We start from the raw sequence: 144,179 nt of genomic DNA, 5'->3' as shown, positions 1-144,179 counted from the left end.
TGACTGGATCTGGGGCACAATTTTCCATTCAGATTATATACTAGAGAGAAATTTTTGTTCCCCATGGGATCCGGGCACCCTGCTACATGTGAGACTCAGGGATGTTCCCATGAACTTACGTAACTCTGCTCTCTTTAGGCACACCTGGGCAGCCTGGAAGGCTATCAGAAAGCAGTTTAGGTTATGCTATAGGGTATCCAAGTACTTACCGTTATGGAACCACCGAGAATTTGAGCAAGGCAGATGTAACAGTTTATTTAGGGAATGGAAAAGGAAGGGGATTCTTGCTCAACACTTGATTAATGAGACAAACAATAGATGGTTGACTTGTCAGGAAATTAAAGAGAAGTATGGTCTAAGTTCGTTCCAAAGGATACAGTTTGCTCAGATACACAAATTTCTTAATGACAGGTTGTCTGACCCTTCAAGTGAAGCTAAACAGAATGATTTAGATAAGATCTTAAACAGAGGAACTGGCCCCCAATCCATTTCATTCCTATATTATCGGGTTAGAGAGTTTTTGGGAGATGGTTTGCCCTCTCTGGCTTTTAGACCATGAGCACGCATATTGGAGTACCAGGAGGTGAGCGATAAGATATTGCATGGATGGTGGGTGATGAGAAAATCAGTGGTGAATGAGTCGTGGAGAGATAGCCACAATGCCATATATCCTTTTAATTTACCTCCAGCCTCCAGTAGGCCCAATAGAATGACCAGCTGTCCAAAATGTCAGATGCCATGAACAGATTTGTTTCATGGTCTGTGGTCTTGGCCGCAGGTTGTTTCCCTATGGGGCCATGTAAAAAGCATAGCTGGGGATATATGTAATCTTGATATTCCCCTGAAACCCTTTACGTATTTATTCCATTATTGAGAGGAGATGGGAACAACAGGTTTAACAGAAAAGAGACTACCAGCTATTTTTCATGTATTAAGCATGGTTACAAAGAGATTGATATTGCGAAATTGGCTGGAGGCCATGGTCTCATCTAGAGAGATGATTTTGCATGCTATGAAGGGCTTACTGACTCTAGAAAAAAGGAAACAGAAAGGCACAAAGAAAAATTTGGGGGCAGATTTTTTAAAAAGTGGAGAGGTTTTGTGTTACAGAACTTTTCGGATTTAGAAGTTGATAACCTGATGTCCCGTTTCAAGCTCACCAAATGGTATCTAACAGGAAGATTAAAAGGCACGCTCGGGAGATTAGACAGAGGGTGACCTGACTTTTACCTGGAGCCTCCATCATACAAAGAATGTAGTCACTTGTAAGCATGGTTGCTTCCCATATTGATAGTTATGACGAGGGTATAGGTGCTCCAGACACTTATGTGCTGACTCATGGAAGGCTACATTACTGTTTTATTGGCAAGATATCGAGTTTCTCTGCTGCTATGTATGTTTATGTACTTTATACTGTGTTGTTTTTGGACAGTATGTACTGTGTATTTGAAACAATAATTTTTTTTATTTTTTTAAAGTAGACATATGGGGAATGATGAGTGATAACTATTTTATGAGGCATTACTATCTGTCTTAGGCCTCATACACACGGCCGTTACGGCGGGTCTGCAATACATGGCCACTGGATATCGACCCATTCACTTGAGTGGGTCTGCAATCCTGGAGGTGCGGTGTGGAACGGAAGCACGAATTAGAAGCCCATGGAAGCACTACAGAGTGCCTCCATGGTCTTTCTGTCCGTGCCTCCGCACCACAAAAAAATAGAACATGTTCTATTTTTTTACGGTGGGGATGGATCATGGACCCATTCAAGTTGAACAGGTCTCGATCCGTCCCGGCCGCTGCACGGATGTTTGTCGTGCATTGGGGACTGCAAATTGCGGTTGCCAATGCATGGAACGGCCGCACAACGGCTGTGTGCATGAGGCCTTAAAAGTTGAGAAATTTTTGAAAATAGTGGATTTTTCTATTTTTTTTATACATTTTTATTTTTTTTTATAAATAAAGGAAAAATATATTTACTCAAATTTACCATTAACATGATGTACAATGTGTCACGAGAAAAAAAAATCTCAGAATGGCTTGGATAAGTAAAAGCGTTCCAAAGTTATTACCACATAAAGTGACACATGAAAAATGGCCTGGGCAGGAAGGTGAAAAGTTACCCGGGGAACAAAGGGTTATGGAAAAATTAAACCTATATCAATTAAGCACTAATGCACCAATCTGTGACCAGCTGATTGTTACTGGACGCTTCTAGTGGAGATGCATTTCCCAGAGCTGCGTATGTACAATTATTTTTATTTAGTCTTAATGTACATGTATTTATTTTATATTTTTGCAATGTTCTAGTTACACTTTATTTGCTGTCTCTGTACTTATTTAGCATTGTTGTTACATTTTACAACATTTTGCTGAAGTGTTTTGAGAGTCAGTTTAATAATCAGACGGGCGTCTTTATTTTGGAATCTATCAGTTATTGCAATGTGCGTTGTATGTTTATCGAGCTCACCATAAATTCAACTTCTGGAAATTCATGGGGCTTTATAAACAAGCACCAGAGGCAATCATTTTATGATATTTTTAGATTGAGTTTCTGAAGATTCATCTCCGGTCATATCAACAGAAAGGATTTGGGTGAATTAAGAGAAGCTATTTTTCTAATAAAATTATAATATATTATTTCATATATCCTTATGTTGAGCATTATAAGTAAATCAGAAACAGAGTGAAAATAATTGGGAGGTCTTGATTTACACATTGCAGGGACCTTTAGTTTTTTAGTATGAAAACTGGTGCATACTAAAATGGCAGATGGAAAAACTGGCATGTTAAGGCAATATCATGAAGTTGCCTTTGATTCCCAATGTAATCAGGTCTTTCAAACTCAGTCATACAAGTGACAAGGCAGACATGGCATGCAGAGTGGGGACTGTTTGCTTTTGAGGGCCTAATACTTTCCTCTTTATAAGTTTGAGGCAGAGAATCTCCATTATAGGAGCTAAAGCTACTACTGCCCTTTCTTTGCTCATATTACATGCATGAAGTAAGCTGACCTCCTAGTAGAGATAAGCGAATCGATTCATCTTATCAACCAGTCTTACACCTGCAAGGGGCTGCCCCACTGCTGTGCCCCACTGCTGCTTGATTGATGGGGCTGGCCATCTCAACCGTCCCTGACAATCTTGTGCCTGCGCCGCTGCTCCGAATATTGGAGTAGCTGTCATGGCGCGGTGTGGGAGGATAACTCCCCAGCTACCACAAAAGTGAAGGTAAAAGGTACTAGGCCTGGAAACTAGGAAAAGGGGGAAAGGTCACCACTTAGTGACTACTATAGTATGAACAGACCTTGATGGTAGGAATGTTCATACGCTGGAACCTACGGCCCTATCTGACCCTAAAGGGCCCTGGAAATAGTTTCAGGACAAGTGATGACCTGTTCCTTCCCAGCTGAAGGAACAGGAGACTCCCTCAGGCCTATTGCCAAAAGGTAGGGGAAAACCACAAACAAGAAATAGGGAAAAGACACTTAACTCCAAAATATGCAGATGAGCAGGAACTTAGAGGAGAACCAGACACCAGCAATTCATAACCAAAAGGAGCTATTAACCGCATAGCATGATGGGTGAGGCCAGACTAAATATAGGAGTATGAATGACCACTTAAGCTACACCTGAGACCAGAGGTGTGGTCATATCCAGCAACAACACAGAAGAGTGAAACCAGAGAGGCTGTTATATCACATCACGTGCATCCAGTCTTCTAGATCTAGTTCTGACCCCTGCCACAGGAGAGACCGTGACAGTACCTCCCGCTTCTATGGGTGGCCTCTGGATGAGCTCTGCTAAAGGCTTTCACCAGACGACTAGCATGAACGTCGGCCACTGGAACCAACATCCTCTCCTCTGGTCTGTAACCCCTCCAGTGAACGAGATACTGGAGGGATCTACGGAGTCAACTATCCTGGAGATCTGAAATTCCAGATTACCGTCCACCATAACAGGAGCAGGAGGCAAGGAGGACAGTTCAACAGGTTTGACACATCTTTTCAATAATTATTTATGGAACACATTATGAATCTTCAAAGCCTTAGGAAGTTCAAGACGAAAAGGCTACTGGGTTAATAATGGCAGTGATCTTATATGGACCAATAAACCTTGGACACAAATTCCAAGAAGGTACCTTCAACTTAATGTTTCTTGTAGACAGCCACACAGAATCACCCACTCTCAGGTCCGGACCATTCATACCATTATACTTGTTGCCCATTTTGTTCAGATTATTTTAAATTTTCCGCCAAATAGATGACAAAGAAAAGGAAAATCGTTCCGCTTCAGGTATACCGGAAGTCTCAGTACCACAAAATGTGTCAAATTGTGGGTAGAACTCATGTGCCCCAAAACACGGCGACTTATCGGTGGACTCCTGTCTACGGTTATTTATGGCAAACTCGGCTAAAGATAAAAATGAGGACCACTCCTCCTGTTTCTCCGAGACAAAACATCTCAAATAAGTCTCCAGATTCTGGTTAGTGCGTTCAGTCTGTCCGTTCGACTGAGGATGAAAGGCCGAAGAGAAAGACAATTGTACCACCAGATGAGTACAGAACGCTTCCAGAATTTGGAAACAAACTGAGTCCTCCTATCAAACACCACATCAGAAGGAATACCATGTAATTTCACAATGTTATTGACAAACATTTGTGCCAGAGTTTTAGCATTAGGTAGACCTGGCAATGCCATAAAGTGCACTATTTTACTAAAGCAATCAACAACCACCAGAATCACATTTTTTTCTGCATAATTTGGTAAATCTGTGATAAAATCCATGGATAAATGAGTCCAAGGTCAGGACGGGATGGGTAACGGATGTAAAGATCCTGAAGGCTTAGTATGTGTCACCTTAGCACGTGCACAGGTACTACAAGCTGAGACATAGTCCTCAACACACTTACGCAACCCCGGCCACCAGAATCTACGAGAGATGAGATCGACAGTGGATCTGCTCCCAGGATGTCCTGTGAGAACTGTACAGTGATGTTCCTTGAACATCTTGTGATGTAACTCAGAAGGAACAAACAACTTCCCCAGAGGGCAAGAATCCAAGCATCTCTCTGGGCCTCCAACACCTCTGCCTCAAGGTCTGGATTCAGACAATATCGGACCAGGATCTTCCGAATCCCCCCCCCAGGAAACTAAATGAGACAAAGCATCAGCCTTGACGTTCTTAACCCCAGGGCAATAGGTGACAAGGAAATTAAATCTGGTAAAAAAAAGACCATCTGGCCTGCCTTGGGTTCAATCGCTTAGCCGACTCCAAGTACGAGTGCTGTGGCCATCTTCGATTGGAAAATATTCGAATTAGCGATATTTCCCGAATAATTGGGTGAACATTCGTCATATATTAGCAAATTCGAGAATTCATGATCTCCAGTCATTATTTTCTTGATTGTGAAAATCAGCAATTGGAAAATTTGCGATAAAAATACACGGTATGAAAATTTTCGATCAACACTACTAAAGTCAAAGATATTGCAGCCTTTTCATTTGCCCACAAGCAAGAAACAGTGAGGGATCATGGGTACTGGTGAAAAAAAATCTAGAATATTCACGATTGCAAAGATATAGCACTATATTTTAGATATTCGCGAATTCTCGAAGTGCCAATATTCGCAATAAAAATTCACGATTAGAATATTCGCGATCAACACTATACTAGTACAGTTAAACCCCCCAAAAGTGTCACCATTTTGGAAACTACACCCTTTAAGGAATGTATTTAGGGGTATACTAATTGGTTTGACCCCAGAGGTGTGTTCCAGAATTTAATGTGCAGCTTAAGGTTGAAAAATGACTACTGTAATGTTTTCACAAATATGCCATTTTAGTATCCATTATGTCTTGCCCAGTTTGTGCCACTGTAAAAAGTCAGCTTTCTAATTATTATACTGTGTTTCCTGATTTTAGAAACGCCCTACATGTGACCCTAATCTGTTACCTGAAGCTAAGAGAAGGCTCAGGTGTGAAAGAACACCATGCAAATTTGAGACCTAATTTGGTCATTTACACAGCACTAGTTGACATTTTCAGATGCAGTACCCCCGACCTGAGGGTATCTGCAACTATCTAATGTTTCATATGCAATGTTATGTAATGTAATATGATGCTATACCAGGTTGGCAGGAACAGGGCTCTCCTCTTGGTAGGAATGGGCTGGTCCTGCTTCCTGCCAGGAGGGGGTGTTTCAATCTAGCGATAGAGATAGAAGAGGAGAAGAGAGTTCCTGTTCTGGTGGGGGAATGAGGAAGCACATGCCAGAGCTCCAGGAACTTCCAGGAACCATATTTTATTGAAGGAAACCCAGGAACCAAATATTCCGCTCCTGTAAGAAGAACTTAATCCTGCCTCAAAAAAAACAAAACATTTGCAAGACAAGACAGCAGAGTGATCAGCTCACCTACTTAAATCACCGCTAGGCCAGGCTAACATTAAGCATTTACTACAGTGGGCACCAATATCCGCAAGTGCCTGTGCCTGCTTTTGTGAAGCTACTGCTGTCCCACTAGCCGCCATACATCTTTATCTGGTGCCAGAAACTGCGCTTTGCATTTACTGCTGCTGGATGTGACACAAGTTATATTTTGCAGTAAGTTAAAAGAGACTGTTGTATGTTCACCTCTGGCCTAATTCTTCAGTTTCACTGCACCAATACCAAGGGAACGAAGGCCGGATGGAGTACATCGTGACACAATATCTCAACAGGGCCACTACCACTCTTATCTTCTGCACCAGCTCCTCAGGAGCTTTCTGCGCAGAGACTTTAAGGTAAAATTAAAAAAGAAACGGCCATGAAGTGACTACATTTTGGAAACTTCACCCTCCTAGGGATTTAGCGAGAACTGTTAGTTTGTGAAAAGTGACACCCCTCATTGTATTCGATTAGGGGTATAGTGAGAATTTTTAGTTTGTGAGGTGAAACCCTTCATGGTATAAATCTAGAGGTATAGTGAGAATTTATAGTGAGGTGACTGAGTGAAACCTGGAAATCCCGCACTGGGGGAGGGGGAATGGCAGGTCCTACTACCAACCTATCAACCATTCCATAAAATATAGGCCGAAAGGAAAAAAAGCTTATCAAAAGACTCAGCAAAAAAATTATAATTAAGATTTCCTGCATTCATTCCTCTCATCCAACTTTGCAAGCCCTGTGAATTCCCTCTAGTACTATTCCAGCCAACAGCGTACTAATATTATCATTTGTAACTGTTTAACTACCAGAAAGGACTAGCTATGCATGTTGCTGCAATGCACAGTGATGGACACCGAGATACAGTCCCCCGGCTGGACAGGATATAGCTGATTTAACGAGCTTTGTGACAAATTAATTTAGAACTAAGCTATTTCAGCGAAGCGTCCAAATCGAATATTTGAAAATATCGCTCATATCTACTTATAATATACTGATCCTGAGTTTAACTTAATTCATCTCCAGAGCTGCATTCACTATTCTACTGGTGGAGTCACTGTGTACATATCCTGTACTGATTCCGAGTTACAGCCTGTATTCCACTCCAGAGTTGCACTGACCATTGTGCTTAAAATATAACTGCTAATGGTATAGTACACCTTGCTGTATAAATGCTTTTGCGCGTTATAATTTAATCTTTTTCAGTTTCACCTCTTCTCAAAGTCTTCAGCAGGCCTCTTCTCAAAGTCTTGTCATGTGCAGGCCGTCTCATCTTCTCTGATATAAAGAAGAGAAGAGGAAAGCACTGGAAGGAGGAGCATAGCCCTGAGTGCCAGGGCTTGGGTAGAAAGTGGAGGGGAAGGGCTGATTTAGATGCTGCTATCTCCTAAATGGTAGCAAGAAACATGCAACTCAAGGCTTTCATACAAGACCAGAATGACAGCTAAAGTCCAAGCAACAGAGGAGAAATCATTGTTAGAAATCGAGGGAGCAACTGAAGAGCTGACAGGAGGAGAGAAAGGTAGTAAAAGAATACAAAGAAATGTGACATTATTATCAGTGTAGTAACCCACATAATAAAATTGTTATTTTTACCACACAGTGAATTCCATAAAAATGTTCCACAAAATAATGTAAAAATTGCATTGTTTTTAAATCTTTTCCCCTAAAAATAAAATAATAAAAGTTATTTAATACACTATATACTGTATACCCCAAAATTGTTCCTAAAAACACCTTTTAATGTAATTATTAAGAGGCTAAAACATTTTTTCACCCACTTTTGGGGGTATAAATGTAACACCCCAGAGTTGTGTTACTACACGCCTCTACCCCGCTACTATCTTCTAAGAGCCTGTATATTGTCATCTGATGTAATTTGTATTATGTCTTTACAAATGTGCATCTAAAACAGTGGTTCTCAACCTTTCTAAAGCCGTGACCCCTTAATACAGTTCCTCATGTTGTGGTTGTAACGGATCTCCTAGCACCCCGACCGGGTACCTCCGTCGATAGATGCTCCTAGTGCTTTCCGAGGACTCCAAGCACTCCACTTGATACCGTACGCCCTGCAGACCCCACGAACCGCCGCAGCTTGGTTGGGGTCTCACCGTCCTCCACCCACGCTGGACCTACGACAAGGCTCCAGGCTCCAGTGGGTGAACCTCTCCTACAGCCAGAGAGCAGGAACAGCTCTTACAAGAGCTAGTAGTTATGCCAGGGGAGTATAGCAAATCGTCAGCGTATAGCAATCCCCCAGTTTTGATCAGTTATCCAAACACCAGTCTCAACATGATGAAGGATAAAACAGGAACACTTTATTGAGGGCTACCCGCCCGTATTTATGCAGATCCCCATCTGGTGGACACACCCCCAGGGGACCAGAATGGAGACTGCGACACACCGAACAGATACAACACATCCCCACAATACATCATGGTTTCCTCCTCTGTGCCCCAGAGACAACCGAGGAATAATCCAATTATCTCTCAGGACAAAGGGGAGATCGCCAATACACATGTGGGGACAACAGGACAGACATCACCATTTAAACACACAATGGCACACCCCCACAGCAAACACAGACATTTAACATATTCCCAGATAGCTCAAGTCTGAGTGCATATCATTAGGCGAATGGCACTCAGACCACACAAATACAATTAAACTAGCCATCTGGGTGCCCTCACATAACAAAATACAATTCCAAAGACAGATTTAAGCTGTGCGGCCGGCCTGTCTTCTTTAAAGTTAGTATGGGCCATAATCCTGAGGCAGGAGGCAGCCAGCCCCCTCCAAAACACTGTGGCGAGGTTGGTTTCGTCACAGTGGTGACCCCCAACCATTACATTTTTTTCCTTGCTACGTCATAACTAATTTTGCTACTGTTATGAATTGTAATGTAAATATCTGATATGTCTTCCCAATCATCATCATGTGCCAGTATAAAGTCGTCCCCCCCCCAATCATCATCATGTGCCAGTATAAAGTCCCCCCACACATCATCATCATGTGCCAGTATAAAGTCGTCGCCCCCCCATCATCATCATGTGCCAGTATAAAGTCCCCCCCATCATCATCATGTGCCAGTATTAAGTCCCCCTCCCCATCATCATGTGCCAGTATTAAGTCCCCCCCATCATCATCATGTGCCAGTATTAAGTCGCCCCCCCAATCATGTGCCAGTATAAAGTCGCCCCCCAATGATCATCATGTGCCAGTATTAAGTCCCCCCATCATCATCATGTGCCAGCCAGTATTAAGTCCCCCCCCATCATCATCATGTGCCAGACAGTATTAAGTCCCCCCCATCATCATCATGTGCCAGCCAGTATTAAGTCCCCCCCATCATCATCATGTGCCAGCCAGTATTAAGTCCCCCCCATCATCATCATGTGCCAGCCAGTATTAAGTCCCCCCCCATTATCATCATGTGCTAGCCAGTATTAAGTCCCCCCCCCATCATCATCATCATAATGTGCCAGTATTGTAATAAAATAAAAAAAAAACACTTATACTTACCTCAGTGTCAGCGATGCGATGCAGGCCTCTTCTGGCCTGTGTCCCGCGCTGTAAGGCTCAGGCGGTATGATGACATCATCAAGCCGCCTGCGCCGGCCTCTAATGCCTAGTGTGCCGGCAGCCTATCAGAGGAAGGGGAGGGGACACACCTCTCCCTCCCCTGCACCGCTGCAGCACAGGCAGATTACAAGGGAGATGAGCGCAATGGAAGCGCTCATCTCCCTGTGCTTGACTGCGGTGGCGGCGGCTCACTTGGGGGGTGGGAACAGAGACATTATAGGCCATTACACCACTCTGGCATTCCTAATCTGGGACGTGCGTTATAACACCTTGCGAGGGACCTGGGGTAGTACCCTGCGCACGCTGCAATTAGCATCACAAACAAATACAGACTATTATCCACCCGTTTCTGGTCACTGCATGTGTATATACATTACTTATGTAGTGCCCAGAGTTTGTTTACTGGCTGTTAATATGGGCAAAAAAGGTTGGCAGGAATAGGGTTAACCACCATGTTCCACTGAAAATTGGTCCTTTAGACCTATCTACATCTTTTTTTTATGTGCTGTTCTTTTTTTAAAACGTCACTTTTATTTATGTGTTCTCTTTAACCCCTTCAACCCCAGGCCTGTTTTCACCTTCCTGCCCAGGCCATTTTTTGCAAATCTGACATGTGTCACTTTATGTGGTAATAGCTTTGGAACACTAATACTTATCCAAGCCATTCTGAGACTGTTTTCTCATGACACATTGTACTTCATGATAGTCATAAACTTGAGTCAATATATTTCACCTTTATTTCTGAAAAAATCCCAAATTTACCAAAAAGTTTGAAAAACTCCCAAATTTTCTAATTTACATTTCTCTACTTTTATAATAGATAGTGATACCTCATATAATAGTTATTACATTTCCTATGTCTACTTCATGTTTGGATCATTTTGAAAATGACATTTTATTTTTTGGGGACGTTAGAAGGCGTAGAAGTTTGGAAGCAAAAATTTCTAAAACCTACTTTTTAACGATCAGTTCAGGTCTTAAGTCACTTTGTGAGGCTTACATAATAGAAACCACCCAAAAATACCCTATTTTAGAAACTACACCCCTCAAGGTATACAAAACAGATTTTCAAACTTTGTTAACCCTATAGGTGTTCCACAAAAATTAATGGAAAATGTAGATGAAATTTCAGAATTTCACTTTTTTGGCAGATTTTATATTTTAATCAATTTTTTTCCAGTAGCAAAGCAAGGGTTAACAGCCAAATAAAACTCAATATTTATTACCCTGATTCTGTGGTTTACAGAAACACCCCACATGTGATCGTAAGCTGCTGTACGGGCACATGGCAAGGCGCAGTAGGAAAGGAACGCCATATGGTTTTTGGAAGGCAGATTTCACTGGGATAATTTTAAGCTGCCATGTCATAGAAACATAGAATGTGTTGGCAGATGAGAACCATTTGACCCCTCTAGTCTGCCCAATATACTAAGTACTATGGATAGCCCCTGGCCCTATCTTATATGAAGGATGGCCTTATGCCTATCCCATGCATGCTTAAACTCCTTCACTGTATTTGCAGCTACCACTTCTGCAGGAAGGCTATTCCACGCATCCACTACTCTCTCAGTAAAGTAATACTTCCTGATATTACGTTTAAACCTTTGCCCCGCTAATTTAAAACTATGTCCTCTTGTAGCAGTTTTTCTTCTTTTAAATATTCTCTCCTCTTTTACCTTGTTGATTCCCTTTATGTATTTAAAAGTTTCTATCACATCCCCTCTGTCTCGTCTTTCTTCCAAGCTATACATATTAAGGTCCTTTAATCTTTCCTGGTAAGTTTTATCCTGCAATCCATGTACCAGTTTAGTAGCTCTTCTCTGAACTCTCTCCAAAGTATCATTATCCTTCTGGAGATATGGTCTCCAGTCTGAGCACAATACTCCAAATGAGGTCTCACTAGTGCTCTGTAGAGCGGCATGAGCACCTCCCTCTTTCTACTGGTAATGCCTCTCCCTATACACCCAAGCATTCTGCTAGCATTTCCTGCTGCTCTATGACATTGTCTGCCTACCTTTAAGTCTTCTGAAATAATGACCCCTAAATCCCTTTCCTCAGATACTGAGGTTAGGACTGTATCACTGATTTTATATTCTGCTCTTGGGTTTTTACGCCCCAGGTGCATTATTTTGCACTTATCCACATTAAATTTTAGTTGCCAGATTTTTGACCATTCCTCCAGTTTTCCTAAATCCTTTTCCATTTGGTGTATCCCTCCAGGAACATCAACCCTGTTACAAATCTTTGTGTCATCAGCAAAAAGACACACCTTACCATTGAGGCCTTCTGCAATTTCGCTGATAAAGATATTAAACAATATGGGTCCCAGAACAGATCCCTGAGGTACCCCACTGGTAACAAGACCTTGGTCTGAATATACTCCATTGACTACAACCCTCTGTTGCCTGTCCCTCAGCCACTGCCTAATCCATTCAACAATATGGGAGTCCAAGCCCAAAGAATGCAATTTATTGATAAGCCTTCTGTGTGGGACAGCATCAAAAGCTTTACCGAAGTCTAGATAAGCGATGTCTACTGCACCTCAGCCATCTATTGTTTTAGTCACCCAATCAAAAAAATCTATAAGATTAGTTTGACATGATCTCCCTGAAGTAAACCCATGGGATTTTAGATGTTCCACAATCCTCTCCTTAAGTATGGTTTCCATTAATTTCCCCACTATTGATGTCAGGCTTACTGGCCTATAGTTGCCCGATTCCTCCCTACTACCTTTCTTGTGAATCGGCACAACATTTGCTAATTTCCAATCTTCTGGGACGACTCCTGTTGCCAGTGATTGGTTAAATAAATCTGTTAATGGTTTTGTTAGTTCACCGCTGAGCTCTTTTAATAGCTTTGGGTGTATCCCATCAGGCCCCTGTGACTTATTTGTATTGATTTTAGACAGCTGACTTAGAACCTCTTCCTCTGTAAAGACACATGCATCAAAAGATTCATTAGTCTTCTTTCCTAACTGAGGTCCTTTTGCTTCATTTTTCTTCGTAAAGACTGAACAGAAGTATTCATTGAGGCAGTCAGCTAGTTCTTTATCTTCTTCCATATACCTTCCTTCTTTTGTTTTTAATTTTGTAATTCCTTGTTTTAGTTTCCTTTTTTCATTTATGTCACATTTGAAGATCCCCTGATGCACCCCTAGAGTAGAAACTCCACAAAAATGACCCCATTGTGCAAACTATGGGATAAGGTGGCAGTTTTATTGGTACTATTTTGGGGTACATATGATTTTTAATTGCTCTTTATTATGTTTTTTTGCGAGGCAAGGTAACCAAAAAATAGATTTTTTTATCGACAATTATCTGTTAGAGGGCTATTTTTATAGAGCAGGTTGCTATGGACGCAATGATATCAAATATGTCTACTTTCTATTATGTTTGTTTCAGTTTCACATTATAAAGTATTTTTGAAAACAAAACAAATTAGGTTTTTGTATCTCCATTTTCTGAACGCCCTATTTTTTTTTTTTTCTGCTGATCGTCTTGTGCAGGGGCTAGTTTTTTGCAGGAAGAGTTGAAATTTTTATTGGTATAATTTTTGGGTACATATGATTTTTTGATCATTCATTATTACACTTTATGGGGCAAGGTGACCAAAAAATTGGTTGTTTTGGCACAATTTTTATTTATTTATTTATTTTTACAGTGGTTACCTGAGGGATTAGGTCATGTGACTTTTTTATAGAGCAGATCGTTACGGACGTGGCAATGCCTAATGTGTCTACTTTTTCTTATTTATTTAAGTTTTACACAATAATAGCATTTTTGAAACCGAAATAATGATATTTTAGTGTATACATAGTCTGAGAGCCATAGCTTTTTTACTTTTTAACGATTCTCTTAGGTAGGGTCTAAGGTTTTTGTGGGATGAGGTAGTGGTCTGACTAATACTATTTTGGGGGGCATATGCCTTTTTGATCACTTGCTGTTGCAATTTTTGTGATGTAATCTGATAAAAATGGCTTTTTTTTTACACTTTTTTTTTTACGGTGTTCATCTGAGTGGTTAGGTCATGTGATATTTTTATAGACCTGGTTGTTACGGACGTGCAGAGGAAAACTTAAATGATCTGTTGGTTGTAGTGTTCGATTTTTCATATTTACACAAGTTGTTTTCAATATGAGAACTGATTAGATACAATTCTAAGACTATGTGATTTAGAATACCATGAACATTCCTGATACTATATTGTGGAAACGTATATACTTTTGATGCGAACATTAACTGAAAATTGCGATTATTATATCGATTGGATGAAAAATTGCAGTGTGATTAGTTTTATGATGGATTGAACGGATCCTTTGTAATACTCTATATCTATTCCGCACAAGAGATTATTAGAGTGGACTGCTGTATTATAAAGTCTGGCCAGACCATTTATTGTATTGTATATTTTAGATTTTTTAAATGTTTTAAGTATACTACTAATACTAATATTTATTAATAAAGTACCACCCTCTCCAGGTAATTGTGAGTGCCCAGCTTTTTCTTTATTATTGCTTTTTTATAGATTGGGTGAATCTGTTGGCTGTGAGCACCCATCTAGGGGACCAGATGCAGTAGTGCTACTTTTAAACATTAATATCTAATATGTATATATATTTTTTTATGTATTTCACTTTAGCACAATAATAGCAGTTTTGAAACAAAAAAATGATGTTTTAGTGTCTCTGTTCTGAGAGCTATAGTTAATTTTTTATTTTTTAGGCGATTGTCTTGGATAGGGGATCACTTTTTGCGGGATGAGGTGACGGCTTTATTGATATCATTTTGTGGGACATACGCTTTTTTGATCGCTTGGTGTTGCACTTTTTGTGATGTAAGGTGACAAAAATAGCTTTTTTTTTTTTTTACACCATTTTTATTTTATTTTTTTATGGTGTTTATCGGACAGGGTGGATCATGTGATATATTTATAGAGCCGGTAATTACGGACGCGGCGATACCTAATATGTGTGTTTTTTTTTTTACTTATTAATTGTATTACTTTATTAATTTTATTAAAAACACTTTTTTTTGTTTACTTTATTTCTGATCACTTTTGGAGGTCTGATCCCCTCTGCAATGCATTACAATGCATCTGTATTGTAATGCATTGCCTGTTAGTGTATGACACTGAGTCATACACTAACAGGTTGCCTATGAGACCCAGCCTGAGGCTGGATCTCCTCAGCACCCGTGACAAGGCATCGGGGTACCTTGTCACGCATCGGGTCCCCGCCACAGCAGCGCGGGGACCCGATGTGCTCACTCACCTCACACAAACCCCTTCTATGTCGCGGTCAGCGCGGACCACGGCATAGAAGGGGTTTATCCACCGACATCGGCTTTTACAGTAGTTAAAGCAGGGGCCCGGCTACCAGGGACTGCCGGGCCCCTGCAGTGATCATGCACGCACCGCTCCGTTGCCACGCGATCTCCATGACGTACTATTACGTCAAATTGCGGGAACGCAGTGGTTCCCATGATGTAGTAGTACATCATGTGTCGGGAAGGGGTTAAAATCTTTTCACAAATAATAAACAAAAACTGTGACAGGCTAAAACTCTCAGTGGCTTCAGGCTGGCTCCCTCTCATAGTCTGCGAACTCCTGCTGTTTATATTCCTTCACAGCAGCGTTCTAGATTCTAATAGTCTGTAGCAGCTTCAGCCTCAAGTGCTGCGGCTGACAGTCTGTTTCTACCTTCTTGTATTGCTATAATTGCTGTAATTTAACTCCTACATCGGAGCTCCCTGCCTGTCTGCCACTGAATCTAAAAAAACACACACACATATATACCCTGCGACCCCCAACATGTTTTGCTGGACACCCAGCGTCTTCAGGGGATCATGCAGGTATGAATAAACAGCAGGAGTTCGCAGACTATGAGAGGGAGCCAGCCTGCAGTCACTGAGAGTTTTAGCCTGTCACAGTTTTTGTTTATTATTTGTGAAAAGATTTTAAAGAGAACACATAAATAAAAGTGAAGTTTTAAGAAAAGAACAGCTCATGAAAAAAGACATAGATAGGTCTTAAGGACCAATTTTCAGTGGTACTATTTAAGTAGATGTCGTACATGCGCTGAGAGGTATAGTTGTTAACCACCATGTTCCTCCCCTCCTGGTAGGAGTGGGCGGGAGTTCCTGCTGAGACAAACAGGAGAGGACGCAACCTGCAGTGCTCCTGCTCCTGATACGGATATTCAGAGAGAAATACTCCATATTGTACTCAAGTGAAGCCTTGAGGGTTCAGAGAGCAGAGTGACCTGCTACATCTACAGACACTGTTGTGAAGTGAAGGAATACAGCCAAGCCACCTATCACTAAATAATCACTAGGCCAGTATCGCCTAAGTGCTGAAATACCACCACCCAATCTGCCTCCACATCCATGCTGATGCCCTTAAAGCCTGCTGCTACTACAGTATATGTATTTCAAGTTCTTTTGTTGCACTTAGTAAAAATGGACTTCATTACGTTTAACTCTGGCATCAATCTTCAGTCCTACACTTCCACTGCACCGATCCCCAGGGAGCAATGGCTTGTGCGAGTACACCGTGACACAACTCTTCATCAGGGCCGTTTCTGCAATGAGACGACATGAGAATGTCACCTCAGGCGGCAGTTTTCAGTATTTTTGAGGAGGCGGCATCCACACAGCAGTTAAACACTGCTGGTGGATGCTGCCCATGTTCCCTTTAAGCTCCTCCACCATTTAGCCTGCAGACACAGATCACGCTGCCGACCTGTGTGGGAGAAGCCTGCAGCCTGGGAATCCGCATAAGCTTCTCCCACACAGGGCTGCAGAGGGATCTATGTCTGCAGGGGAGAGAGGACTGTGAACCTAAGGAACAGGACAAGGTGAGTAGGTACTGTGTTTGTTTTGTTGTGTTTTTTTTTTTTTTTTTTTTAAAGAGAGAGGGCATTGCTATTACAAAGGGGGCACAGAGCAGAGGGCATTACTACTACAAAGAGGGCACAGTGGGCATTGCTACTACAAAGGGGGAACAGAGCATAGGGCATTACTACTACAAAGGTAGCACAATGGGTATTACTAACATAAGGGGGACACAGAGGGCATTACTACTACAAAGAGGGCACACAGGGCTTTTATATTATAAAAGCGACACTGGGCATTACTACTTTAAAGGGGGCACAGAGGGCATTACTATTATAAAAAAGGCACAGAGGACATTACTACTGTGAAGGGGGCACAGTGGGTATTACTACTATAAAGGGGGCACAATAAGCATTATTACTATGAAGAGGGCACAATGGGCATTAATACTGTGAAGGGGCACAATGGACATTACTACTTTGAAGGGACACAGTGGTCATTACTATTATGAAGGAGGTACAATGGGCATTACTACTGTGAGGGGGCATAACTATTATGGGGGCACAGAGTGGGCATTACTGCTGTGAGGATGGTACAATGCATTACTACTGTGAACGGGCCACAGAGTGCATTACTACAGTGAAGGGAGCATAACTACTGGGAGGGACACAACAAGGGTATTAGCAGTAGCACTGGGAAGGGGGCACAGATGTGTCTGTCCCGGTGTGTCACGTCACCATGCCCACAATGTTCCTTTGTCTTGACGCAGCTGCATCAGGATATTCTGGGCGGGGCAAGAAGAAGGAAGAGGAGGCAGCGCCACCAGCATGGAGTCCCGTGGGAGAGGCACAGGGAGGTACGCTAAGGAACATAGGTAACACTACCACATGATCAGAACTAGTGTTATCTGTGGTTTTACATAGGACTGCAGGTAACACTACCACATTATCAGCACTAGTGTTATCTGTGCTGTTACATATGATTGCAGGTAGTATCTACTATAGTATCTGTACTCAGAGATTTATCACTGTGTTACCTGTGGTGTTACATAGGACTGCAGGTGGTATCAATATTATCTGTACTTGTACCTCCTCAGATCTGGCAGGACAGTCTCGGAGTTCAGTGGCTACTTGGCTTTCATACTATTTTTTAATGGGAAGGGGGCACCATTAAAATTTTGCCTCAGGCAGCAGAAGAGCTAGGCCCTCACGGCCACTACCACTCCTAACCGCTACATCAGGTCCTCAGGGGGTCACTGCACCTACACAGTACTGATCTTCCTACAGCCTGTATTACATTCCAGACCTCCATTCACAATTTTGCAGGCTTGATTGCAAAAATTTCACAGGATTCCATGTTGGCTCAATATCTACTCAGAGCATGACCTGTAGTATACTGGATTAGTTTCCTCCTACATTATAGAATTTCTTCTAAGCTTTTAAAGGTTTGTCTTTTCAACAGCTGTTCCCATTGTCAACCAGCAAAACTGTGGATGTAGCTATGGGTTATAATACAGCCTTCAACTGCAGATCATTTGTACATAGCCTAGACCACTCTTTTACTGCTGCTCCCCTAAAATAGCAGACGCAGCAGGTCGCAAAAGAGTGCAGCTACTCCATTCATTTTTATAGGAGATAGCCAAGTGCTGTGCTCGGCTGTCTCAAGAACTCGCATAGAATTAAATGGAGCGTCCGTACATTTGCACATGAATAAGGTAGGGAATAACCCTTACTTTATTTTTAGTGCTCCCTTTTAGGAAACCTTTGACGACGTTCTCCTTGCCTAAATACACATTTGTTATTTTAGTAAAATCTCAGGCAAGATCTTCCTTACACATGAAGGCAAGCAGGGGTGAGTTTAAACAAAACTACACCTAGGTCTATTATTCATGATTCTGAAATACAGGGCCAGGGTGATTTTTTGCAAGAGGAGATATTCAGATCATTAATGTTTGTAAGTGGGGAAATAACAACTTCTCCAAGGTCAAAACCTCTATATATTCCATCCTGTTCTGGTCTGGGTAGCTCTAATCCAAATGCCTATAAGAATCTTCTTCTAGGTCACCAAATGCCACCTAACCAAGTTGTCCCTGGCATTCTATAGCAGTAACAGCTGGCCCCTGGGATTTAGCTGCCCGTAGCCCTTGTGATGAGCTGAGTGAGCAGTTGTGTGTGTACAATACATTTATGACTAGTATAAAATTACCAAATTTACATAGATTATGGAATGGAATATGGCCCCATCTTGATGTTTGCTCCTAGACACCTTGAGGTGTCGATTTTCTGGCAGAAATAAATGTTCCTAAATGGGAACTTTTCCACTGATAATAGACAACTTTTTTGTTTCAGACAAGTATGAAGGCCAGTTTATTGGCCTGTACTTGTGGGAGGGGCGTCAGCAGCACTTATATGCCAGACAGGCACCTCCCTTGGGTGTGACGACGGTGCTGTGTATGCTTGGAGTATCCTGATTCTGCTGGACAGGCACGTGAGTTCCAGGTCAGCAGGTTATTATCCAGCTCGTTAGGAACTGTAACTGAGGTCGTTCCGGTCCCCGGTGAGTGTTCACTGCACGCTCATGCAGCATCATCTAGTTTACAGTCCGGTTGGCGGTGCATCAGTTTCCTTAAGTGAGGAGGAGCTGGACACTGCACCAGAACGATGGTAGCCCACGTCATGGCACCCGCGCGGCAGTACGGCTAGGGTGCAGGAGTCAGCGATGCAGGTACTTATGTCTTGCACGGGCCGCAGTGCTTTACTTGGGTTGGGGGGGGGGGCACTGCACGGGCCATTACGGTGTTTGTTTAACGTGAACAGGTTATCAGTCACACAAGGCATGCCCGGTTAGTCACTGCACGGACGGGGCACTACACGCGAGGGGACACAGGGTGAATACCAGTACATTATAATCTGAGTATAGTTGCTCACTCTATATCATCTTACAGGCGCATGCAATTCATTTTAGTGGTGTGTAGTCGCACGGTTGCATGCCCAGGTTGCCAGCATGGTCCATAGTCACTAAGTGACTCACCAGTTGCACATTTGTGTTGCGCGGCATGTACCCAGGTTTCGCCCCGGATACGCCGATATAATCCATGCTGACATTTTCTGGGGGGTACATTTTTCACTTGCCGATTCTTTTATATAGCATACCTTAGTGTAGCAGCATGGTCTATGTCATTACTTATACCCAATGTTAATACGTACGACCTCAGGTCAGTGTCAGCATTCTACCAGAGCCAGAGTCGTCATAGCACATAATTTCTCCTTTTCAGGTCATGTCACAGCTCTCTGTTCTCAGTTGCTATTGTCATTCACACCTTTGCCTCAGGTGGAATAAAAAAAAAAGTCAAGAAGAGTCACCTCACGGACGGTTTTCCCATTAGGTTACTGGCTTTGCAACTTGACGTTTCTTCAAAGGTTGTTATAGGTTCAGAATATTTGGCAGATTTTCATCAGTTTGCTGTATCACGACATCAGACCTGACACGTCACTCAGGCCACGGCGGTTTCAACCATTGTTTTGTTATGTCTAGTCTAGTAGGGGCAGCTTGTCAATTCAACTACGGGGTGTCACAGGTTCGTTTCACATATGCTCACACGGGGTTATAGGTAATAAAAAAAAGTTATGAAAAAAAAAAGAGGAAACGGGTAAGTCACGTTCTGTCACAACATGTTGTCACGTTTGTCAGTGTTAATACATGTCTCCAATACAGATAGATGGTCAGGCAGTGGCAGATTTAGTCATGTGGGACCAGTCATGTGGGAGCGTCTGGAACCGGATTTCTTTTTTCATCCCCGCTGCTACTAGTTAATCTCCCTTAGTCTTTTTTGATGCTTCCGCTGGCACTTTTTTTTTCAGCCATTTTTGGCACCCACTGGTTGGCTGGGACATGGCCTGGAGAAGTAAGACAGATCCCGGGTTTTCTACAGACTTCAGCCTTGTTCAAACTTTAGCCTATTGTGGCTGCTGCATACGTTTGGGGTAGTTTATGGGGCAATTCCACAGTTACGTTTCATTTCAGACAATTCAGCAACAGTGGACATCTTAATGAGAGGTAGAACTAAATCCCTGCAGGTTATGTCTTTTGCAAGAAGACTAGTGTGGCTCTCATTACAATACAACTTTCACTACTGCTGTTCCCATATCCGAGGAACACAAAACGTGGAGGCTGGCACTTTGTCACAGGCTAACTTCTCCCTCTTTTCACAGGTCATGCCAGAAGCAGACGACATAGGGGGCCTCGATTCCTCCTTACTCAGCGTTAATTCTGGACTAACAAACCATCTGGTTACTGTACACAGCCCGATAGCTAGGTCATTGTCATTTAACACAACCGGGAGTTACAACACAGGTTGGAACACGTTCATCAAGTTTCAGGCAAAATATTCCCAAGGGAATACTAGTTTCATATACTACGTATTGGCGTTCATAGGTTTCTGTCACTCAGATTTTAGGTGTTCTCACAACACCGTTAGATCCTATCTGACAGGGGTACAATATTTTTCTGCCATAAACAATCCTGAGCTGGGGTCGCTATTTTCTGCTCATGTTATCAAAGCAGCATTGAAGGGTATGTGTAAGTGCCGTGCTGTGTAAGTGCCGTGCAGAAGACCAGCCATGCAGACAGGCCATCACTGGCAAAATCTTTAGGGATTAGCCACTATCTACTTCCGGTTCTACGGGTTTTTAAGGCCAGGCGAGTTCACGTGCACTTCTGCCAATAGCAGTTTTGTCAGCCTCTCCCAGTTGAGCCCGAGTTCTGATGGTTACACGCTGACCTTACCAGTTACCAAAACATCTCAAACAGGATCCCGTATACAAATCATTTTCTTTCCGACATCACATTCATGGTGCCCGGTCAGTGTCTTTCAGCAGTTACTGGCAGCACTAACAGACCGAGAACCAGAGAGTCCTCTCTTGCCGTTTCCCATGGCACCACTCACCAGCTCTCAGTTTGTGTGTCATGTCCGCATACTGGTCGATGGTGCTCTTCATGTTTCAATAGGTACATTCCTCAACCTAATTGCGAGATGGTCTCGCATTTGAGAAGTTGGTCTTGTAAGTGTTGTTTGCAATAAATTGTTATGTATCAGTTAGTTGTGGTGTTTTGCCCTCTTTAGGCATTCCTTCTTCGTAGCGGTTACGGCACAATTCAAGCCACTTAGTTTAGTTAGGCAGGTAGATGGTAGCGTGTCATGTAGTCTTACGCATCCGAGGTAAGCTGTGACCACAAGTATGAAGGCCAATTTATTGGCCTGTATTTGTGGGAGGGGCGTCAGCAGCACTTATATACCAGGCCGGCACCTCCCTTGGACGACGGTGCTGTGTACCATCCCATCCCGCCCTTCTTTTTATAAACATCTTGCAGGGTATACCCTCTTTAGGCATTCCTCCTACGCACCGGTTACGGCACAATTCAAGCAGCTTAGTTTAGTTACTTAGGCAGGTAGATGGTAGCGTGTCATGTAGTCTTACGTGTCCCAGGTAAACTGTGACCACAATCCCTTTCTATACATCTTTACTAGCTCCTATTAAGCCTAAAATGGGGGTTCCCCACTAAAGAACATACTATATAGGCTACAGCAGAGCTCAGCACTACTCTTGGCTTCTGAGGACCACATGAATCAGTTTTTATACTCATCTTAGCCCTATAATTAAAAAAGTAGCTGTCCAAGTCACAAACAAAATACTAATATATGAATTGTATTCAGAAGGGTTACCCCATTAGTGTAATGCCAGGAAATGTATGTTACTCCAATGGCTGTGGTCACTCTTGGCACCTGCTGGTTTAACTCTTTAGTAGCTTCTCATAGATGCCTCTAGGTAAGTCCCTTGACACTTTCTCTACTGTTAACTCTTTCTAGGTGGCCCCATGGATAGCCATTAAGCATAATGGCTGTCTGGGCTGCTACATGGAAAAACTAAACAGAGTCGGCAGAAGATGTGACTCCATGGCACTTTCCTTATGTTGCTACTACTTGATTATACAGTAGTGATTAATGAGAATGACTCCCTTTGGTCAGACTCCCACTGATTGGACATTGATGGCATATCCTAACGATATGCCTCCAATGCTTTGAGTGACCTGATCCCCATTATGAAAACCTTAATTGTGAAACTGTATCATGTCAATAAATCTAGAGTAATGGATACAAGACAAGTGATTGCTTTATAACAAAAGTCAAATTTTAATAGATATTTTATATATAAAGATTTTCTTACTACAAAAAATCCAGACAAAATGTAATATTTGAAGATTTTTTCCCCGCAATAAATATTCCACATTTATAACTGTACAGAGCATGTGCCTGTGTCTAAGGAGCAGATATACAGTGATAGCATGAAACACAATACATGTCACTTGAAGATACAATAACTTAAAGCAGTGATCGTAACTCAGAGGTTCTCCTGATGTTGCAAACTACAACTCCCAACATGTCCTGAAAGCAGAAGGCTGTTAGGACACTCTGGGAGTTGTGCAGTAACTGGAAAGCCACAGGTTGATAATCACTGGTTCATAGTGTAACATTTGGCAAAGAACTTTCTATTGGCACTCCAGTATGAAAACGACCATGAACAAGAACCGGTGCATATAGGAGTTAATCATTTTCTCATCTGTGATCAAAAAATAAGCTGGAGTCTGATCGGTTGCTGTAATTTTTTGTCTCTATTGGTCTGGAGAAGTCATGGATCCAAACCAACACGTCCTTGTGGCCAATAATACCCATAGTGACCAAATATGAGCATTGTCTTTTGTAAATGTTTCTGGTCTACATAAAGCCCAGGGTATGGATGACATTAAATTTTTATTTTTTTATATCTAGGCACTAGAAAAGAAAAATTCAGCATTTTGGTTGCAGACTCTGAAGTAACCTCAATGGGAAAGAAATGGTTTCCTTTTGATGATTCTGAGGCTTAACGTTAATGCCACAAATGGAATTTTGCTTATGTATAATGGGAAACACATGGTGTTTGTCCATAGAGTGGAATAAGGACAAGAGGGCAGACAAAGTAAATTGTGAGGTTCTGCCATTGATCTTACTCCAATAGATAATCATTTGCCAAGGACACATTATTGGCTGTGTCCAACTACAGATATTTTTGCTCTACATTATTGTTGTTTTTATGGATTTTTTGGGGCATTAGATTTTTAGGTAACCACAAGCATAATTCTAAGCTACTGAATTTTTTTGCCTTATTCATCCTGACCATCAAGGTCCTGTAAATGGCAAAGCCATGAGCACAGAACCTATATGGTGACAGAGGGCTGGAGGATACGGTGCTATAGGAATGGTGGCATTGTCTTCAACCTTTGAATCAATTGCTCATAAGTGAGACTATATCTGAAATATAGCATGATATGGATCATGGTCCACTTTCATATAGCGGTACAGTAATGAATCATGGACCCTAAAGGTCACAGATGCCCTTAATAAGCAGGTGTAGCTATTATGTATCATGTATGTGCTTTTTATGTAAGTTTAATATACACAGCATGTGAAAATGCTATCTTGTTTCCAATTGTGTCTGTATAATTACCCCAAATATCTGCTTTAGAGGCTAGACATTATTATGCCCCACCTTCCACCTCTTGAGGGACACAGGAGAATCCTAAGTCTTGTTGTGCTACTTTCTGTACACATTTTTTATTTCACTCAAATTATTGTGCAGATAGTTGTATAGAGTATATAGTGTACCATTTGTAGTCATCTCTTTTGGCACTTATTTATAGAAAGACCATAGAACCATAGAAGTTTGGAACAATCAGGTCCAACAGAAAGCAGACTCTTGGCTGAAACTACCAAACATGCTTGGATATGTCGATAGAGGTCTAATGGCTGTAGCTACCATAACAACTTTGAGATTACAGATTGAGAATGGACTGTACAATTTAGAAAGCCTTTTTTTTTACACATCCTATTGGGATGAATTAATACATATGGTCCTCTGTTCCAGGGTCCTCCTTCCTCATCTCTTGACCTGAGTAGACAATAGTTAGAAACAGCATATCTCACTCTGGAGGACATGTCCTGTCCTGCATTATACAGATATTTAGTTTCCTCTATGGTGGCATTGAAGATTCTTCTTATTTAGCGTTAAACTGGCCATGCATACAGTAGTTTAATTTACCCTCTAATCTGACTAACAGTTTGGTATTTCTTTTTACTACCAAGATGCTGCACTACAAAATCTCTGCAATAACTAGAAAGGTTTTACCACAGGAAAATCATTATAAAATCCATTACTGAATGTAATCCATAACAACCACAAAAAACATATCTCCAGTGACCATTGTGGCTATGTCTCCTGGCAGAGGTGTAAAATGGAAGCCATTTATTTGCTTAGGCAACCAGAATCTCCCATTATCACTTTGAAACTAATTAGGACATCTGCCTCCTGAAGGGTCCATGATGAGAGATAACTCCGACTGTGGACATTTAACCTCACTCAGGTGCTGTAAATAATTTTTGCCATGGTATCGAAATGGTTGTTTGGTTGCTATGGCAGCCAGGAGCTTTGTCAAGCTGCTATAGCAAAGTTCCTATTACACTATGCCTCAGGCATAGTTTAATAGGACCACAGTGATTTTGTCATGGACTGCAGTCTACTGTACAAGAGGGCTAAAAATAAAGTTACCCCCCAAAAAATTTTATGTATAAAAAAAATGTTAACTATAAATAAAAATACATAATTAGTATAATGCCAACTATTAAAATATAACTTTGTGATACAGTGAGGTATCAATGAAAATGTCTGAACATTTAAAATATGACTTGCAGTACAGTGAAAACCATGAAGGCAAAAGAATAAAAATGCCCCAATCGCTTTGCCGCCCCAATTTTTTATTTTTTTCTATAATTTTATAAGTTAAACATCCCCCATAATGGTAAATAAAAACTACAGGTAGTCCTCCCCAAAAAGTGCCCTTATACAGGTCTGTAGATGGAAATAAAATTAAAACTTATAAAGTCTTAAAACATGAACTAAACCTTTTGCAATGTAGATGGCAAGCAGGTAAACAGTGAATAGCAAACAGCGCTCGTACTAGTGCTGCATTCTCTTCAAACAGTCGGACCCCCGCCAATCTGATAATAATCAATATACTGTATATAATCTCACAGTTTTGTTAGCCATGTACACCTGCCGCTAAGAACTGTAAAGGATTTGATAGGCAAAAAAATAATAATAATTCCGAAGTTCTACCCTGAGTCTCATTTCGAAAATGTGATTTAGGAATTTTAAAAATTAAACAAGATTTTGGTCCCTGGCCCTCAGAAAGCAAAGCTTTCTATCCAGTAACCTCTATCCCAGAAAACCTGAACACCGATGGCATATCGGTTACACTGGCTGTTAGGCCATCCATTGTGTAAGTTGGTTTAACATACACCATGGAATGGCTGCAAAAAGCAGCCACTGTGGCTCTACTGGTCCAAACACTGTGGAACTCTACAGTGATTTATCTTTGGCTCAGTAGAATTGTGGGGGAGCTCGAGTGTTGCAACCATATTTGGCTCACATAAAACCAGCATTATACCAATTCAGAGTCCTTTTAGAAATGTGGAACATAACACTGGTGGGAGTCTTATTAATTCCCAAAATGAAGGGGTCCTAGCCCTCAATACACAGTAGACCAGTTCATCCCTCAACCATGACTTTTTCATTTCCACAAAGTGTACAAAATCTGATTTCAGTGCAGTAATGAGCTTATACAGTACCACTGAAATCACAAGGATTTATGTAAATTTACCTATCCAAACCCAACTAAGTTAGAGAGACACTTACAGAGTACCAAAATATCTTCAAACAGAGTATTGGTAGAAACTCCATTTTCTGAAAGTAGAAAAGCCTTTAAATGGGGTTTCCTACAATGTGACATATAATATCCAAATCACTGTATAGTCTGATGGATATAAATAATTTTTAGTAATATCGAAAAGTAAGCCAATCTCTGAGTTGTGCAAAGATGTGGCCAACATGCATGATTTCTCTCCACTGATATATTATTGTCAGTGGAGAAGAACCACTCATGCAAGACCTTCTCTTGCAGAATTCCAACTTTCGCTACTAGTCTGAACATCTTTTGTGCACCATGAAGCTCTCTATATCCTGTATGGTTTTAAGACCCTTCCAAACAGTGGAACTTATTTAGCAAATATTTTGTGAAATCCTCAATATATAACTACATTTTTTGAAACAACCAAGGACTGAGCTCTTCTTTTGCAGCTTACAGAACTGCCCATAGTGGACAAGGAGTTTTTTTTAGTTCTTAAAGGGCTTCTGTCACCCCACTAAACTTTTTTTTTTTGTGTACTTATAATCCCTATACTGCGATTAATCCATACATAATGTGATTAATCATTTTGGTTCAGTAGATTTAGCTAAAAACATACTTTTATAATATGTAAATTACCTGTCTACCAGCAAGTAGGGCGGCTACTTGCTGTAGCAGCAGCATCCTCCCATCATAATGACGCCCCCTCTGCATGTTGATTGACAGGGCCAGGGAACGGGATCGTTCTCTGCTGGCCCTGTTTGCATTCAAAATCTGGCGCCTGCGCCGTACCTGTCTTCAATCGGCGCAGGCATACTGAGAGGCGGCCGCTCGCTCGGCCGCTCCATCCTCAATGCGCCTGCGCCGGGTGTAGATGTGACGTCTTGCATTGCCAGATTTTGAATGCAAACAGGGCCAGCAGAGAACGATCCCGTTCCCTGGCCCTGTCAGTCAACATGCGGAGGGGGCGTCATTATGATAGGAGGATGCGGCTGCTACCAGCAAGTAGCCGCCCTACTTGCTGGTAGCAAGGTAATTTGCATATTTTAAAAGCACGTTTTTAACACAATCTACTGGACCAAAATGATTAATTAGATTATGTAGGCATAAATCGCAGTATAGGGATTATAAGTAAACAAAAAAAAACAAAAAACGGTTTAGTGGGGTGACAGAAGCCCTTTAAACTATGCTTGATTAATAGACCTAAGTAGTCTTGAAAGCTTGCTATCTGTTGTCATCTATTCAGTTAGCCATTAAATGGTATCAATGACTGAGGAATTTTTATCTTCTCAGTACTTGACCAGTTATGTCGCCTTGAATAACTGAGTAATGTCCAGACTGATGGCAATGTACCATACTGAGAAAACCATTCCCTGGTACTCCAGCACATTTTATCAACTATATGTGCCGGGCCTAGTTGCTCCTGGGTGGAAGTGCTCATCTCCATAGTCATCTGTATTGCCATATCCCTTCCCCATTCCTCTGATAGGCTGCAGGCCTAGTGCCTGCAACCTATCAGAGGCCGGTGCAGGCGGTGTGATGGCGTCAACGTGCCACCTGAGCCATACAGCGCAGGACACAGGCTGAAAGAGGGCTGCATCGCATCGCTGGCAGCCTGATGGAGGTAAGTATAAGTGTTTTTTTATATGGTACTACTACTGGCACATGATTATGGCATCTATAGGGGCCCCTGTTATTGGCACATGATTGGGGGGGCATCTATGGGGGCACTTGTTATTGGCACATGATTGGGGGGCATCTATAGGGGTACTTGTTAGTGGCACATGATTGGGGGCATCTATGGGGGAACTTGTTACTGGCACATTATCGGGGGGCATCTATGGGGGAACTTGTTACTGGCACATTATCGGGGGGCATCTATGGGGGCCCATCTTACTGGCACATTATTCGTGTCACTTTTTACTGGCATATTATTGGTGGCACTATGGGAGCACTTCTTACTGGCACATTATTGGGGGCACTATCGGGCATCTACTATGGGCACTATGGGAGCACTATTACTTCTGGGGCACAGTGGGGACATGTTGGGGGCACTGTAGGAGCACTATTACTACCATGTGTGCTCTAGCACAGAATTATTCCTATTGGTGGGACTTTTGGGAGCACTATTACTGTGGGGGCACCTTGGCACAGTATCAGCTTACCACAATTATTTTTGGGGGACGTTATGTTTACACTATTAGTGTCAGGGGCAGTATTTGCTGGGCGCAGTTATTTTAGGACACCGTGTGCCAATAATTTTTGACGGTCACTATCTGCATGGTACTACTATCATGAGGGGGTTATCTGTTTCTGCAGTATAGTATTGGGGAGCACAACGGCACAGTATAGGGGGTGGTAGAATGATTTGTCCAGAAGATGGGAGGATAATGGAAAAGTAGTGAACAAAGATTTTGTTTGTCAAACTGCAAAGATGAGAAATGGCTGAAAAATGGTGGTCTGGTCTGAATGGAGAAGATGAGGAAAAAGAACATCTACATCAAATAGACATCACTGGATGTAAGAGGTACAGATGTAGCAGGGGTAACAAACACACTCTTAACTCAAATTTCTTAACTCATCGTGTTATCTTGAAACAAAGGCCATTGAAAAGCAATTGCTTAATGCATTTAGTTGCATTTAGTTTAGATAACATGTCTCACAAAGCATGTGTGTGTTAACGCTGTATGTGGCGCTGTATTACTATGTATGTAGGGGTGGATGGAGGGGTTAGTAGCACAGTACTATCTGCACATTGTAAAAAAAAAGGTAATCTGCAAAATACTATATATTTGAGTCAGAAGTTGTGCTTTTTTTTTAAATTTTTAGAATAATGATACAGCCATTTTATTTGATACTTTTGTGCTGATTCTTTTTTTTCCTCTATATTGAGGGACACTATAGTCAACAGCTAAACGTAGTAGTTCTGGTGTCTATAGCATGTCTCTGCAAGCTTTTTAATGTAAACCTTGCCTTTTCAGAAAAAAACGGCAGTATTTATATTACTGCTAAGGAACACCTCTACTGGCCGCTCATCATTATTAAAGTTTACTACTATACGAGGTGTGTGGATTTTTTGTTTGTTTTGTGTGTGTGTTTGTTGTGGTGGAGGGCGTGACTGCATGCTAGGGTGTGGGGAGGCGGGATCCAGGGGGCGCAAGTAAATTCATGCCCAGGGTCCAATCAATATTAACTATGGCCCTGTATATGTGCTTGCATTTTCAGATACATACTGTAGCAAAATTAGGATTCTCAGATTGCACATTGCACCGTATCGGTCCATGCACAATTGTCACCAGCCTTGAATATAGACTTTTCTGTAAGAGGAGATGATGCATGGTGGGTGAAGGTTGATGACAAAGCAAAGCTTTCCTATCCTTAATTATCTGTATAAAAGCTATGCAGTAGACTTAACATAGAATTTTTGCCTGAAATTGTCCTTTACAAGATTGGTTGAATATACATATGTACAGAACTACTACTGGGCTCCTGTGGAAAATGGAGTTTGAGTTCTACAAAAAACAAAAAAAACTTGTATTGGAATGCAATTTGTTTCAGTTTCCTCTAAAGATCAAATGGGTGACCAGTTGGACTTTTCAATGGATAGATCTCTCCTCAATAGAAAGCGCCCATTATCTTTCTTCACATCTCTAAGCAAATACTGGTTGTGAGGTAAAGACATGTTGAGAAGGCAAAATGTGTAATTTCTCTTGTGCCTGAAGGGTTGATGATGGGCGGCCTTGTCCTCTGTCTGCGACATACAGTAACGAGTCATCTCAGGCATCTTGGAAACTCACTTGTTCTAAATGGCATCTCCAAACCTAGATTAAGAAGATGAAAAGGCATCAGAAAACTACTGAGGTACATAAACATGCAATTGGACAGACCTAAGTATTAGCAAAGATGTATTTCATTACATGTAGTTGAAGGGTTTTTATCATATAAATAGGATAAGACCTGTTTAATCAATGAGGACCCAATGATTAAGTTTGGTCAAGGGAAGCTGAAATCATCACATTTAATCGCCACCACAATCAGTGGGTTTCCCAACAATCGGCTATCTGTCCTTGAATTACAACAGTTTGTCTTAAAAGAGTCTGGCCATTTAAACACTTAATAGTGACCTCAATATTGCCCTCAGCATCTAAGTGGTTGACATAGAGGGAGCACCCTCTGTTTCCCATTGGCAGGTGATGAATGAGATTGCGGGGTGCTGATGTCTTCGTATGGAAGCCTTGGGCCCAATGAAGGCCCTAGGCCTGCCTGCAGTGTTTCCCGAGCAGGCTGCATCTCTCTGGCACAGCCTGCTGGTGTCTGTCAGTATAGCACTGACAGTATAATACACTGAACTTCATGCACACCACAATGTATTTTAGAAGCGATCAAAAGATTGCCTATTAATGTCCTTAAAGTCCTTGTGGGACTAGTAAATAGTAAAAAAAATAAAAATGTTTATTAAATAAATAAAAAAACAATCCCAAGTTAAAAAGACCCCTTTTTTCCACTGAAAGAAAATCACTTCAATGGAAACCATAGCAAAAAAGAAATCCCCTCCATATTTGGTATGACGGTGTCCATAAAAACCCACACTACACAATTATCATGCAACTTATGGCATATGGTGAACGCTGTAATAAAAAAATAAAAAATGCCAGAATTGCTTACTTGCCACTTGCTTATGTGTACTTAAAACTACGACAAAAAAAAAAAAAAAAAAGCCTTCATAGGATTAAGGCCAAGTTCACACTTTATTTGGTCAGTTATTTCCATGAGTTACTGGGAGCCAAAAGCAGATGCGGGTCAAAAATACAGAATAAAGCAGGGGTAGGCAAGTCCGGCACTGCAGCTGTTGTGAAACTACAACTCCCAGCATGCATACTTACTCTGCTCTTCTCCGAACTCCCATAGAAATGAATAAGGCCTGCTGGGAATTGTAGTTTAACAGCAGCTGGAGCGCCGAAGGTTGCTGACCCCTGGAATAGAGGAATTCATTTAATTATACCTTATCTTCACTACTGGTTTTGGCTCACAATAACTGATGGAAATAACTGACCAAATAACTGAAGTGTGAACTCTGCCTCATGCACGACTGTATGTATTTTGCGGTCCACAAAAAATGAAACCTCAAAAATTACGGATGACATCCGTGTGCATTCCGTAATTTGCGGAACGTAAATGCTGGCCCCTAATAGAACAGTACTATCCTTCTCCGTAATACGGACAATGATAGGACATGTTCTATTTTTTTGCAGAACGGAAATACGGACATACGAAAACGGAATGGATACGGAATAACTTAAATTTTTTTTTTTGCGGACCCACTGAAATGAATGCTTCCGCATACGGTCCGCAAAAAAATGGAACGGACGCGGAAAGAAAATACGTTTGTGTGCATGAGCCCTAAGTCAACGAAATAACCCAAAAATAATTGTTGCTCTTGGAATGGGTTAATGAAAAAGAAAAAAATTATTAATGCCCAAAACAGACTGGTCAGTAAGGAGTTAAGGAGCATCAGTAGTTCACATCCATTTCAGTGGCAGGCAGTCCTGTATATTGCCTTCTAGTACAAAGTGCTGGTCTAGACATGTGCTGTGTCAATCTGGCAAGTTTCTACTGACATTATCTGCAGAAAACGAGTTCCCAGTGACTTTCTAATCAGACACTATTCATCATGTGCCAAATTTGTACCACCTACCTGTGTGCTGCAGGCCTGACCACAGTGGCTGGCGTTCATGCTGCAGCACGTATTCTTGTCAGTTTTATTCTGAGATCTCTGCGCGTTCTTTGCCTTAAGGGTCTAGAGGGGTCAGAAAACAGAGAATTAGATTATGTCCATTTCAACCAGTAGTCAATCATTGTGATACAAACAAAAACAAAAAAACATATAAAGAAACTATACAAACAATAAAGTAAAAAAAAAAAGGCCAGTTACAAAAGACCCCAGAGCTGAACCCAGACATACCCATATTTTCACCCAAACAGCCCCCAGACAAGAGCATTTCGATGCTCTCCTTTGCCCTGTGTTGAATCGCGCAGGGCAAAGGCATTTTCAGGAGATCCGGTGAGGTACCGGGCTCTCCTTAGGCCTGCCAGGCGGAAGCTTCCGCCCAGCAGTGAACCTGGTGACTGATGGGCGCACTTTATCTCTGCCCTAGCCTGTAAAATGGCTAGGGCAGCGCTAAAGCCCACCAATCAGAGCTGGTGACATCACAGAACACACGGCCGGGCGGATTTGCAAAATTAACTCTGTACCATCTAGAGACTGCATATTTGTACTGCTGCAACCAAAAGGCATCCAAAGTAAAAGTTGTGAGTTGCATTTCACCACTGTCTACCTCATTATTACTACCTATGGTTGTACCACCATTAACGGTACTGGCGTCACGACAAAAACCATCAAGGGACTCAGCCGCAACAAGCACCCTAAGCACCCCTAACATGAAGGGCACCTCAACCACCATCTTGGCTGATGCTTCTTACCACAGAGTGTGCCCCGGAGGATTTCGTGCTGTCCACCTCAACACTGTGCTGCCAGCCCAGGGAGGCTATCTGCTAACCATGAGTAAACTATTTGGCCCCTCATCGGTCCACCGTGTACCTCACGTGTTGCCCCTGCGACTGGCTGGCTGCAGATGTAGCAGGGTTAAAGGGGATTTGCCATCTCAGACAATAGGGGGCATATCGCTAGGATATGCCCCCAATGTCAGATAGGTGCGGGTCCCACCTCTGGGACCCACACCTACAATGAGAACAGAGCAAGGAAATGAATGGAGGGTGCACTGCGCATGCGCAGCCACCCTCCATTCATTTCTACGGGGCCGCCGAAAATAGCCAAGAGCTGGTTTGGCTATTTCCGTCTGCCCCATAGAAATGAATGGGAGCAGGGGCCGCGCGTGCGTAGTGTGCTCCCATTCACTTCTATAGGAGCAGTGGGGAGCAGCGCTTGGAGGTGAATGGACCCAAGGAAATCTGGGGTCCTCCAGCCACAGCTCTCCATGCTCCGTTCTCGTTGTAGGTGCGGGTCCCACCACCACAATGGATTTAAAATGAAACAAACAAGATGTGCTTTAATTGCAGACTGTCAGCTTTAATTTGAGGGTATTTACATCCAAATCAGGTGAACGGTGCAGGAATAACAACAGTTTGCATATGTGCCTCCCACTTGTTAAGGGACCAAAAGTAATGGGAGAATTGGCTTCTCAACTGTTCCATGGCCAGGTGTGTGTTATTCCCTCATTATCCCAATTACAATGAGCAGATAAAAGGTCCAGAGTTAATTTCAAGTCTGCTATTTGCATTTGGAATATGAGATCCAAAGAGCTGTGACTATCAATGAAGCAAGCCATTATTAGGCTGAAAAAACAAACCCATCAGAGAGATAGCAAAAACATTAGGGCAAAACAACTGTTTGGAACATTCTTAAAAAGAAGGAACACACCGGTGAGCTCAGCAACACAAAAATAACCCGGAAGACCACGGAAAACAACTGTGGTGGATGACCTAAGAATTTTTTTCTTGGTGAAGAAAGCATCTTGCAGCGGCATGCTATTCCATCCGGTTTGCGTTTAGTTGGACCATCATTTATTTTTCAACAGGACAATGACCCCAAACACACCTCCAGGCTGTGTAAGGGCTATTTGACCATGAAGGGGAGTGATGGGGTGCTGCACCAGATGACCTGGCCTCCACAGTCACCAGACCTGAACCCAATCGAGATGATTTGGGGTGAGCTGGACCGCAGAGTGAAGGCAAAAGGGCCAACAAGTGCTAAGCATCTCTGGGAACTCCTTCAAGACTATTGGAAGACCATTTCAGGTGACTACCTCTTGAAGCTCATCAAGAGAATGCTAAGAGTGTGCAAAGCAGTAATCAAAGCAAAAGGTGGCTACTTTGAAGAACCTAGAATATGACATATTTTCAGTTGTTTCACACTTTTTTGTTATGTATATAATTCCACATGTGTTAATTCATAGTTTTGATGCCTTCAGTGTGAATCTCCAATTTTCATAGTCATGAAAATAAAGAAAACTCTTTGAATGAGAAGGTGTGTCCAAACTTTTGGTCTGTACTGTATATATATATATATATATATATATATATATATGTATATATATACACACACACACACACTGTACAGGGAGTGCAGAATTATTAGGCAAGTTGTATTTTTGAGGATTCATTTTATTATTGAACAACAACCATGTTCTCAATGAACCCAAAAAACTCATTAATATCAAAGCTGAATATTTTTGGAAGTAGTTTTTAGTTTGGTTTTAGTTTTAGCTATTATAGGGGGATATCTGTGTGTGCAGGTGACTATTACTGTGCATAATTATTAGGCAACTTAACAAAAAACAAATATATACCCATTTCAATTATTTATTTTTACCAGTGAAACCAATATAACATCTCAACATTCACAAATATACATTTCTGACATTCAAAAACAAAACAACAACAAATCAGTGACCAATATAGCCACCTTTCTTTGCAAGGACACTCAAAAGCCTGCCATCCATGGATTCTGTCAGTGTTTTGATCTGTTCACCATCAACATTGCGTGCAGCAGCAACCACAGCCTCCCAGACACTGTTCATCGAGGTGTACTGTTTTCCCTCCTTGTAAATCTCACATTTGATGATGGACCACAGGTTCTCAATGGGGTTCAGATCAGGTGAACAAGGAGGCCATGTCATTAGATTTTCTTCTTTTATACCCTTTCTTGCCAGCCACGCTGTGGAGTACTTGGACGCGTGTGATGGAGCATTGTCCTGCATGAAAATCATGTTTTTCTTGAAGGATGCAGACTTCTTCCTGTACCACTGCTTGAAGAAGGTGTCTTCCAGAAACTGGCAGTAGGACTGGGAGTTGAGCTTGACTCCATCCTCAACCCGAAAAGGCCCCACAAGCTCATCTTTGATGATACCAGCCCAAACCAGTACTCCACCTCCACCTTGCTGGCGTCTGAGTCGGACTGGAGCTCTCTGCCCTTTACCAATCCAGCCACGGGCCCATCCATCTGGCCCATCAAGACTCACTCTCATTTCATCAGTCCATAAAACCTTAGAAAAATCAGTCTTGAGATATTTCTTGGCCCAGTCTTGACGTTTCAGCTTGTGTGTCTTGTTCAGTGGTGGTCGTCTTTCAGCCTTTCTTACCTTGGCCATGTCTCTGAGTATTGCACACCTTGTGCTTTTGGGCACTCCAGTGATGTTGCAGCTCTGAAATATGGCCAAACTGGTGGCAAGTGGCATCTTGGCAGCTGCACGCTTGACTTTTCTCAGTTCATGGGCAGTTATTTTGCGCCTTGGTTTTTCCACACGCTTCTTGCGACCCTGTTGACTATTTTGAATGAAACGCTTGATTGTTCGATGATCACGCTTCAGAAGCTTTGCAATTTTAAGAGTGCTGCATCCCTCTGCAAGATATCTCACTATTTTTGACTTTTCTGAGCCTGTCAAGTCCTTCTTTTGACCCATTTTGCCAAAGGAAAGGAAGTTGCCTAATAATTATGCACACCTGATATAGGGTGTTGATGTCATTAGAACACACCCCTTCTCATTACAGAGATGCACATCACCTAATATGTTTAATTGGTAGTAGGCTTTCAAGCCTATACAGCTTGGAGTAAGACAACATGCATAAAGAGGATGATGTGGTCAAAATACTAATTTGCCTAATAATTCTGCACTCCCTGTATATATCGGAAATGTATGACAATGTACAGAGATATAGACTAACATTCAATTAAATCCTCCGAGAGACAGGGTGTAACAGAGGCCCCAGCTGCCATGACAAGAACTCGCCACCCTGCAGTTGCATTTGTGGGGTGCCAATCAGAGGACAGAGGGAGCTCCATCCATTCTTTCTAACCAATCAGATGCTGCTGTTGCTATTGACCTTGGCATCTGAAGGGTTAAACTGTCTGGATTGGAGTCAGCTTCGATCCCGGAAGTGAGAACAGGATGCCAGCTGTATAATACAGCTGGCACCTTCAAGCAATGGCATAGGCTCAGCTCCTGGGCCGATGACATGACAGCTCCATATTATTAGAGCACTGAACTTACAGTAGCGTAATAGTACCGGGCCTTTTTATACAGATGTAGCCGAGCTAAAATTGACTCTGATAATTGATAAGCCATTGAAATACATTGAAAGAGTTAGTTAACCTTTTTGTGAAATGTTTTACTCAAAGTTTTTTACTCAAGTTTAGCTCAGCTGCATCTGTATATAATATGGGTACTACATTAGTGGAGGTGATCTAGGTATTCATTCTGACCAGATTTAGAGTCAGGAAGTATTTGTTCCCCCCCTAATATGGGGCAAATTGGATCCACCTCTTGCAGTAGGTGTTTTGCCATTCTCTTTTTCAACCTTATGTAACTGTGTAATGTCCAGGTGCTTATTCCTCTATTCCATTCCGAGGCACCAAAAGTAAAGCAAATTAGTAAAGATTTACCAACCCTGTAAACATTTCAAGTCTAAAAGGGTGTCCAAATTTGTTGCAGTGGTTCAGGCTGGATGATAAATTTGGTGCATGGTTTGATACTATTGTGTAACAGAATTTTGAGTGCAAAATGTTGCATCTTAGGCTATGTCCCTCTTCTTGTGAAGCCAGATGCAGAACATTTTTCTTAAACTAGATCTGCCCAATTGTGGCAAATTAAGAGAAATTGTGCCAAATCTTAGCCCATTTTAGGCCAAGGTCTAGATGCAATCACATTAGTAAATGAGGGCCATTGAATTTTTTATTTTTGTTACTGTCTTGACTTTTTGCTTAATTTCCAAGAAAGCAAAACATGGATGTTGCCTTGAGAATGAGTGGTTTAAAAGGTTGTAAAAGACACTTCATATGGGCAATACACTGGTTGACTCTTTCATTGTGAGATAGCCTTGTGTTTTGAAATGTGGTTTTCAAGTATCCCTAACAGCGGAACTACCTCTATTCAACATTCCTTAATGATGACCCGTAGAGGGTCTACTGATCATAGCCTGAACTCTTACCTGTCTGTCTTCTGTTTGCAAAAGTTGACACAGCGCTGGTCACTTGGGTCTGTACATGAACACCGGGGCTGTGTCAAGGAGCTCATCCGCCTTCTGTCTGCATCTCGTTTTTCTCGTACGCTTCCCCTGTAACTGGATAGTCCATATGGCACTGTTCTCCTGTAAGACAAAGATGGTAAGTAAAAATCACCTGAAGAGGCAATACTCCACTAACTCCATCAATGTCATTCAACTCTTATGGTCAACCATGGTGGGAAGGAGTAACAAAGGATGTCCCAAAGGTTGAAGACCCACTGATCTAACATTTATATTTTATCCACTGTGACTAGATCATTTTTGGTCACGGAAAAACCATTGAAACAAATTGGAAACTCTAGACGTATGCCGGGGCAGCTTTACACAAAATGTGGCCCTGGGCAAAATCAAAAGTGGGGCCCCAAATCTTGTAATAATGTACTAACAACACAGTTACATTCTGTCGATTCCGGCAGATTTACACCCCGTATAGCTGCTCACACAGTTCTTCACCCTCATGGCCCCAGAATATGCTACATGCCCCCCTCCCCTCACAGCAATGAGTTCCCCTTACTCATGGCACCTGAGAGTGTTAAAAACCGAAAGCAATGGATTCCTCTTCAGGCGCGCTTTCCCCCAGAGGAGATCAGGGAAAGCACCCTGTTCTAAGAATGATCCGCAACCTGTATTAGGCTTCCAGGCTCATTGTTAGTATATCCCAGTTCAAGCCACTAGATGGCAGCACAGAACTGTGATAAAGTGATTTCTATACATAATAATAGAGAAAATTATTTCTGATGATTGTAAGATGTGGTCCACTTGCGGGACTTAAAAGAAAAGAAAAAAAATGTAAAATAAGTTTCGAAAAACATAAAAATTGAAATCACCCCCATTCCCCAAAATAAAAAGAAACAAAAAAATAAAAATAGAATTATGTGCATCGCCACATGCGAAAGCGCCCATGCCATTAAAATATCTTAAAAAGTTAACCCATATGGTGAATGGCATAACAGATTTTTTTTTTTTAAAAGGCCGTTTTGATTTTTTTTCATCACTTTATCTCCCAAGAAAATTTAATAAACAGTTATACACAACAAAATATCAAATTACTGCCACTAGTGGATACCAACTGACCTTGAGTCTCACTCTGACTTGGTGTCCATAATCTCAATACAATTCAGTTGTATATACTGTAGCTCTTAGCTTTCATGTATGAGTGAGGAAAAACTGCTACTCACTTTTTATGAAGTGCTTGCACTTTCAGTCCTTTATTTGCAAAACATTAAAAGCAGTTTCTAGGCTCACAGGCCTGTGTTTCTGAGACGCCTGAGTTGTAACCTACTCCACCATGTGCGATGTTTCGGGGGTCACGCCCCCTTACTCGTGCATGGCTATCAGGTGCAACCAGACAACTTAAATACTCTTAGTTCCAGGGCTGGTGCAAGGATTTTTGCCACCCTAGGCAAAAAAGCAAATTTAGCCGCCCATTGACCACACCCTATGGCCCGTCCCTTTTTTGTCGACCACCTATTTAATGATTGTTGCATGCAACATTTTACTTGACCAGCTAATTTCTAGATATTCTACAGCAGTCCCGTTACATATTATAATATTCCAATATTTCTAACACCTCAAATACAGTAGAAAAAAGACATTCAGACCTCATATAAGCCCAAAGACCCCCCACTCAGCCCCCAGTGCCCCCCCATCAAAACTTAAATCTTGGCAGCAGGCAGAACAAACTACATACTACAATACTTACCTAGAACACTGCGGCTCCATTTCCTCGCGCTCCTGTCTTCCCGCTGGCGCTGCACTGTCACCTGACAGTGTGCAGCGTCAGGTCATAGTGCGCGCACTACGTCCTGACGCTGTACGCTCTCAGGAGGATAGTGCAATGACAGGGCCGCCGCCAGGGAGCTGTAACAGTATAATTTTAAACGGGAGGGGCTGGCTGCGCAGGCATGCGTGTTGGGTCCGGACCGGGATCACCCCATCAGACATGTCACCCGATGCGGCCCGCACCCACTGCACCCCCCCTCGCAACGCCACTGCTAGTAGCAGTCTGCTACTGTGACTTTTATTGCGGTCAGACTCCAGAGAGCCGGCGCCCCCAGAAAGAGTGCGCTCTATGCGGTGGCCTACTCTGCTTATGGGTGGCGCCAGCTCTGCTTAGTTCTCATGTCTCAATCATCAACATTAAAAACATATGGTTACACAAAAGCTGATTCACAAAAATACCCTGAAACTACATATGTCATTTAACCCCTTTGGTTTGAGTGTTTCCATCTTTGCGATCCATCTTGTTTCATGTTGTAGTAGTTTACATTTATTTTCTTCTGGAGTTTGTCCGGGGTTCACATATTCTAATACTACCCATTTTAACTCATTCCATTTGTGTTTTCTTTTGCTACAGTGTTGCAGTAGCGTAGTCTCCTCATTTTTATTATTACTTTCTTTCTTACTTTTTTTTTATCCACATCCTCCATAAATCTTTTTATGCTTGATCTATGCTCGTTAAGCCTTATTCAGATTTCTCTTTTTGTCTGTCCTATATATCACATGCTGCAAGGACATCTAATGCCATAAATGACATTTGTAGTCAAACATGTAGCATAGTGGTACATAGGTATATTGTATCCTTTCCTAGGATGATTTATTGTATTTCCTTTTATGATCTGATTACAATTCATACAGGATAAACATGGAAATGATCCCTTTTTGCTTGTGGCGAAAAAAGTATGTCGATTTTTCTTTTGTATTTTTAGGTCACCTTTGATTAATCGATTACCTATTGATTTCCCTTTTCTATATGGAAAATGTGGTTTTTGTTTAAAGAGTTTTTTTTATCATGTTGTAGTAAATCCCAATATTTATTAATAGTTTTTTAATCCAAGGTGAACTCATAAGTTCCTATATACATTGGGCAATCATTAGGTTATTTTTATTTTTCTAGTCAGAAGGGAATCTTTGGGAATTAAGTCTACTTCTTTTTCTATATTACTAATCATTTTTTTTGGATATCCCCAATCTAGGAATTTTTTAATGACAACATTTTTCTGCTTCTCATAGTCATGATTTGTTTGAGTTATCTATTTTGTACAAATTAATTGACTTTTAGGTATACTTTTAAAGATATCTGGAGGATGATGACTTGAGTATAATAATAAATTATTCCGATCCGTGGGTTTAGAGTATAGTACAGTATCGAACCCTCCTTTGTCATTTTTTATAACTTCTACGTCTAAGAATTGAATAATTCTTGGATGATATTGCAACTGAAATTTGATAGTTTCATGGCATAAATTCAAATATTCCATAAATGTTTTCAGTGATCCTTCAGTATCTTTCCCGAGTAGGAAAATATCATCCACATAGTGAAACCATGTGGACGTATGATGTAATTTTCCCGGTCCGAAGATACATTTTTCTTTATATAGAGCCATTAAAATATTTGTAAAACTTAGGGCTGTGGAAGACCCCATCGAAGTCCCCCGCAGCTGCAAGTAATATGTATCATCAAGTCATACACAACCCAAATGGTATGGTCAGAAATGACAGATCATCCCACCAAAAATTAGCCCCCCCACATCTCTGTGGACATAACTATAAAAAAGTTATGACGATCAGAATATTACAATGAAATTTTTTTTTAAATTTTTTTTACGAAGTGAGTCCTGGTGAGGCTTAGCTTGCTGCAGTGAGTGGGCTTATTGAGGTCCTGAGTAAGGGTTTTCACCTTTCCCTGACAAAAAATACTGGTTATACATGTTAAAAAGGTTGGTGTGGGTTAATGTGGGTGTTATTTGATCATATTTTACGTTTTGTTCCATTTTTTTTTCCACAATAAATTCAAACTTTTCACTGTTGGGGACACCTTGTGTATTTAAGTTTCATTTAGCCTCTATTTTTTTATGTTTCTGTGGGGATTCAAACTCACAACCTTTTACATTAAGGGCAAAAACCTAAACCACTGGGCTGTAGAGCTCAATGCTATTTCAGTGCTGAAAAACATCATAGAAGTTTCTCTTGCATTATACAAGAGAAACTTCTATGAGGTTTTTCAGCTGTAACTTAATCAACTTAAAGTTGAGCTCTATAGCCCAGTGGTTAAGGTTTTTACCTGTATTGTAGAAGGTTGTGAGTTCAAATCCCCACAGGAAAAAAATACTGGTTTACACAAGTTAAAAAGGTTGGTGTAGGCCAGACACGTCCAAACTGCGGTCCTCCAGCTGTTGCAAAACTACAACTCCCAGCATGCCTGATAGCTTACAGCTATTAGGGCATTCTGGGAGTTGTAGTTTTGCAACAGCTGGAGGGCCGAAGTTTGGACATGCCTGGTGTAGGCTAATACGGGTGTTATTTGATCATATTTTATGTTTTGCTCCATTTTTTTCCTCAATAAATTTAACTTTTTTCACTGTTGGAAACACCCTGTGTATTTAAGTTTTATTTAGCCTCTATTTTTAAAAAGTTCATGTAGGGATTTGAACTCACAAACTTCTATATTAAGGGCAAGAACCTTAACCACTGGGCTATAGTGCTCAATTCTATGTCAGTGCTTAAAAACCTCATAGAAGTTTATATTTTGTTAAAAACAGCATAGAAATTTATCTTGTATTATATGAGAGACACTTCTATGAGGTTTTTCAGCACTGACTTTAGCATTGAGCACTATAGCCCAGTGGTTAAGTTTCTTGCCCTTAATGTAGAAGGTTGAGCGTTCAAATCCTCACAGAGACATTTCAAAAATAGAGTCTAAATTAGATTTATATTCATAACACTGACTCCTTATATGGACATATGCATATATGGAGTCAGAGCTGGCAAATTCCCCCCAACCTTCTGCGATCTGCCTTATGGGGTGGCATGACACAGGAATTCCCTATTTTGTTCATGAATAAAACAGCCTAAGCATATACTGCAGCTCAGGACAGATTACTATGAATACTGATTGTAACTGAAGCTTTCTTTTAATCATGCAAATACTGTTTGAAAAGTCAAAGACACTAAAAGGGATTATCTGAGAAATAATAATGATGACCTATCCACACATCAGTAGGAGTTTTAGTCTTGGCACCCTGCACAGATCAGCTATTTCTGGAAGCTGCGGCGATCACCAGAGGCCCCCAGTGGACTTACCAAACACAGTGTCATACATCATATAGCTGCTGTGCTTGGTATTGCAGCTTAGCACCTTTGAGTTGAATGGGGCAGAGCTACAACTAGGCCATGTGACCGATCTATGATGGCATCACATAACCTAGGAAGTAGCCACAGGGCTCACAGAGCACCAAGCCTCTTCGAACAGCTGATCAGCTGTGTCCTGGGAGTTGGACCCCACTAATCTGATACTGATGCTCTGTCCTGAGGACATTAATTCTGTATCCACAGAATATTAACCATTAGATTAGTGGAGATCTGACCACTGGGGCCACCATATAATAGGGCCTCATACCTCATGGGGCCCCTCAAAATGAAAAGAATGGAGCAGTTGTTCGATCATGTGCTAAACACTCCATTGATTCTGTATGAGACTGCTGGAGATACTGTAACTGAGTACAGTACTTGACTATTTCTGGCCACAAAAAATGTATGGAGTGGCATGATGCATGCCCAACCATGCTGCATTCATTTTGTTTGGCCCTGTGAGGAACGGGACCCTCGTTCTCATGATCATTGGTGGTCCCAGCAATCAGACCCCTATAGACCTAATGGATGTCCCCTATCCTGTGGTTATTATAACGTGATATAACTGAAATAACCCTTTAATTACTGCCCCATGTTCTAAATCAGTGATCTCCAGCTGTTGCCAAACTATAACTACCCAGCAGGTCTGTAGTTTGGCGGCAGGTGGGGCTATGCTGCCTGGTTGGAGACTACTGTTCAAGCTTATGATCTGAGGCTCTACAGTCCAGTTCAGCTGCCATAGGGGATGAGGCTTGCCTTGCGGTTTCTGCTCTGAACAATTATTAATTGAAACCACAGAGAACATATTCTTCTGTAGCACTTGTGCCAAGTTAATTGTCCACAGTTGTTTGTAATAAGTTTTCTTGACAGATGTTAGCAATGGGAAACCCCCCCCCCCCCTCAATCACATCTTTAATATGTCCCAAAAACTATTTCCACAGATTATATCAATAACTGAGCAATAATGATGACCTGCGTGACTTCTGAGGGTGCTGCCACACGTTCAGTTTTTTTTTTGCAGGTTTTGAAGCCAAAATCAGGTGTATATCATAAAGGGAGAGAAAACTATTGCTCTTTTTTGGTGTGTTTTTAGTGGAAAACCACTTTAAAATATGGAACAGAGTTCGGTTCCAATTTTTAAAGTGGTTTTCCACCTTAAAAATAAACTGCCAAAGTTATTCAACGAAGTCTCAGGCGACGTCACAAAAAACTGACTTCGGCTCATAGGATCTCCGTACAGCATTAACCCACAGTTTTGAACAAAGCGACTTTGGATGTAGCATCCTAAACTCACTTCACTCATCACTAGTAATCACCAAGGTTTAAACGTGTGGATATGTTCCAAATACAACAATTTAAAATACATCGTAACCTCCTAGGAAGAATCTAACATGTGAATATGTACAGTATTGTACACGACTTTGCTGCAGATTTGAAATGTGTCTCTGTCTGCCATCCTTTCTGCTCCTTCCAAAGTTTCTAGAGTATATAGGGTAAACCTGGCTCCACTAACCTAGGCCATGTACCAACAAGAGGGAAGAATTGAACCAACAATTTATAGATTACTAATGAAGAAGGATGTCTCCTATAAAGCCAAGTCTAAATTTACATTCCGCCCTCATTACAGCAACCTCCCCTTAATGTAAACTGTGTGGTGTCTCAGCAGGTCGGCATTTTTATGGCCCTCAGCCCAATAAATGTTATTGAAGAGGAGCATTAACAAAGTGTCTAAGGCCCAAGGGTTCAAATTTCATGATGCCATCTGCTGCCAACATATCTTTACGCCACAATCTCCAGGAGAATGTAGATGTATCATTCTTTTCATGAGGCACAGACGTTGTGGAGCAGGGCATGACATGGTCAAATGCAACATAAGCAGCAGGTCAAGAGTTGCCAGTTAACAGCTGTATAAAATACTATTATGCCATCACTCACAGAGAACCCCATGCTAGCTGACCAACCTCCCTCGGACACAATAGGTACAGGATGAGTAGATTTAAGTAATAATGAACGACAATAACAAATTGTTCGATGAAATGTGACATTTTTGAATCTTTTTATCAGATCCGAGTCACTGCCCAACTTTCTCACACAGAGCTCTATTCTTCTTTGCTGGGGGCACTGCCCATGTGGACAAGGAAGCACAATGCCATGGTAAAGAGAAACTTATAGTTATATTTAATTAATAATTTTGAGCAATGTTTAGCAGGCATTTAGGCCCACCTGTAACCACTTGAGCATCTGCCATTCGTGGGTTGTCCCACAAAATCACTTGTCCCCTATTTACAGGATAAGGGATAAATAATCAGTGGTGGACTGTCCATAGGAGCTACCAGTGAATGGAGCACTGCCATTTTGTTTAACTTCATGGGACTGCCAGAGACAGATGGTACTGTACTCAGCTAAAACAAAAACTACCACTAAAGAAAAGTGCACTGCCCAAACTGTAAAATTATATATGCACTTTTCTTTAGTGGTAGTTTTGGTTTACTCGTGTGCTGTCCTGTTTCATGATCCAAACCGGTGTTCTATACCTATATTTATTACTTTATTTAGTATCTGGTGTGGTTTCTGGACCATTGTTTTTGTGGTAAAACTCTGCTAAAACGGTACGCAGCCAGGCGATATGGCACCCGTTGCAGTTGCGAGTGGGCCCCATGTTTAAGGATTTGTCCAGCGCTGTACGTGGACTTCCCTGGTCAGAAAGGGGTTAATTTTCTTACACTAGGTTGTGGGTGCCCCATTTTATTTTATTATGGAGCCCTATGAATTATAGTTACAGCTCTGAAACGAACATTCAGCCAACATCTACTGAAGGTGGCACACAATCCAAAAACATGTGGAGTCAAGGAACAAACCAAGTGAAAGTTTTTCATCAAAGTGAAAGTCACATCAAAGACATAAACTGGGTTTTGTGTGACAAATGACAATTGGTAGCCCTGAACATTATTCGGACATCTGTAAAGATACCTATAAAAGTAACATCCACTTTTAGCAGAATAAGGACTCACGGATTACAAAGCTATACAGCATAAGATCCTGATCCAGATCATGACTAAGAGCTGGCTCGAAACATGTCGGTCTGACCAGAGACACGGAGGGACCTATTCCACTGCACCGTATGTACGTTTTGAATATCCAATAAAGAACATGCAGGATTTTATCTCCTTCATGCTGGAAATATGTTTATCTGAATACAGCATAAGATCCCTATTATCATACAAAATGGAGTTGTCACATGGCCGTGTGCAGGAGCTGTCTCAGACAAATGCATTAATACAATCCAAGGCCTCTTATTTCTCATTACACTCTGGCAATGTAATGCTAATCCCCCTTGTCTAATCGGCCACGTGCCATTTGTAGTTGTCCATCACGATGAAGGCCTGGCTCCTCTCACACAACGCAGGTGATAAAGTGTTAACCATTCTCAAATGTTTTACGACACCCTATAAACCCTGCTCGTCTGGAGAAGGTTAAAGAGGACCTTTCACCGCTCCGGACATGTCTGTTTTAATAGCTTCATGCATTTCCCATGTAATAACAATTCTGGAGCATCTGTTCTTATGTCTGTATGTTGTGCCATTCCTTTATTATTTCTACTAGAAGTTATGAATGAATTGCTATTAGCTTTCAGTAAGGGCACAGAGGGGAGGTAACCAGTTGGGGGGTGTACCTGCACAGACTGACCCTATCCAATCAGTGCTGCCATTTTCAGACTGTGCAGGCACCCCCCCCCCCCCCCAACTGGTTACCACCCTCTGTACCCTTACTGCAGACTGCTATCAATTATTCATAATTTCTAGTAGAAACAATAAAGGAATGGCACAACATACAGACAGAAGAAGAGATGCTCCAGAATTGTTATTACACAGGGAATGCACAAAGCTATTAAAACAGGCATGTCAGGAGTGGTGAAAGGTCCTCTTTAAGGAGTGACAAATTCCACACTTTACTGAATAATTCTAGGAATCAGACTGACATTGCAAATGCATTTTGATTGGGGGAAGAAAGATGACTTTAACCCTTCCTTGCCCAGCAAAATCACGAAGAAAGGTAGATTTGGAGGGTGTTGTAGTTAAGATTTACTAATCTGATGGATTCTGTTTCAAATATTGACATTGAGTCAACATAAGAATAACCCATTATAACCTATTATACCATTAGACCTGTCCTAGCTTTCTGAATGTAGTTAAGGTAACAACTGGGATATGTCATTTACAGGGCAGGAAGGAAGGGGGGGGGGGGGCAGAGGCACAATAACCTGGGAAAAAACTCAGAAGCCTAATTTCAGTCATTAAAGGGGTTGTCCCATGAGAAATATTCTACAATTTTCAAACCAGCTCCTGGATCTGAATACTTTTGTAATTGCATGTAATAAAAAAATTGCCATAGCCACTGAGTTACTAAATAAAATGTATCTGTATAGCGCCACCTACAGTTTGTTTATTTCTTATTTCTTTGACCTGCTCACTGAGAAGGCCGCACATGTTCAGTTTCATCATTTAACTGCCTCCTGAGCTGTGATAGGGAGAGCTGAGACACGCCTCCTGAGCTGTGATAGGGAGAGCTGAGACACGCCCACTTAGTTGCAGCAAAAAAAGACACCTTGAGCTTTAAGCTTGATCTTGCTGAATCTAGCAGAGCAATGAATGGGGAAATCTCTGGATCCATGTTAGGTACAGGACTGGTTCTTGATTTGTTAGAAAGAGATTGTCATGTACTCTATGATGTCTGGTTTTCATTTTTTACAGTTAGGGCCATATATATTTGGACACGGACACCAATTTTGCTTTTATTACCTGTTTACTAAAAACATATTCAAGTTATAGTTATATAATGGACATGGACATAAAATCCAGACTTTTAGCTTTCATTTGAGGATATTCATGAAAAAATTGGATGAAGGGTTTAGGAGTTTCAGTTCCTTAACATGTGGCACCCTGTTTTTAAAGGGTAATTGGACAACTGACTTAGGGTCCATTCACACGTCCGTTTTTTCTTTCCTGATCTGTTCCGTTTTTTCAGGAACAGATCAGGACCAGATCTGGACCCATTCATTTTCAATGGGTCCTGGAAAAAATCGGACAGCACAATGTGTGCTGTCCGTTTCCGTTGTTCCGTTCCGCATGTCCGTTTAAATATAAAACATGTCCTATTCTTGTCCTGAAAAATCGGATCCTGGTACAATACAAAGTCAATGGATCCGCAAAAAACGGATGACATTCGGATGTCATTCCGTATGTCATCCGTTTTTTGCGGATTCCGTTCCTGGAAACACATAACCAAATTTTTTTTATTTTTTTTTTTTATTTTTTTTCAATTTTTTTTCAAAGAAATCCAAACAACTTTATTTGATTATTGAAATGTATACATGTTTCCGTTTTTTGCGGATCCGCAAAAAACGGATGACATACGGAAACATTTTCAGGAACAACGGATCCGCAAAAAACGGACCGTTTTTCAGGATGAAAAAAAACAGGACGTGTGAATGGACCCTTAAAGGCTGTTTCATTGGCAATTCCTTCATTATTTCATTGTCAATTAATCAAAGGCCTGCAGTTTATTCGAGGTGTAATGCTTGCATTTTGAGGATTCTGCTGAAAAGTAAACATGCGGTCAAAGGAGCTCTCCATGCAGGTGCAACAAGCCACCTTCATCTGTAAAAACAGAAGAAACCCATCCGAGAAATTGCTACACTATTAGGACTGGCAAAATCCACAGTTTGGTACATCCTGAGAAAGAAAGCAAGCACTGGTGACCTCAACAATGCAAAAAGACTTGGACTCCCACGGAAGACAACAGTGGTGGATGATCGCAGAATAATTACCATGGTGAAGAGAAACCCCTTCACAACAGCCAACCAAGTGAACAACACTCTCCAGGATATAGGCGTATCAATATCCAAATCTACCATAAAGAGAAGACTGCGTGAAAGTAAATACACAGGGTTCACTGCACCGTGAAAGCCACTCACAAGCCTCAAGAATAAGAAGGCTAGATTGGATTTGCAAAAAAAATCTTAAAAAAACAGCACACTTCTTGAAGAACATTATTTGGACAGATGAAACCAATAATCAGTTAGGATTCCTTCTGCGCGTTTTTAGTAAAACCTCGCAAGTAATCTAGGATTCCAAAAACCACATCATACCTGTTCACACGCTGTGTTTGGTGTTGCAGCTCAACAGAACCTGTGGACATGTGTGTCAATGTTTCTGTAATAAAGCAACCATGTTTATCCTTTATCAGGGGTACCATTTCCCCTTGTGGTGAGTGCCTACTAGGTGTTAGGAGTCTTTTAGGACATGTAATCTTTGTGAAAAACAAATGAAAAGTGTGCCCCTGGTGTCACCATTTGGAAGGTAGCTATCCTATAAGTCATCAATGTTTTAAACAAGCCTTGATGCATAATTTAGGATTACCAACAAGCTAGTACTTCATCTACAGATAGCTGTTTTGGGGGTGGTTGCCACTCATCAGTGCAGAGCAGATATAAATGGCTTAACTGGGTGAGGGGTGGGATCCAGGGGAGACCAGGTCTCAATGTGGAGAGCGCCTGGTCTATAAGACTCCTTACATCTACTAGGAGACAAGTCCAAATCTTAACCCCCTAAATTCCAACAGAGGTCTCTCACTTTTTTATTTTGCTTTGCACTGATTAGGGGCAATTACAACAATCCTGAAATAGCTGTCTGCAGGAGAGATACTGGCTTGGCTATAATCTGATATTATCTCTCAATACCTTTTAAAAGGCTGAAAACAAGAAACCTGCTTCCAACAGGTGGCACCAGAGAAAAGTTATTTACATTTCTAATCCTGTATTCATGTAAAAGTGAAAAGCCATGAAAACGGGGTTGTGCAGGTTATAGATAATCATGCGGTGTCCTGTGGAACTTGCGTCTCATGTCCTTAAAATTAGAGTAGAGAAAAAGTTAAGTAGTTGCCCATTGTCCCCCAACTGTATAGCTGCCTGCATGTTCTGACCACGCTCTGCTGATAAAACATAGACAGACTCTGGAGCATGACGAAGCATCACCTTACACTGCCAGGGAGTTGAGTAGTAGGGAGAGGGCAGTCATCTGGACACTATGGGATCAGGTTATAGTCTAGAGGGCTCTACACATTCACCTTTTCCTAGGGGGAACATTCTTTGAATTTTTACATTCTGAACATTTAAACATTGTCTTGTCTTTTGTATCAGGGCTATTTCATTACACGGAGGGACAAGTTCTGAGGAGTCCATCGATGTAGACAAAACCAGTTTTAAAATGTGTCTGCTCGTATAGCTCAAATGCATTCAATATTTTAAAAAATAAAATAAAGCACCTTTTCAAAAAAGTCTTGATTAAGGAGGTTGTCTCACCTCATAGAATGGTGGTATGTCCTAGCAATATTCAACCAATGTCTGATAGGTGCAGGTCCCACCTATGGGACCCTCTCCTATCTCTACAATGGAGCCGCAAAGCTGACCACACATACATAGCTGCCCTCTATTTTCGTCTATGGGACTGCTGAAAATAGCTGAGCACTGGTTGGGCTATTTCCATCAGCTCCATAGAAGTGAATGGAATGGTGGCCACACTTGTGCAATGCTTTTCCCATTTATATATATATATGTGACTTCCGACAGAAGCTGAGTGCAATGCTCGGCTATTTTCAGAACTCCTATAGAAATAAATGGAGTGCGGCGTGCTTACGCAGTCAGCTCTCCTTCACTTTGTGGATTCTGTTTTAGAGATAGGTGTGTGTCCCAAAGGTTGAACCTGCTGCTATCAGAAATTGGTGGCATATCCTAGCGATATGCCACCAATGCTTGAGATGACACAACCCCGTTTATAAAAAAATGTGTATGATTTTATGCATACTGCTTCTATTCATACCTGTGTGTCTCCATTGTGAAAGCCTAAAAAATATGTAGTCTGATCCTGCAGGTGCGTTACTGCCTTCCACACATCTCCTACTGTACCATACGTCCTGATAAACTTGTAAAAGTTTGTTTGCAAGAAGTAGGAAATGGAAAGAAGGGAGAAACACATGACTGTAAAAATCAGATCCCCCCCCCCCCCCCTTGGATATCCGTTTGAAATGTAATTGGTTGCTATGGGCAGCACTAAAATATCTAGTGAGTTGTTCCCTCAATGTTGTATTTGTTTTATGCAAATACTGTGAACACTATGCACTTCAAAAGGCCTCAGCTTAAAAGGTTTACTTTCAGACAAAAATTCTCCCTCTCCATTCTCCTACTGTTGCCCCTGAGCTGTAAGAAGGAGACCGTGACGACTGACAGATGTAATAACCTTTAACATTGGTTAAGAGGCTATGAAAATATATACAGTAAAGGTCAGCCTACAGCTATTCCTCCTGACTGCACCACATGTGCATTGGCCTCAGTTCGGGGTGCATGTGTTTTCAATAGGGAGTGCAGAATAAGACCTTGACAGTATTGCTTATCTCTAGCAGCAACAGTATGGGTATTTGGTATGATAAAGTCCATCATGCCTGACCATATTTCCCATGAAATCTGACACAGGGTGGTAGTCAAAACATCCCCACCCACCTTAGGCAGCTAGTGCAGCCAAATTTGGCAGGTTAGGCTGCCAAACATCTAATATGTATGGGCACCTTAAGAAGAGAGAATGCGATCTATGGCAAATTAGAACATGTGTGTGGAACCGGACAGTCAGAGCAACAAACTAGTTCAAACAACCTAGTGCATTTAAGTTATAGGCCAGTGCTTCCCAAAAATTTCCACTCAGATCACTTATTGTCATTTGTGCCCAATATTTACCAAATGCTAACTGCACAGAAGAACAAAAAGAAATCACCCAGGTCCCAGCTTCAGAACAATTATGTTTTAAAATGATTTTCATGTCAAAAGCAGCCAGACTAGAGAAATTAATTGCCAAAGAGCATAAAACTAACCCTAAAATGTTCTTCAATTATATAAACAGTAAAAAGTATAAATCTGAAGGTGTTGGCCCTTTACAGAGTGATGAGGGGGGAGTTTCAGACAGCGATGAGGAGAAAGCAAAGTTATTGAATATTTTTTCTCCACTGTATTCACTGAGGAAAATAAACTGTCCGATGAAATGCAGAATGTAAAAGTAAATTCCCCATTAAAAGTGCCCTGTCTGGGGGGCGTGGCCTGACTGTCATGGCGTGAGGTCGCATGTTGCTTCAGCTCCGCTAGTATCCTGTGCTTATCCTGTGATTCTGACTACCCGGTTCCTGTTTTCGTATACTGGAAACCCCCTGCGCTAATCCACACTTGGTCTGGTTACCGGCAGTTCTCCTGCCTGCCCTGCGGTCGTGACTGCCGTTGCTTGTCTGGTTCTCCCTGAGTGCGGCCTACTTGCTGCTGACACCCCGGACGGAGGTCCTCTCGGTGAGAGCGGGAAGAGTGGGGCGTGGAGACATTATACTTACTGGCGGCGGTACGCGAGCGGAGCCTGGTGCTGCAGGTCGTTGTGACCCCCAGGTTTTCTGCAGGCGGCCTGCTGCAGTTCTGTTCCCCCCACGTGTCTGGCGCGACGGACGCTATCTTAACCGCAAGCCGGGGACTGAGGCCTCTGCTGCCTGCGACTGACGCCGGACCAATTGGTGCCCTGAACCTTCCCCTTCCTGCCACTACGCTGACCTGTCTCTGCTGCATAGACGGAGTGTACCCGGTGAAAGGATCACTGCGCTGGGTAGCGGTGGAGCTGCCCCTGGACTCCAGGTAGAGACTTACTTACTTAATTGGCGGGGCTGATCCCCCTCGCGTTTCGGACTGAAAGGGTCGGCTGGTGGGCCTCTATTCCCGCTGCTGGTGAACGGGAGGACGCTTTATGGGCCGGAAAACGGGCACCCCAGGCCCAGCTGTCCCGCCTAAATTGATGCTGGATAACATGAGCCAAACGGAGGATAGGGAGGTTGGGGCCTCTTCTGCACAATCGGAGGTGGACCTAGCGAAAGTTATGGCGGCCATTACTAACTGTCAGACGGCGCTGACTGTCAAGATTGACCATGTGCAGGCTGATCTTACTCTCCTCAGGCATGACATTGACAAGATAAGAGAAAGGACCACTGAGGTTGAGAGACGGCTGGGCGAGGTGGAAGATGGAGCTCAGAGGGGAGATTCTGCGATTAATGCCTTACAAAACCAGGTCAAGACCCTGATGGCGAAAGTAGAGGATGCAGAGAACCGTAATAGAAGGAACAACGTCCGCATTATGGGGCTACCCGAAAGGGCGGAAGGTAACGCACCTGAGGAGTTTGCAGAGACTCTTATTAAACAGGTCCTGGACCCGATACACCTCTCAGGGACCTTTGCGGTTGAACGGGCCCACAGGATCCCCACTCGCCCTCTGCCTCCGGGGGCCCCACCTCGACCTTTCATCTTCAAGGTCCTGAACTATAGGGACCGGGATGCTGTGCTGGCGGCTGCCCGACGTCTAAAGGACATTCAGTTTGATAACGCCCGGATTTCCTTTTACACAGACTTTTCTACAGAGGTGCAGAAGCAACGCAGACAGTTCACGGCGGTGAGGACCCGGCTGCGGGAGAAGGGACTGGTATATGCCATGATGTATCCGGCGCGACTCAGAGTTCAAGATGGAGAGCTGGTGAAATTTTTCGCTACCCCTGAAGAGGCTTCGGACTGGCTTGACCGCAGGGGCTGAGTATATGGAGACTTTTGTGATGAGGGTCTCAGCCTATACTGTCAGATGTCTTTACTGTATGATGGAGCTGAATGTGTAACGGTTAGGTTGACTGCTATCTAGGTTAGGTTTAGAGGTTTACCTAGTATAGCGGGTTGGGTAAGGGTCTTCGTCCCTATTTCAATTAGTGAGGCAAGTGGGGGGTGGGCACTTAGGCTCGGATAGGTTGGGGTCATCTGGGCAGGGTGGGGGGCGGGGTTTGATGTTCCGGGCAGCTCGGGAGTTGGTTGGTTTGAATGTGATGAGTGGGTATGAGTGTGTGAATGCTTGGTTTGGGTGGTGCGGCTTCTTTTGGAGATATGCTCTTAACAAGCCACCATGATGACACTCTGTCGTTTTGTCTCCTGGAATGTCAGAGGTCTTAATGACAAACTGAAGAGATCTCTGGTTTTTAACTTCTTGCGTAATCACAATCCGTACGTACTGATATTGCAGGAGACACATCTGCAGGGGCGGAAAATCCTGGCGCTACGGAGACCCTGGGTTGGCGCGGCTTATCATGCGGTTTATAGCTCCAGGGCTAGAGGAGTGTCAATCCTGGTGGCAAAATCCCTTCCCTTCCGGTCGCTCTCGGTATACACTGATACGATGGGGCGCTTTGTGATCCTGCACGCTGCAATCAGAGGCATTGAATACTTGATAGTGGGCGTTTATGTTCCCCCTCCCTTTCGTAGGGAGATACTGGATGAGATTATGAAACGTGTAGCCTCCATGCCCCCGGTGCCTCTGATTGTGCTTGGGGACTACAACGCGATCTTAGATCATTCATTGGACCGGCTTCGCCCGACTCATAATGATGCACTGTGTTCCTGGGCAGAGGTATTTGCATTAACAGAGGGCTGGAGGTATTTACATCCGGGGATACGTCAGTATTCTTGTCACTCGGCCTCACTTGCGGCATTATCTAGGATTGATTTGGTATTCCTTAGTAGAGACCTATTGCCTTCATTGGCGGGGGCTGACTACTTGCCGAGAGGCATTTCTGACCATGCCCCTTTACTGGTTATTCTGAGACAACCCCTAGGGCTGACTGAAAGATCATGAAGGCTCAATAGTAAATGGCTGGAAGTCCTGCCGGTAGTTTGGGCGGCCCAGCAAGGGATCAAAGACTACTGGGAATTTAATGAGGGATCGACTAACCCATCGGTGGAGTGGGAGGCCTTTAAAGTGGTGCTGCGTGGTACCTTGATCCAGGCGATAGCTACGCATAGGAAAGTACTGGGTGCTACTAGGGTCAAGTTGGAGGAAGGGGTGGTGGAGACAGAGCGGGTATACACAGAGGACCCGAATGTAGAGAACCGTAGGCGGTGGGATGAGGCACAGAGGAAGCTCACTTTACATTTAACAGAGTACACCCAGAAGAAGTTACTCTATCAGAGGCGAGTAGTTTTTGCTGATGGGGACAAGAATGGGAGGGCCTTGGCATTTCTGGCCAGGACTGAGATGCCACAGACAGTAGTCCCTCACGTTACCTGTGGTGATGGCTCGAGGGTACATCGGCCCGGGGAGATCTGCGAGCAATTCGCTCAATTCTATGCGGACCTATATAGCTCTAAACTCAGCTTGACCTCGGGTGAGATCTGATCCTTCCTTCGAACCATCCCCCTTACACCCTTGGCCAAGACGGATAGCACGTACTTAGGGGGACCGATTGACGAGGGCGAGATCAAAGCCGCGATAGAGGCCATGGCAGTGGGGAGATCCCCTGGTCCGGATGGCTTCCCAGTTGAATGGTACGGGCTGGATGCTGATTTGCACTCTATGCGTCTACTGAAACTGTTCACTTATGCTTATGAATCTGGTGGGTTGCCCCCATCGTTTGGTGAGGCCACCATTGTGGTGATTCATAAAGCTGGGAAGCCTCTGGACCACTGCGCGTCGTATAGACCGATCTCCCTACTGAATACTGATGCGAAAATATTGGCCAAAGTCTTGGCTAGAAGACTGAGTGGGGTAGTATTATCCATCATTGACCCGGATCAGTCGGGCTTTATGCCTAGGAAGACGACGGACATCAATCTTAGGAGGTTATACACTAATTTGCAGGTCAGACATGATAATGCGGGATCGAGAGCCTTGGCTTCCCTTGACAATGAGAAAGCCTTTGACTCGGTAGAGTGGTGCTTTATTTGGGAGACGATGTCCCGTCTTCAATTCCCCCCCTCCTTTATCAAATGGGTCCAGCTGTTATATCAGGCACCCACGGCACGTATCCGGGTGAATGGTGTTACATCTCAACCTTTTCGGCTGTATAGGGGTACCAGGCAAGGTTGCCCACTGTCACCATTGTTGTTTGCCCTGATAATGGAACCCCTCACGCAACTAATCAATAGTAGCTCTCTGATAGAGGGGTGGACGATAGCTGGGATACAGGAGAAGGTATCGCTGTATGCGGATGACCTGTTGGTGTATTTAGCTGACCCTGGCCCCTCTTTAGAGTCTTTGTTAGATGTGGTGAATGGTTATGGCAGGTACTCGGGACTACGAGTGAATTGGCCTAAGTCCAGTCTATGCATAGTGGACGTGGAGGATGGGATAGACGTCTCACCAGTGTCCCCCCTGAAGGTTGTAGACAGCTTCTTATATTTAGGGATTCATATTCATAGAGACCCTCGGCAGTTCTGTCATTTGAATTTGAGGCCTACTATGGAATATGTCACGCGCAAGTTGGAAGCCTGGGAAAATCTCCCCCTGACCTTAGTGGGCAGAATTAACATTGTTAAAATGGTGTTGTTACCTAAGCTACTGTATGTGTATAGGGCGGCCCCAGTGAGGATACCTAAGGCCCATTTCGATACTTTAGACAAAGTCATGACCCGTTTCCTGTGGAGTAACAGGTCCCCAAGAATTGCAAGGAAGACACTGAAAGCCTCCTACCTGCAGGGGGGTTTACAATTCCCGGATATGTATGTTTATTATATAGCGACTCGCTTGATGTATGCTTCCTGGTGGATCAGGGCGGACCCCAATAATCCGGCAGTGGTGTTGGAGGCGGCGCTGGTAGGGTCGTATGAGGCCCTGACGAATTTGGTATATAGGGGAGGCAAAGGCCTGGGCACCAAAAGTTACACGGAGGCTATGGGGACGGTTCTGGAGGCGTGGGAGAGGTTTGTTGATACGCGCATGACTAGCCAAACGGGAGAAACCTGGTCTCCGTACATCCCACTGTGGCGTAATAAGCATCTCCCTGAGCTCTTTTACCTTTCAGACTTTGAATTTTGGCCACGGAAGGGCCTGAAGTATCTGACGCAGCTGTTCCAGGGTGGGGTCTTCCGCTCCTTCGAGGGCTTGCGTGCAGACTTCCTTCTACCCCACACGAGTTTTTATCATTTCCTCCAGTTGAGACATGCATGTGAGAAGCAGTTTCAGGCCTTAGCCCTGAAATTGGAGTGTGGGCCCCTGGAATCTATCGCCAGGAGAGAGAAACCGCATAAGCCGATTTCCTCCTTCTATGTTGAAATCATTAAGATGCAGGAGTCTCCTATCCAGCGATCATTTGTCAAATGGTCGGTGGATATTCCTGAATTGGCAGACTCTCACTTGGAGGAATGGCGTCTGGGGAGGAGGAAGTCTGTTATAAGCACTCGAGATCAGCTCATTCAAGTTAAATGGATGCATAGGGTGTATCTGACCCCGGTGCGTCTTTATCAGATGCGGCAATTACCGTCCCCTGGGTGTGACAGATGTGGGGAAGCTAGGGGATCCTTTTTTCACATGGTATGGCGGTGTCCGATAATCCAGATATACTGGAAAGGGGTATGCGATTTTATCAATGTCAAACTGGGGTTACCAGGGATTTGTGATCCAGTGGTGTGTATCATGGGGCTAGTCTTTGATGCGACGCCATCCAAATATAGTAGAGCACTGTTACGTCTGTTAATGTATTATGGGAGGAAGAACATACTGCTGAATTGGAAACCGCCGAAATGCCCCACGGTGATACAGTGGGTGCACCTGATTAATGGTGACCTGCAGATGTACAAATTGACGTATGAAGCCAGGGGAGTGCCTGATCGATTTGACAAAATCTGGGGCTTGTGGGTGCATGCCAGAGGCACAGTTTGAGGCTTGTTGGTGCTTGAAGCTGTACCACCCATGTGTGTGTCTGCCTCTGTCCTTTTCTGTTCCCTCATCCAGAGAAGTACTGTATGAGGTGGGCTCAGCTCCGCTATACAGTGAGGACGAACTACTAGAAGACAGTCAGCAGCTACTGGTAAGCCAAGATGTGGAGGAGACATCCGCCACTTCCTCCACTAAGCCGGCAAGTAGTGATGAGGAGAGTGGTGTGGGAGCTGGTGTTGTGAGCGGTCCGCTCCTGACCCAGAGACTGTTAAGGAGGATAAAATTATAAATTGCCCCCCAATATTGTTTCAACTCCGCCCCAAATAAATCACACCGTGGACAATTAGAAGTATCCCTTAAACCACATTTATTAAGCCATAAAGGTATGATATACACTGAACACTCATCCAACGCAGAAGCCAATCGTGCTCTTGGCCAAGTTGCTGGTGCTGCAGTCCCTTCTTTTCCAAGTGGTGGACTCTGCACTTATCAGAGAACTGATGGCTTGTGCCGAGCCGAGGTGGAAAGTCCCAAGCCATCATTTCTTTGCCAAAAAGGCAGTACCACGCATGTAGAACAGGAGGTGGGCCAGTCCTTGAGCCTGTCAGTGTCTGCTAAAGTGCATGGCAGCGCCAATGTGTGGAGCTGTAACTAGGGTCAGGGAAAATACATGTCCTTTATTGCCCACTGGGTTAATGTGGTTCCTGCACAGCCACACCAGCAACTTGGCCAGGTGACGCCGCTTCTGCCTCCACATTGTCACGCCGTTTGTTCTGTGACAATGTCCGCCTCTGCCTCCTCATCCTCCACTGTGTCCTCAGCCTCCACTGCAGAGACAATTCACAGTGCCCCTCCAGCATATCACTTGTGCAGGACTTGTGTCACGCTGTTCTGCACCTCGTTTGCGCCACAGAAAGGATCCATTTTTTGGAGGTTATTGTTCTGACTGATCAGAGGAAGGGCAAAATAATCAGTGACGTCCACACACACTTATTGCTAACACCCTCTCCACTCTGTCAGGGGGGCTCTACTTGTATAAGCGTTTAATAGAACAGGTTCTGTAGACATCTATGTGGAATCAGCTGGCGACGGTGTAAAAGGAGTGCACTTCTTCTTGGCGCTAACATTGACCTGTAAGGCTGAGTTCATACTTGAGTTATTTGGTCAGTTTTGGCCCCGTGTTTGCCCAAATAAGTGACGTGTGCAGTGATTCTAAGAGCGACACCTGTCATCATTGTGTCATACTGACTCACAGTATAAATTCACTACCACAGCAGACTCCCTATGCGTGTTACTGCAAGGCACAGTGTTCTACACCACAATAAAGGCTATCTTTAGCAGTTTTTTAACGCAATTCACTGCGAATAAATTTGGATTGAACCAAATTCTTTCCAAAAAATTGGCGAACCGGTCGAATCGAATTTTTGAGAAATTCGCTCATCTCTAGTGCTGATGGTAATCCAGGTATGTCTTCTATATAGAAACACAGAAAATTGACAACAGAAAATGACCACATGGTCCATCCAGTCTGTCCTTTTTATATTTTTTATCTGCTCACACCACAGACTTATTTTGCAGCGGTTCAAAATTACAACCCCTATATCCTTCACATCTGATAATCTGGCTAGCACAAAACTACCGGTACTACCGGATTCCTCCTTGCCATGTGCTTACCTTTACATTTGGAAACATTAAACTGCAGTTCGACTGTGTTAACCATGTATCCACAGAAAAGCAATTTTACATATTAGATACCTCCAGGAATCAACTATTTTACACACTTTTGCCTTTGACAAACAGGAATGCCTTACCTACCAAACCTTCTCCTATGTCGCTTACAAAAAAATTATAAAAATAATAGTACCAGAAAAGATCCTGTGCTACACCAATAGTCACTCTTCAGAATGCACACTATTAAATAGGCCGTCCAATTTCATGGTATTGATGACCTGCCTTCAGGTCACCAATATTAGATTGGTGAAGGTATGACTCCAAGAACCTTGCTGATTTGACTGGGCCATGATGCTCGTGCAAGTGCTGCGTCCTCCTAAATGTTTATTGAACACTGTCTACAGGGTATAGCTTTCTGTCCCATTCACTTGATTACTGTACAAACCTTATAATTTCTCAAGACAAAAAGACTAAATTCTGGCTAACATAGACAAGGATTATGAGAAATTATGGTATGTACATTAAAGCCGATATGAATCTTGCCACCTATTTTAAGCAGCTATAGTTCTGTAGACCAGGATTAGATGCATGACTTTTCACCACTGCATGGGGTCTTCCTCCGTTGTCTTATATGGCAAATAAAGTCCTTGGAAACTCTGCACAACAGTGGGTCAACATCAACAAGTCGCCACATCAAGAAATGTTGCACATGGGTCTCATTGGATCATGTGGTAAAATCTTCAGGATACAACAAAGCAATGCTTTTCTCTCATGGCACAAAAATAAAAAATAAAATGTTGTGAAGCCATAGACTAAAAGTATTACTTTATAACGATACTGGTTAAACCTGCCCAGCATGGAAAGTGTTCATAGGAGCAAAAGAGTATGATGTGACAACCCCTTTAATGTAACAATAGATAAAAGATAACTCCTTTAATCTGAAAGCCACCAGAGCGATCAGCTGACCGCCTCATGCCTGACTCACAAACCCCCAGGGGCGGATTGGGAACCTAAAGTGGCCTCATATTGTAGGAGGGTCTAAATTGACAGGAGGCGGGGCAACAAAAGTAGGGGGGGGGGGGTCAGCAATACCATAGCGCAAAATACCACATACCACAGTCCGCACAATATATTGCCCCAAAAAGCTGTCCCTCTGTGTTGGCCATCAATACTGGCTATTTTCTCTCCTCCTCTTCCAGTTGTCTCTTAATAAGATATAGAGCAGGGAGCGCAGGCAGTGAAATGCAGGACATAGTTAAATTCAATAGGGCATGTCGCTGGCCGGGTACATGAGTACTTGATTCTCACAAAGTTAATTACCACTTATAGCTTATTCTGTACCCAGCCAGCTGCAGGGATGGGGGCTTGGGCGGCCCACCGGGAAATTTCCCTGTAAGGTTTATGGCCAATCCGCCCCAATCGGCTTCAGATGAATTTAATAGGTGGACAGCTCTAGTTCAACAGAGCGGGAGCTGCTGATTCAATGGTTCTCTGCCCTGGCTCACATCATACAGATATCATAGATGGGGACCTCTATATGGTCTATATACCTTAATAGAGCATTTGGACAGAAGCTTTTCTAGTAAGACAGCCCCTTTAACTGAGATGGAACTAGGGTGTACTGGGTATACAAGTCAAAAAGGACTAACAACATACCTTCCCTACCACAGAGTAGTAAAAACAAGACTGGATGTAGAGCATCTGTTTTACTTATGAGTCCTATTGGCAGTATAGCCGGCAAGGATCATTGGGGGGAGTTAATACTGTGGATTAATTAAGGGGTAAATCATGTAGTAAACTGCTTTCTCATTTAGCAGAAATTGTATTTTCTTGCATAAAATTGGTAAGTACATAGTTCCACACCTGAACACCTCACATAAAACAGCGGTATATGTAAAAAATAAAAAAAATAAAATAAAAAATAGTCCTGAAATATCCAGTCCATGACAGGAGATATTTTTTTCTGTGTTCCTGCTATGTTATAATTTTTAACACATTTTGAACATTCAAGCTGAACTGCCTTGCATGCCAAGCATAACTAGACTAAGTAAGCTATCTTTATAATGTTAAAGAGACTGTGTACAGACCTAAGGGCTGATCTAAACTATTAAAACGGCATTTGTTACAGAGCTTTTTGACAAATTATGTTCTAGCTGTATAACCCTGAGGCCACGACTATTTTATTAACTGTTCACTCATCAACCATCAAGATGTGTGAAACATACACAATATCTGCACTGGGACAGATTGTATTCTACAGGCTAATACAAACACTATTTGGGGCAGTTAGGCATGTCATATTGATGTAATTGATTTTTGTAACCCAGAGTCTTCCATAGAAGTAACACGTCCGTATAACTAGTTTAAGATTGCAACCCTTCTCCAGCAGTACCTATAATAATAAATATCAACTAAGGCTACTTTCACACTTGCGGCAGTGTGATCCGGCGGGCAGTTCCGTTGTCGGAACTGCCCGCCAGATCCGCCGATCTGCCGCTGACTGAAAACATTTGTGAGACGGATCCGGATGCTGATCCGTCTCACAAATGCATTGCAAGGACGGATCCGTCTCTCCGCTTGTCATGTGGACCGACGAATCCGTCTTGTACATTTCTTTCTCATTTTTACCGATCTGCGCACGCGCATGCCGGAACGACGGATCCGGCATTCCGGTATTCTGAATTCGTTCAGGCAAGTCTTCATTTTTTTTTCGCTGGAGAGAAAACCGTAGCATGCTGCGGTTTTCACTTTTGCCTGATCAGTCAAAACGACTGAACTGAAGACATCCTGATGCAAACTGAACGGATTACTCTCCATTCAGAATGCATGGGGATATGCCTGATCAGTTCTATTCCGGTATAGAGCCCCTGTGACGGAACTCTATGCCGGAAAAGAAAAACGCAAGTGTGAAAGTACCCTAAGTAGCAACTTTCCCTCTATTTCCTTGGTAGACAGTTGCAGCCCACCTCAAACATACTCCTCCTGTTCTGTGGGTCAAGGCAGAGCAGGACTGTAATGGGATTTGCAGTGACCTTATACAGCCAACAAGTGACTAGGTATAAATCTGAAGACTTAGATGGGCTAATTTATTGGGGATATAGATCTCTTTCAAGTCATCCCTCACATCTGATCTAAAGAGAAGAAAATCAGAAATGGGGTGTAATTCAGTGCTGGGGTTTTGACAGACCCCATAGCAGTGCCTCTGTCTACAGTAATCAGTGGTAACCATAGTGAGACTGGATTCTTTTTGGCACTGTTGTTGGTGGATATTTTAAGTTTTAAATCCTTTTATTTATTTATTTATTGAACCTGGACTGAAATCGTCCTCAGTTAAAACCACTTTGCATTGATTGCAAAGACCAGGCCAAGCAACCTGCTAAAACCAGGCACCAGCCTCAATAAATGTAAAATACTGAAAAGTGTTGTGCCTTTAGCATAACTACCATAGTTGAGTGCAAATCTGCAGCCTCTGCCAAATTGCACTTTGTATATACAATCCGGCACATAAAGTTCTTTTATCTCATTCGCATGCTATTCATCAGGTTGTAGTAAGCGCGTTGGGTATTTGCTTTAATACATGAATGTTCCGGCTGATATGTGGAATCTTTCTTTACTAATTTGCCTTTAGCTCTGTAAAAGTCTGGATTACGTTTTCATGGTTTGTTTTAACTTCCAGGTATATTCCATTTGGCACAGTATTCCTTTATGTAATATTCCTACCACACAAGGAAATATTGTCAATTAAATCCTTTATTAGACATACATATACAATACATTAATTATATTCTTAAAAATACATAAAGCAGCAACCATGGGAACACAGAAGTGTATCAAAAAATTAATTAAAAAGAGTAAGCTCCAGACCACAAGGGACTAGTATATTCACAAATAGCAGCATCAGAACTGTAAAGAGCCACTATAGGGAGGTGTGTGGCTTGTTAATATGGACAGGAGTGAGATCTTCTGGGATGCCACACACCAAAAAGAATATAAAATCACATATCCCATTGAATGTGCAACGATAGGGGTGATCTATTGGGCCATTTGCCCCTGCAAGAAAATATATGTGGGGATGACCTCTCGCAAATTCAAAAAACAGATCCGTGAGCATTTGTTGTCGATTGAAGCTGCCAGGGATGTCACAGATGTACAAATACTCACGACGATACCAAGACATTTGAAGGCAGAACATGCCGGTGACGGATCAGGTCTACGCTTCAGAGGGATTGATCATGTGATGATCTCCCAACGAGGCGGCAATTGGAAGAAACTACTAGCCCAACGAGAGACACGTTGGAATTATACTTCGAAAGCTATGGCCCCGTTAGGGTTAAATAACTATAACAGCTATGTTCTGTTTCTATAGATCTCTGCCCATATTGCTTCGAACGACCAAGATCATTCTGGAACCACCAGGTAGGATGGGTTTCTTTTAACTGTTGTTTGTGGATAAAATAATGTGTCTTTTAACAGTTGCCCTTATTGTAGCCTCTTTTCTTTTAGCTAGTGGTTGGAAATATAAAATTACTTACGTGCCATATTTCTCTCCTTTCCTCTAGTTTTTCTCGATCGATATAGTAGTATCAACCCCAATATGTGATCCATGCAGCCGATGGGATGATGAGACTGGATGAATTACCATCATGCACATACAATACCTAAGTCTGGCAGAGTAGTGGAGGGAACCTCATGATGTTTGTTGTTGCTCTTGGGTAGTGGGTTGGCAGGCGTGGATGAACTAACATGTTCCCTGTGCCGCTGATCTAAGGCATATGAATAGCTTGTGGCATTAGGGAATGTATGTTTTGGTATTATCATGTATGACACTTTAATAACTTAATCATGGAACTGAGAAGGGTGAACCCTAATCCTGATACTATCATTTGTTGCACCTTCACTGAGCACTCTGTTCACGTTACCTCACACTGGTTTTCTTTCCTTCTCTTCCCCTCTTTTTTCTTCTCTACTTTCTGTATGCACTTGCACTTTTCAATAATGATGGTATCAGAGTATGTAATATATATTCTTTTCTGATATCTTAACAGAATATAATATTTTATAATAGTAGGGACTAAATTAGATAGGTGTAGTAATCAATTATTATGATTGATCTTATCATGTATCACGCTTTTTGTAATTTGTAAATACAGTCGTGGCCAAAAGTTTTGAGAATGACACAAATATTAGTTTTTACAAAGTTTGCTGCTAAACTGCTTTTAGATCTTTGTTTCAGTTCTTTCTGTGCTGTAGTGAAATATAATTACACGCACTTCATACGTTTCAAAGGCTTTTATCTACAATTACATGACATTTATGCAAAGAGTCAGTATTTGCAGTGTTGGCCCTTCTTTTTCAGGACCTCAGCAATTCGACTGCATGCTCTCAATCAACTTCTGGGCCAATTCCTGACTGATAGCAACTTATTGTTTCATAATCACTTCTTGGAGTTTGTCAGAATTAGTGGGTTTTTGTTTGTCCACCAGCCTCTTGAGGATTGACCTCAATGGGATTAAGATCTGCAGAGTTTCCAGGCCATGGACCCAAAATGTCAAAATTGTGGTCCCCGGGCCACTTAGTTATCACTTTTGCCTTATGGCACGGTGCTCCATCGTGCTGGAAAATGCATTGTTCTTCACCAAACTGTTGTTAGATTGTTGGAAGAAATTGCTGTTGGAGGGTGCTTTGGTACCATTCTTTATTCATGGCTGTGTTTTGGGGCAAAATTGTGAGTGAGCCCACTCCCTTGGATGAGAAGCAACCCCACACATGAATGGTCTCAGGATGCTTTACTGTTGGCATGACACAGGACTGATGGTAGCGCTTACCTTTTCTTCTCCGGACAAGCCTTTTTCCTGATGCCCCAAACAATCGGAAAAAGGCTTCATCGGAGAATATGACTTTTCCCCAGTCCTCAGCAGTCCATTCACCATATTTTCTGCAGAAGATCAATCTGTCCCTGATGGTTTTTTTGGAGAGAAGTGGCTTCTTTGCTGCCCTTCTTGACACCAGGCCATCTTCCAAAAGTCTGCGCCTCACTGTGTGTGCAGATGCGCTCACACCTGCCTGCTGCCATTCCTGAGCAAGCTCTGCACTGGTGGCACTCCGATCCCGCAGCTGAATCCTCTTTAGGAGACGATCCTGGCGCTTGCTGGACTTTCTTGGATGCCCTGAAGCCTTCTTAACAAGAACTGAATCTCTTTCCTCGAAGTTCTTGATGATCCTATAAATTGTTGATTGAGGTGCAATCGTAGTAGCCACAATATCCTTGCCTGTGAAGCCATTTTTATGCAATGCAATGATGGCTGCATGCGTTTCTTTGCAGGTCACCATGGTTAACAATGGAAGAACAATGATTTCAAGCATCACCCTCCTTTTAAGTCTGCCATTTAACCCAATCAGCCTGACATAATGATCTCCAGCCTTGTGCTTGTTAACAAGACGATTGCGGAAATGATCTCAGCAGGTCCTTTAGTGACCGCAATGAAATGCAGTGGAAAGGTTTTTTGGGATTAAGTTAATTTTCATGGCAAAGAAGGACTATGCAATTCATCTGATCACTCTTCATAACATTCTGGAGTATATGCAAATTGCTATTATAAAAACTTAAGCAGCAACTTTTCCAATTTCTAATATTTATGTAATTCTCAAAACTTTTGGCCACGACTGTACACATCACTATTTATTGCCTTTTACATGTATATGGTATGTCGGTTGTTTTATTCAGGTCAGTAGAGGATATTGTCTACTGTTTATATTTCGTGGGTGCAATGGAGAAGAGTAGCACCCAATGAAAGTGCACAATATAGCATTCAGTATTGGTTGGTGTTGAACTTTCTCTAGTTGTATTATAATCATATATTTTACACTGCCTCAATTACGATAGGTTCTGTTTTTGGATGGATACGTATATACACATGATAATGGTCGATATTGGTTTGTCTAATTATGAGACTCTGCTTTGCGGATATTCATAAGCTTAATCATGTTAATTTTGCCCCATATTGGTATACATACCATGCACTTTGGCCCTTGTAGCTTGGGGGGTAGAGGTAGGAGGAGGGGCGTGTCCATCACTCAGCCGTGAGTCGATCATGTGACCCGCCGCATGACCGCGAAATATCATGTGACGGGTCACGGGGTACGACACAGTCGGCTGCGTCGCGTGACTCTGGACTCCTGAGGGCAGGTCGCGAGGCGTGTGACGCGCCCGGCTGTGCGAGTGACGTATGATGGGTTTTCCGAACTCTCCCGGAAGTGAAAATAGGTAATTTACTAACAGCGGATAGCTGATCCCCTTACAGCCCTAGGCGCACCCATTGGCTGATGATAAATTAGAGGGGTATATAGGAGGGAATGTTTGGCGAGTGTAGTATGCCCCGAGAGGATGCGAAAAGCGAAAAGATCATCGGGCGACCGCTCCAGACTGGGTCAGTAATATATATGTGACTTTTCTTTTTAGCAGCCTCACACTGTAGGGGTGCACAGGAACAACACCGCCCTGCACGGTCCTAGTGCTGTGCGGAGAATTGTATTTTGAATGCACGCTATATAAGCCCCACAGTTCTGATGCTGCCATTTATGAATATACTAGTCCCTTGTGGTCTGGAGCCTACTCGTTTTAATGGTTGCTGCTTTATGTATTTTTAAGAATATAATTAATGTATTGTATATGTATGTCTAATAAAAGGTTTTACTTGACACTATTTCCTTGTGTGGTAGCTTTTTGAGCATTATAGGTGATGTACGAATAATTCCATCCGAGATATTTATGGTATTTATTTTTTGGTGTTTTATGTAATATTCCTCTAAACATATTTTTACACAGACCACATTGTGATTTAATGTGTTTTATCTCATATCTGAGGAAAGTTCCCGCATGAAACTTGCATATAAAAAACACAGCAGGTGATCTTTGTAAGAGCGCACTATAGTGCACAGCACAAACAGTTATTACAATGGGTAACACACCGAAAATTAGACAAACAAGCTGCAGGCAATTCGTCGTCATTTTTAGAAGGGCATTTTACGCAAGTTGGTAATTGATCTAGTAATTGGATATGCAGTTTCACGCCACACTGGTTGTTTAAAGGAGACCTGGTTCTTTAAATAATCATCTCATATTTGGTTAGTAATTGCCAAGCAGACTTTAGAAGGGCACCTGAGAATGCCCCTCCTTCGCGTTCACACAATCCTACCTTATTTGTGATAGGTAAACTGAATGCAATGATTTTAGTCAAAGGGAGTTACAGAAGCAGCTGAAAGCTCAGAATCGCTTGACCTGCTGCCTCTTGTTCCCCTCCTTCTCAGCTGCCGTTGGAAATTTTGATGGGTTTATAAGCTCCCATTCACTTGAGAACTGAGCTACAGGAACCCAGCAAAGCCACTACACAATGGATGGAGCTTTCTGCTTCTGTCCATTGCGTTTTTTTCTGGTGCATAGCTGATCGGTCGGGGTATCAGATCTTGGCTATTTAGCATACATTAAGGTGCCACAGATATGAGATAGCATACTCATGTAGAAATTCAGAGCTTGCAAGAGGGTTCAAAATAGCATTGACCTTCTTAGAAAGAAAAAAAAATATATATATATATATATCTTTCATAAGCACTGTTATGGGTTACAGCATTATGGTAAATTGCATGCTATTATGTCTCTCTGCACTTAAGCATGTTTGATATGCTGTGTAACAATGTAAGCAATGTATTACAGTTGAATACTGGTTTTCTCAATATCTGACATGAAATCAGAATAAACTTTTCCTGTTTTTGGTCAATTAGGATTACCATAATTATTATTATTTGTCAAATGCCAGAATAATGAGAGAGAAAATGCTTTAAGGCATTTTTATTACTTTCTGCAATTTCAAAAGTTTACATACACAAAGATTACTATGCCTTTAAACAATTCTGGACTGCCCATATGATGATGCCATGTGTTTGGAAGCTTCTGTTAGGTTTGTTGGCAACATCTGAGTTAATTAGAGACAACCCTGTGGATGTACTTTAATGCCCACCTGAAAACACTCTTTGTGTTATTAGTTACCTGCACTATCACCCTGCACCTCCATATCATCATCAGTTACCAAGTGATACTGCCTTTCACCTCACAATTCATCACCATCAAGGGCACCCAGGGCCACCACCAGGCAGGAGAAACCTCAGAACCAGGGTATGCCCAGAAGGGAAGAAAGATGCACCCTTCCCATCACGGCACAGCCCAAGGAAGCATCAGAACGAGTAACTGCGACCACCATTTTGACTACTATTACTCCTCTCCTGGGCTCGCTGCAATAGTACAGCGAAGACAGAAGATAATCTATACTACACTAGAGGAAGATCTGGAACTTGCCATGTATAATTATATTATTGCCATGTACATTTATATTACTGACTTCAATTCCTAACTAGTTGGCAGTAAGCACAAAACGCTGGCTCTAGCAGAGACTGTGGAGATATGACTCGATGTATGTACACAAGACTTGGAGCTGCGTATCAGAAAATGGAACTCTAATCACTATAATAATGTATAATCTACACAGAATGTTGGACCTAAAATGACATAGTGTTAAACGGTGGAGAGTCAGATTAAAGATATGTCTGGCAATAGACGCCTTAGCACTGGGCTCCTATCCTATAGCACATCTGGGTGTACATGATACTTCATCCTGTATACATGAAAAATGACTTACAATAATTATTTTTTCTATTCTCTCTCTCTCGCCATATTAAGCTAAAGTGACGGGCTAAATATGTCATCAATGGCTTCTGTTTTTTTCTAAAAGGAGAACAACATATATCAGCTTATACTGGAGCCTTTGATGCCTTTAGTCATTTTTATTTTAGGATTCCAGAGGAGGAACTCAACATTTACAGATGTCATGACTTAGAACAAAGTAAGGAGAACATGTGGAAGGACTGACGTCAAATGTACACTTCTGTAAGCAGAAGACTTGGCTAAAACTAATGCACAGAATAAAAAACAACGGGGGACATTTATTAAAGGGGTTCTCCAAGTGTTTATACTGATGACCTATTCTCAGGATACTGTATGTCATCAATATCTGATCGGTGGGGTCCAACTATCTGGACGCCCACCGATCAGCTGTTTGAAGAGACTGTGGCACTCCGATGAGCCGTGCAGCCTCTTCCTAGCCCAGTGACATTATGTTCATCGTTCACATGGACTACAGGCAGATCAGTCTCATTCAAGTGCTCATATCAAGCACAGCTGCAAAGCAATGGATGGTGCTGTGCTTGGTAAGCTGCAAGGAGGCAGCAACAGTTCCCGAAGCGACATGGTCTTCTTGAACAGCTGATCAGAAGAGGTTCCAGTCATCATATCTCCACCGATCATATATTGATGACCTATCCTGACAATAGATCATCAGCATTTTGGCATGTTATACACCAGTCTTAATTTATCCCCTGCTGGAATCAGATGCGCCATAATAATTAAGAGGTGATTTATCTGAAGAATTTGTGAAGCACAGCACTCACCAACCAGATGAAATTCCTTTTTTATTGAAGCATGAAGTGGTACAAGATGTGGAGTGAAACGGGGCGACGGCCGTTTCGTGTGATCTGCACTTCATCTGGCCTCATCTTTACACAGGTGCAAACAATTCCCTTTTATACCCATGTTATATCCACTTATCAAAAACAAACCAACATATATCAAAATACACATACATAAATGACATCTAAATCATAAGGTTATGCTATTAACTTTCTACCAGAAGTGTTAACAAGTCTATATTCTTAGTTCAAAAGGCACACCCCACTCTACCCACCTTCTGGAAAAATAAGGCCCTAGATTTTGTGCAACCATGATGTGCACCAAACCTGGAGGCTTTATTGACGTCAGGGAATGACAAATGTCCACCAAAAAGTTTATACAGAATTAAAAAGTTGTCAAGAGTTAAAAAAAAAACATGACTGCTTTCTTCCAGGAACGGCGCCAAACCTGCTGTGTCTGGTTTTGTAGCTCTGCTTCATTGAAGTGGATTATTATTTAGAATGCAGTACCACACACAACCCGTTGACAGGTGTGGCTGTGTTTTTGGATGTAAGCAGCCATGTTTTTCTAATCCTGTATGACTCTTACTGCACTATTGTTCCTCCCACTTCTAGGGTGTGCCAAGATTTGGGCTACATGTACGAGTGAAGGACAATGCTGTACTGTTTTATACAATCTTCAGCTCCTACGGTACCTGTCCCGACCTTCAGTTTAAATCTTGGTATTTGCACAATGCTCATTCTGTATAGTGGGCAGATTAGTGACCAGGCCTGGGGGAGGTTGGCTCCAAAATAAGGTTAAGGTTGAGAATAAAGATAGCCGTTTTAGATTGGGAATGTTGGGGGAAGAGTCGTGAGTAGTGATGAGCGAGGTATTTGAAAATTTGGATTCGGCTGCTTCGCCTAATTTTACTAAAAAACTTACTTTGTCATGAAGTACATTTCTTTGTAAGTAGTGGAAGCAATGACAGGGAACGGCGATTGCACCACTTCTAGGGAACGGCGATTGCACCACTTCTAGGGAACGGCGATTGCACCACTTCTAGGGAACGGCGATTGCACCACTTCCTGTCACTATACCACTTCATTGCTGATTGCGGTATCTGACAGTAATAGTGTAAAATAATATATATTTTTTTAAATTACAGCGTACTTACCTCCTCCATTTGATCTCAACAAGCCGGCTGCTGCCATCTTGATTGAAGATCTAGTGCAAAATATTGCGCGACTCGTGGTGATGTCCCCACACACGAGATTTCGTACGAAATCTTCAATCAAGATAGCGGCGGCTGGCTCGTCGCCATCAAATGGATGGTAAGTATGATTTTTTTTACCGCCATTCAGGGAAAATCAATTTGCTACAACGAAGCGCAAGGGAATTTACATTTTCCCTGAAATGATTCACTCCACACTAGTCGTGGGGCCACCATATCCATAAGATGATCAGACTTTGTGTATGGTCAGGATTCTTAAATCATTTCTATATTATTTATTGGACTTTCTAGGACTTTGTTGCATCATCTTTTCATTAGACAGATTATACAGTAGTAGGCCAAGTGTTCACACGCCATACATTGCCTGGGGCTGAATGCTGATAGACGAACATCAGGTTCATCTCTGTAATAATCACAGCTGCAATCACTACATTATTCTATGTACTAGTTGCAAAGAAACAAATGGAATTTGTAAAATGAAATTGTAGAACCCTACTTTACTTCAACTAAGGGCCCATGCAGACGGCCATTCCCTGGTCGTGCCTGTAGCGTGGCCCTCAAACAGCAGGTCCGCAATAGGTGGGCACCGGTCGTGTGCTCACAACATCATGGATGCATTCAAGTGAATGGGTCCGTAATCCTGAAGGTGCTTTAGTGGACCATATGCATAATCATTCATTTCAATGCGTCTGCAAAAAAATTTAAGTTACTCCGTGTACATTCCATGTCCGTTCCGCCCAAAAATAGAACATGCTCTATTATTGTCCGCATTACAGACAAGTATAGGACTGTTCTATTAGGGGCCAGCTGTTCCGTTCCACAAAATATTGAATAAAAACGGACGCCATCCGTATTTTTTGTGAACCGCAAAATACATACGGTCGTGTGCATGAGTTTATATAAAACTGGGCAATCCCGTAACAAACCAAGCACCATGCCTAAAATTCCAACCCAAAGTGTAGCTCTATACAGAAACAGGTTAAAAAAAACTTAAGCTAATCTACATTTAGAACTGCAAGAAAAAAGAAAAAAAAAAGTTGGCAGCAAAACATCTCCAGTCACAGATTATATTTTACATTATAAATGGTCAAGAGCTAAAGAACATAAAACCAATTGCTCAGAGAGCAAAATGTTACATTTTTGTTTTACTATTGAGACCTCTTTACGATAAAACGAGTCTTGTGCCAATGTTCAAGACCTTTTTGGCTATTATGCATCATGTTCGGATTACAGATGAGAAATGAAAGGTTAATTTAAAAGGGCAGCCAACTGCCTTGTCTATGGGGAAATGGGGATCAAAAGAGGATGGTGTGACATTATCCACACAGACTATTCTGATTCTCGGCACTAGTCATAGTAGGGGATGGAGGTTAATGCAAATGTGGATGGAAGTCTACGGAAAACAGAGAACGTATGGCCTCCTCTTAATGTTCTCATGTCCTAAAAATACTCAGCTTTTTTCAGTTGTTACAGAAAGACGTCTGATTTACATTAATAACGAAGCTGAAAAGATTTGACAGTAGAAACAAACTTTTTTATCAAGTGTAAGATATTTTTGCTTACTTTTTCCAGCTACTATTTTACTTGATTAACATGAACCCAATTTTTCTACTATAATTTCCTTGGATGTAAATACATAAATGTGGTCAATATTATAAGAAATATGTATACTAGCGTTGGGTGAGCATGCTTGAGTCTCCTCCACGCACGTTTGTTGGCTGCTGCGCAGCCTATAAATTCGCGGGTAAGTGCTGCCATTCACATGTTGGCTACTGGCATCGGTGCTATATAGCACTCGTTGACATGTGTTTGGCTCAGTCTTAGTCAGGGAGAGCTGTGCTGAAGAAGGGACAAATAGTGTAGGGAGTGAAATATTAATATTTTTATAGAAAAATCTTGTTAGAGACCCAAAAGTCCTTTTAAGGACTATTGTTGTATATGGCAGCAATATATATTTTTAGCGCAATCTGTGCTAAATAGCTTGCAATTGTTTGGCCGCTGCAGACAGCGACATTATCTGCGCTACATCTCCTGTGTAATGTGTGCGAATCCTAAAAATATCTGTGACATTCTGTGTACCTTATTTGCACATACACATACTGTACAAAATCTGCGCTACTGTACGTGGGACTTGCAAGCATATATACCATTTAATATGCGCAAGAATTGTCATTTGCAACCTGTGCTGTACCAAAATAAGCAGGGGCATGAACACTAGCAACCTCACCACCACTAACATTATCCGCCACATGGCATCAAACCAGCCTAATAGGTGGGCTGAACGCCTGGGTCCACAATCATTATCTGCGGGTCACACCACTGCCTCCTCTTCTCCGTGTTACGTGCTGGCCAATGCCCTGTCCAAGACGCAGGCCCAAATGCCTCCTGCCCTGCACCTGGACCTTCGCAAGCACCATCAGCTAGCACATCCACTTCTGTCTCCCAGTGCAGCGTACAGATGTCTATACACCAGGCCTTTGAAGATAATACCCAAATAATACGCAAATATCCAGCGACCCACCCACAGGCCATAGCACTGGCTGTGGACGTCCCACGTTACTCTGTCCCCAGCCACCAATATTTTTTTTGCGGTGTGCAGTCCCAGCCTTACACCAACATGTGTCCTATAACATCACTCGTGCCCTGACCAATGCAGTTATTGGGAAGGTCCACTTAACGACAGACACGCTACATTTCCCTGACGGCACACTGGGTGAACGTTGCGGAGGTCAGGAGCGAGTCATACCCTGGGAAGGTACAGGTGCTACCGCCACCAAGGATACTTCCATCAGGGTTTCCTCCACCACCTATGTTAGTGGCTGCAACCCCACCCCCCCCTTCTCCTCCTCCTCTTCATCCACTTCCACCTCTGAATTATCATCTTGCAGCACCAGTCAGACATCAGTCCTTACCTGGAAGCAGTGTATCACTGCAGTGGGGAAGCGGCAACAGGCCTGCTCAAACTGATCTGCTTAGGTGACAAACAGCCCATCGCCGCAGAGCTGTGGCAGGGTATAAGGCACCAGACTGAGCTGTGGCTCTTGCCACTCAACCTACAACCAGGCATGGTTATGTCTGATAATGGGTGTAACTTGGTGGTGGCTTTGGAGCTCAACAAGCTCACACATATACCATGCCTAGCCAAAGTGTTCAACCTAGTGGTTCAACGGTTTCTCAAAACCTACCCCAATTTACCTGAGCTACTGGCGAAGGTGCGCCGCTTGTGTGTCCATTTCTGCAAGTCATCTAGAGCTTCCGCCGGTCTTACAATGCTGCAGCAGCGCTTGCAATTGCCAGCTCACTGACTGTTGTGCAACGTGAGCACGAACTGGAACTCCACATTCCACATGTTGGCCAGGCTTTGTGAGCGGCAGAGGTGAGAGGCAATAACACTATTATCAGCATAACCATCCCACTTCTGTGTCTACTCACTGCACACAATTAAGGATGACGCTTTGCATGTGGAAGAGGTGGAAATGGGGGAAGACATTACACAGGGTGATAGCCAGACCACCCTCAGTTCGTCTTCTCACTGCAAACTGGACGATGAGGAGGAGGTTCAGGAGACAGTTGCCTCCACTACAGAGGGTAGTACCCATGGAAGTTTTATTCCATCTGTTAAGTGTCGATGGGTAGAAGAGGAGGAAGAGGATCAGGAGATTAAGAGTCATCCCCCAGATGATGACAGAGAATTCTTGTTTTTTGGGACTTTGGCACACATTGCTGACAGCGGGAGTTACTGCCCCGTTTCATTACTTGCAGTTACCGGCTGCGGTAAAGGATGACTTGGCGGTGTGGGAGACTTTTCTTTGGGAGTACAATGGGCGGTCTATGTGGATGGAGGCAGCGATTAGTAGTGTGGATTTGAAATTGTTTTCGGATGCATCAGGTTCGTGTGGATATGGTGTTTTTTGTCAGGGGCAATGGAGTGCGAAGGCATGGCCGGCGGAGTGGAAACAGGCTGGTTTCCTTAGCAACTTGGTATTGTTTGAACTTTTCCCTGTTGTTTTGGCTACTGAGTTATGGGGGGACTGGCTTAGGAATCGGCGGGTGTGTTTCTACTGTGACAATATGGGTGTTGTACAAGCGATTAATAGTCAGACAACCAACTCCCCGCCGGTGTTGAATTTACTCAGGCATCTAGTGTTGAGGGGTTTGTGGTTGAATGCATGTTTTGTTCCGGTGCATGTCCCGGGAGTAGATAACTCACTTGCTGATTCCCTTTCTCGTTTTCAGTGGGATCGCTTCCGCAGCTTGGCGCCGGGTGCCAAAGTCCAGGGGTTGCCCTGTCCCCAGTGGCTCTGGAACGTGGCCTTGGGGTGTCAGCAGACCTGATTAGGCGGTCGCTTAGTAGAGGTACGTAGTCGGCCTACTTCTCGGTGTGGTCTTTGTGGGAGGAGTTAATAGAGCGGGTAGGTGGTTGCAGTTCGGTTGATGATTTTCGGACGTTATTGTTTTTTTGGGTGGGTACGTTTTATGCTGCGGGTTTGTCTTTCTCGGTCACGTCGAAGAGGGTAGTGGCGGTGGCTTTTTGGTTGCACCTTCGGGGACTGGCTGATGTGTCTAAGTGTCTTGTGGTTCGGCAGGTGTTAAAGGGTTATCGTCCCGGTGTGATTCGGAGGGACACTCGAAGCCCAGTTTCTTTTGTAGTGTTGCAGATGTTGTGGGAGGAGGTGGGGTCTGTTGGTGTGTCTGAATATGAAGTGCGTTTGTTTAGGGCTGCGTTTTCGCTAGCCTTTTTCGGAGCCTTTCGAATTTCAGAATTGGTAGCAGCAAGTCGCACGGGTGGTGGGGGTTTGTTGCGGGAAGATGTAGGGTTGTGGGAAGGTGGTTTGCGGTGTGTAGTATGCAAGTCTAAAACTGATCAGGAAGGAAAAGGTGTGGTTTTCTGGCTTAGGCCGTTGGAGGAGTCTGTGCTTTGTCCAGTGCGCTGTGTGGAGGATTTTTGGGTGTGCGGCCTGAAAGTGCGGGTGCATTGTTGGTTCACCAGGACAGTTTGCGGTTGTCTCGCTTTCAATTCATATCTGTTTTTAGAAAATGCTTGTTGGCCGCGGGTTTGCCTGCTAATGACTATGCATCCCATTCATTTCGGATAGGGACAGCAACTGAGGCGGCCAGGTAGGGTCTGGGGGAAGAGGTTATAAAACGTATTGGGCGATGGGAGTCGGATTGTTTTCAATCTTATATTCGGCCTCATCTTTTATGAATGGTTGTGGGGAGGGGTTGCTAAGAGCGAAGATCGACTTGGCGTTTGTGGTTATAGTACAACTCTGTTTATTTTGTTTCAGGGGCGGCGCCTTGTCTGGCATGGATATTCGGGCACTCGTACGTCCATTGGGGGGCCTTACGAGCTGACGTTAGACGGGCGGATGCCAATTAGGTTTCCCGACAGAAGAGCTGGTAATCCGGTGGATTGGTTTGCGGGGCCTCCTTTGGGGGGCGGGTTTTGCCTGAAATTCATACGTATGCCACTTTAGATCAGCCACCTGATATTTTAGTGCTCCATGTTGGTGGCAACAATCTGGGGGTGCGGCGATCTCGGGATGTGATTCGGGATATTAAGTTGGATGTGCTGCGATTATTGTTGGAATTTCCTGATTTGTTGGTTGTTTGGTTGGAGGTGGTTGCGATACGTTATTGGCGGTTGGCCAGGTCGGTGGACCGTATCAATAGAACCCGGGCGAAGTTGAATAAAGAGGTGGGGCGTTTTGTTCGCAGGCAAGGTGGTTTAGTGGTACGTCATCGGGAAATGGAGGCAGCGTCACCTCAATTCTTGAGAGCAGATGGTGTGCACCTTAACAACGTGGGCATTGACATGTGGGCATTGGGTATTCAGGACGGCCCTTAAGGTGTGGCGGGACGCCCACAGGTGAGGTGTCACCAGTGGTCTTTTGGTGGCTGCTTGATATGGGATCCTGGGAGCAATACAATGGTTAAGAGATGCATGACATGTTGGAGCCTGCATCTCATGTGGTTTGTTAATGCCAGGGATGGGGCTCCTGTTCGGGCTAAAAGGCCTACAGGGGGAGATACTTGTATACTTAAAGGATTTGGTGCCCTTGGGTCGGTGAGTGCGGCCAAGGGTAAGTTTGAAGTATAAGGTGAGACGGTTAAGGAGGATACCACTTGTTTGTGTTGCCCTCCAGGATCCTTGTTATGGTGTAGTAGGTGATAACGTTGAAGGATGTGTTAAAGTGCCTGTTATTATTATTATTCATGTTATATGGTGTAAGATGATGCTTATAATGTGTGGAATAATAAAGTTTGGCCGTCATGGTCATTTTCACCAAAGCAAGTCAGTGTTGGTGTGGTTATTTAAGGGGAACAGGTTAGGTATTAGTAGCCGGAGGAAATTCTTCCATCCTATTAGGACAAGAATGATTCCTAACAATTTTTCCTCTAAAATTGATTTTATATTCGGTTTTGTGTGTATTATTGTCACTCTGTATAAGTGGTGTACTACTCGGACAACATCGTTCCCAGCAGTGATCTGGGAGTCCAAGATGCATCCAGACATCCTCCCCATGCTGTTCCCGAACCATTTTGGTGGTGTTTCCATCAATTTCTGACCTTTGCATGTGAACCAGACACCCTCCCCTCTTCAGAGCAGGGGGGTGCCTGGTTTAATGCTCGGGTTTTCTCATTGACTTCCATTGTGTTCTACTCGAGGACCCGAGCACCAACACTAATGTATACTATTAGATATATATATAGTGACACAATAAAGGGAATTGTATGTGTAGGCAGATATTTTCCTCCCAGTGTGTGCTGCTGGACTAATTAGCAGTCAGGTAACGTCAAACACCGGACTGGATCGCAGGTGACGGTCCAGATTTTTGTTAACACCTAGTTGCCTTTAAAAGACAGCTGGGTTCATTCAGAGGGGATCTCTGTATTAGGATCTGAGGCTTGTGCCGGGGTGGAGGGCTGAGACCCATGTAAGGGGAAACAGGCCGACTAAAGCCTGCTGTTGGACTCTTGTTGGCAGAACAGGACGCATTGTGTAAACTGACACCAATACTGCAAGGTGACTTTTTGCCTGAAAGTGTTTTTTTGTTCTGTGAACTTTCTAACGTGTGAATAAACACTGAACTTTTGGTTTACAAACTGGTTGGTGCCTCTATATTGTGTCCGTTTATCCTGTTTACCAGAGTGAATCCCCACAATTGGTGGAGGAAGCGTGCAATCAAATTTTTTTTTCGGGCTCTGTTTTATGTCCTGGATTAAGCCTGTTAACTTGCAACCAGCATCACGGGACAAGATGGAGGAGATGATGAAGCATCTGGTGCAGGCCAACCTAAGGCAACAACAGGCCAATGAGCAGCAGCAGGAGACTAACAGACAACTGCTAGAGGCTTATTAGTGACAGTAAAAAACGAACCAGCGGCTGCTGCAACACGTGATGGCCTTAGAGAAGACAGGAGTATCTCAGGGAGTCCACGATGCCTGGAAAGCAGTCCACACGGCGATCACTAAGATGGCAATGGTGTATGACGTCGAAACCTACCTGGCAGTTTTCGGGAAGGTGGCCGTGAGGGAGAGTCTACCCCGAGACCAGTGGGCTGAGGTCATCGCTCCTTTACTGGCATCAGGACCCCAACAAGTTTACTTTGATTTACCGGCAAGCGGCAGACTACTATAAGGTCAAGGGTGAGATCCTGGTGGGACTGGGGGAGAATGTGTTGGTCCGGGCCCAGCGGGTGCATACTGATGCACCCGCTGGGCCCGGACCAACACATTCACCCCCAGTCCCACCAGGATCTCACCCTTGACCTTATAGTAGTCTGCCACTTGCCGGTTGAGCCAGCGAGACCCCAGTATTATAATTTTCTGCATTTCTTGTAAAAATGGCAACCGCTATGCTGGACTGTATTGTAGCTAATAAATTCTGGAGGGCATTGCCACCACCCGTCCAGCTCTGGGTTGGCCAGACATCTCCTACCAGTGCCCTGGATATGGTGGACCTGGTCAAAAATCCAGAAAATTTCCGCTCCAGACCCGGTGGCCTGAGCTGAGAAAGACCACACGTGCCCTTTGGGGATCAGAACCCGATAATCTTCTGTCGTGAGCTCGGCCATGTACTGGCCGACTGTCCCCATCTGGTCGAGCCCATGGACGTAAACTTTGGGTATCGACAGCCATGGTATGACAGAAGGGTAGATGCATCAGACACTCCAGAAACTCTCAATAACGAACCTTTGTGTCAGGTGGAGGTGGGAGTCACTCCCGTGGTGGCTCTGCTGCACTCAGAGAGTCAGGTGACCCTTGTGAGGGCTTCCCTGGAGCAACCCACCGAGTTTACGAGCCGGAAAGTCAGGGTGCTCAGCATACATGGAGATTTAACAGAGTACCCCACTGCTCTGGTGTCCCTAAGCACATGTGCCGGCAGGCAGATCCATGAGGTGGCAGTATCCACCAGCATGCACTATAAAGTGATACTTTCCATTGTTCCCATCCCTGTGGCCGGCCATTGTACCTACTGATCCCTGGGAGATAGGGAAAACCCCAGTAGCGAGGCCTGGCCCAGTTGAGGTGTTAGAACACCAGAAACCAAAGGTGGAGGGGCACACAGTAGGTCCGGTGGGTGAGGGGGGGAGACAATCCCACTGAATAGGATAGGTAGGGAGCATAGGAAGATAGCTCACCCAGCCCAGAATCAGGCCTATAATCGAGCATCTGAGGTCCGTAACTGTAGCCGGGTAGATCTGGTTTTGGTTTTAGGGCCTCCTGTCGGAAAGCACATTGCCGGTGTCCGTGTTTTGCGGATCCGCAAAACACATACGGATGTGTGAATGGACCCTTAGAATATTGTGCTACTTCACAGCAGTGATGCACCGCCCAAGCTACTGTGACCACTGAGGACTGCGATTGTCCCATGACCACTGCAGCCAAAGACGCCTTTTGGTGTTACAGGGACCAGAAACAGGGCAGCGGTGGGACTGCAGACAGGTGAGTTTTTTTTTTCTATATTCACGAGGACAGGGGGGAGTCCAAGGATTTGTCAGCTCAAAGGCCAGAAAAAAACAAAACTTTAATTTTGTTACTAAATCCCAAAGAAAAAAAAAATAGCTAATTTGCCATTTTTGGGTGGTAACACAAAAAACGAAACATTAAAGCATAATTTAAAAAAAATCCTTATATGCCACAATATAACAAACACGAAGACATGAGGCGTCCACATTTTCTAAACACATTTTTTTCTAAACAGGTTCCACATTTTCACATTTATTTCTAAATCACCCATCCCCAAGCTTATGGGTAGACATTCCATGTGTGTGGACGTTCTCTATAACTCTAGTATGAAAGGATATATGGCCTGTAGCCAGCATTGTATATCTCCACATTAAAGGCACCTGGAGTAGTCTTATTAGAACAAGCTGTGTTGTAATATACAAGTAGTAAATAACTGCAGATTTCTACAATTAGTAGGAGGGTTATCTATGGGGTTCTCATAAAGATGGCAATATACCCTGGGAAAAAAATGGATACATTTTCAAATAAACATATGTCATCTATCACATCTTATTCTAATTAACAGAGTCCACATGGAGGAGGGAAGGGGTTTATGTTTTACTGCTTTCTGCTAGTACAAAGAAAAAAAAATCATTAAAAGGGTTGCATTAACCACCCCTTTGATGGGGGATGCAAGAGTATGACCCCCACCAAGTGTAAAAGACCTACCCTTAGGTTCTAGAAAAAAATGAGTGGTTTCAGCTATGAGTGGACCATGATTTGTGAATGGAAGAGAGAAAGTGGTTTTAGTTGCCTAGACAATCATACAATGCCAGAAACCTTTCCTGCAGAGACCTTTCCAGGAGAAGGTTTCTGCATTTCATAGTTGGCCAAGCAACTGGACACCCTGCTCTCCTGTTGTCAAAGCAGACACAGCCAAACGTGTAGTTGTAACAACTCTTTAAGGGGATCCAATTAATATGATATCCTTACAGGGTTACACCAGAAAGTGTAATTACTGTACAGTCACTGAACAGTCTCCAAAGTGCCAAAACAGGAGCGGCTAAACCACTTGGGAGTGTCATTTTGTCCTTCATCAGGCCATTATGCATTGACAGTTGCATCACTTTTTTTTCAACTGTATAGTAAAGCACACCAAATTTCGCTGTCGTATACAGCTTATCATTGCAAACAAAACAAAACAAAACAAACAAAAAAAAACACACACACCAATTCTGCCATTGTTTTTAAAGGCATTCACCATGCAGAGCGAATATGGTTTCACACATGGGCCCTGATTTATTATGCCTTTTCTCTAGAATTCTGGCTTCATGACTTTGGGATCGCTTGCGCAAAATTTCTGCAAAATTTTAAAAAAGCTGCAAAAATGGAGCAGGAAAACTAAAGTAGCTTTTTTAACAGTGTGTTAGGTTTAAGGAGAAGAAAAAAGTTATCAAACAACACGAGAGTGATATAAAACACCCCAACAGAGACTCAAGTAAAACTGACATCAAATAGTATCCTTATGATAAATTCCCCCCATAGCATTATAAAAATTCTCCTGGATTTTTTTTATGCCACAGCCAGATTTTATGATTTACCACTTTTACATTTTTCAATTTTGTTTTCATGTAGACATGTCTTAAGACCCATAACATTTTTATTTTCCCATTGAGGGTGATGAGGGAAGGCTTGATATTTTTTTTCTTTTGTGGGACAAGCTACGGGTATTTTTGGTCCTGCTTTGGGTTACATACGGCTTTATGGTTACCGTACCTTTTATTCCATTTTTGGGAGTGTATACTGTACATTTTACATTATGGGTTGTTACAGTTCTACTTATGCAAATTAGGAGTACTTTTTATTACTTCATATTCTTTTACAGAAATCGTGTTATTGGGAGGGGGGGGGGTTCCCAAGAATCAGTGAAACACAGCTTCGGAGGTTCATGATCAGACAAAAGTTAAAATAGTTTGAAATTCATAAAGATTTCAATGGCTGTCCCACAGTCCTTGGAGGGCTGCAGTATGTCCTGATTTCTACTGTGCAATTTGAACTGTATCTGCATCCTGAGGAACACTATGGCAAAGTAGGAAGCTGTTAGCTCCATGCTCAACCATTCCCCAGCTTGCGCTCTCCCTAGCAGGTAGGTGTTAGGCAGTGACGTCATCGCATTTGCTAAGCTGAGCAGGAGAGAGCACAGGCTGGGGGAAGGGGGAATCGGTGATACTTTTTCTACAACCCCAATCCCCAAAAAGTTGGGGCAGTGTGTAAAATGTAAATAAAACCAGAATGCAATGATTTGGAAATCTCACAGACCCATATTTATTCACAGTAGATCATAGAACACATATCAGACGTTGAAAGTGAGACATTTTTCCATTTAATGGTAAAATGATAAACTTATTTGGAACTTGATGGCAGCAACGCATCTCAAAAAAGTTGGGACAGGGTCATAGCTACCATTGTGTAGTATCCCCTCTTGTCTGTGAGGAGACCAATTGTGGAATTGTGGGAAATGACTGTTTACCAATTCTTGTCTGATGTAGGATTCTAGCTGCTCAACAGTCCTGGGTCTTCTTTATCAGATTTTTCGTTTCATGATGCGCCAAATGTTTTCAGTTGATGAAAGGTATGGATTGTAGACCAGTGAGTAAATGTTTTCATGAAATGGTGAAATGTCTCACTTTCAACATCTGATATGTGTTCTTTGATCTATTGTGAATAAAATATGGGTTTATGAGATCATTGCATTCTGGTTTTCTTTACAATTATTTGCATTTGACATAGAGCCCCAGCTTTATTGAAAAAAGAAAAAAAAAAAAAAAAAAAAAAAAAAAGAGGCATCACTGTTGTAAAGGAGGCACTAAAGGGACAACAGTATTGTTAGATGTCAATAAGGGGGCAAAACAATTGTAAGGGGGGCATTTTACAGTAAAGGTACACTAAAGGGGCATAACTGCTGCGAGGAAAGGGCATTTCTACTGTGAGGGGCACTAAGGGGGCATAGCTACTATGAGGTACACCAAGGGGGCATCATTATTGTGAAGGGCAATACTGTGAGTGGGCAATGGGGAGCACAAAGGTCATGTACATGAGGCTTTACTCTGAGGGGGCACAAACGAGGTATAATCACTGTGTGGGGCACAAAGAAACTAAGCTGGATTGGGCATGTATGGAGAGAAATTGGGCCTTGGCTAGAGGAAAGACTTACTGTAAAAAGAGAATTGCCAGGGTGCACTACAGAATGTGCACTGAAAACTTTATCTCTCCTTATTAAAAGAATGCATATGACATGCAGATGGAATGCTGCGGCAGTGCAAGGACTGGGTTCTGCAGCATCTGGTAATACTGGATACATACTGTATAGTGAATGAGCCGCTCCTCTACCGCGCTGGTACAGCGAAGCACCAGCAACAGGCTTTATTCTACCATGAACACAACCCTGGGAACTGTCCCTATCCATTCATCACTGTCATAAATTGTGGTGTATATTAAGTGGAGACTTCCTGCATACAGCTCCCAAGACCAACTCAGCGTCTCAAGGCCAAGCAGTTTCCAAATGTCTGTTTAATAGGAAAATGTTCAAGCAGTAATAAAATGTGAAGCCATTAAATTATTTATTATAATTCAACTCTAATAAAATCTGGGAATTCTGATTAATCATACAGCTCCACAGGAAGAAGAGATTTTGACAGCTCTGCCCTAATCACTCCAGAGCAGCTGAACTGGAATATTTTTTCTTATCCTGGACAACCCCTTTAAATGGAATGCGTAATCCGAAAATTACCTATTGTTTTTATTTTTTATTTTTTTGTTTATGTTATTTTCATCTATATTTAAACAAAAAACATAACTCCTACAATTTTTGCACTGGCCACTAGGCCTAATACAAGTGGTCCCTCAAGTTACAATAATAATTGGTTCCGGGAAGATCATTGTATGCTGAAACCATTGTAAGTTGAGTAATCGGTTCGAAAACCCCAAAATGTCATCCAAGATAAGAGAAAATGAAGATTTAAGAAAAATAAGCAGATAACTGAGATAAAACAAGTCCTTACATATAATAGTCAGGAATAGCTGCTAACTAGAAACTAATCCAGCATTTTTACCAGAGAAGTGGCCTTGATTGCTTGGCTCGGAGTCTGAGACATTGTAGGTTGAGACTAGTTTCAACTTACGATGGGTCAGAAAAGACCACTGAGTGTTGAAAACATTGTATCCTGAGGCCATTGTATCTTGAGGGACTACTGTAATAGACACCACTGCTTGGTCTGTAGAGATCACTTTACTGCAGTTACCTGCTTATCTGCCATTCTAATCCTGCCTGTAATGATATTACCTCTGTAGATAAGACAGGAGACTTCTGCACAGGTCACAGCGCATGCCTACAAAACTCTCTGACAGAAGTTAATGAGGTCCCCTCCTGACCATTGTGTCTATTGAGGTGAAGGCCAGTACAGTGCTATTGTACTGTATCTTATGATATATACCGTTACATTATACAGTAATAAATTGCATATAACATTATTGTAGTGGGTTTTGGCAGTTTTTCAAACTACAAGTGATTAGTTGGCCTTGTTCAAGATGGCAAAAGGTAGGTACAGACCTGGGTGCCACGATTGGTGGGAAAGGGCATGGCCTGAAAATACATAAGTGTAAGGACATGAATTATATAGAATTAGAAAAAAAAATGCTGCTTTCTTCCTAAAACAGTGTCACAGTGGTCCATGGGCTGCAATACCAGAAACAACCTGTGGATAGGTGTTTGTTTTTGGAAAAAAATCTGCTGCATTCATAATCCTGTAAAATATCTTTAATGGTGGCCATGCTGGTTGTTGTACTTTATGTTAGTGGCCTCCAGATGTTGCAAAACTACAACTCCTAGCATGCCCTGACAGTCTCTTGCACCATGACTCTAAGCATTAGATGATATATTCTTCCAATCATGCACACAATATTATCCCTGGCCACCTTTCAACCTCCTTGATATCACATCTAAAGTATGTTAGACTTTAGACAGAGGTCAGAAATCATTCCCCCCTTTTAATGTCTGAGGGTACCCATAGATATTGTTGAAGTATCCCATTTTGAAGCTGGTAGGATCCACCAACAAAAGCCTTATGGCTATGGCCAACTGTGAGGCTAGATAGCATGTACTTGTAGGGCATGAGCAAATTTCCCCAAATTAGTTTCAGTTTAATCAGGTATAATTGTCAATCAGATTTGATTCAGTGCAAATAAATTAAGTCTGAATAAAAAGGACCTCACTGCCCTGAAAAGCCGTGTATGACACTGGGGTCTCCTAGGACTGTATCCAACCCAGTGGCGTAATGAGAACTGGCTGGACCCCACAGCAAGTGTTTGACTGACCCCCTCCTCCAGCAACTCCCTCCTCCTGTGCAACCCTCACTCCTGCGGCTAGTCAACATGGTTCTCTCAGAAACAGGCCAGGCAGCCGCTCCGTATTTTTCCTATACATATATACTCTATGTCATGTCTCTGTATATACTGTCACTGTATATAACATCATTGTATAATACTGTTGTGGGGGCCCTGACAATAAAAACCTTCAGCCCTTCTACTGGGTGGGCCCCTTCTGAGTTTGGGCCCATTAGCAGTCGCTTCACCTGCTTCCTGATCCAACCCCTTTCAAGCTCTTTAACACCAAGTTAGCATTAGTAAAGTCAATGTGACAGCGACATATATGGCTACGGGTAAATGGATGATACCCGATGGTAACAAACAACCTGTTTAATAATGCACTGCACTCTCAGATTTTTTTAAATAAAAAAAAATCAGTCCAAAAATGTTCATTTTTTGGTTGCAGATGTCTTCTGAACTGTACAATGGTGGGCACCATTTTGGGTGACTTGTGCAAGCCAAATCCCAAAAGCTTCAGATTCACCAAAATTCTAATTGTTTGGGAAATTCGTAACAAATTCAATTCATGTAGAATCGATTCGCTCATCTCCACCACTTCTGCATCAGAATTCTTTAAAAAAATAAACTTTATACAGCTATGGAAAGTGAAGGAGCAAAAATGTGTAATGTAGGTTATCACAAAGCAGTGGTCAGAGGAAAGTTCTGACTACTTGAACAAATGGGGGAGATTTATCAAAACCGATGTAAAGGGAAACTGGCTCAGTTCCCCACAGAAGCCAATCACATTCCCTCTTATTTTTCAAAGGAGCTCTGAAAAAAATTAAAGATAGAATCTGATTGGTTGAAACAGGCAGTTAGTTTCCCTGTCCAGTTTTGATAAATTTATTTCTTTCTTTCTTTTTTTTTTTTTTTTAGGATCACCAAGTTTTCAGAATTACAAATCCCAGCATGCTCGGACAGCCTACAACATGGCATCGTGGGAGTTGTAGTTTTACAACAGCTGGAGGGCTGCAGGTTGGGCATCACTGTTATAGAGCTATTGAGATACAGTACAGACCAAACGCTTGGACACACCTTCTCATTCAAAGAGTTTTCTTTATTTTCATGACTATGAAAATTGTAGATTCACACTGAAGGCATCAAAACTATGAATTAACACATGTGGAATTGTATACATAACAAAAAAGTGTTAAACAACTGAAAATATGTCATATTCTAGGTTCTTCAAAGTAGCCACCTTTTGCTTTGATTACTGCTTTGCACACTCTTGGCATTCTCTTGATGAACTTCAAGAGGTAGTCACCTGAAATGGTCTTCCAACAGTTTTGAAGGAGTTCCCAGAGATGCTTAGCACTTGTTGGCCCTTTTGCCTTCACTCTGCGGTCCAGCTCACCCCAAACCATCTCGATTGGGTTCAGGTCCGGTGACTGTGGAGGCCAGGTCATCTGGCGCAGCACCCCATCACTCTCCTTCATGGTCAAATAGCCCTTACAGCCTGGAGGTGTGTTTGGGGTCATTGTCCTGTTGAAAAATAAATGATGGTCCAACTAAAAGCAAACCGGATGGAATAGCATGCCGCTGCAAGATGCTGTGGTAGCCATGCTGGTTCAGTATGCCTTCAATTTTGAATAAAAAATCCCCAACAGTGTCACCAGAAAAGCACCTCTACACCATCACACCTCCTCCTCCATGCTTCACGGTGGGAACCAGGCATGTAGAGTCCATCCGTTCACCTTTTCTGCGTCGCACAAAGACACGGTGGTTGGAACCAAAGATCTCAAATTTGGACTCATCAGACCAAAGCACAGATTTCCACTGGTCTAATGTCCATTCCTTGTGTTCTTTAGCCCAAACAAGTCTCTTCTGCTTGTTGCCTGTCCTTAGCAGTGGTTTCCTAGCAGATATTCTACCATGAAGGCCGGATTCACACAGTCTCCTCTTAACAGTTGTTCTAGAGATGTGTCTGCTGCTAGAACTCTGTGTGGCATTGACCTGGTCTCTAATCTGAGCTGCTGTTAACCTGTGATTTCTGAGGCTGGTGACTTGGATGAACTTATCCTCCTCAGCAGAGGTGACTCTTGGTCTTCCTTTCCTGGGGCGGTCCCCATGTGAGCCAGTTTCTTTGTAGCGCTTGATGGTTTTTGTGACTGCACTTGGGGACACTTTCAAAGTTTTCCCAATTTTTCGGACTGACTGACCTTCATTTCTTAAAGTAATGAGGGCCACTTGTTTTTCTTTACTTAGCTATTTTTTACTTGACATAATACAAATTCTAACAGTCTATTCAGTAGGACTATCAGCTGTGTATCCACCTGACTTCTCCACAACGCAACTGATGGTCCCAACCCCATTTATAAGGCAAGAAATCCCACTTATTAAACCTGACAGGGCACACCTGTGAAGTGAAAACCATTTCAGGTGACTACCTCTTGAAGTTCATCAAGAGAATGCCAAGAGTGTGCAAATCAGTAATCAAAGCAAAAGGTGGCTACTTTGAAGAACCTAGAATATTACATATTTTGTTTCACACTTTTTTGTTATGTATATAATTCCACATGTGTCAATTCATAGTTTTGATGCCTTCAGTGTGAATCTACAATTTTCATAGTCATGAAAATAAAGAAAACTCTTTGAATGAGAAGGTGTGTCCAAACTTTTGGTCTGTACTGTATGTCAATATGCCAGCGCTTCTCTCTGGTGCCCAGGTGCTCAAACCCCAAAAGATTAAAAAAAGAAATATATCATCATGACATATCAAAAGTTTTCTTAAAAATGAATAAACCTTTATTTAAGACCACCTTTGAAGATTCTCTGTTTTTAGTTTAGCTTGGATGCATTGCAGCAATGAAAAATGTGACAGAAAGTTTGTAATGCATTCCTATAGTAGAAGAAATACATACAGAATGCATTAAACCACTCCTTTTGTTCATTTGTAACATACGCTTCCAATATTATACTGTGATTTCTCTAGGCATGTCTTATGCATCAGATTATAATACCTAATGACAGCTGGAAGGATTTCACCAGCTTTAGAAATCCTATCTGATTCTACCTCTCAAAACCCCTCAAGGAATGCCTTCATGTAATATTACTTAAAACGTAATGTGTGACCCTTTTCCAACTTTCTTTCTTGTTCCAGGGATCCCTGCTGTCTTAGGATCTATGCAGAGATAAGGCATGTGCTGCTGGTAAGGGGTAGAATTCATCCGCAATTGGAAAACCAACTAAAAATAAAAACTTTCTATACACTACTGTATACCTCTGTCCAAAATATAATGTTAAAGGGGTTATTTTCACCCCAGCAGCATCCCTGAGGCTAGCATCGGAGCATCTCATGTTCCAATGCCCTCCCTTGCCCTGCGCTAGATCACGCAGGGCAAGGGCTCTTTTGTTTATCATAACACACTGCCGGGTGGAAACTTCTGCCCGGCAGTGTGTTCGGTGACGTCACTGGCTCTGATGGGCGGGCTTTAGCGCTGCCCTAGCTGTTTTACTGGCTAGGGCAGCGCTAAAGCCCGCCCATCAGTTCCATTGACATCATCGGGCTTCCTGGCAGCCCCATGGAGAGCCCTGGTACATCACTGGAACTCCTAAAAATGCTTTTGCCCTGCACAATTTAGCGCAGGACAAAGGAGAGCATCGGAGCATGAACTGCTCGGATGCTCATGTCAGGGGGGCTGCCTGGGTGAAAATGGAGGTATGTCTGGGTTCAGCTCTTAACAAATTTATGTAAATTAGAAAAACAACCTTATCCATAGAATATATTTAATATCACTGAAGGACCAATTACATGGACTAAGGATCTAGAAAGTTATCGGGGAGCAATGTTTGATTAGCACTCACTTCCAGTAATAGACCTATAGTAGGGCACAGCCATGTGGAACGGCTGAGATGCGGCCACGGTGCACAAGAACCGCGTGCCAGTATTTAACTAAATCGTTACAGACCTGATTGTTTTTTCACTACTCATTGTCACGTAATAATTGTCTATTAACAATGAGCAGTGAAGAGACGATCGGTTTATAGATCTAGTTAGTTGAATACCTCTGTAGCTTGCATGGCCGTGTCTTACCTGCTGCGCGGCTTTGGCACCTGGCCGTACATAAGTCTACCCGCACGCGTTGCAGATCAAGTGCAGTTTTCCCACTTGGATTTTCGGGGTACGTAATACAGTACCAGCAAAGCGAATGATATTTAAGAAATCTCATGTATACCTTTATATTTTCAATGTGGAAACAGGCCTGCCGTGCAGTTTTCAAATTCACAGCATGTCAATTGTTTCTGTGGAATTTTTACAGTGGATCCAATCCTTTTTAAGGCCCTGTTCACACAACCATGGACAATGGATAGGAGTGGCACTGTTTGGGGCAAAACTGCAATACCAGTGTCAAGGAACAGAAAAACATGGCTGTTTGTTCCATAAACAGTGCCACACATGAATTCTGTCTGGTATTGCAGCTTGGCTCCATTGAACTGAATGAAGCTTAGCTGCACTGCTAAAACAACCTATGGGTGGGTTTGGTACAGTTTTTTTTAAAGAAAAACAGCCAAATTTTTTTTCGATTCTGGACAGTTCTTTTAATTTTACTATGGACCGCTCCCTCCACACTGGATGGGATTTGACCAGAATTCTTCCAATATTTTACGGCAATATTGCAGCCACACCTCCTCTGTATTTGAGATGTTAGTGTACATTGCTATAGTGGGGGGTCACTGATTACACACCCCCTTCTCATTGCATCAACTCTAACACCCAATGTCCACTACCGGGAATCTTGCCTTTTCCTACGAGGTTTCAATTCGTTGCATGCAGCGTTGAGCCTCAGCTTAAAAAGGTACCTGTTATTATGCGCATAGAAAAACTGCAGTACTTTTCATCTGTCAATATCTCAAAGGTCTGTTTATTGACCGAATATACCAATGTTTTAACTTCTGTGCAAGCCAAAACGTGGCTGCGAAGTTTGGTCAATAAACAGATCTGCAAGAAATTGACACAACAGGAGAGCTGCAGTTTTTCGCTTGACTCCAAACCACCATCATGCAGTTTATTAAGCCCTTCTACTATTGGGAGCATATAAATTCCATTAGACTGCATCTGCAAACATGTGAGCTGACAGTTTGAAATACAACCAGTTTTATGATATCTTGCTGCAATTATGGCAATAAAACCAAGATATAGTGATATAAAAAGAACCCTCCAGCCCAGGAACATTTCTCCTCTGGAAAGAGAGGAAAAGAGCAAGATAAATCATATATTGTCTGCCTTTTTTGTGTCTGAATCAGTTCCACTATTGTCCATAAGCTGTCTGGTATTACAGCACCTCATTCACGTGAATACTGAAACCCTGGTCACAGCCAGTGGACAGAAAAAAGGAGTCCAATATTGAGGTCAGGCTGTAGCATGCCTAGGGTGATTGGCACCTTGGGCAGGTCCTTTCTCTAGCACCCCCCTCCCCAATACTTAAAAATAAAAATGGCCCTCATTGTACAACTTTCACAGTAGTTTTGTACAGATGTGTGCCTCCTCACAGTAGTTGTGCCCACATTTTGCCCTCACAGTAGTTATGCCCTCTCTGTGCCCCTTTTCACAGTTGTAATGCCCTCTTTGTGCCCCCGTCACAGTAAAAAAAAACATTGTGCCCCCTTCATAGTAAAAATCCCCATTGTGTCCCCTTCATAGTAGTATTACCCATTGTGCCCCCTTCACAGTAATAATGCCCACTGTGCCCTCTTCACAGTAATAATGCCCTCTGTGTCCCCTTCACAGTAATAATGCCCTCTGTGCCCGCTCCATAGTAAAAATGCTCTTTGTGCCCCCTCCATAGTAATAAAGTCCTCTGTGCCACCTCCATAGTAGTAATGCTCTCTGTGCCCACTCCATAGTAGTAATGCTCTCTGTGCCCCCTCCATAGTATTAAAGCCCTCTTTACCTCCTCTGTATTAAAAAACTAAAACAAACAAACACAGTAACTACTCACCTTGTCCCGTTTCTGAAGCTCACATACCTCTCTTCCCTGCAGGCACAGATATCGCTCTGCAGCACTGTGTAGGCAGAGCTTATGCAGATTTCAAGGATGCAGGCTCCGCCCACACATGTCAGCAGCACGATCTCTGTCTGCAGACTGAATGGTGGAGCGGGGAGAAGTCTTCCTGCTTCTCCATTCTGTGCGCCGCCAGCCTGAAGGATTGGAGGAGCACTGGAAGCTGAGCGGTGAGTGACAGCACTGCCGCTCCCGGTGCTCCAGCAATGAGTGCTTCTATCTGTACTCATTACTTCTAGCACCCCCATGGAAGCCGGCACCCGGGGCGGACCGCCCCCCACGACCCTCCCCTTAGTACACCACTGAGGTCAGGTATTAACACTTTTAAGACCCTTACAGTTCATACATTATTTCAGATTATAGTATTATGTAGCATGTTGCTACACACCTTTACACCTAATAAAGTTGACGCCTCTGTATCCTGCATCTATAATTCTCAGTTGTTTCTGAGTTAGTGGGTGGAAACTAGCTACTTATCATGTCTCCTCATAGAATACACAGGGAGGAGGAAGATCCTCAACTCTCTCCATCACTCAGAAGCACCATACAGAACATTATATAGAAGTGTGAACAGTAGTGATGTGAAAAAAGCACTTATTAGTTGCTGAATCTGCTCAGGCAAGCCCAAGCTTTTTGGTCTCTCTGTTCCCTTTGCACTTGCTTACTCCTCTCCTTTTCCATAAATTTCTATAGGATGATGCAATCTGATCTTTCAGTGAGCACTCATCCCATCTCGGCCTGATAAGATGGAGTTCTCATAGAGGAAGTTAGTTTAGATGGGGGAGTGCTCTAGAAAAAGGCAATTTTTTTTCTAAAAAGATATCTTACAAAGTTTCTTATATTTGCCCTGGTAGTAGGCCGCTGCAGTAGTAGGCAAGATGGCTTCTTATCTCCGGCCGATCCTAGCTTCTAAATCATGTCCCACCAGTAACCCAGCTTTAGAATATTAACTGCTGCATGGTAATGGGTCCAAACCCAACCTGTTACAACACTTACAGAAACTAAGCTCATACAAGTATACCGTCCACATACATTTTATGGTATATACCTTATAGTAATTTGGTCTCCAATAGTTGATCCTAGGGTCTAGGATTATAGGAGCTCCTTCACAGATTGAGGAAAACATCTTAGGAACACCTCCCCCAAATAACAAGTGAGTCACACTAGACACCTTTGGAATGGGTTTTACAGTAGATTCTTTTTGGACTGACAGTCAAAATAGTAGTCTCCGACTGCACCAGTAGAACAATTCTAACGTGCCTACTGAAAAAACACCATCATATATATATGTGTTAAAGAGCATACCTGAATAAAGCCACAACCACACTACCAGTCTAACTGACCAGAAGACCCTTTAATGGGTCAGGTTCAGCAGAAGACAATCCTATTTGGAGAAAGATTACAATGCAAATAAAAGTGAAAGTTCACATGTTCTGTATAAATGGATCATGGGCCCATAGAATCACTTCTTTGGTGGGCCCAAGAAAATGCAGTTTGAAATGAAATGCAGCTTTGAGTCAAGACACAGAATATATTATCGATTAGCTCTAATAGGCCATTTGTGAATCATCCCATAAACAATGGATCTTAGTGGCAAGTGACTGCCTCCAGAGTCACCTCCAAATGGGGTTGTCTTCTACTGAATCTTTATTGTAGTTATTACTGTAAAAGCCTGAGCCCAAAAGATGGTTGTTCTCGTGGACTGGTCCAACCCAGGTTATGTATTAGCAGTTCCAACCAACATCTATATTACTGTGATCCTGGAGGAATTATTTCTCTACAGTATATCACAAACAGCCTGTGGAAAATTTTTGTACTTTGGAAACTATTACAGTTGATGACCAGAAGGTGGAGAGTAAGAGGTATCTATTTTTCAATCTTAATCTTAAATATCTCTCCAGATTATAGATAAGATTAACATCACCTGGGAGGACACAGTGGCAGTATCTGTACTCAGAATAAAGTTCATGAGCATGATAAGGAAGCAGGAGAAGGGTGAGGGAAAACATCACATACACAGATCGGTCATGAACCTGTGTGAAACCACACGTGGCTTGACTGCACCTATATAGTCTCTGATAAATCAAGAACCATCCAGCTGTTCGCTGGGGTACCTTGGACCCAGTAAGTGGATATACAATGCATTCTGAAAGTCTTCAGACTCTTACTTTTCCACATTTTATTATTTTGTAGCCTTGTGCTTAATAAAAAAAAAAAATCGAGTTTTTCTCAATCATTCTGCACTCAATATACCATAATGACAAAGTTGCAAAGAGATGGTGCGTTTAAATCATTTGAGCAATTTACTGATAAGTTTGTCCTTCCCCGTATGGCCTTTTATCAATTTCTGCAGTTACGACACGCATTTCAGGCTCAAGCTAAATCTATGTCGCTTACATGCACAAAAGTCCCACTGTTACAACAAATTCTCACAAGTGACTCTTCGAGTGGACTAATATCATCCATATATAGGAGTTTATTTGTGAAATCTGTGCAGTGCGATCCCTTAGTGGTAAAACAAAAATGCGAGGGGGAGGTGGTTCTATTTCAGAGGGGCAGTGGAAAGCAGTACTGCAGCTATCACTGTGTGAGGGCCAGCGTATGTCCCAATTATTTCGTATTCACCGGGTATATCTGACTCCATCATTTCTGTTCAAGATCGGGGTTAGGAACGATGCTTCGTGCCCTAGATGTGGGAAGAGTCCTGCATCCCTGATGCACATATTCTGGGAATGTACAGAGCTTAGGAATTTTTGGACAGGTGTATTAACCTGCATTAAAGAAGCATATCAAATTGTTGTCCCGCCTGGTCCGAGGACGTGTGTACTGTGAATACTGGACATTAAAAACTGAAATTCATGCTTGGGAGTTCAGCGTTTGATTTTCCAGGCCAGAAAATTAATTGCTAAATACTGGCTTAGACCCCTGCAGAATTTTTGAACAGAATGGCTTAGAGTCTGGAAAAAAGTTTTTATATTAAAAGACAATGCCTGGTCAAATTTACCAAAATATGGGACAAATGGGTAGCATTTACGACAGCTGCAACATAGCTTGGTTTATGATTTTCTTGGTCGTGCTGGGAGGAGTGGTCTCCGAGATACACACGGGTCTGGAACATGCATACACGTGAAACTGAACTGGGAAGGGAATTATGGTGGGCAACTTGGGATTGGAGGTGCTTACGGAACAGGTTATCTTGGAAGGGACGGAGGTTGAGTTCATGCTTAGAGAGTTGGCAATATCGCTCTAGGCGCTTGAATGCGCTATACTTCTATTAGTTTTATATTAGTGGTGTGGTGCCAGTCTCATCGCTGGATGGGGGAGAGGGGTGAGGGGGAGGCATAGGGGTGATTTATTTTATATTATTATGTATTACAGTTGCAAGGGTAGTTCCTATATTATTTGATTGTATTATCGAAAGTTGGAAGGGATTTAAAAAATATGTCTCAATAACACTCTGAATGTCCAACTGGATTGTATGTAACTACCTCTATATCCTCTGATGGGGCTTTTTCTTTTTATGTATCTCTACATTGTAAAATTGTTAATAAAAATTATGTGATTCAAATAGAAAACAGAATGCTTCAAATCTTTGGTAATTTATTAAAAAGAAAAAGCTAAAATCTTGCATTGACATACTGTAAGATTTCAGACCCTTTACTCAGTACTTAGTTCAAGCTCCTTTGTCAGCCTCTAGTCCTCATATGATGCCACAAGGTTTGCACACCTGGATTTGTCAGGTTGGATGAGCACCATCAGTAGACAGGTCTCTCCAGAGATTTTAGTTTGGATTCAAGTCAGGGCTCTGGCTGGGCCACTCAAGGACAATCACAGAGTTGTCCCTAAGCCATTCCTGTGTTGTCTTAGCTGTGTGCTTAGGGTAGGGTTTCTCAACTCCGGTCCTCGGGACCCACCTACCAGTCATGTTTTCAGGATTTCCTTAGTATTGAGCAGGTGATATAATTAGTGTCCATGCATCAGGACTTACCACAGGTATTTATTCTGTGGGATATTCTTAAATCATGGCCGGTAGGTGGGTCCTGAGGACCGGAGTTGAGAAACCCTGGCTTAGGGTAATTGTCCTGTTGGAAAGTGAACCTTCTGCCCAGTCTGGAGGTCCAGAGTACTCTGGATCAGGATTCTGACACCACCATGCTTCACTATAGGATGATATTGAGCAGATGATAAAAAGTGGCTGTTTGTTTTTACTTTTTAATAAATTAGCTAAAAAAAATTTTTTTTACCATCTTATTATGGGGTATTGTATGCAGATTAAAATTACAATGTGAAAAAAGTGAAAGGATCTGAAGAGTTTCTTAATACATTGTAATGCTGAGGATCTATCTTACAGATATGCTAACATTACCATTGTTATTGCACAATGACAGACTAGTCCAGCAGAGGTTCCACTGGTAGACCCAAATGGTCCATCTGAAAAGAACTCCATTTGGGGCCCCATTTGTTACTCAATGGCAATGACACAGCTGTTTTTACAGATACAAACAGTTTTTCAGGCATAATAACAGAGCTAAACCAGACATTCAAAAGGTCAGTCTGTCTGTTTTTTGTAGTAAACAAGTCTGGCTTTTTCCCTCCAAAACATGCTCTTCTTTAAACCCTGTGGCAGATATGGAAAATTACCAGCTTCTCATTCAAAGTCCCAAAAGTTTCTCAGTATTCATTAACCCTTTCCACAGTACCTCACAAATACAGTGCAAATAAACAAAATATATATCACAACATATAAAATGTAATTACACAGTATTAAACACTGCAAGTTAACCCTTTCAAGTGAAATAAAGTAAAAAGTTTATAACTTTGCATAAGGGAAACAGGGGCAAATGTCCAGAAATGTCCAAACTTCACAGTATCCCTCCACTACACTTGCCTTCCTTTCAACCTATTGCTATTATTAGGGGTTGGTGGTTCCGCTGCACTCCCGGTCTGTATGACACTCCAGCAGTATTTAATTTTGATATATGATTATTTGGTTGCCTAATTGGTTGCGGTTATAACATTAGACATTAGATTATTGTATGTTAAAGATGTAGGTTCCTTTGTGGACTCGGATCCGCTTGAATTAAGCACATGGGCACCTATACTATTACTGCATACTAGCTGGGTTAGGACATAGTGTTGCTCACTAGACACTGTACTTTGTAACTTTATATGTCCCTTTTGTGTCACTTCGGACTGTGGGTTCAGGGGAACATCCAGTGTAATAACACCTCTAACATTGCTGCTAGCCTTTATATTTATTTGATGTGTATTGTGAAACTTTTGTAATAAAATATGTCATTATATTATATGTGTCTTGTTTTTGATATTTATTGATTTAGTGTCACACATACTCAATCATTATTGGTGGTTCATTTGTATTGGTTCTGCTATTGCTATTATCTGTAGACACGAAAGGCACTGCTTGCCTGTTGCCAAATCCAGCTCTTGAGATACCCATTCTGAAATCTATTGTCTTCTAAATACTGGGCACTTTTTCAAAGTGCTTCAGAATGTTTTTTTAGCTCAGTAAGCTAAGTTATACACTACCCATAGTTTTAGAGGATTACAAAGCATTATTATTATAACCCCTCTATTTTATATAGCAGTGTATGGAATGCAGGTGCATCTCAATAAATTAGAATACCATCAAAAAGGTAAATTTATTTCAATAATTCAATTCAAAAAGTGAATATAGATTCATTACACACATAGTGATCTATTTTGAGGTGTTTAGTTCTTTTAAAGAGTAACTAAACTTTTTTCAACTTTTTTTTTAAAGCGGACCTTTCACCTGGAAAAACATTGTGAACTAAGTATCCTGACATATACAGCGGCGCCCAGGGATCTCACTGCACTTACTATTATCCCTGGGCGCTGCTCCGTTCTCCAGTTATGTCCTCCGGTATCTTTGCTCACTAAGTTATAGTAGGCGGAGACTGCCCTTGTTCTGCTGGGTGTCTCCTCCTCCTAGGCTGTAGCGCTGGCCAATCGCAGCGCAGAGCTCACAGCCTGGGAGGTTTTTTTCGCCCAGGCTGTGAGCTCTGCGCTGCGATTGGCCAGCGCTACAGCCTAGGAGGAGGAGACGCCCAGCAGAACAAGGGCAGTCTCCGCCTACTATAACTTACTGAGCGAAGATACCGGAGGACATAACTGGAGAACGGAGCGGCGCCCAGGGATAATAGTAAGTGCAGTGAGATCTCTGGGGGCTGCTGTATATGTCAGGATACTTAGTTCACAATGTTTTTTCAGGTGAAAGGTCCTCTTTAAATACGGATTACTTAAACTGTAGCAATGGGGCACGCAGTGAATGGTGTATGGGCAGGAGCACACATTGCTGTACCTGCCTGTGCCTGCTCCACTCAATCCTGGCATGCCCTTTAACAATGTGCTATGCCCACATTTAGTCAAGCCAAGGGCGCATAGGCATAAGCAGCAATGTATTTTCCCGCCCATACACCATTCACTACAGGCCCCATTGCTACAGTGCAAAGAATCTAGTGTGGCGTTGGCGGGGAATGGGATGGGCTGGTAGGCCCTTCTTATTTACCATTTTGTAAACCTGTTTAAACCTGTAGGTGTAAATAGTCTAAATCTTACATTTAGATGCGGCGGTGGATCCGCCCAACTTATGTAGAGGCATAAATTACTGCTTGGCATGGAGGAGATCAGCCTGTGTCACGGCTGACTTGTTATGGAAGCCCAGTTTTTTTTTATAGCGGCCTTCAGCTCTTCTGCATTGTTGGGTCTGGTAACTCCTAAATGGGAAACCCAAGCACCAGTAGCCAAAAATAACTATCAGGATATATCAAAACATATCTTTATTTTATTGTTAAGATAACAATGTAAAATTCATATATAGACTAGCAAAGACAAGCATAAAGATTATGCCAGATCAGAAGGGCCAAAAGTAGTACATACATAGAAGAATGATAAGTGCATGCAGGAAGGTAGTACAGATATAGTTTTGATATACCCTGATGGTTACTTTTGGCTACCAGTGCTTGGGTTTCCCATTTAGGAGTTGTTGGTTCAATACAGCACCAGTGTTTAATTCTGAGTTGTGAATTTGGGTCCTCATTGAGGTTCCCTTCTAGTTCATATTTTGATTGGTTTTCTGTTTTATTGTTGGGTCTGGTGTCTCTCATATTCTTCTCCCATAGATTCTCTATAGACTTTATGTCAGGCGAGTTTTCTGGCCAGTCAAGCACAGTGATACCGTAGTTACTGATTTAATAACTGAATTGATCAGCGTCCTGCATAACGGAAACCATCCGGATCCGTTATGCTGCCCATAGAATTCTATTATGACGGAATGCAAAACGGATTGCCTAGTAAAAGCTTCCGTGGTGCATTCCATCAATTCTGTGATAATGGAATCCATAACAGATTTGCCACTGAACCCGAACCTGAACTTGAAAACATCAAGTTTGCTCATTACTAGTCTTACTAAATGTCCACCCATGAATCTACAATAGAGCTTTTTTACAGTATTCTTTCTGAAATACTGACTTTTGGGTCTTCGTTAGCTGTACACCATAATCATCAACATTAAAAGAAATACATGTTTGAAATCACTCTGTATGTATTATGACCATGGTGTTGCAGTATCCTTAGATCACAGGTGAGAGAACCCAAAGCAGAATTCATACCAGCCTGGGTGGGTCTTTTACAAGGACTTAAAGGGTTGGCCCATCTGAAACATTGACATATCGCTAGAATCTGCCATCAGTGTCAGATAGGTGTGGGTCCCATACCTATCTAAACCAGGCCCCCACAGTGAAGGAATTTACATCAAGCATGCTCTCCATACACCACTATGGGACTGCCAGAAATAGCTGAGCCAGCCTGGAACCGCTATCTTTGGAACTCTCATAGCAGTAAACAGTGGGTGGCCGCGCATGCTCATCTGCTCTCTGTTCACTTCAGTGGTCCTGTTCTGAAGATAGGTGCATGTCAACTTTTGGGATCTGCTCCTGACACTGATAACATATCCTGGTAATATTCTATCCGTGTCCCAGATGGGTCACCCCCTTTAAAGCACTTCCTTACTCTCTCCTAGCAATCCATTGTTGAGAAACATCATCACATTTACATTCTGGGTAGACTTGCCATTTAAGAGCTGTACTATGATGATAAGTACCCAGTTCACCAGAGTTCAATATAAATCACATTCTCCATTAATCTAATAATTACACAGCAAATGTCAAAGTCCATCATCACTGTTTGTTCCAGCCACACAATCGGCACCTGAACAGTGTTAGTGACACAGCAAAAACACACTGTCTAATAAAGATCTGCGTCAACGGGGTTGGCCATTTTCTGGCTACTGTTGACTAGTGACAACATGGCACTTAATAATATAGCCTTTATTGATATTTTATGCCTTTTTTTATATTTCATAAGACATGTCTCCTTGTTGGGCAAATCTGTGCTGTCTGCATAGAGATCCTGTCCATAGGATGGCCACTGACTGGAGGGTCATGTGATCACACACACGAATCGGATTCCTCTATTTTCACACTGCACCTGCACTATACTCCCAGCAATGCAAGTACATTTGGCAGGTGCAGTGTATCTGAATAGAGGATACATCATATGGAGGCGGTTAGTCTGGTCACATGACCCTCCATCAGCAGCGATTTTATGGTTAAGACCTCTGTACGGCCAGCGCAAAAACTTGGCAAACAAGGGGACATACTTTTTGAAATATAGAAAATGGCACAGAATTTCAAATAGGCCATATTGGTTCATACACATCACAAACCTGCTTGGCAGTAAATAAATCTAAGGGAAGAATAGTTGAATATATACTGGAACACCTTCCCAATTAAAATATACCTTTTAATAATATTCTATTAAAATCTGGCCTACAGCCGAACTACACACATAAGGAAGGTCGACAAACAATGTCCTATAATGGCAAAAAAATGGCTACAGTTACACCTATATATAAAGGTAAGAATACACGACTGGTGAGCAATCCTGGAAATTTTTGGTTATCCCCACACAAGATACTCTAAGTGTAGGGCACAGCTGAGGACCAAGAAAAATCGTTAAGGAAACCAATATATTGTAGTTCACTGATGACCTTGTCGCATATGTTCACATGATACACTTTCTGTGATTGTTCACGGTTAGCTGAAATACTAAATATGTATATCGTGAATATTCACATATTGTTGAACCACAACAAAGGTTACTTGGTTACTCACGATTTGCTGAATTACCAGGACAGATGGAATCAGATGGTTAGCTCAGTCGTCAATGGGTGTAGTGCTCCATAACTAGATGGAGATCTAGTGCTGGTGGAAGAGGCGTTAGGATGATTATTTAGCACTAGTGATGAATATAGTAGTCTGTAGGTCGTAATAGCAGTAATACAGCTCACAACTGTGATATCCAATAGTAGGAGAGATAATCCTATCCTATGAACGTCCCTTTATGACCCTATATAGACTCAGCCCAGGGACACCCCTTAAGGGTAGAGGTTCCCTGTCCTCGTGCCTAAACTGGCTCTCCCTCTATCTCCCTATCCTAATTGACCAAAAACTAGGCATATTAGACACACTAGAAAAACAAATACAAAAATACAAATCCCAACGCTACGTTTCCCCAGTCCATATAGTTTCCGACTGGTTCGTCAGGGGAAGTGGAGACCAGTACTCCATCAGCAATATCTCATGATAGAGATTTTCAAATTTGGCGTCTCTCAATTAAGACCTTCCAGGAATAGAAGCCCAGATGTAGGCAAAAAATGACCGGTGTCCCCAAGTCCTGTTCAAAAACAGCGCCTTATAAAGTGTCCACCCCCCATTTGTCCCTCCCCTCTTAGATAATTAGGTTCCCAAAATAGATGAACATTGATGTTCAAAGTACTCTCTCCTCGATTATTTAACATCCCCCCTAGACATGGTGATAACACATTTCATGAAAAACATATTGTATAGTTATAAACGACCTCACAGTTGATGATCCATATAGACAGCATGAAAAACGCCAGATTGGAACGCATATGCGTTCCACAGACCGGAAGTAATGTACGAAACCGGAAGTGACGTATCTAGTGCTGTCCCGATACCCGGAAGTTGTTTTGGAACGCAAATTGCGTTCCACCAGGCGATTGGAATATTCAGTGAGGCTGTGCAGTTAGTTTGCGATCATCATACTGTTTAAATTATTAAAAGTAGCATGTTTATTGATGTATCATTGCTATCTGTATATTATTTCCACCGGAGTCAATCATTAAGTGGATATTATGATATAACATTTGGCAAACAGTGACAAAGGGGGGAGAATGGGATACAAAGTGGAGGCTTGGAGGGAATTGGATCAACCCTGAATAGGGATTAAGACACTTTATATATTGACAAGGTTCCACTGGACCAGATATTAACAAACCATCGGGGGGGGGGGGGGAATAATACATTTTTACAGAATACACCCCCTTCCGGCACCATGATAATTACTATGGGATCAATTCTGATCCGATATTTTAATTTATGAACTTTATATATAGGTGTAACTGTAGCCATTTTTTTGCCATTATAGGACATTGTTTGTCGACCTTCCTTATGTGTGTAGTTCGGCTGTAGGCCAGATTTTAATAGAATATTATTACAAGGTATATTTTAATTGGGAAGGTGTTCCAGTATATATTCATATTGGTTCATATAATCATGTTACAAACACATTGGTCAACAGTAGCTAGAAAGTGGCCAGCCCCTTTAAAGAAGAAAAGGACAAGTTGAGACAGTACCATAAGTGCTCACAAAATTTACAGAGACGGAAATGGAGGCAATTCCATCAGTCCTCAAATCATTTAGAAAGACAGACAGGGGTAGTACCATTAGTGCCCACATCATTTACAGAGGTTGATAGGGGGCAGTACCAACACTGCTCGCATCATTCACGGAGAGAGACAAGGAAACACTACCATCAGTGCCCACGTCATTTACAGAGACAGAAACGCTGCCTAATTTTGCAAATCTGACATGTGTCACTTTATGTGGTAATAATTTTAAAACGCTTTTACTTATCCAGGCCATTCTGATATGTTTTTTCTCATAACATATTTTTCTTCATGACAGTTGCAAAATTGAGTCAAAATATTTCATTTTTTATTTATAAAAAAATACCAAATTTACAAAAAATTTAGAAAGATTAGCTAACTTCCAAATTTCAATTTCTTTACTTATAATAGATAGTAATACCTCCAAAAATAGTTATTACTTTACATTCCCCATATGTCTACTTCATGTTTGGATCAGTCTTAAAATTACATTTAATTTTTTGGGGACGTTTAGAAGCAAATCTTAAAACTTTTTAGAAAATTTCCAAAACCCATGACTTCATAACTGAACTGGTTCTGAAAAAGATGAGTTTTGGAAATTTTCTTAAAAATTTTAAGATTTGCTTCTAAACTTCTAAGCCTTCAAACATTTTTCACTTTCCCAAAGGGTAACAGGACAAATGCACCCCACATTTTGTTCCCCATTTCCCCCCGAATACGGCAACACCTCATATGTGGTCAAAAAAAATATGCATGGGGGCACAGCAGGGCTCTAGAGTCAAACTGCAAAATATGGATTTTGCTTACCTGAATTGGCAGACATTGATTTTAGGTGCCATGTCGCATTTAAAAGATTCCTGAGGTCCCCAGAAATTTAAAAACCCCAAGAAGTGATCCCATTTTGAAAAGAGCACTTGCGTATGAACATTTTAAGTGGTGGAAAAGGTACCTTTCTGCAAACAGGTGTCTCACAGAAGGCAGAAACACTTGCTAAAAGGATTTCAAAGCATACATTTGTGGGGAAAAAAAATTAGTAGACCCCAATTTTTTTTCACAAGGGGTTAAAGGAAAAAATATACCCCAGTATGTGTTCCCCATTTTCTCCCCATTCAGGAAATACCATATATGTGCTTGTAGCCTGCTGTATGGGCGCACAGCAGGGCTCTAGAGGTAAAGTGCAAAATATGTTTTTTGCAGGCTTGAATAAACAGACATGGATTTTAGGTGCCATGTCGCATTAAAACATTTCCTGAGGTCCCCAGAAATTAAAAACCCCAGAAAGTGACCTCATTTTGGATAGAACACCCCATACGAACATTTTAAGTGGTAGGAAGGGTACATTTCAGCAAACAGGCGTCTCACAGAAGGCATAAACACTTGTTAAAATATTTCAAAGCACACATTTCTGAAATAAAAAAAATTACTAGCAGACCCAAATGTTTCTATTTCACAATGGGTTAAATAAGAAAATGCACCCCATTATATGTTCCTCATTTTTTTTTTTTTTGGGGGGGGGGGAGCTATTATTGGATTGCCAAATAGAAAAATGCTAAACTGAAAATGTCTTCCCATGGATTAATTAAGAAATGAATGAAATTAACTTAATGGATATCAGTGGAGGTGTGATAAACTCGAAAGCACTCTCCAATGCAGAGGCCCGGCTTAGAGGGGCAGGTCTGAGTAGTGAGTGGTGTCTTTCCTAATCCCTATAACTGAACAAACTCGAGACCTTTTTTGGGGGTCACCTTTTTTTTCGGTGTGGGGGGGGGGGGAGTATTCCAGGGAAATGCTGACCATGTATTATTCTTGAGACCCCAGAAGCACTGCTGACTGAAATAGTGCCCTCTCCTTTCTGAATACCAAAAATCATTTTTTATTTTTTTCCTGAAATTCCAAGAAGGTCCCCCCCATGACCAGCTGTTCTATGGATGACAAAGGCATTATATAGTGACACTTGGGTTAGGTACACAGAAATTTTTTTTATTTTCTTAAGGCACTGTAGGGCTGTAGTACCTGGTCTAAAAAATCCACTCTGCCCATGAACTGGTTGTAATCCTTGGTGTTCTGCTCTGTGGTTCCTCGGACTGGGACTGGGGTGGATTGATTTGCATGGATGGTAGTTAACACAAGAACATCCCGTTTGTCCTTCTATTTTAGCAACATCAAATTTTCTGAGCAAACAGCCCTGCTTTCCCTGCTTTCCCCTCTACAGCCCTGGCCTATAAAGGATTTAGGGAGCCCTTTTTTTATTTCATCTAATTGCCTCTGGCAGCAAGGCACTTCAGTAGTGGGACACTATTGTAAAAGTTGTCCAAATATACATGGTATCCGTGGTCAAACATGGGGTGGACTAAATCCCACTTATACCTAGAACCGGGGGACAATCGGGTGGCTCAATTTTTTTATCTATTCCCTCGTAAATACGAAAGCACAATGTATACCCGGATACACTTTCACAGGCCTTATACAACTTCACGCCATACCTAGCCCTTTTATTGGGCAGGAACTGGTGGAAATGTAAATCGGCCTTTGAAGTGGACCAATGATTCATCCATCGAGAGGCATTTTTTGGGGTATATACTTGACCAAATTTGGAATTGTAGTGGTGAATCACTGGCCTAATTTTAAAGAGTCTGTCATAACTGGGGTTGCTTGGGGTGGGCATTCATTATTATTGTTGAAGTGTAGAAATCTTTGAATAGCTTCGAAATGGGTCTGGGGCATGGCAAGAAAGTAAAGAGGGGTGTGATAAAGAATATCTTTGTGCCAATATGAACGTATTATTTATTTTTATTTTTATAATGCCCATGCTTAGAAGTCTCCAAAACATTTGCATTTCAGTTGTGTCAGTAGGGGTCCATTTGTGGGGCCTTGAAAGATGACTGTCTGGATGAGAGGCAATAAATTGCTCTGCATATATATTTTTTTGTTCCACCATCAAGTTAATTAGGTCATCAGTGAAGAATAATTTGAAAAAAAAAATTTCACTGAAACCTGTGGTATCTCCATTGATGCCTGGAGTGGCTGTAAATTCAGGCACCTGGTGCACATAGTTATCTGCGGCAATCCATGAAGAGTCACTTATATGGGGCTGCACACTACCCCTAGGACGCCTACGAGGGGGTTCACCATTAGATGAATCATTTGAGGAAGACAAAACTAAAAATGTCACTTCCTCTCCACTGTTGGAGTCAGTGTCCTCAAAAAGCACGGCATATGCCTCTTCGGCAGTGAAAAGCCGTTTAGTTATTCTAAACTATAAACTAATGTAGATTATTTTATTTTTTTATTGAACAGCGAACTAAAATCCTGTATATCCTTTAGGATAAAAACTCCACTTGTCAGTTATTGACAGGTGTCACAGGTAGCACAGATGGCTAGCGATGAGCCTCAGGAGGCTGAAAATAATATACAGGGGTCTAGTATGGGGCACAGAGCAGTTCCAATATCCCTATTGGGGCAGAAAGGGGGTTAATTCATGTATTATTTTACAATTATAGGTGGCACAAATTCACATGGGGAATAGGAGACTTATATTTTACAGAATGGTGCCACTCAAGCACAGGACACGAGTAGGTACACACAGGAGGCACACGTAGTGACAGGGTTAATTTATTTTTTAATGTAACTTGGGAGTGTGTGACCGGTGTCTGGACGGACGGACAGACTGGAGTGACAGGGGTTTTAACAGACAGACAGGCTGGAGTGACAGGTGTCTTGATGGAAGGACAGGCTGAAATTACAGGTGTCTAGACGGACGGACAGGCTGGAGTGACAGGTGTCTTGACGGTCCAGTACCATCAGTGCCCACATAATTTACAGAGAGATAAATAAGGGTAGTACCCTACTACTCACATAATTTACAGAGAGAAAAAGGGAAACAGTATGATCAGTGCCCACATAATTTACAGAGAAAGACAGGGTGGTACATTCAGTTCCCACATCATTTAGAGAGAGACCGCAAGATATACAATCAGTGCCCAGATTATTTACAGAGATAGACAGGGAGGCAGTACCATCAGTGCTCACATCATTTACAGAGACAGGCAGTACCATCAGTGCTCACATCATTTACAGAGACAGGCAGTACCATCAGTGCTCACATCATTTACAGAGACAGGCAGTACCATCAGTGCTCACATCATTTACAGAGACAGGCAGTACCATCAGTGCTCACATCATTTACAGAGACAGGCAGTACCATCAGTGCTCACATCATTTACAGAGACAAGCAGTAGCATCAGTGCTCACATCATTTACAGAGACAGGCAGTACCATCAGTGCTCACATCATTTACAGAGACAGGCAGTACCATCAGTGCTCACATCATTTACAGAGACAGGCAGTACCATCAGTGCTCACATCATTTACAGAGACAAGCAGTACCATCAGTGCTCACATCATTTACAGAGACAGGCAGTACCATCAGTGCTCACATCATTTACAGAGACAAGCAGTACCATCAGTGCTCACATCATTTACAGAGACAGGCAGTACCATCAGTGCTCACATCATTTACAGAGACAGGCAGTACCATCAGTGCTCACATCATTTACAGAGACAAGCAGTACCATCAGTGCTCACATCATTTACAGAAACAGGCAGTACCATCAGTGCTCACATCATTTACAGAGACAGGCAGTACCATCAGTGCTCACATCATTTACAGAGACAGGCAGTACCATCAGTGCTCACATCATTTACAGAGACAGGCAGTACCATCAGTGCTCACATCATTTACAGAGACAAGCAGTACCACCAGTGCTCACATCATTTACAGAGACAGGCAGTACCATCAGTGCTCACATCATTTACAGAGGGAAAGGGAGGCAGTAATATCAGTGCCCACATTTTAACAGAGGGAGACGGGGGAAGTGCCATCAGTGCCTACTGATTTATCAATAGCTCCTCAAACTAAACTATTAGGCATATGCCTAATGACAAGGTTGCTAATTATTTTGAATTTTGAGCCAAAAAGAAATGGAATATATATGGAACATCCCATTGTTTCTATTTTTCATGCTTTAACCAAGATACATAAAGGAGAGTTTCTACCCCCCTATGAGACTAATAGTTGCTGGTATTAGTTCTTACTCTGAGAAATTATCAAATTCTCTCCTGCAACCTTTGGTACCGCTAATTCCTGGATATTTGAAAGATTCACGTATTGCAAGCTTGCGACAGTTTAGAGTGCAATGCTAATTATGAATGGATAACAGCAGATGTGGTATCACTATATACCAATATTCCCCATCAATTACCGATACAAGCTTTAGAGTGGTTTTTGGTCTCTTATAGTGATTATACCACACAGCTCCAAGATTATATTTGCAAGGTTACGCAATTTTTACTCAAGCATAATTTTTTTTATGTTTAATGGGGAGTATTGTTTGCAGCTGGCAGGAGTCTCTATGGGGGCAAAAGTTTCGCCTTCTGTAGCTAATATTTTCATGGCTTGGTGAGAAAGACAGTTGTCATTTTTTACTGAAGCTAACCCTTTTTTAAACAATATCAAGTGGTATGGACGCTACATAGACTATCTGTTGAATATATGGGTCTGTGATGTGGCGGACATTCCAACTTTAGGTAAATACAATGAGGGGATAGATACAATCAAATTTAGGATCCATCGTGATCTGAAATCTATAGAGCGAAGCAGATAATATCGGTAGCAGATTGCTTGCGAGAAATTATGCTACACGGTCTATAGAGGAGTCCAAAAATGGTCTCTCTTTAGACAGAAAGAAAATATTTTCCCAAAAGGCAGTTTTGGATTGGAAAATAATATTGTTCATCTAGCACCAAAGTGCTCGGGTGCTCGAGTAGAACACCTTAGGATGCTGGGGTGCTCTACCAAGCACAATGGAAGTCAATGGGAGAACCAGAGCATTAAACCGGGCACCCCCTGCTCTGAAGAGGGGAGGGTGTCTGGTTCACATCAAAAGGTCAGAAATTGATGAAAACACCACTGAAATGGTTTGGAAACAGCATAGGGAGGATGTCTGGATGCATCTTCGACTCCCAGTTAGCTGCTGGTAACGATGTTGTCCGAGTAGTACGCCACTTTTACAGATTGACAATAATACGCACAAAACCGAGGAGAAAATCGATTTTAGAGGAAAAATTGTTAGGAAACATTCTTTCCTGTATATTTACTTGTATATAAAGTGCAAGTGCTGCCAAAAATTACAAGGAAGAGGCACTCCGATACAACCTGTATATCACATAAAGGAGGGCCTCATTCACATTGTGTTACAATTGTTCAGGTAGACTCCTACACTCATAAAGCCTATGCACTAAGTGAAAGGGCTGCCAAAAATTACAAGGAACCAGCACTCCAATACACCCTTTATTTCACATAATAGTGAATAGTGTTTATTTCAAACACTCCCTCGAAAAATTATGATTGGTAGCCTGCTGGTGACCATCTAAAACATTTGGGTTGAGGGCCTGCTGCTGATCTGACCATCTAAAACATTAGGGGTGGGGGTCTGCTGCTGATCTGACCATCTAAAACATTAGGGGTGAGGGTCTAGTGCTGATCTGACCATCTAAAACATTAGGGGTGAGGGTCTAGTGCTATTCTGACCTTCTAAAACATTAGGGGTGAGGGTCTAGTGCTGATATTAGGGGTGGGGGTCTGCTGCTGATCTGACCATCTAAAACATTAGGGGTGAGGGTCTAGTGCTGATCTGACCATCTAAAACATTAGGGGTGAGGGTCTAGTGCTGATCTGACCTTCTAAAACATTAGGGGTGAGGGTCTAGTGCTGATATAACCTTCTAAAACATTAGGGGTGAGGGTCTAGTGCTGATCTGACCTTCTAAAACATTAGGGGTGAGGGCCTGCTACTGATCTGACCATGGAAAATATGATGGGTGAGGGCCTGCTGCTGAGCTGACCACTTAAAACATTAGGGGTGAGGGTCTGCTGCCGAGTGGACCATGGAAAAAATTATGGACGAGGGCCTGCTGCTGATCTGACCCTTTAAAACATTAGAAGTAAGGGCAGCCTAAAAAGCATGTTGATATGATGGAGGAGCTGGAGGAGGAGAAAAGGAAGATTGAACCATATACCCTTTTTTTGTGGTGGAAGGGGTAAATGGGAATACAGTGTATTCAATACACCATAAAAGCCACATTTAGAGTGCCTTTATGTTCAGTTGCTTTCCTCTGGTGGAGTAGAGAAGTCAGGGGCAATCCAGGCCATGTTCATTTTTATAAGAGTCAACCGGTCAGCATTTTTAGTTGACAGGCGGATGTGCTTATCAGTTATTATGCCCCCAGCAGCACTAAATACCCGCTCTGACAGAACGCTGGCGGCAGGGCAGGCCAGCACCTCCAAGGTGTAGGGTGCCAGTTCGTGCCACGTGTCTACCTTGGACACCCAATATTTGTAAGGCACAGAGGGATCATTGAGGATGCAGACACGGTCTGCTACGTACTCTTTCACCATCTTCCAAAATGTTTCCCTCCTTGTGACAGTAGGCCGCGCATCAGGTTAAGGGGGGCTGGTGGGGTGTCATGAAACTGTCTCAGGCCTTGGAGAGTGTTGCCCTGCCTCTGTTAAAACTTCTTAGTGTTCCCCTTGTCTCCCCTCCTCGGTTGCCCAAGGAACTTCGTACTCTGCCGCCAGCGTTGTCAGCTGGAAATTTTTGGAGCAATTTTTCGACAAGGACCATCTGGTATTGCATCACTTTGCTAGTCCTCTCCACCACAGGAATGAGAGATGAGAAGTTCTTTGTAGCGGAGGTCAAGAAGGGTGAACAATCTGGAATTCGGTGTTAGCCAAAATGCGTACAACGCAAGGGTCACAAGAAAGGCAGCATAACATAAAGACAAGATTTTGCTGTCCTCATCAGGATGATGACTCTCAATCTCCTCATCCTCTTCTGCCCATCCACGCTGAACCGCTGGAATAAACCTGCTATAGGTACTACCCTCTGTAGTGGAGGCAAACGTCTCCTGCTCCTCCTCCTCATCACGCTGAGAAGACAAAATAAGGGTGGTCTGGCTATCACCCTGTGTACTGTCTTCCCCTATTTCCACCTCTTCCACATGCAAAGCGTCCGCCTTCATCGTGAGCAGCGAGCGTTTCAGTAGACACAGAAGTGGGATGGTTAGGCTGATAATAGCGACATCGCCACTCACCATCTGTATTGATTCCTCAAAGTTGCTCAAAACCTCAAAGAGGTCAGACATCCATGCCCACTTGTCGCTTGTGAAGAGCGGCAGCTGACTGGAAAGGCGATGACCGTGTTGCAGCTGGTATTCCACTACTGCCCTCTGCTGCTCACAAAGCCTGGCCAACATGTGGAACGTGGAGTTCCAGGGCGTGCTCACGTCGCACAACAGTCGTGAGCTGGCAACTGTGAGTGCTGCTTTCAGAAATGGGCACACACGCGACACACCTTCACCAGTAGGAGGCAAATTGGGGTAGGTTTTGAGAAACCGCTGAATCACTACGTTTAACACGTGTGCTAGGCATGGTATGTGTGTGAGCTTGTCAAGCTCCAAAGCCGCCACCAAGTTACAGCCATTATCAGACACAACCATGCCTGGTTGGAGGTTGAGTGGCGAGAGCTACAGCTCAGTCTGGTCCCTTATCCCCTGCCACAGCTCTTCGCCGGTGTGCTGTTTGTCACCTAAGCAGATCAATTTGAGCACGGCCTGTTGCCGCTTCCCCACTGCAGTGCTATACTGCTTCCAGCTACTGAATGGTGGCTGACTGTGCTGCAAGATGACAATTCAGAGGTGGAAGTGGAGGAGGAGGAGAAGGGGGGGGGGGGTTGCAGCCACTAATGTAGGTGGCAGCGTAAATCCTGATGAAAGTAGGGCCCTGAATCCTTGGCGTCGATAGCACCTGTGCCATACCAGGGTATGAATCACTCCCGACCTCCACAACGTTCACCCAGTGTGCTGTCAGGGAAATACAGCGTCCACGGCGACAAGCACTTGTCCATGTGTCAGTCGTTTAATGGACCTTCCCAATAACTGCGTTGGTCAGGGCACAGGTGATGCTACGGGAAACGTGCTGGTGTAAGGTGGGGATGGCACACCGGGCAAAATAGTGGCGTCTCGGGACTGACTAACGAGGGACGGCCGCTACCATCAGGCTGCGGAAATCCTCAGTGTCCACAAGCCTAAATGGCAACATTTCCAGGGCCAGCAATTTGGAAAGGTGCGCCTTTAGTGCTATGGCCTGTGGGTGGGTGGATGGGTATTTGCGCTTTCAGGTCCACTCTACTCTCAGCTCTCTCTTGGGATCCATGGTCCAGAGGAGCCAATTTATATCTCGGTGTCAAGCCAGGAAAATAGGCAGAGGTGAAGTCTGTATTCTACCGTCTACTCTTCCAGAGTATCAAGTGGATGTTGCTAAGTTTATTATGTAAAGATAAAGGAAGGACAAAGCTATTATTCTAGGCTCTAGGCGCCTTTGTACCAAGGTGAAGGATTTATTGGCTTCCGGCAGCCTCACCGTTATTTTAAGGACAGATAAGATATCTGTTGCAAAACTTGTGTCTAGAAGATAAAGACTTGAACTACCTCTACTGAGACTAAAGCAAGGCAAAGAGCTGAATATCATCAAGTACATAACTACCTACGATAGCCTGAGACATAACTACATGTACAGCCTGGTACTGGGATTCATTACATCTAACCTGCATGTTTATAAGAGACTGTTTTATAACTGGATGTAAACAGTTGACAAGATCCTGGTTACAGTAAAGTTATTAGTTGGATTCAAACCTGCCTCATTCTTCTATCTCCATACTACCGCCACTGCTGGCGTCATGACATCACTTAAGTCAGGGGCCCAGCCACACAAGCACTCAGAAACCCAATCACCATCAAGGGCACCTCGATCACCACCTGGCTGGTGACCCCTGTAATAGAGTGTGCCCCGGAGAATTTGGTGCTGTTCTCCCCTTCACTGCACTGCTGGAGGCATCTGCTAACCGTGAGTACCCGATGAACTGTTGCACCCTGTATGCCCACCGCGAACCTAACGCGTTCTCCCCTGCGGACCGGCAGGTTGCATTAGCTGATAACGCTTGCAAAAAATGGGTATATGTCACCCACCGAACTAACATAGATTAAACTATTATATAGTTATAGGTCACCCACAAAATTAACAGCCAGATTAATTATTATATTTCTGTGTCAGGGGTACAAAGCTGGTGTATTTTACCCACCAAAAAAAAAAAAAAAATGACTATAGATCACCCACAGACTAAATAGCCAGATGAGATTCCTAACACTCTCCCTCACTTCAGCTGCCTGCTTCCTATCCCTGCACTACTCAGAGCTGATGGGCGGTGCTACACGTGATCCAGCTTGTATAGAGGCTGGGTCACATGATGCACCGGCCAATTACAGACATGCCATTACTAGGCATGGCTGTGATGGCTTCTAAGTGCCCACAGCTTAAAAGCTTTTTGATTGGCTGCCCTGCAGCCTTTCAACAAGCTTTATTAAAATGCCCAAACACCGAACTCGAACCCGAACTTTTGCTGCAAAGTTCGGGTTCAGGTCCGGGTACCCGAACTCGCAAAGTTCGGTATGGGCCCGAACTTTGCAGTTTGGGTTCACTCAACACTACGTAAGTTGCCTGCACATGTCCCTGGATACCCAATTCTCAAGAATGTTTCGGCAAGCCCGAGATATTTTGACAAGCAGTTGGAATATTAAGCGGCTACAGATGAACTTCCTGTCCCACAAATGGATTATAATCCTTTCTTCGCATGCTGAGTTCGTGTTCTCCCACAGCCAGAAAACATCAGAGGACGTGGACCTTTCAGAGCTCAGCTCACCCCACACAATTTTCGTGATCTGACCATCTATCAATCTCTAGCACCAATATGGCTAAGCATGGCTTTAAAGATGTATAGGACTTCACAGACTTCAGATATTTCTCTACGGGGGAACACTCCTGGTCAGGATACATTGTGTAAGACCTCAGTCATGGTCTGAGCCTGAGGAGAACACTAAGGTCTATATTTTGTCATGTCAGACACTTCAAAGTGGTGGTACACAGTGGTACATTATAAAAAATAAGAAGGGTTGTACAGTCCTAACCCCTGAAAAATGTAGCCTAGTTTGATACTTAAGAGACACTTCTGTCAGAAAGGAGTATTTTTTTTTAATCAATATTCATAGAAAATTATCTTTTTGGTTGTTTTGCTTTTTAATTTCAGCAAGGAGGAAGTTAACGGGGTTTTCCGGGATTTTCATCAGTATTTGATTTGTGGGGGTCTGACACCTGGGACTCACACCGTTCAGCTGTTTGAGAAGCCAGGGAGTGCCGCACCCTTCTCTCTGCTTTTCCTAGGCCACTGACGTCACGTTATTCATGTGGTCTAGGAGCATACGGAAATGGAATGCACACGGAGCACCTTCCGATTTTTTTTTCAGACTCATTGAAACGAATGGTTCCGTATACGGTCCACACAAAAAAAGTAACGGACTCGGAAAGGGAAAGATCTGCACCCGTTTTGTATTTAGAGCCGCACCTGGTTTTGGCTCACAATCACTGATGGCAATCACTGACGTGTGAATGAGGCATAGGGTCGCGGTGGTGTGAAGTCCATCTCATTACTCCAAGGTGTAGGCTCTTGCTCCCTTAAGCCTCAATCACACGTCAGTGTTCGATCGGTGATTTCCATCAGTGACTGAGCCAAAACCAGGAGCGGCTCTAAACACAGAACAGGTGCAGATCTTTCCCTTATACCTTATGTCTGTGGAGGCTTCATCCCTGGTTTTGGCTCACAATCACTGACACGTGAATGAGGCTTTTTGCTTTACACTGCAGTTGGGATTGTTTCAATTTCCCACTTTGAATTTGCACAGGCCCGATACAGCTCACCAAAATCAGTGCATGGAGGAAAATAAACCAAATAACCTCAAAGGGGGGGAGAGGGAAGGTGAAGATCCACTCTAATCATTAAATGGCATCAGTCAGGCATTGTAAACATGATCACACCTGGCCCTGACATCTCCTAAAGTCAATCAAAGAGGAGAGGGAGTGGCAGTTGCAGAGAGATCAGAGTCTCTAGGTGTAATGGCAACACCCCTGTTGCTCCTAGAGGCTCATTTGAATATATTAAAACATAATTTTTCTCAACAATATGGGAAGATATGACCATGGGACAAACAAAGGTCTCCAGCTGCCAAGCGCACATACAACAGGTCAGCCAGTTTCATAGGTACAAATCTGCTGACTCGTGCCCTTTGAATTGCTTAAGGAGGTTGTCTCATTACAGCAATTTACAGGTGAAACTCGAAAAATTAGAATATCGTGCAAAGTTCATTTATTTCAGTCATGCAACTTAAAAGGTGAAGCTAATATATGAGATAGACTCATTACATGCAAAGCGAGATGTTTCAAGCCTTTATTTGTTAAAATTTGGATGATTATGGCTTACAGTTTATGAAAACCCCAAAATCACAATCTCAGGTCCCCTTTGCTCAGGGGGTATGGATTAATTTGCTGACTAGTGTGACACTTTGAGCCTAGAATATTGAACCTTTTCACAAAATTCAAATTTTTAGCTGCATTAATGCAATTCCTTTTAATTTGCATTACTGAAATAAATGGACTTTTGCACGATATTCAAATATTTCGAGTTTCACCTGTATACCCTTTCCACAGGATAGGTATCTGATTGTAGGGCCCCTGACGATCACTAGAATAGGGGCCTGGTTTCCTCGGTTTGAATGGAGCGCTGGACATGCATATGTGCTCTGTTCAAAGAGGGGAACATGGTTGTCGTAGTGAAACAACCCCTTTAAGACCTCATGCACACGGCCGTTGTTTGGGTCCGCATCCGAGCCGCCGTTTTTTGCGGCTCGGATGCAGACCCATTCACTTCAATGGGGCCGCAATAGATGCGGACAGCACTCCGTGTGCTGTCTGTATCCGTTGCTCCGTTCCGCGGCCCCGCAAAAAAAAAAAATAGAACATGTCCTATTCTTGTCCGTTTTGCGGACAAGAATAGGCATTTTTACAACGGGCCGCCCACTCTGTTCCGCAAATTGCGGAAGGCTTCCGTTTTTTGCGGATCCGCGCTTTGCGGAACGCAAAAAATGGCATGGTCGTGTGCATGAGGCCTAAGTCGCACAGTAACATACAATCAGGTCAAGTCAACTCATATTATTTCATATTCTTTACCTCTGTAGACTAGGTGTCAGCCATGGATTCATAAAAAAAAAATACGGTTTCCTTTGCACACAACCCTAAGAAGCTTCATTCAGAGACGTCTATAGTTGTACTATGGCCTTATTCCATAATCTTAATTGGCCAATTTCTCATGGGCATTTCAATAAATCAAAGTAAGTGATAAGACAAGCTCTTAATGGACAGAGTTGTTGTGCATGTCTGGCACCTGGCCACACTTGTCATCCTGCTGGCTGGTTGTCCTCGACTTGGCACCAGAACATAAGTGGTAAAGCTTCTACAGGAAATTTACACAAAGTGAAATGGTAATATAAGAAGCAGATCAGATCCTGACTGTGTACAGAACACCTGGCAAACCATTCCTGCTAAAGGAGACCATCTCGAAATGGGGAGGCACATTTATATCAGGTCAATTCTATACAGTCATTAGCAAACATACACTATATGGACAAAAGTATTGGGACACCTACACATTACACCTATAGAAGCTTTTATGACATCCCATTCTAAATCCATATAGTTGGTCCTCTCTTTGCAGCTAACAGCTTCCACTCTTCTGGGAAGGCTTTCAACAAGATTTTGGAGTGTATCTGTGGGAATTTTTGCCCATCTTCCACAAAAACATGTGTTAGGTCAGGCACCAATGTTGGATGATAGGGCTTAGTCCATAATTTGTTCTAGCTCATCCCAAAGTAGCAGGTCTCTGTGCCATAGCCTCACCAAACCAAGCATTTATGGACCTTTCTCTGTGCAATGGACCACATTCAAGATGGAACAGAAAAGAACCTTCTCCAAACTGTTCCCACAAAGTTGGGAGTATACAATTGTCCCAAAATGTCTTTCCATTCACTGTAACTAAGTGGCCTAGGCCAACTTATGAATAACAACGCCACAGCATTATCCCTCCTCCATCTAACTTTTACATCTGGCACAATGCAGCCAAGCAGGAATTGTTCTCTTAGCATTTGCCAAACGAAGATCGATTCATCAGACTGCCAGATAGAGAAGTGTGGCTCATCACTCCACAGAACACGTTTCCATTGTTTTAGAGCCCAGTGGCGGCTGCTTTACACCACTCCATCTGAAGCTTGGCATTGTGCTTGCTGATGTAAGGCTTAAATACAGCTGCTTGGCCATGGAAACCCATATCATATATAGCTCCTGGCACAGATTTTGTGCTGATGTTAATTCCAGAGGGGGTTTGGAGTTCTTCAGTTATGGAATCAGCAGAGCATAAATTACTTTTATCTACTATGTGAGGACTTGATGACCCTGCTCTTTCATTTTACGTGGTCTGACACTTTGTGGTTAAGCTTCTGCTTCCTAAATGCTTCCACTTTACAATAACACCACTCGTAATTAATTGTAGAATACCTATGAGGGAACACATTTCATGAACTGACTTGTTTCAACAGTGGCATCCTAATACAGTACCAGGCGCAAATACAGTGAGCTCTTTAGAACGACTTTCACAAATGATCGTAAAGATAGACTCCATGGCTAGGAGCTGGATTTTATACACTTGTGGTAATGAGACTGAATGAAACACCCAAATTCAATGATTAAAGGACTTTTGTATTGGCTTAACCCCTTCTAGACATCAGTCATACACGTACATCGGAAGTCTGCACTTAGCAGACTCCCAAGGCTAATCTTTGCAATCAGCAATAACACAGATCGTAGACATTTCACCCTTCAGATGCTTTGGGGCACAAAACGACTTCCCTGTACTGGGTAAGTCATTCATTGGTGTTGATTGGTAGTCTTCAGCAGTCTCTAGCCTGACCTATCACACGTACAGTATATTCCTATGGACACCTGCGGGTCGTAGTTCTCCATAAGTATGTACTGAATTTCCCATTCACTACTGGATTACATCACAGTAGTGTATGGGAAAAGTGATCTAAAGATCACATCAACAGATTTATTATTATATTCCATTATATAGCACTGTATGTCTTTGGAGTATGGGAGGAAACACGTGAAAAAACGAGAACATACAAACCCCATGCAGATGTTGTCCTTGGTTGGATTTGAACCAAAGACCCCAGCGCTGCAAGGCAACAGCTAATATAGGTTGCCTCGCCTAATTACTGAGCCACCATGCTGCTACAGGTCGCCTAATATAAAAATTCAAACCACTCCTTTTCTCCATAATAAAAATAAAAATTAATAAACAATAAAAAAAGATAATTTTGCGCTGCACAAATATATTTATTCTGTATGATGTATGCTATAACAGAAAAAAAAAATCGTAATGGCTGACAGCTGGAGGGCCGCATCATGCTTTGTCTCCTCAGGCCTTGCACTAGGCAAAAACGTGTATTAGTTGAGTAGTAAGGGTTAAGTAGATGCAAATTTATTTAACATTAGACTAGATTATGTGGCCCCTTTAAGACTTTTAAGATCACAAGTCAATGTCTGCATTCATCCTTCCCAGATTGTGTGGTGTAGCAATATTACTGCAAACACTGAGAATCATCATGCGGGTCACGAAGCGCCAAGACTCCAAGGAGCCTAAAATGTTCTTACTATTGGATGATCTCAATTAATAAGCACATAAAAGGCAGAAATATTCATCATTTATGACCCATGTCTAACTTCAAACTCCCTTTTGCATATTGCAGCAGGAATATTTACTAATATTCCCACATTCATGGAATGTGGACTGGGTGGCTATATTCCAGAACACTGCACCATAGGGGAATAAGTACATACTTGGGTCTCCGAATTAAAATATCATTGTTGAAGAACAAGGCAAAGGGAAAAAAGGAAAGCAAAATAGTCTTCTAGAAATCTAGATGACGGATCCTAGCAAAGAAGATGGCCAAGTGTGTTTAGTGTATGATGGAACTGAAAATCTGGTCTAGACAAGGGGGTAATCTGTATTTTCATAGTTTGGAAACGGGTGTTTCCAATTAGTTCTTCCTCTAGATTACTAAAAACATCAATATGTACAAACTACAGTAGGACAGGTGGTTAATTGAATAAAAATTAGTTAATGCATGTAGTGCAATATGAACTTTCTGTTGAGTGGCTCAAACAGATGTTGGACCCAAAGTAATCTTCAGGCTCTTCACATCAAAAATACCCCATTCAATTTCTCTAGCATCTCTAAAAGATTACATCCACTGGACACGATTTTCTATACATACAGTACATCCTACAAATGTTCTGATATGCAACTTGAGGCCTTCAATACTCTGAGGCTTAGGCCATGGGTCCAGTTGCCATACCTTGAAGCAAATTGCTTAAAAAGTTCTCCATTTTAGGAAACTCATTTTAAAATCAGCCTTTTGACATTATGCACCTCACAAAGTGCCCCCTGCTAGTCTCTCAGTTTTCAGTTTCCTTGCAGTCCACTATGCTTCATTGCCCCTTTGGAGCAACCCCTTTCAAATCAATGGGTTGTTTGTATAATGCAAGACAGGACAGGTCCTCCAGAAAAAAAATGACATATAATGTGAATAGAGCAGACTTTGCAGTTGAGCCCCCTCCATACATGGCGGGTGTCTGCTGTGTTTTGCAGCCTACACTCACCTTCAGTGGCCAGATCTGTAACTCTGATCCCAACTGTTTAACCCCTCAGATGCCATAGTCAATAGCTGAGCAGTTTGACAGAGGGGGGACTCTGTCCCCCAATCTCCATCTCACACAACACAATTGCATTGTGCTAAACAGTTGTCATGGCAGCCAGAGACCTTGTGAAGACCCCTGGACTGCTAGGTTATGAGACTTCTATTATAATAGGTTGCAGGTAAAATAACAATACATTGCAGTATGGCAGGATTGAAAGTGTATGTACAAGTGAATAAACTGGATCACAGGATCTCTCCCTCATCGAGAATGTCTGGGACTGGATGGGACAACAGATCTGCCATGTATAACAGAAACAGTCAACTTGGATTAACTACAGGTCCAAGTTGAGAGAGTGGAATGACATATCCCAGGAGGATATCCAGCATCTTTATGACCATTACCATGCAGCAAGTAGAGATGCCGCTCAGTATTAAGCCCCATTCACATGACCATATTTCTAGTCTGCTTCCGTTCTGCATTTTTTGCAGATTGGATGCAAACCCATTATGTCCGCATCTGTATGTCCATTCCACATCATAGAGCATGTCCTATTCTTGTCCATTTTGCGGACATGAATAGACATTGTTGCAATGGGGATGTGTGAGACAAAGGGCAAGTGCGGGATACACGTGGACCACATCTCTATTTAGCGGATAAGCAATTTGGGGACCAGAAATTGATACAGTCATGTGAATACCTCATTAATGATACCCTGCCTCAACATATACCCCACTGCAGGACCCAAAATATAGGGTGCACCATCTTGGTTGTGTGATCATATGTTAATCATCAGGAAACCTATCAGATTAATAATAAAAATGATATACTTACCTTCCTAATCCCCTCTATTCCAGCCCTACCATTCCTCTCTTCTATATCGCTGCAATCATGACAATATATTTTGGCTGGATAATGTACCGTATACTGCACATGACCACTGCAGCCAATCACTATATGGTATATGGGCACATCTCCTGCTGCATCCAGGACAGCAAAGGCCAGTGGAGGGAAGAAGTTTTGCTGTAACTGAAGGGGCTCACAAAGGTAATATTTTTTATTTATTATTAATTTATTAATAATTTAGTAATCTATTACCTAATCCACTGATCAAACCAAACCCATAATTAACTACATTGAATTCATAAAAATAGTAATAGTCGGCTACAATTGAAGGTAAAAAGAAAACCAGACTATTGACACAAACAGTCCATAATTTTGTATATGGAACACAACTAGACACTTGATATGAGGGTTTAATAGAAGACAATGACATCTGCATCACCTTGGGTCAGCATGGAGAGAATGGTCTCGAGTTTCAAAAAGGTGACTGAAATTAATAGTCAATGGGCCATTCAAAGACAAGTACAGTCTTCTCAGGTTACCTACCCAAAATCTTGAAGATAGAGATACAGATTCTATTCATTATCAAACATCCTAATAATTTGTAATGAGAAAGGATGTCCAGGGGTCTCTGTGAGAAGTTCAGCATTTAATAAGCTGTTCAGATACCAGCCTAGAAAATGTTCTGCAGTAATAGCCTGGGGCTGAACACAAAATACTGCAGGCAATTGAGGTAATCACAACCTAGCTGGAATATTTGCATTCCACGCAAAAGTGGAAAACTTTTACTTGTCCATACTACAATGGCAGTTACTTGCCTCCACTACCCTACGGCAAACTCTTCCTATGGCATACCCTCCCTTCCCTTGCTGTGGCGTGTGCCCTTGCCCTGTACTACTTATGGGGTGCCCTAGCCCTCCTTCATTCCAAAAATAAGTGTTCGCATTCCAGTCCTCTGCTCAATGGAGATGAGCCCCAACCTATTTTCCAACCCTCTAACCTAGGAGGGCCCATTTCATTCTGATGCCTACACGGTCACAATATTCCTTTATATGTGCATCATTTCTAACAATAATAATGCACTACTGTGCTAAGTGCGAGACCTCACTGACCCATGGGTTAGTCTACATGTCACTCTGCAGGATTACAGATTGACCGAATGTTACGTTCCACAAGTTCCTGTGCACACGATAAGACACTGCTGCACCAGTTCAAATCTCTGCTGGGTTTAAATGAAACCAGATGTTTAAGGCTCTTTATCTTGACATAACCTTTGCTAATCATTTCTTTATGCAAATAAACATTTTTTCAAGAAAAAGCTAAACTAAACTAAATACAACAAAGTATTCCTAGTGGTCTAACAGAGCTGGAACATTCACAGAAAATTCTAGAGGGATGTCAGACCTACAATCGGTCTAAGATCCATCAATATCCCTACCCCACAGTCCATTATTTGAACAAAATAATATAAAGGGTCATGTCTTATAGACAAAGCAGATCTATCTAAAGTACAGTCGTGGCCAAAGATCATTATGTCAGGCTGATTGGGTTAAAATGGCAGTCTTGACCTGTTAAACCTTGACCCTGATGCTTGAAATCATTGTTCTTCCATTGTTAACCATGGTGACCTGCAAAGAAACGCGTGCAGCCATCATTGTGTTGCATAAAAATGGCTTCACAGGCAAGGATATTGTGGCTACTAAGATTGCACCTCAATCAACAATTTATAGGATCATCAAGAACTTCAAGGAAAGAGGTTCAATTCTTGTTAAGAAGGCTTCAGGGCGTCCAAGAAAGTCCAGCAAGCGCCAGGATCGTCTCCTAAAGAGGATTCAGCTGTGGGATCGGAGTGCCACCAGTGCAGAGCTTGCTCAGGAATGGCAGCAGGCAGGTGTGAGTATATCTGTACTCAGTGAGGCGAAGACTTTTGGAAGATGGCCTGGTGTCAAGAAGGGCAGCAAAGAAGCCACTTCTCTCCAAAAAAAACATCAGGGACAGATTGATCTTCTGCAGAAAATATGGTGAATGGACTGGCTGAGGACTGGGGCAAAGTCATATTCTCCGATGAAGCCTCTTTCCGATTGTTTGGGGCATCAGGAAAAAGGCTTGTCCGGAGAAGAAAAGGTGAGCGCTACCATCAGTCCTGTGTCATGCCAACAGTAAAGCATCCTGAGACCATTCATGTGTGGGGTTTCTTCTCATCCAAGGGAGTGGGCTCACTCACAATTTTGCCCAAAAACACAGCCATGAATAAAGAATTCTCAACCAAAACACCCTCCAACAGCAACTTCTTCCAACAATCCAACAACAGTTTGATGAAGAACAATGCATTTTCCAGCACGATGGAGCACCGTGCCATAAGGCAAAAGTGATAACTAAGTGGCTCGGGGACCAAAACGTTGACATTTTGGGTCCATGGCCTGGAAACTCCCCAGATCTTAATCCCATTGAGAACTTGTGGTCAATCCTCAAGAGGCGGGTGGACAAACAAAAACCCACTAATTCTGACAAACTCCAAGAAGTGATTATGAAAGAATGGGTTGCTATCAGTCAGGAATTGGCCCAGAAGTTGATTGAGAGCATGCCCAGTCGAATTGCAGAGGTCCTGAAAAAGAAGGGCCAACACTGCAAATACTGTCTCTTTGCATAAATGTCATGTAATTGTCGATAAAAGCCTTTGAAACATATGAAGTGCGTGTAATTATATTTCACTACATCACAGAAACAACTGAAACAAAGATTTAAAAGCAGTTTAGCAGCAAGCTTTGTGAAAACTAATATTTGTGTCATTCTCAAAACTTTTGGCCACGACTGTATATGTACAGAAGGTTTTTCTAACCATCATTGAATGCTGTTTCATATTACTAGAATTCTCATTGGTGGGGTCCAAAGAAGGTCCACAAAATGAAGGGACAGTGGTCCTCATGGCATTTTTTCTTCACGGCAGTGTTCATGGCCACTCACTGTGCAGGAAAATACCATTCTGAGGAATGGTGGTCTCAGCAGCCACCATTTTTGCGAGATGCTTATCATCTTATACAGACCTAATACTTCTCACAGTTGAAGGTTTACTACAATTGTATCCTCTGTCACCTAAACTCATCAGCAGTATCTCCTGTCCCGAGTTTGCTACAATGTATCAGCCCAGATAAAACGTATCAATCAAAGAAACTATAGCTCACAGCAGAATGTCTAGACTGGATTGGATTGATTGAACAATTGTGTAACCAATTGTTCCCTAAAAATATTAGATCTTTTCGACCTCTAGATGTTAAAGGGGTTGTCTCATCTCAGACAATGAGGTCATATCGGATAGGATATGCCCCTATTGTCTGATAGGTGTGGGTCCCACTGCTGGGACCTGCACCTATATTGCGAATGGAGCTCCGAAAGTGGTGGAGGACGATGACTCGGCTATTTCCATTAGAAGTGAATGGAGTGGTGGCTGGTCATACGAGGTGCACTCCCATTCGCTTTTATGGGGAAAGCGCTTGGTGTGGCCAGGCCGGAGTCTTCAAGCCACCACGGGGCCCGCACCTATAAGACAATGGGGGCATATCCTACTGCGCATGCACCGCCGCCACTCCCATTCATTTCTATGGGGCCGACGGAAATAGCCGAGCCAGCGCTCAGCTATTTTCGGCGGCTCCCTAGAAATGAATGTAGGGCGGCTGCGCATGCGCAGTGGCCCCTCCTCAACTTTCTCCGCTCCGTTCTCCTTGTAGGTGTGGGTCCCAGAGGTGGGACCCACACCTATCAGACAATGGGGGCATATCCTAACGATATGCCCCCATTGTCTAAGATGGGATAACCCCTTTAAACATGAAGTATGAAAAGTTGAAGATTTGTATTTAAAATTATTTCCTTAGGGTACTTTCACACTAGCATTAATGTGATCCGGCAGGCAGTTCCGTCGTCGGAGCTGCCTGCCGGACCCGCCGATCAGTGTGACAACTGACAGCATTTGTAGACGGATCCAGGTGCGGACCCGTCTACAAATGCATTGCAAGAACGGATCCGTCTCTCCGCTTATCATGCGGATGGACGGATCTGTCTTTTTCACAGTTTTCCCGGTCTGCGGACGGATCTGTCCTTTAGTTGTTTTGCAATGCCGCATCTGGCACAAATGCAAGTCAATGAGAATTAATGCCGGATCCGCCATTCCAGCGTCTGATCAGGCATTTTGGACGGACATAATACCGCAGAATGCTGCGGTATTATGTCCGGCCAAAACGCCTGACAGTGATTGAACGGAAGGCATACTGATGCAAACTGAACGGATCAGAGCCCTTTTCACGGAAATCTATGCCGGAAAAGAATAACGCTAGTGTGAAAGTATCCTTAGAGGCAGCTCCGCAGATGAAGCAACAAGTACCCAGCAGAATATTACATTGTTTCCAGGTGGAGCAGTCATGGGCACTGTACAAACAGCATGAAGTCTGCGTTACACATTACGGGTACGTTCACAAGGGACATAAATGCAGTAACAAAGCTCTGTCAAACATTTGCCATTGATTTTACCCTCTGTAGTTTAAAGGGTGAAATCCGTGGCGGAAATCTGTAACATTACTTGGCATGCTGTCAATTTAAAATCTGCACTGCGGGTCAATTTGGTCTCAAGATGTATTATTTTTTTTTGTTTGCACCATGTGAATGAGATTTCTTACAATCCCATACACATTGCTGGTACTGTAAAACACGCAGCCGCAAATCCACAGCATGTCCATTCAATTTCGACATACTCTAAAACAGTCAGTGACAGCAATGAGTGAATGCTGCAACTAGAGAGGAGCGAATTTCCGCTTATGAAATTCGTTCACACTTCGTTTGTTAGTGAAAGGTGAATTGCGTTATGGATTCCGTTACCACGGACCATAACGCAATTCTATGACGGAATGCCTTTAGAGCCATTCCGTTATTCATTCCGTCATAATAGAAGTCTATGGGCTGCAAAACGGATCCGTCCCGTTTCCGTTATGCAGGGGAGTCCTCTTTTATTATCATGGAATGAATAACGTAATGCCTCTAAACGCATTCCATCATGCATTCCGTCATAGAATTGCATTATGGTCCGTAGTAAAAGGATCCATAATACAATTCACGTTTTACCAACAAACGAAGTGTGAACGAATTTCAAAATATGAAATTCGCTCATCTCTAGCTGCAACAGATTAACTAGTACCAGACTAGGTATAGGTGAATCCTATAAATGCACCTCACTGTTTGCATGTGCATATCTACTGCTATGGGGCTCATTTCACAACAGAGATAGTGAGAGGGAAATGAAATGCAGCTCATAAGCCTTTCACATCTTGAATTCTTAGCTTCTCAAGATCATCATTATGTGGGGTCCAATTACAAATTTAGCTATGGGGTCCCATGTAATGCTCTACCTTCATTTATCTACATACTCAATTTCTTCTTCCACCGCTCAACTCTCAACCCTTGTTGCAGAAATTTCGGTGACTATTGCATTCTTCTTAATGGAGCTTTCTGAAATCCTCAGAAACAACACTATTCAGATGTATCATTCCAATTTCAGTTACAGAGATGTCAGAGCAGTGGCGGCCCCACTGCAATGAAAATATCATCTACATACAGGCCAAGTAATTTGTCTTCTAAAAGGTCTGGACTGTATCACTAATGTAGTCTGTAAGGCTGAAAAAGACCTGCATCCATCTAGTTCAGCCTATCATTCTGCTATGCTGATCAGAGGAAGGCAAAAAACTTCTAAATGGCAAAGGATAGTGCTACTAAAATGTATATATATATTTTACGCTGACTCCAAATATAAATCCCTGGATTAAAAAATCATCGCCAGAAACCAGTAAATACAATTTGTTATTACACCCCCAGACATACATCCAGGTGCATTCTGAACTGTTCCGTTGAGTTCATCACCGCAGCATTTTCTGGCAGAAATCTCCATAGCCTCCCTTCTCTGCATATTTTAGGGAGTTTTGGAAGCCAATATCAGGAGTGGATCATAAACACAGAAACATAGAATGTGTTGGCAGATAAGAACCATCTGGCCCATCTAGTCTGCCCAATATACTAAATACTATGGATAGACCCTGGCCCTATCTTATATGAAGGCCTTATGCCTATCCCATGCATGCTTAAACTCCTCCACTGTATTTGCAGCTACCACTTCTGCAGGAAGGCTATTCCATGCATCCACTACTCTCTCAGTAAAGTAATACTTCCTGATATTACTTTTAAACCTTTGCCCCTCTAATTTAAAACTATGTCCTCTTGTAGCAGTTTTTCTTCTTTTAAATATTCTCTCCTCTTTACCTTGTTGATTCCCTTTATGTATTTAAAAGTTTCTATCATATCCCCTCTGTCTCGTCTTTCTCCCAAGCTATACATGTTAAGGTCCTTTAATCTTTCCTGTTAAGTTTTATCCTGCGATCCATGTACCAGTTTAGTAGCTCTTCTCTGAACTCTCTCCAAAGTATCACTATCCTTCTGGAGATATGGTCTCCAGTACTGAGGACAATACTCCAAATGAGGTCTCACTAGTGCTCTGTACAGCGGCATGAGCACCTCCCTCTTTCTACTGGTAATGCCTCTCCCTATACACCCAAGTATTCTGCTAGCATTTCCTGCTGCTCTATGACATTGTCTGCCTACCTTTAATTCTTCTGAAATAATGACCCCCAAATCCCTTTCCTCAGATACTGAGGTTAGGACTGTATCACTGATTTTATATTCTGCTCTTGGGTTTTTACGCCCCAGGTGCATTATCTTGCACTTTAAAAGGAGACAAAGGAGACAAAATATCAGTATCCATTGGCTACAAAAACTGCACTGCATCAAAAAACCTGAACGTGCCCTTAGGCCAATTTCACACAAACATATTCAGTCTGAGAACTGAAATGCACTCTATGTGAGTAGTATTTTGCGGTCTGAACACTGCTCCAGTGAGACAAACTCATGGCATTCTAATAACTTATAATGGTTTGAATTCTTACTGCGGCTGTACTGAATTATACTCATGGCATTATATGAGTATAGTTCAGTTAGGCTTGGCAGGAACCTACCGCATTATAGATCATTATAATGGCGTACGTTCGTGTCACAGGAGCGGCGTTCAGCTTAGGAAATACTGCTCTCACATGGAGTGTGTTTCGCCGACTGAATGCGCTCATGTGAAATTGGTTGATACATTCATTCAAATAGGTTCAGTTTCAACAGGCAAAGGGGACTTTAGGGAAAGACGCAGTCATGATCTGGAAGGAAGGAATGATCGTTGTAAATGTCCACCCTTATTTATCCATTTTGATCAGCTTTAGACTAATGTGTATGGTCCTCTATGTGGCCAACAACTCCCTTTCTATGTTGGCGTAGTAGTAGTTTTTTTCCCCCCATCTAGTAGATTCCACCTTATCGTTAGAGTCCTGGGTGTAATTGGTATATGGGAGATATATTGACCATTTATACATAGTCATTAGGTGTCCCCCTTGTTTTTTTTCTAAATTATGTGGCAAAATGTGTATGAGACGTAAGGTGACCTCTAACCCAAAGGGGATTTTATGGTCCTGAAAACAAGGTATGTGAGTAGAAGGCCTGGCTACTAGCCTAGAACTCTGTAAATTTGTATCAACACCATGGTAAAAATAAGGCTTCTCATAAGAATAACAGAGCATATAATGTAATCCAAATATCTTAATCGTAAAAATAACATTTCCCAATTCTCAATTGTTTGTGCTCTATTTTGGCAATGGATATGGTTTGTTATTTTTTTTATTGTCCAACGGCTATAGTTATCTGTATTACAACCAAAACTCAAATTTCATCTCCTGAGATCCACATGCAACAGAGGAAATCATTTTTGGAATTTACAATTCCTTAGTAACCCTAGTATCTTAAAAACAAAACAAAATGGAGATCCACTCAAGAACCGTAGTAGTCCCACATTAGGACATGCACATTGTGATAAACCAGGAAGAAAATGGATGACCAATGACAGATGATGGATTTTCATAGCTACTTAAGAGTCATAACAGTCACATCAGTGACAATAAAGCTGTTGGGACCCCATCCCATCTTCCTAAACCCATGCTGAAAACAACTAAGTGATTTAGCCGCAGGGACCTCAACATCCAGGAATACCTGGTCTTGACTAAGATTTTTGTAATTTCCACCAACTGTAAAGTGAAAACCCAATTTTTTGTGATCCATCGATCAGATAGTTTATAAAAATCAGTTAGTTGGTGGATTTAAGCTCTGTGATCCCTGCCATTGCCGAGAATGATAAGCTTCTAATGCCTGCTTATGGATCAAAAGAACAATGTGTATGTCCCATCCTCCACAGAGATGAATGAGACCTTCCGAAACAAGCCAATGAGTGTGCTTGGATTATCCAAGGGTCCTACTCAATTTACGTTTCTGTCCTTTCAGACAAGCTAGGACCCAGTGATTCTCTACATGAGTAGGTATGGTGGTCCTCTTAATACATGACAGAAGAAAAAATGGTGACAAACATACATGTTCCAGGAAGGTAGAACATTATATAGAATTTACAACCAAATGAGTTGGTGATAAGGCTAAACATAGAAGCTATAAGACCCAAGGTGTTGACCATCAGAGTCTGGATATATGGTAGGCTGTACTAGGGAAGGCAAAGCCATGAATGTAAAGAACCTCTTTGGAGAACCATCATAGATCTCAGCACACTCAATATACAAGCTCCTGATCCATGAAGGACTGGTCAGTCACATCACCTTGTCACACAGAAGACAGGGCAGGATGAGTACCTTTACTTACTCAGGTGTATTGATCCATATGATGTCTAGATGACAGTAGTAGACACACTCCTTGTCTTTGTATGTATAACATGTACAGCGTCTTTCCCTCCTGTGGGCTCCCCCAGAATCTGGCTCCAGGTGAAAGCTGGGGCTCATCTGCTCATATCCAGGAATTGGGGTTCCTTGAGGTCCAGGGGAAGCTGACCTAGGGGGAAGGGTCACTCCTGATTGGAGAAAGGTTGTCGGTGACTCCTCTTCTCTGCTAGCTTTTCTTCCTCCCTCTTTAACTTGGAGGCTGCCCTTACCCCCTGGAAACTGGGGCAAAAGAGCCAGAACAAACCCTAAATTATAAGAAAGAGAAAGTAATAAGTGAAATATACTGTGCTCAGTTATTTAGTGTTAAATGGCATGTCCACTTTTTGCCACCGAATTTATAATTGCTCCATTGATGATGCAAACATGGAGCCAGATAGGCCAGCGTAGGAGCCATATACAAAATAATGGCAAGAGACTGTTAATCAAGGCTATTTGCAAAGTTGCTTAATTCTGAATTTTAGATGCATTGGGGTAATAAAAGAAAAAATGCCGATTGAAAATGTGGACCTACCGTTTAAATGGTGCTCTATTGAATACACAGTGTGTTATAGAATACTATGCAATAATAATATAATATATACATCTATTAATAGAAGCCATGCCAAACATTGCTTACTGGCCTATCCTATTCAATGGCATGCAGGTTCACACAAGGATTAAAGTATGAGTAAGGAGCATGGATTTATCTGACGATATAAACAGTGTTTATCACCAACAAATAGAAGATGAGACTATACATGGCGTGTACCAATTTAATACCAGTCTTGCCCCCAGATGCAAGAAATGCTACACAACACTATAATCAAATAATGATATATGTAAAGCTCCACATGTTCCCTGGTACAGGACATGGCAAGTAATCTTGATAGTGATTTGCAAACCACTATTAGTTGGGTGTCACTGGTCTTGGTACTAACTCTAGTTCTACCCCCTCCACCCTTGTTATGCATTTTTAACACTACTTTAAAGTGATTGTCACATGAAGACAAGTTATCCTTATCCACAAGATAGGAGACGAGTTTGATCTGTGGGGGTCTGAATGCTGGGACCAAAGCCAATCACGAGAATGGGAGTCCCTGCTCACCAGTTTCGATGGAGCAGCACTTACACATGGGGCATGCCATTCCATTTAGCTCTATATAACCAAGCACTTGTACTCAGCAATCTCCGACAGTGCCGTAGCGTTAACAGGAGAGTCAAACGTGTGTCTGCCGCTCTATTCAAATGGAGGCGTAACTACTATAGTGGCAGACCATGCAACTGCTATGGGGCCCAGGGCAAGAGGGGGCCCAGTAACAGTTGGGATCACCTCCTCTTCTACTGGAGGTAAAATTTGGTCAGGACTCTACCCTCTTAAGCAGGCATGCTCAAACTGCGGCCCTCCAGCTGTTGCAAAACTACAACTCCCATCATTCCCTGACAGCCTACAGAAAGGCATCGTGGGAGATGTATTTTTACAACAGCTGGAGAGCCGCAGGTTGAGCATCCCTGCTCTAAAGGAACAACTTTTAGTAAACGAGGCAGTGGAAAAATGGCCAAGGGGCATTAAAAAGATTTTAGGCAGAAACCCTTCTGTCCTGTGTGGGGGGCCTGGTTTGATCCTTGCTATGGGGCCCTTACTTCTCTATGTACACCATTGCACCAGCCCCAATTCTTGTGATTGGGACCCCACCGATCAGACACTTGTAGGACAACCCCTTTAAAATGCTAAGGGTCTCTAAACAATTTTGTATGGCCTTTTCTGGTGGCTGAAACAAATGGCATAATAATCACATGTGCTTTTTTTGGGGTCACCTGTTTTTGCTGCATTTTTTGTAGACAGTGTACAGAGAGACAAAAAAGAAAAAAAGCTGCCTAATTAAAAATGCCAGTAATAAAAAAAACGCTTTTGTGTCCTGCCTTTTATAGTTTTCTTATAGATCTTCAGTTAACATCTGGAGCTGGTGGTTTTAATGCAAAAAAACTCAGAAAGAAATGCCCAAAACACCTGCAAAAACCTACATGTGAACCCATCCTAAACCGGGATTGTAATTATTAGCCGCAACGGTATTCCTAAATTCCCTATATTTCTATATATTTGAGGCCTCATGCACACGACCGTATTTCAGTGTCTGATTTTTTTTTGCGGATAGGATGCGGACCCGTTCATTTCAATGGGTCCGCAAACAACGCACGCCGTGTGCTGTCCGCATCCGTATGTCCGTTCCGTTGCTCCGCAAAAAAAATAGTGCATGTCCTATTTTTTTCTAGTTTGCAGACAAGGATAGGCATTATTAAAATGGATCCGCAAAAAAAAACAAAAAAAAAAAACTGATGCCATACGGAACGTCATCCGTTTTTTTTGCGGATCCGCAATTTGCGGACCGCAAAACACATACGGTCGTGTGCATGTAGCCTTAATATTTATAGATACACACACTTTTCGTATACACCTTTTTTTTAAGTTAATTTTTATACTTTTTCCCTATGAAGTACTTTAGATTTTGTTTTTTTATAAGTTGATCAGCAGAAGTTTGTTCCAGCAGTTGGAACACATGTAGAACCTGCATTAACCTTTTTTCCCCTAGGTTATTAATTATGAATGCTGTGATCTGCTATAACACAGAATACACAAGCAGCAGTGATAACATCATCCCCATCTGGTTTGGTTTTGTGCATGCACCTTTTACCAGCAAGCAGTCGATCGGTAAAATACCAATACAGGGGACTAGTCACACTAATGCATGCACATTATAGCTATGGGTTTGCTTGTGTAAGTCTTCATTCAGCAGTAAATGCAAAGTCCAACTTTTTCTTTTATGGTTCTATTAAAATTGCCTGGGATCAAAACTGTGCAATCCTCCTCCATACGGGCTCATGCACATGAACGTATGTACAGTATTTTGCGATCCGCAAAACACGAATCCACAAAGAAAAACTGATCTGTGTGACGTCTGTGTTACATAAGTTTTTTTGGTGGATCCATTGTAACTATACCTGTCCTTGTCCGCAAAACAGACAAGAATAGGACATGTTCTATTTCTGTGCGGAACTGACTGGCGGACATACTGACACGGAAAGCGCACGTCATTTCTGTGTTTTGTTTTTTTAGCACCATTGCAATGAGTGGTTCCGCATACGGAACGGACACAGGCAAAAATATAAGTTTGTGTGCATGAGCCCTAAGTTACAGAAAATTGCATAAGCTCTTGGGGTGCAATCTCCTACCAGATCACATTGCAAGTCATAAGTTAATGCTGAGTGCCAGCCTTCAGATCCTTATAGATGATGATGATGATGCAACCCTCCTGAGATGAGCACTTTCATAACAATATCTAAAATCTAACACCCGACACACTGCAAGTCGGAAGCAGAATCCCACCTCCAATTCCTGAAATTTCCAGACCTCAACCATTCACATGAATCAGGTGAATCCAAAAATGACCAAGTCCATCTGAGTAGTATGAACCTGAGGAGAGCTTTGTCCTCAGCAAGAAAAACTGCAAAAGCATAAAGCCATACATTGAATAGTAATAATATAATGAGATGCCTCAATTCATTCAGCCACTTAATGGTGCTTGTCAGGTTTCTTAACCTCATACATTTACACCTGAAAACCACAATAGGTTCCTTAACTGTCAGGGATTGTAGTTCCTCCATGGCTAGGAGTGATAACTGCACCCAACTACACTATAAAGAAGCCCCCCCCAAACATTGTGTTTGCACTCACCTGTGTTAGAAGTGACCAGTAGTCCCAGTAGAATCAATAGCCTCTGCTCCATGAACCCAGGTGTAAATTATCCAGAATGTGATGCCACAATTGCTCTCCTGCACTAGATAATCCCTGCCAGACAGCCCTGTGGTGGGGTGACCATTCCTGCCTGTGCCACTTGGAAGTGTGGTAACTGCAGGCTGCTGGATCTCAGCAATACTGGAGAGATACCCTGCTGCTCTGTGCATAAGAAGAGATCAGAGAGGAGATATAAAGGTGGTGAGCAGGCGCCTCCCACAGGACATCAGCGTCATTACCACTGCTCTAGCAGCAAGCTGAACCTTCTGATCTGTGTGCATCACTTCACATGTTCCCATTGTATGCAGATTATGTAACATCACCATAGGAGAAATTCAGGACCATTGCAACCTTGTTGCATCATTTAGAATACTATGAAATATTTGCAGAATAGTAACATTTTTAAAGTGATTGTCTATTCTTAATCCCCACTGGTCCCTCACTGGTTTCTGTTCTTCCTGCACAAGTGATGAGGTGTCTTCACCGCAGCAGCTAATAATTGGCTGTATGTCTCTTCAGCGCTGCGATTGGTTCCATGTTGTGTCGACAGGTCATCAGTGGAGCAGAAAGAACAGGGGCTGGCAGGACAGGACTGGGGAAGTGTCTAAAATACTTTGCTTTCCAGTTGAACCTCATTTTCAAGATCTCAGATCAGGGGGGTAACTAGAAATGACTGGGTCACTTGGCACATTTTTGAACAGGACGCTCCTCAGGTACTTCCCCATAACCCCCTCCTCCGGTGCAACCCCCACTCCTGTGGCCAGTCACGATCGTCCACGCTCGCCATACAACCCCCCACCTGGAGTGCTGGAAGTTGCTGATCCTTGTTGTTCGTCATCAGTACTGATCATGTATCCCTGCTATCATCACAGTGAAAGGATCTCCGCGTTCCTTCAAGTCATGCACCCCACTTTTTTTATTACACAGACACAATGGCGCAGCTTTTTAGGTCAGTCTTAATTTTCTCCTCTGCGCTGTCGTTAGATGTGTGTGCCTCGTCATAAATTAGGCGCACTGCTCGTTTCCAGGGGTTATGACCACCCTGCAATCCAGCAGCAGTGGTCGTGCTTGCACACGATAGGAAAAAGCGCTGGTGGCCGGGACCATGAGAACATGCATAGGCATGCATGCACAGCAGCTCCTGTCTCCCCCACAACCTCTAGTCATGGCAGTGTAGAGTGAGCACAGAGGGTCCTCCTGGTCAGACTTTCCTGAGGACAGACGATGATGCTCATAGGCAGCGACCAAACGACTGCACAGCATGTCTCTGTAGTAGTCCTTTTTTGCATGCCTCTCAGAAGGTCTAAAAAAGGCACCCATTTTTTACTGTTAACGAGGGTCTAACAATGTGGATAGCCAGTAGTCATCCCTCTGCCGAATCATGACAATGCAGCTGTTACCCAGTCCTAACTAATAAAATCTGGTCCTACCTCATCCAGGGTGTCGCTGGCGTCGCCATGATGTCCACTGGATCCAGAACAAGATCCCTGTGGTAAAAAAAAAGAATAATCGCATATGGAAGGGATTGAGACTGCCCCTGTGAAATCACCAGCAGGGGGGGCTGTGCTGGCCTGTAAGACTGAACCATGCCAATGTATAGCAGGGTAATCTAGAACATTTCCCCTAAGTGCTACCACATAGTACTAATGCCCACATTGTGGCCCCTCACAGTAATTAAGCCCACCTTGTGGTCCCTTCAAAATAGTTATGCTCAGATATGTGGCCCCTCACAGCAATTTTGCCCACCTTTGTTCCTGTCACAGTAGTTATGCCCACTTTTGTGCCCCCTCACTATAGTTACGCCCAGATATGTGCCCCCTCACAGTAGTTATGCCCAGGTATGTGCCTCCCTCACATCGGTTATGCCAGATTATGTGCCCCCTCACAGTAGTTATGGCCAGTTATGTGCCCCTCACAGTAGTTATGGCCAGATTTTTGCCTCCTCACTGTAGTTATGGCCAGATACAGTATGTGCCCCCTCACAGTAGTTATGCCCACATATGTGCCCCTCACAATTGTTATGTCCACATATGTGCCCCCTCACAGTAGTTGTGCCCACATATGTGCCACCTTACAGTAGTTATGCCAGATTAGGTGCCCCTTCATTCAAAGTAGTTATGCCAGATTAGGCACGTCCTCAGTAAAGATGCCCACTTTTGAGCCCCCTCACTCTAGTTGCCTCCAGCCTGCAGCTTTATGAAAAAAAAAAAAAACACATACATACCATCTTCCCTGATGACGTGTTCCCACACTCACATGGTGCTGCTGGCTGTACTGAAGGCCGATTCCTGGGCTTTCAGTGCTCCTCCCATAGCCAGTAGCACGATGTGCAGCCTGCAGGGGGCGCACCAGAGCTCAGAAGAACAATAAAGCAGGGAGCAGAGAGGGCTCCCTGCTTCACTCTGGAGACAAACAGCCCGACAGTGACTAGAACTCCTGGATGAGTGCGCCCCCCCTTTCCTTGCCTCTTCACTCCCCCTGCCTCTGCGCCCCCCCCCCCCTGCCTCTGCGCTCCCCCTGCCTCTGCACCCCCACTTATCTCTGCGCCTGGGGCTCATATTACACATTTTTGAAGAGCTCTCTGATGGGGCCTGGCATTGTCACTGTACTTCATGCCGGGTCAGAGCGATCCCCATACCTATGAGTGTAGGGGGCCTCCTCCACCCTCTGCGACTGCAATCGTTACACCCCTGCAAGTAAGCATGCATCTGGCCAGTTGCACAAGGGACTCAGAGGGCCTCCCTGCCTCCATCTCCACTGCATACTGCCATGGTTTTTCAGGGTCATCTGCGTCGTTTTTGTCATCACCCTCCAGCTCCTCATGCTCCTCTCTTGTTGCTTGGGCAGATACAGTTAATCACCTAGTTGTGTATAACATTTCTGGGCATTTATGTCCTCCTCCTTGACCTCTCCCTCCTCCTTTGCCAGTTCATCCTCCTCAGTACTCAGGTGCCGTGAAATGTAGGCTCCACATCTTCTGTCCCTCGCCAATCAGATTGATCAGCATGTGAGGGACTGGAATGACATCATTCACACCGTAGTTCTGCTGACTGACAAATAAAGTAGCCTCCTCAAAAGGCGTGATAAAACGCTGTGTGTCACGCATGAGCTGCGACTGAATGATGTGGAAGTTATACCAGGGAGTAGAACTGTCCACCTGCAGCATTAAGAAATCGTTGACCACCTTCCGCTGCTGGAAACGTCACATATCAGGCAATGTAGGGGAAGAGCATTTTGCCTCTGTGGTTTAAGGAGGTATTATTTTGCATGCTAGGAGTGGCTGAAATGCATGCACAGTTTCCTGGACATTTTGCAGTTCAGTGGAAGACTTGAGGAACCAGGTTACAATGAGACGTGCACCATGCAGGATGCATGGTTCAGGCCCCCCGACGCAGCGCAGACAAAATGTTTTTCCCATTATAAGTAACCATGGTTCCCACCTCCAGTTGTCGAGGAGACGGCCAGTGTTAGATTTCTTTATTGATGACACCGGGCAGTTCCTCCCCGGTATGGCTCAGTTCGCCAAGGCTGACCAGGTGCAGAACCGCATGACAACACCTAGCTTTGCATAGGTGATATAAATGAGGACCACTGTGAACTGTGTCTATAGGGGAAGGTGAGGACAAAGTGGAGGAGGAGGAGGACATTGGCAGAAAAATCACAGCATTACAATCCGGGGGGAAGCATTGCCATCATCAGGCCAAGCTACTGGTGTGCTAAGGTCAGAACCAGATTTACCCAGTGGGCTGTGAACAACATATATTGACCATTACCATAGTTATAACCTCTTATGTCAGTGCTGGTTTGAACTCTACCAGACACCAAGAGTCCCAAGGACTGGCTCTCCCTGTTGCAGTGCCGATACAATGTTCTTCCTGTTATCAGTAACCATGATTCATATCTGGCCAGGCTGACGAGGTGCAGCACTGCATAACGACATCTAGCATGATGACGAGGTTCAGAACTAGCATCCAGTGTGGAGGCAGCATTGCCATCACCTAGTTGATGGTGTGCCTGGGCCAGAACCACATTTATCTAGTAGGCTGGGAACGACATATATTGTCCTTGACCATAGTTAGAAATTCATGTCAGTGCTGGAGTGAACTCTACGAGACACAAGAGGCCCATAGACTGGAGCACCTTCTGCTCAACATACATGTGCTGGACTGGTAAGCTTATTTGGAAAAGTAATGTCAGCTTAGAACTCTCCACCTTGGGTGGGCACAAACCATCATTTCTCTGAAATGTGCAGAGTCAACTACATAGAAGGTTGGGACTGCAGTACCAGAAACTTGGCCAGGTGCATGTTCAGCTTCTGCGTTGTTGGAAGAGTGCACACATACTGTTGTCTTTTTGCAATCTCCTTGGTGATTGCTGTCGAAACAAGTGATGAGGAGGAGCATCTGGAGCAATAGGACATTGAATTTGATGGGCAGGAATGACAGCTTCTTTCTGCTGACATTTTTGGATCCCTGACTGCTGGAGAGTGGGTGCTGGCCGGTAGTAGATGCTGCATCAGACTGGAGCAGTAAATGAGTGACACCGTTTTCCAAACCACTTTATGGTGACGCTACCATAGAGTGAGTCAACCATTCCAGTACAGCTGGATTGTTGGTCAAAACATGACTGTTGGCCATAGTGTACAGTAAATGTATCACTAAAATAACAGATTAACTCTGAATGTCGGTGCATTAGAACATAATGCAGTCGGCGATGTATTTCACCTGCCTTTAATACTGAGGCACACTAACTTTATCACTAAAATAACGGAATAACTCTGAATGTCAGTGCACTAGAACATGATGCAAATGGCGATTCACTCTCCCTGCACTCTCCCTCTCCAGTATTCTTTAAAAAAAAAAACACTTTGCTGTAACACTGTCCCCAGCAAATGAGCGCTTGCCACATCTTTCCTTATGCTCAGCTCATACTACAATGGTGAAGACAGTAGGGGATGAGGGTTTTATAGGGCTGTGACATCACAGTGGGTGGCTACCTGTGGATTGGCTTGTTGCACGGCATTATGGGTGATCTTGCGTTCCTGGGCTTCTAACTTTCTCTTTGTAATACCTGCAGCCGCCATTTTAGGAAAAACTGATCTGTTACCACGAAAAGTGAGGAAGTTCAGGTTCGTTGCAAGTCAAAGTTTTCCTAAACTTTGGACAGAATTCACCTTTAAATTCTTTGTTTCACTCAACACTGGTTATAAACCCTGGAAATTATCAGTGTATAATGCGATGGAATAAAAAAAATTATTTTATTTTAAATTTATCATTTATCGAAGTGAGACAATCCCTTTAACTGTAAACTGGCCTTTCAATCTGTGAATGAAAACAAGAGGGATCCCATTCACTGACAGCAAACAGGGATTCTGAAAATGATGATAAATCAAACAAAGTATAAGTAAATCAATAAACACTCTTATCTCCCATATGCCAGAAAACTTCTGTCAAATAGTCACAAAGTGTGACACATGCAGTGGTTGTGCAAAATGTTGCAACCTTTTTTAGGTTTAGAGTCCTGCTCTCCACTTTTCTGAGCAGAGCAGAGAGGGCAGTGGGCTGTGCAAGGTTGGCTATAGCAGGTTCGGTACATTTATTATTATCTATGTGAGGATACTGTTGTTGATGCACCATTATTATTAAAAGGAGCACCTATTAATAATTGTGGTGCATCTGACATCAGCGGCGGATACCTTAAAGGGAATGTGTCATCAGAAAATGTCCTATTGTTTTATTCACGATTTTATCCTAACATATTTTTAGATTATTTTTTTTTCCATGTCACTATCCATATTTTATAGTCTGCAGTCAGGGTGGTCCAGCAGCGCCAGACCTCCCTGACTGCTTCTGTACGAGTCTGCTTCTCACTTTTCTCTAATAAAACTACCTGCATTGGTCAGCAGTTCATGCAACCACCATTATGATCATACTTAAAGAATTGTAGTGTGGAAATAGGCTTTTCAATGAAAAAAAGTGCAGAAAAAAAATCTCCCCCATATGTTTGGTATCGCCACGTCCGTAATGACCCACACTACATACATTTTAGGGAAATTATCCCTTACAGTAAACACTGTAAAAAAAAAAAAAAAACAGAATTGCTATTTTATTCTTAGTTGCCACCAAAAAAATTAATAACAAGCGATCAAAAAGCGTAATTTATTAAAAAATGAAACCAATGAAAACTACAAGTCGTCTCGCAAAAAACAATCCTTCACAAAACTCCACAGAAAAGTTACAGGTCTTGGGAGGCAAAAATATTTTTTTCCTTTTAAAAAAAGGGGGCTTTATTGCAAAACAGTAGTAAAATGTAAAAAAAAGTATGTTTTTAGCATCTCTGTAATTGTTCTGACCAAGAGAATAAAAATATTATGTTATTTATACCAAAAAATGAATGCCATAAAATATATAACGCAAAAACTCAGTGGCAGTATTGCTGTTTTTGCCATCTCCCTCCCAGAAAGATTTAATAAAAGTTAATTAGAAAGTAATGTGTACCCCAAAATAGTGTCAACTTGTCCTGCAAAAAACAAACCCTCATACAGCTACATAGATGGAAAAATAATAATGTTATAGCTCTTGGAAGGTGACGATGAAAAAAGGCTGGTCACTAAGGGGTTAAAAGGACAAACATTGACTTATGGGATATCTTTCAGTGTAAAAAAACACAACTGGTCAATCAATAGAACAGCACCACCTAGTGACCACCCTGGCATGAACAGCTATACCAAGCAAATTTAAAGAGATTCAGTTTAGGATCTGCCAGTTATCAAGTATTCATATAATTATCTGTAACTGAAGGAACATTGTCATTAACAGGGTTTTTCTTTCTCAATCAACAAAATATCAAGCCCTTAAACATGGGCAAATTATTTGGGAAATTATTGGGAATAAATGTTTGTGAAAACGCTCATTCCCGTGACTTGCTCTGAATAAAAGCACCACCAATCACCCAATTGGTGTGGATACCAAAATCATCAGTCAATGTACAAAAAAAAAAAGAAACACTGTGTTCCATAGGATTAACTCCGCCTCAGATAGAAAGGTCCTTAGCTTTTGTTCAGATACAGTACAACAGCCCTGTGCTGTATGGGAAACCCTTCAGATAGATTTGGAATAAATGGAAAAAAGACCAGAATGGTGTGATCCCACTAGCTCCCAGTACATTCCCAAAGGAGTGGTAATAAAAAAAAAACCCATGCAAATAGCAAAGGTGTTTTTGTAAGAAATATTCGTGACTCCAGTTGCAGTGAAGCAACAGCGGGGCAGAGTCCCTTTAAGAAATGGTGTTGGTGGTGGTACCCAGGTGTAGGAATGGCCAAGTGGTATAGGGTGGCTTACAATGTCCCTTACTGTTTTATATGTGTCACGTTGCTCCTACCTGGATACACTGGACCCCAGTCTATGTCTTCCGAAGCAGCCAATAAGGGGGGTAGTTAACTTGGGGATGAAGAATAAATTGAGTCCAGACTTTGTGATGAAGTTCAAACAGCTTTACTTTGTCTTGGTTAGAGCAGGAATTAGCATTAAAACTCTGGCAGACAAACTCGTCTCTGCTACATCTGTTGCTCTCTGGTTCTGCTGTACTAACAAGGTAGCTGTATAACTTAGCTTCATCTGCATGCTGCAACTTCTCTTTGTATGGTCTGTCTCTTAATTATGCCAGGGAACTCTCATCCTGGTTCCTGAGTCTCTAAGCTGTGGCCTCCACATCCAGCAGAGCTGACGATGCTCTAGCTGGCTTGGCTTGGCTTGGCCTGGGCACTTCCAACAGAGACGTGTCCAGCACTTGCTTCCTTCCCCTAGCCGGGGGTAAACTAGACTGCCTAGAAACTAGTCCCCTACCTTCCTGCGGGAAGTGGAACTCGCCCACTCCTCCACAGAGGGGGTGTTAGAATGGAATGGAAAACTTCATTCTATGTAACTATAGCTCTGCCTTGTTTTCTGCCACCTGCTGGTGAACCAGGCACATTTCACGTGAACATAACAGTTGCAAAATAGGAAATGCACAGTGTTTGGACCTGGAATAAATACACATGATGACATGAGGTTAACCAATAAAGACAGTAGCGAGGTGCTACAAGGTGTTTTTATGTAGGTTTGTACCTTGTAGTTAGAATATATTATTTATCAAGCTCCTATAATAATGGTACTTTTAAATAGAAACCATCGCTTACACATTGCCTTTACAGAAGTGGTAAACCTTGCCAGATGCAAACTATCATTGCTGAGTAGCCACATCATACTGCACTTCTCAATCAGTAAGTTCCATGTTGAGAGATACAGAGCTCCCTCAAGACATCATTTTTGAATTACAATAGACTTTTCTGGGATATTTTAAACTGAAACATACAATGCCTCAGACTCCAACAAATCATCATTGGCATTTCTATACTGGTTTTCTAGTAGTTTCAGCACAGGGTGGTACTACATCTCCTGTACTGCCCTCTATCTGTGCCAGGATGAGCTGCTCCTTTGGATGTCAGTTAATGAGGTGATCTCTAGTGTTCAGCGCGAATATTCGATTTGCAAATTTTAATCGTGAATATCGCCACTTTGAGAATTTGCGAAGATTTCGAATATAGTGCTATATATTCGTATTCTCAAATATTCTAGATTTTATTTTTCATCAGTAACCTCCCTTCTTGCTTGTGGGCCGATGAGAAGGCTGCAATGTCTTTGTCTTAGAAACTCCCCAGCAGCCATTTTCTACAGTTTTTTAAAGTTCTGAGAGAGACAGCAGTGTCATTGCTATGCTCTGTGCTTTAGGCCCCTTTCACACGGGCGAGTTTTCCGCGTGGGTGCAATGCGTGAGGTGAACACATTGCACCCGCACTGAATCCGAACCTATTCATTTCTATGCGGCTGTTCACATGAGCGGTGATTTTCACGCATCACTTTTGCGTTGAGTGAAAATCACAGCAAGCTGTATATTGTGCGTTTTTCACGCAACGCAGGACCCATAGAAGTGAATGGGGCTGCGTGAAAATCTCAAGCATCCACTAAGCTGGAACCAATTATTCGTTTTCTATAGAGTTATGGACTCAAATTTAAATGGTTTCAACTTACATTGGTCGTCCCAGAAACAATTAATATTGTAGCTTGAGGGACCATTGTAAAGTGCACTCTACATTAGAGTCCTTACATCTTCACTTATTTATTTCTAATGTTATTCCGATCATGTGGGACATAACCCTTTAAGGATATCTGAACACTCTATCAGGTCACTGTCCCAGAGAACTTACAATGTTGTTTACACAGATAACTATCAGGACTTTGATCACTGTTGACCGATAAGTGATATGATATTAAGAAACCAGTAAGATGGAAAGATAGTAATTTCCAGGGAGAAGATGTTTAGATATTGTTACTCCCAAACCTACAAAAACAACATATGGCCAACACTTCATAAATGCAATATACAAGGGTGAGTAAATAATTATCCACACTCTGGCTGTAGAATTAATTTTAATCAACTTTCAGTAAAGACAAATACATAATCTTTCGACATAACCTCCCTAGTTTGTCACGGGGCGCCGCCGATGCGCTGATTCTCCACAGCGCCGGCGGCACCCCGCCTCTGTACAGGAGTGAGGACGTGTGCAGCGTCCTCGTCTCCTAGGTGACGGGGGCAGGATGGAGCCGGCTGCACATGTCTCCTTAGCGTGGCCGACGTCCTCGGTTCCCCCAGCAACGTGATGAAGCCTGAGCACCGAGCTGGGCACTCGGTGCTCAGCCATTTACAGCAGGGCGAGTCATGTGATGCTGGACATGTCACATGACCCCTGTTACTCAGTATTTAAACAGGTAGCCTGCTGGCCACAGGTTGCCTGTTATTTAGGTTCCTTCTGTGATTTTGCATTCCTGGCGTACTTACCTTTTGCCTATTTCCTGACGATCCTCTGCCTGCTCCCTGTGTACTTTGCTGCTCTCCTGGTATTCTGACCCCGGCTACCTCCTGACGATCCGCTGCTGACTCCTTTGGTCCAATTTTTTTAGAATCCGAATCCGAAAAGGTTCTCGAATCTCTTGAATCTTTCGAATCCTACGAATCCTGTACATAAGACGTGTGTGAACGGTATAAGAAACAAAGTGATCCAAACTCAATATTCTTTTAATATGAAAAAATAGAGTCCTTACTTTTTTAACAAAGTATTTCGGATTTGGATTAGAAAAAAATTGGAAATACAGGGTAATACAGCGCACATACCTCTTACATCCAGTGATGTCTGGATGTCATAGTGCCAACCCCCCCATGTGCCAGTATCATAGTGCCATCTCCCCCCCTCCCAATGTGCCAGTATCAAGGGCCTCTCTCCTTCTCATCCTGATTCCTTCCCACCCCCCATGTGCCAGTATCAAGTGCCTCCCGCTCCCCCTAACACTTATACTTACCTCTATGCCAGCAATGCGATGCAGCCTCTTCCGGCCTGTGTCCCACGCTGTATGTCCGTATATTGAGTCAGTGCTTGTGTATTTCAGAAAATTTTCTGCTGGGACTTCTATGGTACTTCTATGAGACTTCTACTGTAGACTCTGTTATAGCTGTTATAGCCAGTGTAACTCCATACACATGACAGCTGCCCCAGCACACTCAGCTCTGCTACATCTATACACATAACAGCTACCCCAGCACACCCAGCTCTGCTACATCTATACACATGACAGCTGCCCCAGCACACTCAGCTCTGCTATATCTTTATATATGACACCTGCCCCTGCACACTCAGCTCTGCTATATCTATCTATCTATCTATCTATCTATATAAGACTTTAGGCCAAAATCTGTCAGTGGCGCTTATAATGCATTATTTCAAAAGTAAATTGTCAGTAGCAGTGTCTTCAGTGTGTTTGTGGAGAGTAAAGGACATTTTATTGTGCCTCTCTGTCATTAAGATTCATAAAACAGACTTGCAAACCGTTCCACACTTTATGTTACTGTGTACATTAGGCCAAAAAATGTCAGGAATACAGAAGGGTTCCAAATGAAAGACCCATGGCCTTGTCCTCCCAGAGCCAGAATGTGGGTAGTAGCAGCACCAGCTATCCAGCCAGAGGTTTCAGTAATAGTAGGCCGCTGATCTCCCTAGCTTCAGAAAGGCAAAACATTATCCTAAAATGTTCTTCAATTATATAAATGGTAAAAAGTGATGAGGGAGGAGTTGTAGAGAGCGATGAGGAGAAAGAAAATCTATTAAACGTTTTTTTTTGTTGTTTTTTTCATCAGATGAAATGTAGAGTTCAAAAGTAATTGTCCATTAAAAGTGGCCTGTTTGACCCAGGAGAAAGTGAAGTGCTGTCTTAAAAAGATAAAAATAGACAAATTACCAGGCCCAGGTGGAATACACTCCTGTATCCTATGTAGGTATTTGCTCTGGTAGGCAGGGTAAGCGGACGCAATACAGAGGCAAGCCAACGGTTGAAAAGCGAAAGTTCTGTGTTTATTCATACAAAAAGGCAGAAAAGAAAAACAATACTTTGCAGGGTCCTGGTGTTAATTCACACAGCAACAGTCCTGGTGCTAATTCACACAGCAAGAATCTACAGAACAAAACATGTCACCTGGCAGTCCACAGCAGGCTTTAGGGCGCCTGACCCCCAGCAGACGGCTCTCATGTGGCTCTCAGCCTTGCAGCATTGCGGAACTCCTCAGCTCCCAAACACAGAGCTTCCACAGCTCCACTATCACCTGGAGGATCATTCCCCACCCAGCTGAGCTGCTGGCTGGGTTTTTAAATCCCAGCCCAAAACCTGGCCTGGAATGTGGGGAACAGCCACCCACCCTGCTTTTTGGCTGCTCCCAATAAGAACCGGCCCAGA

The 144,179-nt window shown here is 42.7% G+C and overlaps 1 protein-coding gene across 1 annotated transcript; it reads right to left on the bottom strand.

Moving 5' to 3' along the window:
• Window positions 1-29,480: 29,480 nt before the first annotated feature.
• EDN3 (endothelin 3) lies at window positions 29,481-132,506 on the bottom strand. Its single transcript, XM_044298814.1, has 5 exons — window positions 132,301-132,506; window positions 128,515-128,836; window positions 37,617-37,775; window positions 32,308-32,409; window positions 29,481-30,433 (listed from the first exon to the last, which is right to left on the bottom strand). Exons 1-4 carry the CDS (start codon window positions 132,350-132,352, stop codon window positions 32,343-32,345), a joined length of 600 nt encoding a protein of 199 aa, XP_044154749.1. The 5' UTR covers window positions 132,353-132,506; the 3' UTR covers window positions 29,481-30,433; window positions 32,308-32,342.
• Window positions 132,507-144,179: the final 11,673 nt, after the last annotated feature.

This window comes from Bufo gargarizans, chromosome 6, assembly GCF_014858855.1.
Source record: "Bufo gargarizans isolate SCDJY-AF-19 chromosome 6, ASM1485885v1, whole genome shotgun sequence".
Lineage (NCBI taxonomy): Eukaryota > Metazoa > Chordata > Amphibia > Anura > Bufonidae > Bufo > Bufo gargarizans.
This window is presented reverse-complemented; position numbering and strand designations above follow the sequence as displayed.

What these genes read in the sequence shown, in the direction of transcription:
- EDN3 (XM_044298814.1), bottom strand. Translation starts at nt 132,352, where the DNA reads ATGGAGCAGAGGCTATTGATTCTACTGGGACTACTGGTCACTTCTAAC. An exon ending in ATATGGATCAATACACCTGA is followed by an intron (nt 37,776 to 128,514) that starts GTAAGTAAAGGT and finishes TTTGTCTTACAG; the next exon opens with GAGAACAGTGCCATATGGAC. An exon ending in TGCAAACAGAAGACAGACAG is followed by an intron (nt 32,410 to 37,616) that starts GTAAGAGTTCAG and finishes TGACCCCTCTAG; the next exon opens with ACCCTTAAGGCAAAGAACGC.